This window comes from Candoia aspera, chromosome 3 (genome assembly GCF_035149785.1).
Source record: "Candoia aspera isolate rCanAsp1 chromosome 3, rCanAsp1.hap2, whole genome shotgun sequence".
Classification (NCBI taxonomy): domain Eukaryota; kingdom Metazoa; phylum Chordata; class Lepidosauria; order Squamata; family Boidae; genus Candoia; species Candoia aspera.
In genome coordinates, this window is record NC_086155.1 from 199,924,202 (window position 1) to 200,068,380 (window position 144,179).

The 144,179-nt window shown below is 41.8% G+C and overlaps 1 protein-coding gene across 1 annotated transcript; it reads right to left on the reverse strand.

Moving 5' to 3' along the window:
- Window positions 1–26,181: 26,181 nt before the first annotated feature.
- Window positions 26,182–98,941, reverse strand: ADCY8 (adenylate cyclase 8). The gene is made up of 17 exons (XM_063299693.1): window positions 98,795–98,941; window positions 93,842–93,972; window positions 92,890–93,001; window positions 87,350–87,477; window positions 80,079–80,237; window positions 77,934–78,204; window positions 67,349–67,546; window positions 54,098–54,198; window positions 53,126–53,327; window positions 51,871–51,960; window positions 49,334–49,506; window positions 47,443–47,524; window positions 40,401–40,559; window positions 33,867–34,013; window positions 29,219–29,311; window positions 27,411–27,525; window positions 26,182–26,669 (listed from the first exon to the last, which is right to left on the reverse strand). The coding sequence occupies exons 1-17, from the start codon at window positions 98,918–98,920 to the stop codon at window positions 26,182–26,184; spliced, it is 2,775 nt and encodes a 924-aa protein (XP_063155763.1). The 5' UTR covers window positions 98,921–98,941.
- Between the last annotated feature and the right edge of the window lie 45,238 nt (window positions 98,942–144,179).

Below are 144,179 nucleotides of genomic sequence, written 5' to 3' on the forward strand. Positions count from 1 at the left end.
TATAAATCACCCCAGGTCTAATGTGTTCCAAGAGATTCTCACTACAAATTGCAGAATTTTACAACTGTTTATGTCACTTTGATGACTGGGCCCACCAGTAGATAGTTTTCACAAAATTCACCAGAATAAACTGCTGTTAGGAAAAAAGGAAGGGAGGGAGGGAGGGAGTAAATAAGTCTTGTCCAAACAACCAAAAAAAATTTACACTGTAAGAAATCATGTCCAATCAATTCAAGATCCCTTGCTTTGCCATGGCATCTTCATTGGGGATCTGGAGAATTACTGTACCTTCCCTCTAAAATTGCCATGGGAAAGGCATTGAAATGGGATCTGATGAAATATGTAAGCACAGATGATCTTCAGGACAAAATCTCCAGTGATTTCTTAACAACTGGTAAATCCTGGTAGGTCATTTTGGATGTCTATGTCTTCAACCTGCAACTTAATAACCTTCTTGGCTTCTGGAGTCAGAAAATAACAAGAATTCTGGGAAAGGCAGTAGGAGACCAATTTGCTCATGATGCTTTCCTGCCAAGTTATTCCTGCCTATCAATGGAAGCAGCCCCTTTAGAATCAGGTTGAGCTTTAGCGAAGCAAATAAAGTTCCTTGCCAGATTTGAACTTCTTATCTTTTTTTAAAATTAGTAATTGTTCAAGACACATTTATTTATTTTGCCAATTTAATTGACTAGGATGAAGAAAAATTAGAAGAAAATATAGAAAAAATATATAGAGTTAACTCGAAATATGCAAAGGTTCATAGGAAACCAAGAGACATAATAATTGAATTTGCAAGAAAGGGGGCAAAAGAATTGATAATACAGGCCTCTTATGATAAAAAAATTAACACTGAAGGAGAGGAAATCATGATACTGAAGGACATACCACTGAAAATACTTAAAAAGAGAAGAGAATACTTTTTTCTTACTGATGTCTTAAAACGAAATAAAATTCCCTTCAGATGGGAAATTCTGGAGGGAGTTAATGTTATGTTTAAACAACGAAGATACAAATTGAATACTATCTCAAAAGCGCAGGAATTTCTTAAAAAACATAAGAAAGATCTGGAAACAGATGCAGAGGGGAGTGACAGATTTAAAAGTAAAGAAAGTAAAGGAAAGTGTCTAGATTCTGAAGACCCCAGTGTAGAAGAATTAGCTTCTAGCTCTAAAGAGTTTACAATACTTCTCTCAAATGAATGAACTAAAATGCCTCTCCTGGAACATAAATGGAGTCAACTCCGCAGTTAAAAGGAAAAAAGTTTTTCATTATTTATATAAATTGAAACAAAATATTATATGTCTTCAGGAAACGCACATTGCTAAAAAAGATGATAAATATTTGATAAACAAGAAATTAGGAAATGAATTTATAGCAGCAAGTGAAAAAAACCCCAAATGGAATTGTAATATATGCAAAGTCTTATTTAAACTCTAAATAGATAAGTGCTGACAAAAATGGAAGATATATAATAATAGAAGTGGAACTGCCAAGCCTTAAAGTATTAGTGGTTGGAGTATATGCCCCGAATGATAATCAGAATTTTTTTTAATCAAAATTTACTTAATGTACTTTCTGAACTACCCTATAATAATTGGATTATGATGCGAGATTGGAATGGGGTTACTTTACCTATCATTGATAGAAAGTCTGAACAACAAATTTAAAAAAAATCAAGGAAAATTACCTCAGTCTTTTTTTGATATGACCGAAAATTTGGCTATTGTAGATGCCTGGAGTCATAAAAATGGCTTGGCCAGAGATTATACCTTCTACTCAGATAGATTCAAATCGTTCTCCAGGATTGATATGATATGGCTATCTAAAAATCTGGCAAATAAAATCTCTGATGTAACAACCCTCCCCAGATCCTTCTTAGACCATAACTCGATTCAATTGAGCATAAAACTCCACCCAAAAAATTACAGGTGGAGATTAAATGAAACTTTGCTGAGAAATAAAGAATTTGTAGAAGATTGCAAAAAGAAACTAAAGGAATTCTTTGAATGGAATCTAAATAAAGAAGTAAGTATTGGTACTGTGTGGGATACTAGTAAGACCTATATGAGAGGGTTCTTTATGTATCAAAATAGGTGTTTGAAAAGGAAAGCACAGCAAAAAACTCAAATAATTTTAGATCAAATTAAGTTAAAAGAAAAAGAGTGGAATACTTTATGGGTAAAAGAGTGGAATACTTTACAAAATTATAGATTATTAAATCTAGAAGGCCATGACCTGAAATTTGGTTGGCATGGATTCCTATGGTATAACAAATTGAAAGTAAATAAAGTATTTAATAATCATTGTATAAGAAAGTCCCTTCTTAGAATTTGGGAAAAAATATAAATCTACTCTAACACCCACTCTACCACTATGGATTTCCCCGCAAGAAGCGTATAGTAGGAGAGAAAAAACAGGAATTTGTAAATGGCTAAGATATTTGGACCTAATAAAATTTGAAGGGGCTATATATAAAATGAAAAGAAGAGATGAATTGGAAAATGAAGGACATCCATGCCAATGGTTTTTGTATTTTCAATTAAAGGAACAATTTAAAATTGATGCCCAACGTTACAAATTCACAAAAGATTTAACCTGGTGGGATAATTTAGTTTATGCCAACAATGACCACATGATTTCCAAAATATATAAAATGTTATTACAAATAAGAATGGCAAATGTACAAATTAAACAATGTATGATTAAATGGGAGAGAAATCTTGGACATCATGTTGACTATGATGTTTGGGAAAGAATGTGGACCAAAGGGCTGAAATTTATTTTAAATTATAATTTAAAAGAAAATTTTTACAAAATGATGTACATGTGGTACATTACTCTGGATAAAATATCCAAAATGTTTCAGAATACTTCAAATGTCTGCTGGAATTGTAAAAAAGAAACAGAAACATTTTATCATATGTGGTGGACTTGTAAGAAGGCGAAAAAATTTTGGACATCTATACACAATATAATTTGTAAAATGTTGACTAAAGAAATTAATAGAACACCGGAACTCTATTTATTGGGCATCATGGACAAGGATTTGGAACATGAACATGGAAAACTTTTACGATATTTGATCACCGCAGCTAGAATTACGTATGCATCAAAGTGGAAGGAAGAACTGACCCCCTCAATGGAAGAATGGACATTTAAATCCCTGGATCTGGCGCAGATGGCAAAACTTACAGACCAGCTAAATGATAAAAATGTGGAAGATTTTCAAAATGACTGGACCCCCTTCTTCAACTATGTAGAATTGACCCCAAAATTAACGTAAATGTGTAAAACATATGAATATAATACAAGATGTAAATATTATGTATTTGACTTATATAATCTCAATAGAACTGTAGAATGATTGTAACCAAATTAGTGAATTGTGAAAAGAAATTATTTAGTTAAGGTATAAAATTGTATTACTTAGGGAGTTGGAAATCCATTTCCTTTCTTTTAAACCTCTTCTTCTCTTTCTTCTTTCTCCTTTCCTTTTTTCTTTCTCTTGTTTTTGCATATTATGTTTATTGTTGATTTGTCATTTTATGTTTGTATTATTTGTGTAAATAATTTAATAAAGACTATTTTAAAAAAAGAAGACACATTTATTTATTTATCAGATTGGTCACCCATCTCCTCCCACCAGAGGGACCCATAATGCAGAATATAAGACCAACAGAACACAAGTCTGAAAAAGAAACAGGAAAAGCTAAAATGGTGCAGGAATAAGCAAAAAAGCATATCAGACCAGCGGCTTCTGACCTTTTCCAGCACAAGTATAAAAGTCCTTAAAAGTTAATCTCTTACTATTAATTAAACATTTAGTAATGTTGTATCTCTAAAATCGAACCATTAAGTCATCAAAACCTAAAATCAAGACTTCATCCTTTTGGTTACAAGCGAATAGTCCAAGAGCAGCTTCCAGATGGAAATGAATCCAGTTACAGAGTTTTCTCTTATCCGTGCTGTCAGCTTAGCCATTTGCACCAGTTCCATCAACTTCATCATCCAGTCGTCCATTGAGGGTATTAATTTTTCCCCCAGAAAATCTTTGAGCATATAGGAGTCTTGCTGCTGTTATCAAATATAAGAACAGAGTTCCACGTTGTTTTTCAAGCTGTTGGTCCATCAAACCCAAGGGAAACAGCTCCAGTTTCAATTGTAAGTCCACCTTAAGAATCTTTTGAATAGTATTACATATTTGGTTCCAGAATTTCTTAGCTTTTCCACAAGTCCACCATAAATGATAGAATGTTCCTTCCCTCTGTGAGCATTTCCAACAGACATTTGATACCCCATTACACTTTTTAGACAGCTTATCAGGAGTTTAATACCAATGGTACATCATTTTATAAAAACTCTCTTTCAAATTACAGTTCATAGTAAATTTCAGACCTTTGTTCCACATATTCTCCCATGGTTCTATCATAATACTGTACCCAAAATTCTTAGCCCATTTAGTCGTACAATCTTTAACATATTCATCTTCTAAGTTCAATGGCAACAACATTCTATACATTTTCTTAATAAGATGCTCGTCGTCTGTACAAAGTCCCATTTCAAGTTGTGTTTTTTCATGAACAAAATTATGTACTTTCTTATCTAGATTGACCGGGGATGCGGTGGCGCTGCGGGTTAAACCGCTGAGCTGCCAATCGGAAGGTCGGTGGTTCGAAACCACGCGGCGGGGTGAGCTCCCGTTGCTAGGCCCAGCTCCTGCTCACCTAGCAGTTCGAAAACATGCAAATGTGAGTAGATCAATAGGTACCGCTTCGGCGGGAAGGTAACGGCGTTCCGTGTCGTCATGCTGGCCACATGACCCAGAAGTGTCTACGGACAACGCCGGCTCTAAGGCTTAGAAACGGAGATGAGCACCGCCCCCTAGAGTCGGACACGACTGGACTTTACGTCAAGGGAAACCTTTACCTTTACCTTTACCTTTACCTTATCTAGATTGAACCGTTCTGACAATTGTGCATAATTAAACCAGTGACAAGTGTAACCTTCCAATTCCAGTTGTTCCCTTGTTTTAAATTTACGTATCCCTTCTTCAAAGTTCAGCACATTTCAGCCAGCTTGGTTTACCTGTCATCTCTCTCCTGAAAGACTAGCATCATTTGGGATGCTTTCCAGTGTCACGAATAAGGATCTTTAAAAAATCTTAACATTTCGTAAGGATTAAAGTTGAAGAAAAACCTAACTGTGCTACACAGAGAAGCTGTGCAACTGACTTTGTAGCAAATGATTTAACAGCAGCAAGGATAAAATCCTGCCCTGCACACAGGAATGCTTTTATCTTTGCTCACTTCCCAGAGTTCTTTAGTAGATGGGTGGCCATAAACATTTACAAGATTAATACAAATTAAATTGAAATAATAAATAAATAAATTGCCACTATTTAACTGGCTTAGAAATAGGCATGTGTAGATGGTGCCATTTTCTTTCTTCTTGGGGACTGAAGAAAGTGACTGATCGTCTTTCTCGGGAACTCCAGGGTTTGAAACCTTTGATGAGGATACGGCTGGATTATCTATATATCACCTGTGAAATTTGGTGCTATTAGAGAAGATCATTTGGCTTGTTTTACCAACTGCACTGGTTAAACCGCTGAGCTGTCGATCGGAAGGTCGGCGGTTCGAAACCGCGCGGTGGGGTGAGCTCCCGTGGCTCGTCCCAGCTCCTGCTCACCTAGCAGTTCGAAAACATGCAAATGTGAGTAGATCAATAGGTACCGCTTCGGCGGGAAGGTAACGGCGTTCCGAGTCGTCATGCTGGCCACATGACCTGGAAGTGTCTATGACAACGCCGGCTCCAAGGCTTAGAAACGGAGATGAGCACTGCCCCCTAGAGTTGGATTCGACTGGACTTTACGTCAAGGGAAACCTTTACCTTTACTACCAACTGCACTGAGGTGGGTAAGAGCCTGAAGTGCTCTCCTGAGGCCAGCTTGGAAGAAAAGGATGTTCTTTACACAACACATTGAATGATGGCATTTACTTCCATCAGATGTGGTGGTGGCCACCAATTTATACGTTTTTTTAAGAATGGAGGATGGGGCTACCATAATCTACTGTGGAATCAACACAGGGCTCAAAGCACAAATAATCAAGGCCGACTGCAGTCTTTACTGATACAATGCGCACTGGAGGGGTCCTCACCAAGATGGTGGGTGCCTCCCCTGCAGACAAAAGAAATGCACTGATATTTATGCATTACAGAAAAGGAAATGATGTAAGCATACATATTCATAGGATGCAGGCAAATATACATATTCATAAGCAATAGATCTCACATTACTTTATGCCCTGCTTATCCACTCTGAAGAAAACCACTGTCTTAGTGGGAAGAAGGGAAGGACCAAATTTCTTGAATACAGGGATTTGTGGGTTGCTGTAGGAATGTCCTGATTAGTTAGCAAAAGTTAGCAAAAGCTGCAGAAGCTGGTGTAAGATAACTTCCAAGGTTGTTGCCCCATTCCTTTATGTTTCAATTTGGTTTAGCCTCTCCATTCATTAAAAGAACTTTCCTCACACTACAAGTCTAATCACTGAATCATGGGCAGTATAGAGGCATACCATGGGTGGGGTCGGGAGTGGGTCTATCAAAAAGTCATGAGGAGTGGTGCAACCATATGAGTCAAGCTCTGCTGCTTTGCACACTTGTAAAAAAAGAATTTCATTGGCACAGTTGCAATGTGTCAATGAACCTGTCATCTTGACTTTTTTGACCATTGTCTCTGGTGACATATCTTAAGCTATCCAGCTGCTGGCAAGTAACAAAGGCTGACTCTACTGATGCAGGCACAAAATTTAACAGTTTGCACTATCATATCTGGAAGGGCCCTGCTTGACACATGCTGATGTACATGCTCATTCTAATTTTATTTTACAGCAAGGTGTTGAAGTTTCATGTATTATTTCAAAAACCTGGACAACTTATTTGATGAGAACTGATTGCAGGGGAGGAAAAGATACTTGTCAGCTGGAACTCTAAAAATAAAACAAGAGTACAAGGAGAGAGCTTTAAGTCAGCACCATCATTCCATAATTTAAAAAGCTCTGGAGGTACTTGCTCTTGACTGAAACATGCTGTCTTGAATCAGTGTGCTACAGATTGTATAAAGTCTTAAGAAGTGTTTTAAGAACAGCAGCTGAGCAATCTAGGTAAGGAGTATGAAAGAGGCTGTGCACAAGAGTGAACAGGACTCAAGGAGGAAAACCTGGCATGCATAAAAACACTTTTGAATTTCCACCTTCCAGATCTCTGCCCTCCACTTTGTGCTATGTCTGCATGTTATATTTTGTGATCCTTATAAAAGCAACAGTGACAACTGGTGGCCAGGCGCAGGAGAGTACAGCAGCCCAAATACAAGTCTTTGGAATAAGTCATTCAAGAGTATCAATACGAAGTGAGTGGCAACAAAAGTCAAAGGAGGAGATGAGCACAAAGAAAGGGTAGCTGAGGCATCCACAGGATGGGTCAAAAAAATCACGATGCTGGTCATGACTGTGGTTGAAGCTCTACCCCTTTTTTACATGTGTTGCAATTTCCCTTCCCCCCCCCCATTAAACCAGATGTCCAAACATCTGCAATGGCCCAAGTTCCCAAGGGACCCTGCCACCAAACTCGCCATGAACCCAAAACACTCACTAAAGCTACTGTGGCAACCTACAGTACCCCAAAGGATGGTTTTCTTAGCATTAGACAAAGGAGTCCTTCCAGGGCTTAACTCCAGCTGGCAATGCTTGAGTCTTATGGAGAACAGCATGAAACAGTTAAAATAGTGGACCGTTTTGCTGACTAGTTTCTGTGCCGAGCAATGGGTTGGACTAGATCCTTCTTAACTCTATGATTCTATGATCTTAGACTGGCATTGCTGCTCTTGCAACCCAATTATTAAATAAGGGGTGGGAGAGGCCCACAGTGCCAAACATGGCCTGGTCTTGGTTTTGTTTGCTTGTTTGTTTATTGAGGTTCCTGCCCTAACCACACTGATATGATTATCCCACATGTGCAGGTCTTAACTGCATCTAGGGCTTAACTCACTTTTGATTGTTTACTTACTTTTTAAAGAAAATATTAATAAAGAAAACATTAATTTGGCATCCACCTATTCACATGTATAATAGGCAATGCATCAAGCCAAAATGAAACTGAGATACCATGGAAATATAAAAGCCAGAGACCTTTTCTGTTTAAAAATAGTTGCTGTGATATGCAATTAATCATTTTGATTTCTTTCCATTCTCTCTCTAATTCCCTAGGGGGTCAAGCTAAATCATTGGCTGGATCTTCCTCCTCCTCCTGCTCCTCCTCCTCCTCCTGCTCCTCCTCCATGTTGACTCCTGGCAACTGCCTGGACTAGTCCCTGCAGTTTTCTTGGCAAGATTTTTAGAAGTGGATTGCCCTTGCCTCCTTCCTAGGGCTGAGAGAGAGTGACTGGCCCAAGGTCACCCAAATAGCTTTGTGCCTAAGGCTGGACTAGAACTCACCGTCTCCCGGTTTCTAGACTGGTGCCTTAACCACTATGCCAAACTGGCTTTGATGCTTCTTTAGCCCCACAATTCATCTGCAGTGACATAGCTCACCTCAAGGGATGGTGGTAGCAAGAATGCTTCTGAACATGTCCCACAGCATCCACAAGAAACTGAAATTAATGTCTTCCAAAGATTAAGAAAAGCTCTTAACATTAACTGCTAACTGTGAACCCCACAAGTCCCTCTCTTTACACAAACAAAGCTTTGGGAGGGGAAATCTTTTAATGCAGAGGGGCGGATGTTTTCAGCATCTACTTCATGGGGAGTGTGATGTGGAAATTGGCAATAAAACAGAAGAGAGCGCAGGATGGTCCTCAGAAATTAACCACAGGAAAGATTACTCAATCCCATTTAAAAGAAGAGCAATAACATTTGCAATTATCTTGATGAAATGGGAAGGAGGGTGATGGGTTTTCCTCCACTGAATGCTGACTCTGCAGAAAGTAGGCGCGGGTGTTATACACTAATAATCTCCAGAGGACTTAAGGTGGGTTTAAGTCGTTTGGTGTTCCTACACTGCCCCCCCCAAACACTTTTAGCTATTTTTGAGCACCTACAGATGGAGAGATATCGAACGCATACAAAAAAAAAAAAAGTGCAATGACAGATTTCTTTCTTCCTACACTTAAAGTCAGCTAGTACCTTATCCTGACGATGAAATGTGCCGTTAAGCAGCTTTCTCTTGGTTTTCATTGCAGTGCTTTATTTTGCTAAAGAAATCTGTTCAAACACAAGTTCAACGTCTTTGCACCCAAGAATTCTTCAGACAATTACGATTCCAGTTCAATCAGTGAACTGGTGAACATAGGCTCCAGTGCAGTATGATCAAGAAACAAGCAAAGCTTACAAATAAAATTATATCTTGTAGAACTTCTTTTCAGGTCCTTGTGACATGTAGACCTCAAAAAGTAAGGGTGACCAGGATGAAAAGTATAAGCAGTTCAACTAAAATGATATAACCTCCACATAACCCATTTAACAGATTTCTTTCCATGTATTGAATACTTTTCCCTTTCGATCACATTACAGATTATATTGTGGTGTCAAGGGTTGGGAGGGCTTTCATCGGAAGTTTTAAATGTGTTTCTGAGATACCCCAAACTTACGTATCTGGAATTTGTCTGTATTTGGGAATAAGCATCTCACAGAAGTTTTTGCATAGAGTTGCCATGAGATGGCAGTAGAGGAAAAAAGAAAATGCCAACATTAAGGGCATTCAAGGATAAGGAATATTCCAACCGTGATTAAGTTGCTGAAAATAGTGATGTGTTTGAACCTGGTACACTTAGAAAAAGCCACCTGGTGAGAAAGGAATGTATTGAAAAGTATTTTCAACCCGTCTTGAGTTTATTGGAAGTGTAATATACTGTAATTAAAGTTATGAAGCTGCTCCATTCTGAATCAGACCTTGGTTCATCTCTGTACATTGGCTGGTTTGTACCAACTTGCTGAAGGTTTCCAAAGTCTCAGAGCGAATGCCTTCTACCATCACATTCAGCCCCGTTCCTTTCCTGCCCTTCTCCACTGGTGACGTCCCTTTCTGTCCTGACTACCAGGAAACACACTGAGACAATGACTTGGTCTCTAATATTTATTACTAGTACTTAACAAGAATCCTAACAAACTGAGGAAGCGTGGGAAAAACCCAGCCATATAAACCCCAAAGGTTAAGGCGGTCCCGATCTGTGTCTCTTTGAATGGCTGAACAGTTCCTCAGTGCTACGCATGCGCTTGACAGTCTGGCTGGGAGCCCCCTGCTCGCCATCCTTACTCATGACACTTTCACTTGGAATTTCTGCAAACCACAGTAGAACTTTTTGGGTGTTAATCACCAGGCAAAGCAAAAAGGAATCTCCAGGATTAACCAGAAGAGGATGCTTTGCAAGTGATTTAGTGTTTCACTGGAGAGACAGCCAGTTTGGTGTAGTGGTTAAAGTAGTAGGCTAGAAACTGGGAGACTGTGAGTTCTAGTCCTGCCTTAGACACAAAGCCAGCTGCGTGACCTTGGGCCAGTCCCTCTCTCTCAGCCCTAGGAAGGCGGCAATGGCAAACCACTTCTGAAAACCCTTGCCAAGAAAACTGCAGGGACTTGTCCAGGCTGTCTCTGAGAATCGGACATGGTTGAATGGATAAATAAATAAATAAAAGAACCACAAAAAGGTAGATGCCAGTATTTGCAAAAATAGACACACTGTTCCCATGTAGCCATCAAGTGCCATTATGAAGATGAAGAGAGGGAGAATTCCAGTTTCAGTCACAGAAAACTCTTCTATCTTCCCAAGTCCTGAATGGCTTATTAAAGAGTCTTGTGTTGGTTTACCAACCCCCAGCCCCAAATTCCTTCTCTTCCCAGAAATCCTAAGTAGTCTTTGCAGGAAGGAAGAGTAAAGTGACAACCCCACACCTCCACAAAAATCCCATGGCCACAATTCATTGCACTTTTCGTGCATTTTTAGCATGGCTCTATAAAGGATGATAGAAACCCTAATTAATTTCTTCCCAGTAACTGAAATGGCCTATTGCCTGGGATTAATGAATATTTTCTCCCCACTCCTTCTCCTGCAATTTGTAAAAACTTCTTTTGTCCCAACTTTCTCATCTGATCTCCCTCCTCCCTTCCCACCTGTAAAATTAAAGGCATGTTCCTTTTTTTTTTCAGTTGTAAATGTCACTGGTTCTACAAACTTTGCATCTGTTAGCATTTCTCTAAAACTTGATCAAGATTCTCCATTGTTTCTGCAAATGTCATCCCAATCTGTTGATCAACAGTAGTAACAATAAGAAGATACAGGTATTTGTGTTTTTTCCATGCTAGTTAACAAGAGGCCTTGATCTTCCTTCAGTCAAAGAAACAGAGGTGTGAATCAAAGTGAGCAGCCAAATATTTGGTTCAAGCCTGTTAGAACTTTTTTTTTCTTTTTAAATTTTCATCAGATCTTTTTGGTAATGCTGTAATTATACAAACAACTTAATTTGCATCTTTTGCCTAATGACATCATCACTCAAATGATATAAATCACCACCATGCCAAATTTTTATATTTTACAGATTCAAGAATAATGGCTCCCTGTTTTCCAGAATTATCCCTTAAAATGAGTTATCATTGCTTTTCAACAGAATCAACATGTTTCAGCTATAGAGCAGTATAGCCCAAAGATAAAATGAAAGAGAGGAGAGGAAAAAAAAAACCTTGCAGTTTACCAAATCCACAATGAAACCTAGACAGGCTCTTGCAGATTCAGATGACAGTTAAAACAGAGAAATCTAAGGATTTCCAAGAAGGTCCAGATAATAAAATCAATTCAAGAGGGAAGAAGAGATTTTTTTTTAAAAAAAATAGAATACTGTAGAGAAGTCTCATCTGTCCTAATTGTTTTACTCCTGATGTGCCTGTTTTAGACTGTATTTGTTCTATGTAAACTGCTGAGAGTGTCTTTGGATTGTGGTGGCATAGAATATGGTTAATAGAACAAACAAACAAACAAACAAACAAACAGATGTTTTCATTTTCTCACTGCTAAAAATGGATCCTGGCCTGGTTAACGACATTAAAAATGTGCTAATACAATATCATATGATTGTGCTAATAATGATGGCATTGTTGTGCTTATTTATTGCCATATTATTTTAACTTGTTTTATGACATCTTTCAATGATTTTTATAGCCCCTTGATTGTTATGGCATCCTATGAACAATTTTCTAAATAGTTTGATAACCCCTATAATTTTAGGCCAGGACGCCGTGCTTCTATCCATCTCTTGACTTAAAGCAAGAGGAGAAATGGATTTGAGGAAGGTATCTTTTCCTTCTTGAAAAAGAAATCCCAGATGAAAGGACTTGGGTTTATGTTTTTAAGTGGTGGAGCATCTTTTATTTGTTCTTTTTAATAACTACTTGCCTGCAGCTAAATATGTCTTCTCTGTGGCAGTGTTATCATTTTTAGTTGCAAGCAATTAATCCTTTGGTTGATTGCATTCCTCTCTAGAGCATAAGATTCCTGTTCTGCTTAACCAAGAAGGCTTTCCATTAAAAAGAAGGGGTTGTTCCCAACATGTGTGAGGGGAAACAAAACAAATGTGGGAAAAACAGGGGCATGAACTTGAATATGCTCTCTTGAAAGTGCTGCTTACATTGAAAGTTTTCTCCTAACAGCAATTAATTAATGTTATCAGTTGTATTCACAGGTTAGCACCTGGGTAGAAGGATCTGGTAGAGGTGAAAATGTCACCTGCTGTCCCTTAAGGAAACCAATAAAAAGTAAGCAGTGAAAAAGATGTGTGTGGAGGTGTGTGTTTCAGTGACAAGGAGAAAGAGGTTGGGGGGCATCTGCAGGGCAGATAGCAGCTGCAACCGTGTGATCGATTGCTGCTTGTACGCGTGTCACATTGTACATTCAAAGGGGCGGACCCTTGATCGTACAGTCACAGCTATCATCTTAATTTTTGACTCCCCCTGCCCCAAGTTCCACAAATTCCCTTGAAGAAAATCGTATATTCCTTTAGTTTTGGAAGACAGTCACAAACCTACCTCATGCCTTGGATTTTGCAGCATTTAAGCAAAAGTTGAATTCCTCTGATTCTACTGTGCACGAGAGCAGTGTTTCTCAACCTTGGCAGCTTGAAGATGTGTGGACTACAACTCCCAGAATTCTGCTTCCAGCTGCCACAGTTGAGAAACACTGCAGTAGAGCTTTACATATGCAATTCCTATTTAAACTAGGGGATTAGCTGCTACCGGAGATAGTAGTGGGCAATCCTTTTGAGAACAGGAAGCCTTTCTGGGGGATCTTTTATTAAACTAATAGTTTTTCTGGATGCATACTATTCTCTGCTACCTTAAATACAAGCTACTGTAGAACAATGAATAGAGTAGAATAGCTGGAACATCCATCCATCCATCCATCCATCCATCCATCCATCCATCCATCCATCCAATATTATACTCTTATTCATCCCTTAGCATTCAGAACTATTTGAAATAGGGCAGAACAGCCTGAAACGCCAACTCCCCCATTGCATCAATCAAGGAACAAAAATTCACACATATCTGGAGGACCCTGATGCCATAGGACAAAAAAAAATTGTGGGGAACAACATTCCGCTACCCATTCAGGTCAAAGTGCTAAATTTCATAAACCTGCTTGAAATACCACCTTCCCCAAATCCATCAGTTTAGCCAGATGGTTTACCCTGATGGCCGGGTTCCAGCAAATTCTGAGAGACATGACACTCTGAATCACAAATTATCTAACCCCAGGTTGGCCTAATTTAAGATGCTTTGCCAAGCAAGATGAGTCATTATTTGATCTCAGTAATCTCCAGATTAGTCCCTGGTAATGTGGAGATGCAAAAGGTAAAGTTGATTTCAAATGCTGATGGCTTCATGGACATAGGTATGTGGTTTCCTTGGCAAGGGCAGTGAAGGAGTATGCTGTTGGCTGAGATTTTTCCCCCAAATTCCTGGTCTAAACTACACCTGTAAGATTACCTGGTGGTCTCCCATCCAAGCACTAACCAGGTTTGAGTCTGTTCAGCTTCTGAGCCCAGGTAAGACCAGCCAAGAGCTGCCACATGCTGAGACTTGTTGGGAATCATGATTTACAGTTGATTAAGGATGGTGAGATAAGGGACGCAGTGGCGCTGCGGGTTAAACCGCTGAGCTGTCGATCGGAAGGTCGGCGGTTCGAAACCGCGCGGCGGGGTGAGCTCCCGTTGCTAGTCCCAGCTCCTGCTCACCTAGCAGTTCGAAAACATGCAAATGTGAGTAGATCAATAGGTACCGCTTCGGCGGGAAGGTAACGGCGTTCCGAGTCGTCATGCTGGCCACATGACCCGGAAGTGTCCCTAGGGACAACGCCGGCTCTAAGGCTTAGAAACGGAGATGAGCACCACCCCCTAGAGTCGGACACGACTGGACTTTACGTCAAGGGAAACCTTTACCTTTACCTAAGGATGGTGAGAGCATTTTAAGGTGGCAGGGTAAGGTCAGCAGACCCTGGAAAGATTTAAAACCCTAACCCTTAAAACCCTAACCCTAACCACCCGGAGTCCCTCCCTGTGGGGGAGATGGGCAGTGATAAAAATTTGATAAATGATAAATAAAAATAATAAAATTCTCCCTTACTGTTTTCAGAATAGATACACGGTGGAAATAGATTTAGTAGCTCTTCTAGCAAGCTCTAGCAATAATTCTCAACAATGCCCATATGGCGTAAATTCAGATTTGTCTGAAAATCCTTCCTCACGTTATAGCTCTTAGAAACTTTTCTATCAACAATTCCTCTTAGAATTCCCTTTATTCAGAGATGGTGGAGTGGAAATTTGATGATATTGCCCTACCAGTTAGGACCTGACCTTAATCCATAATATGGCTGATTTGCTTGGGCAGAGCATATTATGTGTACACAGGGAAAATGAGGAGGAGGCTGAGGAGGAGGAGGAGGAGAATTGATAATAAACTGGCTTGAGGTCATGTGGAAAATAATTAACGTGTTAAATAAAATGAAAATAAATTGGGATTCCAAATGAACATCGAAACTGGGTCAAGTGAGTATTGTGTCTTGTGCTTTGTTAGCCGGAGGTCTGGTTTATTGTGCTGAGAAGCTAGAGAGAATAAGACTGTTAAAAACCCTTGAGGCAAATTACAGGTTGCAACTTTAATTCCTCCGATGGTTTCACCAAATGTCAATTTCTTCCCGGCGGCTCTTATGGATTCTGAAAGCAAACATTTTCATCTTTTCTTTCTTCTCCGCCGTGCATTTTGCCTATTGATATTATCTTGCGGAGTGAGATCTTATGGCCTGGTACATTTGAAATGTCTGGAAATGGAAATTTGTATTTTGTCCTCTGATTATTTTTTCCCCTTGAAGTCAATAAAGGGGGGGGGGAGGCAAAACTTCTGGAATATTTTCCCTCTATAAGCCACTGCTGAGGAGAGAAAATGCATCCTGGATGGTATCACTGAGATAACATGACTCCTGATCTGTGCTTCTTTCTCATAGAAATCCCAGATGTTTTTCTAGCCTAGCTTCTATCCTAACATGCTAGTTTTTTACATGCAGGGAGTGTTTGTGGCTGAGGAATCCACATTCAGTTATATGCATGCAATCCAGAAATAACTTCCCTTGTTCCTGGACCCCAACATCACTTAAGGGAGGGGATATGTAGGAGGGTGACGTGTCTGGCTGGGGGGAAGTGGTTGGATCTGTATCAAGGGGCTATATGACGCAGCCCAAGACCTGGGGCCCGCAGGCAGAAAAGAGGAAAATGCTAGAATGCACCTGTAAAGTGGCAACACAGTGTTGTTGGTGTGAAATGTGCCTGCCCAAGGCAGGCAAATTTGTCAGGCATAGCATAGCCCAGATTCTTTCCCCAACCATCCAGCTTTAGTTCTGTATTTCTTTGCATTTAAAAAATAAAAAATAAAAAAATTGCTAATCTCTCTCTCTCTCTCTCTCTCTCTCTCTGCATTCTTCCTAATATATACTTTTTTTGTGCCATTGACTGTTTTTGTTATTATCAGTTTATGCACATTTGTTTAAAAAAAAGAGAACTGCCTTGTGGTATCTGGCAAAACTTGAACATATGATTTCTGCTTCTTGGGCAAATGGGCTCAGTTCTCATCAAAATGTGTATCCTCAGATTTTATCTGTTTTTCTTGCCCAGAGAACTGCTACCCCCCCACCCAAAAAGGGGGAGAAACAGCATTTTAACAGGATTAGGATATCATTTAGACACTATTTATTGACATAGATATATTAGCGTGTCCTTCCAAATGGTCATATTTCTAGCTGGAGTAATCCCAATATAGCATGGCTTATGTTCTGCCTTTGCAAACACTAACTTTTTAAAAAGGTTAAAGACTGGGCACCCATACATGCTGCAGCCTTTTAGGTTTTAACTTCCTTGACCATCTGTTGGCTGTGTTTACATAACGATTTGTTTCAAATCGAGCAGCAGCATTTTCGCAATATGCACAGCTTGGTTAGTTTGAACCCTAGTTAGTTTTGGGGTGGCTTACCCTGTGGTTAGTACTGTATATGGTGCAGTATACAGGTAGTCCTCGTTTAGCGACTGCCTCATTTAGCGACCATTGGCAGTTGTGACAGTGATGAAAAAGTAACTTTAGGGCCAGTCCTCACATTTACGATCTTTGCAGGTCTGTAAAGCAAAAGAAAGCTGAAGTAAGATTGTAAGCACAGTCGCGGTTTCACTTAGCGACTGCTTCGCTTAACGGCCAAGTTGCCGGTCCCAATGGTGGTTGCTAAACGAGAACTACCTGTATTGTTCAAACAGCTTATATGTGTCATGGATTGTCCAGCTGCTTAACTGCAGAGCATGATCAAGGAAGCCGGATTCACATGGACTTTGTTTAATTATTTTCAAGCCAAAAGGTAGGGAGTTAGAGCCCAGACTCTTGACAACCTGAGATACCAACCCTCAACCCTTCTTTATGAATGAGCTCATTAAGGTGGGGTCTGTTTGGAACTCTGGAATCTCTTTTCCCCAGAACATTCAGATGACAGGCTCAAATCCATTTCTTTGATAGGCCTGGAATGGCCTTTCCACTCAGCTCTTCTCTCTGGCTCAGCATACTCTTTCACACAAGCACAGACCTGCTTTAGGAGGGCAAGATACGGACTGTTGTGAAAGGAAGTAAGTGGTAGGTTCACTTCCCTTCCAGGTCATAAAATCAGAGAAAGATCCCTGCGTTTCTTGGAGGACCTCAAATGACTCAGATAATCTCTCAAATAATGGCAGGCTGGAGCGAAACTGCCCCCCGCCCCCCCAAAACACATCCAACTGTGCATGGAAGAGAAGTGGGAGTAGAAGGTCAACAGAAGGGTGTGTTTGTGTGTGTTTGTGTGTGTCTGAGAGAGTGGGGAGAGAGGGAAGGATTAATAAAGTAGATTAGACAGCTACATGGGCTGGGTTAAGCCCACAAACTAGAGGTTCTTTGAACATGCCATTGCTCATCACAAATCTTTTTAGTGGAAGACCTATTTTTCATGTAATGAATCTATTTTGGTCTCAGGGCAGAACTAGACAGCCACAGCAAAGTGCAAACCACCTTGAGCCAAGAGGAAAATATGCCAGCACTGAATTTGCTGCCTGGCTGCTGATGAGCTTCCCTCTGTTTCTGGAACGGGGCTCACAACGACTGCTGTCCTTATCATTTTGACAAAGGTCAGGCCAAGGAAGCAGTTGGTGGATTTTGTTTCCCTTCCCACTGAGCATCAAGCTGCAGGTGGGAAAAACAACCACCAATCACTTTCCCTAACTGGGCTGGGCTGGGGCAGGAGGGGAGTTTTGACAGATGGCTAAGCCCATGGCTTAGCGGTCTGTCAGAACCTGGTGCTGAGATCTCTGATTGGCGGAGTGAGGTTGCCAAGGCCCCTGCTCCCCACAAACCTCAGAGACTCTCCTCATCTCCAGTCAGCTGTTTTTCAGGCTACTTTTAAACCTAGATTTAGCAGTGTTCTGGAAGATCATTTAACCAGTGTTCTGGCTGCTTTTGAATATGACTTCAGCACTTTTTGTTTAGAAGAGCATTGAACCTATGCTTAAAAGTAGCCTGAGAGGACCCACAATGTGTGTATGGGAGAAAGAGTGTCTTCCTATCTCACCTCAGGGTGGCCACTTCCCCCGTACCTTCAAGCTGATGTTTGAGCTATATTTAAACAAGGCTTTAGTGCTGGAGTTTACTGCAGGACTGGGAGGGGTGGCAGGAGATGTGATTATGTATTTGCTGGTGTCTCTGTGTGTGTTTTAAGCAAATTTATATCACTCTGCAATCACAGAGACTCTTGGCAGCTTGCAAAAATAAGCATACACACTAATGATATATGAGAAGATAAACACAATTAAAACTCCCAAATGATACATGACATCAGATCCCAAAACCCTCCAGAGAAACTCTGTCTTCAGCTTTTTCCAGAAGGCAGATAATGTCAGAGACAAATGAACTTCCAAAGGCTGGCCCCATGATGGAAAAATAACACTTCTGGGCTTTGCCCCCTGCCTCAACCTCCCAGAAATGGGGTACAACCAGCTGCTTCTTCTGGCATGATCAAAGAGGTTGGGCTGATCTAGCGAGGAGACATGGTCCTGCAGGTACCCAGGCACCAAGCCATGAAGTTCTCTATAGGTTAAAACCATCACTTTAAATTAAAAATGGAAGTCCCATGGATCAGCTCCCTAGGATTGGAGACCTGGTGGGTAAAGAGCTGTCTGTTGTCCTTCCTGCTTCTTGCCATGTGGGGCAAAAGAAGCAGGAAGTGACCATGCTTTACCTTCCAGGCCTTTGATCGTAGGAGAAGCAGTGAGATGGGGCAGCCAACTTCACCAGCTGGGTCTCTGATTAATACTCCACATTTCTATTACAGCTGACAAGTGTGTTGGGGACTATGGCCTGAAGAGGCAAAGACCCAGATCCCTGGGCCAGGAATTGGCTGAGAGAACCGGGGGTGGGGGGGATACAGGAGGAAACAGTCCAAGTGGTAGGTTCACTTCCCTTCCAGGTCATAAAATCAGAGAAAGATCCCTGCGTTTCTCGGAGGACCTCAAATCACTCAGATAAATCCCATGAAGGGCAGTTCTCAATGTGGCTATTGGGAACTGGGTGGACCCAAGCCTGACAGTGTCATCAGCCACATTGTGGACAAAATGTGCTAGATCATGTCTGTGGCAAAAATTGTGTTGGTAGAAGAGGAAAAACCCTGCAACAGCTAAGGAAGAGTTAAGTTGCCTGGTTGCAGCCTGGGGATGAGATAAAGGCAGCATCGTGTGAGGACATGGCATCTAAAAATGGTTACCAGAACATGTTTGTGTTGGAGCTAGGGGTATGTGAAGATGAGCCCTTAGAAATGGGTCAGCTGTTACTTGAAGCTACAGCTAACTGCCTAACCTTATGAGATAAAGTCTAGGAACAGTGATTTTTAAAAGAAGGGCTCCAGGTTAAGGCACATGATGACAAAGATGGCAGTTTTCCAAGCAATTCCAGAATCATTTAATTGCTTGAAGTTTGCCAGTTTATCTAAAAAATGGACAGTCCCTGCCTTTAGGGATGAGTGCTTAATTGCTGTGGCTGGGGCATGGGAAGGAAAGGCTCAAAAGACAGTGATATTCTGTGGAAAGAGCATACATGAAGAAAGCTGGTTCTATACAGCAGCTTTTGCCTTCGTGCCATTCTCTGAAAAATCTGCCTTAGCAGAGAGCAAATGTTTATATTGCGGCTGGTTCAGCATCTGTTTGAAGGGCAGGAAACAGAGGATTTTTTGCTAAGTTTCATTGATGCCATAGAATGCATCCCCTTGCAAATGGCATTTAGTCCCTTTCTTTGGAAGAGTCAAAGCCTCCTTTTTCAATGAGCTGTTTGAACTGAATGAATAACAATGATGTTTGAGCTGTTCCTTTTCACTGGATTTTAATTGCTTTATATTTTATTTATGTGAGCCGTCATAAATAAAATATAAGGTTTCCACTGAAATAATACATCGATTCTACAGTAATGCAACCAGGTGTACCATTAGCTCCAAGGCCCTCTTAAACCTTATTAGCTCCCCACCTTCTGCCCCATTCTTTTTAAAATGAATTTGTTGTAGCTATTGTGTGAATCCATCCAGGATTAGAAGGCAGGAAGCACTCAACTAACATCAAGACATAAATTAAAACATTTGGTAGACAAAGGGAGTCAAACGCTACTTCTTGGCCAGACCGTAACTGTGACATCTATTCAAAAGGTAGTCCTGCTGAATTTAATGAGGCTGAATCCCAGTAAATGCTATAGGTTGTTAGTCTAACGGCAAACTGCATCCCTGTCCTTTTTTTCTTCACTCCAATATAATTTTAGTTGAGAAACAACTGTTGGTGATCCTTAGCTGTGAAAAATTGCTTGTGACAAGTTCTACATTTAGTTGATAACGCCAGCACTGTAGCAGGGCAGCTTCTTGAGCAACAATAAAAGAATGACAAGTGCTACTTAGGGTGTCAAGGAAAGGAATGAAAGAAGAGGAGTCACTGGAAGCAGTGCTACTTTGGTCCAGTTTGTTGAACATGTGAAATTATACTGGAAAGTTTGACAACCTCTGTAGTGTAGGAGAAGATTCAGAGAAGAATCTGGTGGCAACACAAGATTAACTGGAAAATTCTGCTGTTCAAGACAGGGTTTTACAACTTCAGCAACTTCCATATGTGTGGATCTCAACTCCCAGAATCCTCAGTGATGGCCATACTGGCAGAGGAATTCTGGGGATTGAAGTCCATACATCTGGCATTTGCCAAGGCTGGGGAATGTTTGTTTATGAACATACAGTCTAACTGAGCCTCCTGTTCTATACCGTACCTTAATTCAAGAAGCTGGAAAAAGCTTGATATATGGTGCCCCTGCGTTCAGAGATTAAATCAGTGTTCTGCAACCTAGTGGTTTCCATTGTTTCATTGTGTGATGGGGAAAAGATGAGATACTAGAAACAACCTTTTAGGAATTGTGGCCAAAGACCACAAAGAAGGAATTTGAGGACTGCGTCATTCTGTTATTGTGTTGGCATTCTGGAACTTATAGTCCCAACCATAGATTTGATAGAAGCCATGATGATGTCAGGTGCACCATGATGTCATTGCATAAATGTCATAAGTTATTTAAGGGTATCTGCCCATCACACATGCTCCAATAGGGAAGGCACACTTGGGATCCCTTCCTTGAAACAACTACCCTTCAGAACAATCCCCTTCTGACCCTCAATATATGGTTGGCCCCATCCCTGCAAGCTTTTAGAAAGGCAGCTAAAGCTTGGCTTTTCCCTCAGGCATTTGGGCCTGGATGAGTAGAGTTCCCCATTGGTGAAACATGGTATAGCTTAGTTCTGATTGTCATGTCATTGTTTTAGTTGGTTCGAATGTCTGAGTTATTTTTTTTCTTGTATTTTTGTTTGATGATGATGATGATGATGATTTGTATGCTACCTAGAGTCATGCTAGAGCTGGGCAGCTATATAAATGCTCCAGATACATACATACATACATTCATGTATACATGTGTGTCAATTAAGTCATGATGCATATGATGCACAGCATATAATTGTGTAATGTCATAACACGTGGACATCACTTGGTTTCCCTTTACCCACTTCTCCCCCCATGGATACCCATTGTCCCAAATCTTCTGAAAGACAGCTTGATATTTTATGAACTCCACAAGAATAAGTGTCCTTCTTCTCCTCTGTGGTGTGGAGTGAGGAAAAAAGGAACAGAGGTCGGGAAAAAAATGGTCTTCTGAGAAATGTTGACATGATTCAAGATCTTTATAAGTGCCACAGATTTTCTTTTGTAGAAAATGTCCCATAGAAGCATTTATGTTTGTCAGTCTTTTCCTTTCCTGAAGCAGCTTTTATTAAAAAAAAACAAAAACAAAAAGCTCCCCTTCTGCAGTCTTCATTCTGTCTCTCAGTGGGAGGCTGTTCTGTCTCTTAACACAAAGGCAGGTGTGTTCAGAAGTTCTTTAAAGGACCTACAGGCTGAATTCATCCCCCGGATAATAATGTATTTGTTAGCCCTCTTTCTCAGCAGACTGGGTAAATTGCGAATGGCAAGTGTGAACCAAGTGTTACCAAAGAAACTCAGAAGTACAATAAACTACGATTCATGGAAGGTGTGGGTGAATATAGCTCAGTGTTTCTCAACCTTGGCAACTTTAAGTTGGGTGGACTTAAACTCCCCCATCACTCCCTCGATCTAGTTGACACAGCTTTATTACTTGTACATTGTGCATAGATACAGATGGAGTCTATTCCTGGATGAAATCCAATAACATCTGGGAGTGGGAATCTAAGCTCTAGTCAGACTACTGGTGGGATGTGGGGTGGTAGCTTGGTTGCCAGTTTAGGAAATATATCCACTTCTGTTTAATGGCTGATAACACAATAGGTGCTTTGGATGCGTAGACATTGATGGAGCCTGCCAATTGCTTCCTGATCTGGAAGGTTTACTTTCAGAAAATTACTGGATCACTTCCAGGTATGGCCAAATTGTTCTGGAGTGTAACTTCTGGAGAACACCAGTATGTTCTGTCCCCATAATGATGAGTTTTCTGTGCAGCTACTCCTGACAGCCATCTTGCTGATTCTGGAAACAGAAATTTGCCAATATATTTTGAAGATATATCCTTTTTTAAGGACTCAAGTTCAGTGGTGGGGGTGGGCATGTCTGGATCTATTACAGTGATGGGGAACAGAAGAAGTTGATAGGCCAGCAGTTTATTATAAGGGAAAGGTTAACAATTTTAGAACTCTTCCCCTTTCTAGCACTTGATGGAGCTGGTTTTGGAATTCCCTAGGCTAATGGTGTTGGGTGACTTCCATACCTACTTTGGGGCTGGTTTCTCTGGCACAGTTCTAGAATTCACACCAGACATGGAACTGTGAATCATGTCCTGTGACTAAGTTGGGTAGACCCATAACAAGAAATACAGTTTAGTTAAATCAAAACTAGGTCTAATCAGATGTTTTGATCAGAAAAGTGTTCAGTGGGTGGAAACGCCTCAGCTCTTCCCCAATGTAACTAAAGGACCATCATCTCATTATGACTGAATTAGTAGATATGTCTTTCTGCTGCAGAGAAAAAGGTTTTATTAGAATGGCTTAGCTGGAAAGGTTATAGGATCAAGTTGGCTTTGGAAGGATTTGTGGTAGGTCCCATCAGTGATGTGTTGATGACTTGCTTGGGACCTGGAATGGGGAAACTGCTAGGGCAGCTGACATAATCTCTGATCTGCTTCAGAGAAGGATGGTGGGAGTTGCAATACTAAACTAAATGGCAGCATGTACATGAAGGAGGACACCAAGCCAATGATGCATGGCAAAAAGCTCATGCGAAGGTTTATGCTATGGCAGAACATGTTGCATATGCCCAATATAATGATTAACAATACATTAATAGTTATTAGAGAGCTAGTTTGGTGTAGTGGTTAAGGCAACAGGCCAGAAACCAGGAGACCGTGAATTCTAGTCCTGCCTTGAGCACAAAGCCAGCTGGTGACCCTGGGCCAGCCACTCTCTCTCAGCCCTAAGAAGGAGGCAATGGCAAAAAGTAGGGCTGGGTTATCCTTCCCAAATCTGTCTAAATTCCAGTATCTCCAATCCCACCTCATTTTAAAATTTATTTTTAAAGTAAGGCAGCAGGAAGTTGGGGAAGGAAATGACAACCAGGTGTGGGAGACTAAAAAAATGGCTGCTCCATGACAATCTGTTGTGCTACTGGCCCACCCAAATGAGTCACTGTCCAGGTCACTGCTGCTGTATGAACACAGCCAGTCGGGAACATCTGGCTTCATCTCACTTCCCACTAAATTGAGTTTTATGTTTTTGCTTAGTGTCTTGCCTAATGTAATGGTATGGGGGAAACGGGGCAAAGAGATGGTATTGTCATGAGTAAGGATGGCGAGCAGGGGGCTCCCATCCAGACTGTCAAGCGCATGCGTAGCACTGATGAATCGTTCAGCCATTCAAAGAGACACAGATCGGGACCGCCTTAACCCTTGGGGGTTATATGTCTGGGTTTTCCCACGCTTCTTCAGTTTGTTAGGATTCCTGTTAAGTACTAGCAATAAATATTAGAGACCAGTTCCTTGTCTCAGTGTGTTTCCTGGTTGTTAGGACAGGTATGTTGGGAAACGGGGCAAAGGGATGCTGCCTAGGGAATGGTCAGATAAGAGAGGGCACAGCCCACAGCTGGATAGTGGGCAGGCAAGAGACTCAGAAAAGACCCTCCCTAGTTTCATGTGCTGTAAAGGAGATGGGCGTATTGCATTTTCAGACTTGCAAGACTCTGTTAATGTAGCTTTACAGTAAAGTAGAATTAGCTCATCTGGTCGTGTTTCCTGTCTGGTCTACCTGGCGAGGCTGACATCAGTCTTGCAAGCCTGAGCCTCTTACCCTCCATTATGCAGATGCGGACTATGCTGTCTCTTCTCTGACCACTCCCTGAGGCAGCATCTCTTCTCCCCATCTCCTAAGCTCTTTCCCACATGCCATTACATCTAAAGATCATAACACCAGTTAAATGCAAGATATCCATGTAGAACCCTGTTTTGCTGGCTCATTGGCTCTGATGGAAGGAATAAGGCCTTGGTGGCTTGCTCCAGAATCAGTGGTATCAGTAAGGTGGACTCGAGCACTACAACATGTCATGGATTTATTTGTGCCTTTCTGTCTGTGGGTCCATCTACCTCCAAGGGACGGCGGCCTAACTTCAGGTGGGCAGTACGGGGAGAGGCACAGCATCTACTGCAGTGTTTTTGAAACTTGGCAATCTTAAGATGTGTGGACTTCAACTCCCAGAATTCCCCAGCCAGACGTCCACACATAAAGTCCACACATGGACTTAAAGTTGCCAGGTTCGAAAAACACTGATCTATTGCTTTATCAGGATTTTTCAGGTAGTGGAATCTCTCTGCAAAGTAACAACAAGAACAACAATAATAGTCCCAGAACCCTGAATACCAGCCCTACCCTTTCCACCTGAGGCTGAATCCTTGAGATTTTTTTTCTTTCCCTTGATCCCATGGAACTCAATCTGAAAAAATCTGAATTTGGCTACCAGCCTTAGTTGTACTGGTGCCACATGCAGCATTCCCTTATGGTAAAAACAGTACCGGTCAGTTCTGGCACAGTATACAAGAACAGCAGCTAAATTCAAATTTACCACAAGATACTCACGTTATTCTGTGGAAACTAGGATCTTTAATCTAGAGACTACTTTGCAATCCAACGTACTGTTGTTTGCCTCCAACAACTAGGAGATCTATGCAGTATGCTGACATAGGAGTCACACATTCTACGCTCTGCATAGTGTTGCTTACTCTAGAAAGGAATAGCATGATGTATTTATGTATGCTGAAACCTCAGAGGCTGGAAGAGCTTCTCACCTTTCCAATCAAGTCTTGGCAAAAAGCTAAAAAGGACTTTGGATCTTTTGGAGTCGAAGCTCAGTCCACTCACCTTCTGCCTAACCCCCACCTCACACCCCTTTTAGCACAGGACTGTCAGGGAGGGAATCCAAGATGAGAACCTGGATTCCAAACTGGAGGACATTTAAGGCATTGCTAAAGCAACATCCAGGGACGCGGTGGCGCTGCAGGTTAAACCGCTGAACTGCCGAGCTTGCCGATCGGAAGATCGGCGGTTCGAATCCGTGTGACGGGGTGAGCTCCTGTTGCTAGTTCCCGCTCCTGCCAACCTAGCAGTTCGAAAACATGCAAATGTGAGTAGATTAATAGGTACCGCTTCGGCGGGCAGGTAACGGCGTTCCGTGTAGTCATGCCGGCCACGTGACCACAGAGGAAGTGTCTTCGGACAAACGTCGGCTCTTCGGCTTTGAAACGGAGATGAGCACCGCCCCCTAGAGTCGGACACGACTGGACTTCATGTCAAGGGAAACCTTTACCTTTACCTAAAGCAACATCCTATGATTCGCAGCTGGGAAACAGTGGAGGACGTGTGCATGTGGGCATAACGAACCAATTAAAAAAAAACCAAGCTGGTTCTAAAAAAAAATCAAAACATATTTATTTATATATTTATTTCATATATAAAAGAAATTAAAAAAAAAAAGAAAAGAAAGGAAAGGAAATCACAAGGAAGATGCAGGCTTATGCCAAATCTGTCTTGTCCGCGGCTTCCAGCTGGGCAGCTGACTCAGGTCCACCCGAAGTTAGTAAAGTCCGCCGGTTGTAGTGACTCTTGATGATGCCTGAATTGTTGTTCTCATTCAACAGTTGCTTCTGCTTTTGCCTGTTCAGCGATTGTACGAGCCCTAACACAACAGCAGCTAAGGAATACTGTCCTGTGAGTTTCCTTGGTTGCAAGGTCAAAGGGTTGGGCTGGACTCTCCCCAGAAGAAAGTAGGTTTTGATTTTTCCTTCCTGCTCGCTGATGCCCTTGACATAGATCTCTCCCCGATAGTCAAAGGCAAATCCCCGGTCCTTCAAGATAAGGTGAGTTTCCTCAGGCACTTGCATTCGGCCACTGATGCCAGTACTGTCCATTCGACTAGCTAAATTAACAGTTTTGCCCCAGATATCATACTGTGGCTTCTTAGCACCAATGACCCCAGCTACAACCGAGCCGTGACTGATACCTAAGAAGAGAGAAAAGCAAACTGCAGTCATGGGACAGAGCAATCCGACCAAATCTGAGGGCTCCAGTGAATCCAACTATACCCAGTTCCTCTTCAAATCCACCCATGCCTTTCCCCAGTTCTCACATACTGAGAGAGAGCCTTCCAACTTGGGTGGACAAGGTGTGGTCCTGTAGATATTGCAGAGGTAATGGTGAAATATAAGAGCTGCAAGTCCAACAACATCCTGAAGACCACATGTTGTCCATTGCTCAACTAAGAGGAGAAGTAAGGAACACAGTTTCCTATGTTTACCATACAATGGGCATTTAGTTAACACGCATGGAACTAGAATTATAAGGAAATTCCAAGGTACCGCTAGCTGTTAATAACTTAAAAGAAGCTGATATAGCCATGGGATAAGTAGCGTGATATATCTAGAATACTTAAAGGGTTGGAAAGAATGCCAGTAGTTGCTGCAAATGGAACCATGGCTTTATTGACATAGGTTTGGCCTTCATCAATTTGTTCAGATATTGGAGAAATTATATCACTGCATTGTGGAGACTTGCTTGCTCACTTCAGGGAGGAAGTGACTTTAGGCTTTCAAAGGAACACATGTGCAATGCTTGGCGACATTTCGACCTATGGCAAGCAGCACTGAAACGATTAAATAAATGAAGGCTTTCCTTTCAGTTGGTGGGAAAGCTGCTCATCTGGGACACTGCGGAGGTCACTGAAAAATGATCAGCGGATACGTACCAATGCGGAGCTCAAAGTTGTTAAAAGAATGCTTGTTAATCTCTTGAATGCTTTCATTCAGTGCAATAGAGAAATCTGCCAGGGCACATAAATGGCCCCACTTATCTTCACACTGCTGAGGAATGAAAGACAGAATCAGTGGTGCATGTTGGCTGATCAGCTGCTCCATCAAAACAGAGCCAAATTCTGCAACAGATGAGAGCTGAATTTAAAGGTTGCAGAATATTAGCAAGGAGATAAGCTTTTCTGTTTCTGGAATACCATTTGAACACGTCACAACAAAGAGAGCTTTCTTTGAGATATGGGAAGATTCTAGCCCTGTTCAGTTCATGTCCTACCTATTCTGGCCTCAGTCTCCCATCCTCATTGAGGCTAACATTTTGAAGAATTCTTGAAGCAAACAAACCCTCTGCACAATTTGCGACTCTACTTTCTTAGGATGGCAAAGGGTGGAGATGGGGCATGGGAACACAATGTGCAGCTCTACCCCGCATCTGCTTACACATCTTTATTCTTCGGTGTCTATATTGGTGGTGAAGAAGTAAGAAATGAAAAAGGGAAAAAATGCACGCTATAGGAAACTCTCTGAAGTCAATAGTTGAAAAGATACATAGCTCAGGGTTGAACTGTTGGGTACTTGGTGTCTTCTAAGCTTGTTGTTTTCATGTAGGTGTTTCATTTTCATGCCAGGTAATTTCATCAGTGTGAGGGAGAGTGGCATTTGCTGGTTGTTTTTCTGTAGCGCCTTGCCCTGCCAGTCTTGGTTGGGGTGTGGCGTTCCTTCTTGATGTTTCCTTCATTAGGTTATTGTTTCTTCCCTGTTTATCTGGTGCTCTTTCCTGCTTCTCCAGATGTTGGTTGCTAGGGAAGAGGTGCTGTGGGCTGTTTAACCTTCATTTTTGGTTATGTCTTTCAAATGGTATGGCAGGGCAAGCTACTATATGTAAATAACCAGCACACATCACTCTTCCAGGTACTGCGGAGCTTATTTAGCCTCGTAACAAAACATCTGCAGGAAAACAACAAGCTCAGAGGACATCAAGAATTCAACAATCTAAAGTCATTCAGGACTGTTGCTTAGTTGAACAGATCTCATCCTGGTTGGAGCTGGTTGGTTGGAGCTCAGGGTTAACTGCTCTGAGATTTCTGAAGAAACATAGACATCTGTTTTATCTGGAGACAGACCAGTGGTCCATCTGGCCCCATACTGTCCACACCAATTGGTAGTGGCTTTCCAGAACTGCAGACATGGTATTTTTTCAGCCTGGTCTAGAGATGCCAAGGATTGAATGTGAGATCTCCTGCATGCAAATCATATTCTCAGTCATTGAGCTGAGTGACTGTAGAAGAGTAGAACATTAAAAAAAAAATCCCTGCCTCCTCTGGAGTCAGAACATTGGTTCACCTTGTTCCAGATCTACATCATCTAACTGGCAGGAAGGTTTTAGAGCAGAGATAAGGAAAAAATGGGCAATTCTTTACCTCTGGATCCCAAGGAGTTTGGGACAGCTGAGATGCAGACAAAAGTTGGCTTATATTTGTATTATACTACCTACAATAGTTGCAGTATAAGTTGGTTTGCATTTATGTTATACTAACCACAGCAGTTCTGCTTCTTCATTCAGTTGGCACATAAGCCATGGGCTCAAAGTTAATAGTTTTCAACCTATGAGGCAGAAATTGTGAAAAGTTGCCTTGACCTGAGAGAATCAGACTTACTGGGAGTTAAATTCACCACAAAATCAGATTCCCATGTCTTTCTCTTAAAACAGACAAACATATATTAGAAGGTCTAATTAACTCCTTACCTGTTTTTCAGGGGATAATCCTGATACAGCCATGTATGTGCTTCCAATGGTTTTAATTTTTTCAATGTCCTGAAATCGTTCTTCACCTAGTAACTGAAAACAAGACAGCTGGTTAACTCCAGCTCTCTTTCTAAAAAGGATTTCTGAGTCATGATTATGGGATATCCACTTGCCAGTTATTTCATTTCACATCCTTCAACCTGTGGTTTCTTCATTGTGGAAGGCTTTGAGTAATAGACAATACTGCATTTACCCCAAAGGAGGATGATCCTGAATGATTCCGCTTCATGAAAGGAAGAATAGCTAAAAATAATTATTAACGTAGGCCACCTGCTGCACAATGCCCAGTATCCTCACTCCATTTGAAAGCAATAGTGGAGATTTCCCTTTTCCCAATGAAAGTGTGAGAATCAGTGTGATGTAGACTGAATGCTTGAGATCATGTGTCCTGGGTCTACCGACTCACACTAGACCAGAATGGTAGATCATGGACCATAACCTTCAATGAAGAAGTCTTCAACCTGCAGTTGACCGATTCAGGCTGATCATGAAAAAGTAATAACAATGAATATGCTTGTGTATGTGCATACTTGTATAGCAACTATCTTTCCACAAAGATGTTACATGAAGCTTTTCATGAAGCTTTTGAATATTAATGTTGCTCATTGTTACAGTGGGTGCTTGTGGCTACTATATTTTATTGCTTATGATTTTAGTTTAATTATTCTGTTGGTTGGTTTTATTGCCTGGTTTTAATTGCACTGTGTTTTTTTATGCTTTTACCTTTCATAAACTCATGTGGGTTGCGTGATAAATAAATAACCATTGGGGAAAAGGAACAGAGAAGCCAGAGGGCTCTCCCATGATCCTGGGGAACATCTAACCATGGTCGCTTCATTAAATTATGATATCCCTGTAACTTTGTAACTTTTTGATAGTATTTGGTGAAGGATGAGAGACCTATCATATTCTTCCTGGCTTTGAGAGAATTGTCTCCACTACTTGTCTCTTACCTTTCAGTCTAGGCTTTTTCCTATCGAGAAATGGAATTTGGATGGTAACTGGCAGATAGTGAGGAAAATCAAAGCAGAAATCTATTTGCAGTGCTCTTCCGAATAATTCCAACAAATTCTGTCACATGGCCAAGTCCCCCTGCTTCCAGTTCTCAATGCATTCCTCCTTGCATTGTTTTCTGGGCTCCCCGCCCATCACTGTTCTTAATTAGATTGTCCCAGTTGCTTTCTTTCATTTATTCAAGCTTGACACACCTCCATGCTGAAATCAATCCACTGTGCCTCAGAATTAAAAAGAGATTATCTGCTAGCAAAAACCCTGTATTGCTTCAGCTAGTATTTTGGCTCCAAGTGTCCCTGAAGATGTCGGAGTCACAAAGCCAATCCCTAATTGGAACCTTTGTTAATTAAGAAGAAGGTGTTAGAAGGACAGGATGAGGTTCTGTAATGGTATGTGAGAAAGACTTTGAGAGACAAGGCAAAGAGATGCTGCTTAGGGAAGAGTCAGATAAGAGATGGCATAGCCCGCAGCTGCATAGTGGGTGGAGCAGGAGACTCAGAAGGGATCCCTCCCCACATCTCAGACTGTAAAGGAGACAGTGGGAGATTTGTACTTTCAGACTTGCAAGATTGATGTCAGCCTTCCCCTGTGACCCAGACAGGAAACATGACCAGATAAGCTAATTCTACTTTATTGTAAGGCTACATTAACAGAATCTTGCAAGTCTGAAAGTACAAATCTCCTGCCATGTCCTTCACAGTCTGAGAAGTTAGGGGAGGTCCTGTCTGAGCCTCTTTTTCCACCCATTATGCAGCTATGGGCTATGCCCTCTCTTATCTGACTCTTCCCTAGGCAGCATCACTTTGCCCCAAATCTCAAAGTCTTTCTCACATACCATTACAGGTTCTCAGTGAGATTCAATAATATCCTCAGTGAGGTCAGTTCTTTCTCAATGTCATGGGAGAATTTTAGCATTATTATCTTTGCCTCAGGGTTGAATCACTTTTCTCAGGCTGAGGGCCACAGCTTGACCTTTCTCTGGAACAGCTTCCCCTGAGGTCAGATATGCCTCTCCTCAATTGTCTGTTTGTAAAATGGTGAAGATAGATGTCTTCTGGAGGGCATTCAAGTAGGAAGATCTTCCAGAGTTGTAGGAAGTAGTTTTTATTAACAATATTTAATGGTTTTAATCGCTTACTGGCTTTATGAGCATGTTTACAGAAGTTTTTAGCTTTATACACTGTAAACCACCTAGAATTAGCTTACAGTGAAAGGGGCTGAGGCTAGAAAGCATTATTTTTCAACTATGGAGCTTATAGTTTGGAACAGCCTCCCTGCTGAAGCAGAACCCCTCCCCCAGTAATGGTCTTCCAGAAGCTACTGAAGGCTGAACTCTTCTGGAGGCCATCTGAGAAGTAATCCTTCACCATCATCAGTTGTTTTTTTATTATGGTTTTCATTTATTATTGTTGCGATTGTTTTGGGAACTCTGGTGTTGTGAACCAGAGTGGATTATCTTTTTTCCCCTTTTCTTCAATATATATATATATATATATATATATATATATCTTAATGGTGGATATTTTTTATTGTATTTATTGTAAGCTGCATGGAGCTGGAATGATTTAGCAGCAACATACATATTTAAATAATAATAATAACAGTAACAGTGGCATACAAATGGAGACAAATGAAGAAATAAAGCATGTGAGAAGAGGTGGCCCACAAAACAAACAAACAAACAAACAAATAAATAAATTCGTTTCCAACAAGCATAATGGAATTGGGACTTGTATTCCATCACATTTGGAGGGTTCTGGCTAAGAGAAGGTTGGTCAAGAGTAACTATGTTGAAGAACAATTTTGCTTGAATGCCTCCCTCTGAATAAATCTGTGTTCAAATAAGTGATGCTGAAAGACACCTTTACTCCTTGATCTGTTCCCTTGCTGGGTTATGTGCATCTCTGGCAAGACACAGCACCTCAGAAGCAAAGAAAAGCAATAATGGATGTATCAAAAGGTCCCAGAAATAAATCCAGTATAGTCACGGAGCAGACATTAGTTTAATGTCTGTTCTAAAGAAACATTCCTTTAGACCAAGTATAATTCAGGCTAGAGAATTCAGTTAATGGAGATCATCATTGCATTTGGCCATATAGACACAAAGAGACACACACAAGAGAACACACTGATCACTGATCACTGAGAAGGCTAAAAAGTTCTGGGACCAAATATGTATTACTATTCAAAAGATTCTTAAAGTAAATATACAAAAAAAGAGAGAACTGTTTCTTCTGGGATTGATGGAAAAGGAGTTAGAGAAACAACATGGAGTTTTGCTGTTATACTGTACAAGATTACAGCTGCCAGACTTTTACATGCACAATGATGGAAAGATTCACAAATACCTACAGTTGAAGACTGGATTGTTAAATTAATGGATTTGGCTCAGATGGCTCAATTAACAATTTTAATAAGAGAACACTCTGTTTTTGGATTTATATCTACTTGGCAACCACTTTTAGAGTACTTGTAATTTTGGGTTTTAGTGATTAAATGGTTTCTTGTAATAGAAATAATGTTATGATATGTTAATTAATGGTAAGAGATTAGATTTGTAAATGTATCTATATCTGTATTGGAGAAAGTCGTAAATCACTTTCCATTTCTGATTTCTTTCTATTGACACTTTTATAGTCTTTTTTCTTTTTTCTGCTTTCTATCTATTCCATACTTTCTTTTTTGCATCTTAATTATACTCTGACAAATAATAAAGTTCTATACAAAAAAAAAAAGAGCACACACTGATCACTGATCTACGTTAGTTTTTTTTCTAATTGTATCAATATTTGGGTTTTCTTCCCCTCTGTATCTCCTAGCCCGGGGTCATTCTGTAGTAATAGAACCAATATGTCAATCTATCCAACAAGATGGCAACACATAGGTTGACTTTCCCAAACCACTTTGCTCTGTTCTTTTCCACCCTCCTATCAGTTTCCTTCTTAACCATTCCATCCTAGATCTTCCTGTTTTAATGGACATCCTCCTGTTAACTAGCTACCCTGCCTTCACCTGTTTGTCTACCACAGCTGTCTTCCTTGCCTTGTGCCTCTTCTGAAGAATCTAAGTCAGAAGCCTGCAAGCCTTTATGGTTCAGTGGGCATGCTTAGAATGTTAACAGCAGGCTGTAGGCATTCTCACAAAATGGTTGTCATGGCTGATCAGGCCAATCACAAAATATCTACGTACCCTAAAGTGCACGCGTGCGCGCAGACACACACACACACACACAGAGGAATGGGCTGCTACTTCAACAATTGCCAATGATCTCTCTACATTCCAAAGTCTTTTGCATATAATCATAAGTCTGAAATAAAAAATGGCGCAAATGCAGAGGATAAAGCAGTGTTTCTCAACCTTGGCAACGTTAAGAGGTGTGGACTTCAATTCCCAGAATTCCCTGGCTGGGAATTCTGGGAGTTGAAGTCCACACCCCTTAACGTTGCCAAGGTTGAGAAACACCGGGTTAAAGTAATAGGTTGGCTGACTAGGAACAAACTGCCAGGCCTGTTGGCTTGAGCACCTATTGCTTAAATCTCACTCCATTTTTGGGTCCCGGGGGCTGCAAAATTACCTCGTCAAAGTCAGCAATGATTTCATTCAGCAGTCGCAGGCACTCCACCCCCTGGTTGTTCATTTCGGTCTGGGAATAAAAGTCGGCAAAGCCAGGGATAGATGCGAACATGACGCCAACAGCATCATAGGACTGAGAGTAGAGATCCTGGGAATGCGGGGAAGGGTAGAGGAGAAAAATATGCAATTAAGTGACATTTTGCAGGTGATTAAACCTGCATTTCTTTTCTTGCTGTTAATATGTGTTTATTTATTTGATCTACGTAGTTGCCCGTCTCACCAAGGTGACACCAGGTGGTGTGCAAAGATGAAAACCAAACGAACAATACTACTGTTTATAAAATAATATAAATAAAAAAACCAAAATATATTCAGAGGCTGAAAAAAATTATGTCATCATTATAACAATAATTAAACAACCAACCAGTGGTACTTCCTCAACCTCCCAGCCCAAATTCTTGTGAGGACATCCAGGTTTTAACAGTTTAGGAAAGGCCAACAGTTGGAGCCATCCAGATCTCCGGGAGAAGGCTGTTCCACAGAGCAGACTCAGGAACCAAGAAAAATATGGTGCCACCTCTCTTGCAGAAGAGAGGCCATTAATTTACAGGTAGTCCTCGTTTAGTGACAATTGGGACCAGAATTTCAGTTGCTAAGTGAAGCAGTCATTAAGTGAATCTGACCTGATTTTATGACCTTTTTTGTGGCAGTTGTTAAGCAAATTACTGCAACCGTTAAGCGAACCATGTGGTTGTTAAGTGAATTTTGCAGTTCCTCATTGATTTTGCTTGCCAGAAGCCAGCTGGGAAGGTTGAAAATGGCGATCACGTGACCACGGGATGCTGTGAAGGTCATTACTGTGAACCGGTTGCCAAGTGCCCAAATTGTAATCATGTGACTGTGGGGACGCTGTGACGGTCGTTAAGTCAGATTTTCAGCAGCACTGTAAGTCCGAACCATCACTAAAGGAATGGTGGTTCAATGAGGACTACCTGTAATGTGCTCATCAATTTAACCCCCTAAGGAAACAAATCGTGCTGGAAACCTGAGGCTGAATCTCTCAAACATGATTAAAACATCCAGGAGGAAACTGGAGCTTGTCTGAAGAACAGTTTGTTTCTTGCACTCCTGTTTCTTGACCAAGATCACTTTGGGAACTTGTTGCTAGCTTCCCAGTGCAAATGCATCTATATTTGTATCCTATTGATAATAAACTCATACTCGGTGCGCTGATCCTTATGTAAACAAAATGGCATCAACCAGGGATATGGATGAGGGTACTCTGTTAAAGTATACCATATAGCCACCAGGAAATAACCCAAAGAGGAGATCACAAACACACCAATGAGTGTGCACAGTGACTATTGAATGTTGTGTGGGCATGCATTGTCAGGGAAGGGGAGATAAGAGCTGGGGAGGAAAAGCCGAGGTAAGGAAGAAAATGGAGTATGTAGGAAATTCCTATTTATTATTATTTGTTCATTAGAAAGCCAGCTTGGTCTAGTGGTTAAGGCACCAGGCTAGAAACCAGGAGACCATGAGTTCTAGTCTTGCCTTAGGCACAAAGCCAGCTGGGTGGCCTTGGGCCAGTCACTCTCTCTCTGCTCTAGGAAGGAGGCAGTGGCAACCCACTTCTAAAAAACCTTGCCAAGAAAACTGTAGGGACTTGTCCAGGCAGTTGCCAGGAGGTCAAAAACTGACTCAAAGGCACCCCCCCCCCCAAAAGTCATTTATATGCCACTTTTCCTTCAAGACAGGCCCAAAGGAAATAAAGTACAAAATTATTCCCCATAAAACAGTTGCTTGCTAGTAAATCAATGCCCAATCAATCACACAAACAAGCAATAAAACAACCTGATATAAATCACAAAGCCAACAAAAGCATAACTTATAGCTGTGACACACACACACACACACGCAGTTCCTTTGAAAGGCAGGCTGATCCTGGATGGTTATTAGCCTACAAATGCTTCAGTGAAGAAGTACACCAGCTGCAGGTTTATCTCGTAGAAAAATCCTAGAATTGGCACCACCGTCAAGAAGGCCCAGATCCCAATCACTGCTCTGTGAACCCAGCTAGCTGACCAGAAATCTGGACAGGAGTGCTCCACATATTTTGATGCAGCTTCTACTTCTCCCAAGATCAAAATTTCTGCTCAAATACAAAAATCCATATATATACACATACTTGCATTTGAAATGCTCCCCTACTGAAGAGCGTTATTTTTTTTCCAGCATTATAATAAAATAATTAACTAACTGCAAATCTAATTTTAGTTCACAGAAAGGCAGAATCCAAGAATTAACACCCTATAACAGTGTTTCTCAACTTAGCCACTTTAAGATATGTGGACTTGAACTTCAGGAATTCCCCAGCCAATTCTGGGAGTTGAAGACCACACATCTTAAAGTGGCTAAGGCTGAGAAACACGGCCCTATAAACAAACAAACACCCGATTCCCCTACATTATTGCAGATCAAACTGGAGCTGCTACACATCTGGAGAGTTCCAGGTTGGGAAGTGCAATCTGTTTTCAGCTGCTTATTTTCCTGATTTGGAAGCTTTCGTACAGCAAGCCTTAAGCCAATCTGTGCACAAAGAAAAGCATTCATTTCCCTATTCACTTCCCTGGAGAAGGGGGAGGTTAGCATATTACGTAAATAAGTGTTTACTGTATTCAGCCTTGTATGATCCAGGCAGCTGATGCAGAAACCCTCTGCAGGTATGATTATTCCGTGTAACAGCAGGAGAGAAGAGAGCCTGGGAGATTGGGGGTGGGGAAAATAGTTCAGAGGCAGTGTTATGGAATTACTCTTGCAAATGACAAGTATGCCTTCAGTGCTGAGAACAGATGTGGCTTAGCAGTCGGAAGCGGGTGATGTTCTTTGCATCACATAGCTACTTCAGAGGGCAGGAAAGATTTACCTCTTAATATCACAGACTTGGAAGGGACCTTGGAAATCTTCTAAACCAATCCCCTGTCCAGGGCAGGAATCCTGATACCATTCCAGACAAACAGGTGTCCAACCTTTTGGCAGTTCTTGGTAGTTCTCCTTGGAACTACCAAGGAGAAAACCACACCCTACCAACACTGGCAGGGCAAGGTACTGTATCCAAACAGGGCACAAACCCCACACTCGCACTGATGATGTTACCTAGTCGGGGAATGAAATGTCTGCAAGCAAGCAACCAAGCTCAGAGAGCACCAAGCACTCCATTGTCCAACCTTTGCCTGAAAACCTCCAGTGATGGAGCCCTCACAGCTCCACAATATGGCCATTCCAGTACTTAACAGCTCTCAGTGTCAGGGAATTCCTCCTTTTTTTGAATTTGGATCTGCTTTTAGGGTATTTATTGGTTTGATTTGATTTGATTTGATTTGTATAGCCACCCACCTCAAACCAGTGATTCTGGGCAGCAAGCAATCATAAAAAGAATTAAAACAGTTAAATTGTCATGTTCACTGTTTCAATGTAGTTTATACATCGTAATGTTTCACATGCCATGGCGCTGACATGCGTTTCTGTTTGGGAGGGGAGCTGCTGTGAGACCTTGTACTAAGCTCTGTCTGTGTAATCAGTGTGATGGTATGTGTTTGGGTTATGTTCTCTGTTCAAGGACTTTTCCTGCAGACCATCAGAAACCGTTAGGAGCACCTGGGATTGTGAACTTGGGAAGATTCTACGGGGGGAGGGATCTCATTTGCACCGAGGGTTTTTAGTTTGCATTTGGCACGCTTTCATCATTCTCAGCTTTCTCTGTGATCCTGCATACTATTCTTTAATAAATCAGATACCTTTGAATTCCTGCTCATGAGTCTGATGGTGTTTTAGAATAGGCAACCATTACATAAAGCTGAGAATCCCAAAGTTGTACCATTAGCTCCAACCAAGATCAGTCTCTTGTGAGGGAAAATAGTTAACGATGGCTGAGTCAAAATCCACGAACGGGGGACTCGAGGAGATGGCTAGCTTGATGCCCGAGTCGACGGTCAAGAGCGGAGAATTGGATCTCACCCCAGAACATTCAGATTCCCGAGACCTGTCAAGGGAGGAATCGAGTTCCAATTCTGATGCAGAGGAATCTGACAATGGGGAAGAGCCAAAGCAACCGGTACCCAGCAAATTGCTTGCAGAGTTGATCACCTTGGATGAAGTGGGGGAACCCCAACCAGGGACGTCGGGGACATCCTGGAAGTATCGGCTCCTGCTAACCCCAGACAAAGAATCTACTACGGTGTCGATGGAGAGGAAACCGGGCACGTAAAGGAGAGGGGACTCTCAAACCCCTGAGAGGCTAAGAATGGTGGAAGCCAAATTAGAATCGATGGAGTACATATTGAGAAACCTGACGCCATCTCCTTGAAAGCGCTAAATGCCCTTTTGAGGTTTGGACCGATCACAGGAATTTGGAAGCCCTCCACACCCCACGGCGTCTCAGCCCTAAACAGATTCGCTGGGCTAAGTTTTTCAGTCACTTTAACTTCCAGTTGAAATTTATTCCGGGAAAGAAAAACTTTCTGGCCGATGCTTTGTCATGTTTACCTCAGAACCTTGACCAGGTGGCAGATGTGGTTGGAACTGTTCTCACTGAACCGCAACTGGGCTTGGTTGCTGTCACTCGGAGCCAGACCCGTGCGCAGGCAACACCGCCCCCAGCACAGTCTGGGAAGTGGAAAGTGCAAGTTCCCTGTCAGTTACAGAAGGACTTTCTCCAGGCACTGAAATCTGACACTTGGTTGCTAGCTAATAAAGACAATGTTTCTTTTGAAAATGGTCTGGTGTGGGTGGAATACCGCCTTTATGTGCCTGAAACTTTAAGAGCTGATGTTTTACAGCGGTCCCATGATGATAAACTTGCTGGACACTTTGGTTTTGTCAAAACCTTGCATTTGGTTCGCCGTCAATTTTGGTGGCCAACCTTAGGATGTGAGGTAAAAGACTATGTGGCTTCCTGTCCTGTTTGTGCCATGTCAAAACGAAAAGGGGGAAACCACAGGGGCTTCTACAGCCAGTGGCCAGCCCATCCAGCCCCTGGGATGATATTTCTATGGATTTCATTGTGGACCTACCTCCCAGTCAGAAGAAAATGGTCATTTGGGTTGTAAAAGATTTTTTCTCTAAACAAGCTCATTTCATTCCATGTGCATCCATCCCATCAGCCCCACAATTGGCGCACCTATTTCTCCACCACATCTACCACCTCCACGGTAGCCCCTCCCATTTAATCTCTGACCGTGGTACACAGTTTACTTCCCAATTTTGGAAATCATTTTTAAAATTGATTGGCACCAAACAAGCTCTCTCCACATCGTCCCATCCACAGACTGACGGTTCTACTGAGATTTTAAACTCCACTCTTGAACAGTTTCTTAGAGCATACATTAACTACCATCAGGACGATTGAGTGGAGTTATTACCTTTTGCTGAAGTTGCTTACAACAATGCTGTGCATCAAAGTACCGGACACACCCCTTTTTGCGTGGTTTCTGGTCACGACTTTGTCCCCATCCCTGAACTGCCACAGCCCCCTTCCCAAACATGTTCTGCGTCTGACTGGGCTGTTAAACTGTCTGATTTCTGGCCATTAATTCAACAAGCTTTAGCTGATGCCCAAGCTGCTTACAAGTCTCAAGCTGATAAGCATTGCTCTTTACAACACGACTTCAAAGTTGGGGATCAGGTGTATCTATCTACTAAGTTTATCAAATCACCACAACCCTCTAAAAAACTTGCTCCCAAATTCATTGGTCCTTTTCCTATTGTTCATGTTGTCAATCCAGTTACTGTTAAATTGGAACTGCCTCACAATTTGAAATGCTTGCATCCTGTTTTTCATTGCAGCTTGCTTAAACCTGTGCACCACTCACCGCGTTGGCACCCTCAACCTCCTCCTCCTGCTCCAATTACGATTGATGGCCAACAACACTTTGAAGTCAAAGACATTGTTGATTCTTGCAAGCTTCGAGGCACCCTGCAGTATCTGGTCTGATGGAAACACTTTCCTCATCCTGAATGGGTGCCTGCCCACCATGTTAACACTCCTGTTTTAGTTAACCGTTTCCACCTTGCTTACCCTTTAAAGCCTGCTGCTTAATGTATTCTTTATTTTGGGGGGGGCAGTATGTCATGTTCACTGTTTCAATGTAGTTTATACATCGTAACGTTTCACATGCCATGGCACTGACAATTCAGAAATAAATTAAATACAAATAGCAGCCCAGAGACATTATAATCTGCTGGTGTCAGTGCAACCAGGAAATGGGCCCCTTCCCACACTCAGGACTCTGTATAATAACAGAATGTTGAAAGCCTGACAGAGTTCCTCTTTTCCTCCTCTGCATCAAGACAGGGGCATCTTGAACTTCTTCCTCAACCCTTCCTGTTTTTCTGGACTAGGTGGATGTTTTGTAAGGGGTGGTGCATACATTCTTCAAGGCTATATCCATTCTTCTCTACAGCAGTCCAACTTTTATTAAAAATCTCAAGGAAAACTCTAAAATGAAGCTTTCCTTTTCATAACATCCTTACGTACTTCATTATCTCGATCCTTTTCCAGGAAGTGACGGGCCACGTGGCTGGGCAGAATATTGCGTAGCATATTTTCGTTGTGTTCTCTTAATTCCTTCATCTCGTTGATTTCTTCTTTGGCCTGGCCACGCCACAGAAAGTCTAGCCTTGCTGTGTATTCAAGCTGCAATGACAGGGAAGCCTCTTAGTTTCTTTTGAATTGAACGTGTAGTCCATCCCTAAGAATAGGCACTTAAGAGTGGGTAGATATTAAGTCAATTTTAGGGGGACATGGTACAAGGGGAGAAGCACCTGCCCCCAGATTTGGGCTTGTTCTGGCAGTTAATGAAACTCTGTCCAGAGATGTTCATACTAGACTGTTGGATGGTGGTTTGTTGGCCATTTTCAAGGACAGACACATGTCTAGTACATTGCAGGTTGGTAAACAAAATAGGATACTTCCAGAGTATAATTGGCTAAAAATTAAGGAAAGCTTTGCCATGGTATTTCATAGTATTTCAGTGACCTTGTTGAACTGTTCTGAAACTCAATTGAAATTAATCACCCCATGGGAAAAGAGATCCTTTCATTTTGATGTCTGTAGCAAATGTAAAGGCTTAGTCTATGTCAAGCCCTGTGAGGTTGGCAAACCCAAGAAATAAGAACCACCTGGATTTCTGGAAAGATCTTCAACAGAACCTACCAAAGTAATTATCTTGCACAACTTATAATACCTAATGTAATTAAGGTGGAGTTACTCCTTCTCATGCCTCCTCTCTCCACAACTCCAACTCAATAATCACTTCTGTAATAGTCCCGTTTCCTCTCTTAACTGTCTTGCTGCTTCCTCTGTGTTCCCCAGATCTGTTAGACACACCATCACAATCTAGGAACCATAGATGTTGACAGGTTTGTCAACACTGTCAATGCTAACTATGGATTTTCACCCTGAAGTTGTGTTGGAAATGGTCCAAAATATAAAACTCAACCATAAAGCTAATAGGAATATTGATGTAGATGCCTCTAGCAAAAGTCTCTTTAACAGACTAAAACTGGATATTTGAGAGAACTTTCCAGTAGGGTAGCCTGCCCAGTCAAGTGTCTTCTAGATGGGTTGGATTTCAACACTAAACAGTATGGCCTTTGGCCATTCTAACAGAACTCTTTGCCCACTATATGCTGGTTGATGATGGTGTGACTTGAAGTCCAACATATCTGGAGGATATCAAGCTGGAAAATGGTACATTAGGTTTAGGAATGTCCTTACACTTGAAAATAGTCATTCATTTAGTTTTTATTCCAGCCTTCCATCACTGAACTCAGAAAGGCATACTTATTCCCTTGTTTAATAGTGAAACAACATGTTAATGTTAATTATGCAGTGAGAATAACTTCCCTTGATTATTTACTTAAAAATAAACATTTGGGATCCTCAGAATCTCGGTGCATAGGAAAGGATGTTTTAATTCTTTCCTCCAAAAATTAGCCATTCCCGTGTGGATTTTTTTTTTCTTTCTAAAGTAAGTCTTCCACTGGAATCAATTGAGACAATTTTTGTTTTCTTTTAAAATGTTACCTGGGGATGAACTGGAGAGGAAAAGATTAAAGCTCTTCTCCCTGTGTGAAAAGGTCCTGATCTGGATCAGCACTGCTTGCATGTGTATTTTGAAGTAAATAAAAAGCAGAGAAGGAGTTGCACAACATGTAATTAATGTAACGTGTAGTTTGTCCTTAAGAATAGCCATCTAAGTCACAGTTTTAAAAAGACATTAAATCAATTCCAGTGTGAAGAATTATAAATGTCATTGCACCAGTGATGTGCCCTTTGAATTTCTGGATGTGTAATTTGGCAAAATCCCCATGGGCATCATTACACTTTTACTGCACTCCATGTTAAAGTAACCTTTTGTACTGGAGTCTCATCTAAGGTGTTGGCTGGACAAACTTAGTTGAAAATAAACAAAAGTTATTGGGGGTGGCTCAGAGTATACCCACAAACATGACGACATTTTACTCCTAAAGTCGTTATCTGGAGTTTCTGGGTATATTGTTAAGTTTCACAGACAAATTGTCAGGATACCATCCCTTTGTCATAGGTTATATTTCTGGTCCCTAAGGAGAGTTAAATTATAAGTACATTGCTTAATGAACATACCTCACAATAGAGCTGCAAAAAAATAGGTCTAGTGCAGTACTTTTCAACCTTGGCAACTTTAAGTTCTCTGGACTTCAACTCCCAGAATTCCCCAGCCAGCATGCTGGCTGGGGAATTCTGGGAGCTGAAGTCCAGACAACTTAAGGTTGCTAAGGTTGAGAAGCACTGGTCTAGTGGTTAAGGTGTTGGGCTAGGAGTGGAGAAATCTGAGCTCGTCCTGCCTTAGGCATGAAGCCAGCTGGGTGACGTTGGGCAAGTTACTCTCTCTTAGCCCTAGGAAGAAGGCAAGGGCAAACCACTTCCAAAAATGCTGCCAAGAAAGTTTCATGTGATCCATGTGGTCACCAGGAGTCAAGACTGATCTGAAGACACACACAGACATGCAAAAAGTTTACACTGTTGACCTAAGATATGTTTGCAGATAGGTTAATAATGGTTGAACAGCACCTCATTCTTTGTCCAAACTTTGGATTTTTAGTAACCAAGCTTTTTATGTAAGTACTTGCCAAACCTGATCCTTGTAGTCATCTGGTAGATGCCTCAACCATATCAACATTACATGGTGCATGGCATGACATCATGACACAAATTATGTGGATTGGATACTTATGCCTTTTCACAAACACATCATGATGGCCCTTGTCCACAATCTTTCCCTCCATGGATACCTAAGCCAGCTCTACTTAGCTTCTGAGCCCAGACGAAGTTAGCTTGCAGGTGCCACCTGCCAGTGTTGGTGTGGTTATAAATCTATCTTCCAAATTTCTAAAAAAATTGTTCACCTGTGCAGTAAGCTTTGGTATGTCTACCTCATTTTCAAGATGCTTTAGGATTTCTTTACAATTTCTTTTTGTAAAATTGTTGTGAGATTCTGCAGTGTTTTATTGTAATCCTTTCTGTTACCATCTTCCATTACTCTGCAGCCTCCCTGAATACCTACTCTTCTTGATCTAAAGCTAATACAGTATTTCCTGGGACTTAATTAAGATGTGGGAAGTCAAGGATAAAGAGCCAGTTTGGTGTAGTAGTTAAAGACACCAGGCTAGAAACTGGGAGATGGTGAGTTCTAGTCCCATGTAAGGCTAAAGCCAGCTGGGTGACCTTGGGACAGTCCCCTCTCTAACAGCCCTAGGAAGAAGCAGGCAATGGCAAAACTCTTCTGAAATCTGGCCAAGAACACTGCAGGGACTAGTCCAGGCAGTCGCCAGGGGTCAACACTGAATCAAAGGCACCCCCACACATGAAAAAAAAATCAGGGATTCTGCAAACCATATGAAAGATGAGTGGGAAATACTCTTTAGATATCCCTTGCCCAGGTCATAACTAGAATAAGTGGGGGGGGGAACTCTACCTTATTTATGAGACTTTCACTGAATATTTTGTTCTCCCTCGGCAATTTTTTATTTTCTAGCAAACAGAAGGAAACCTTTCTTTCTTTAAAGTGCAAAGAAAATATTAGCAGACCCTATTTCAGATCATAATCTGCTCTTTAAACAAAGTTTAAACAAAATGAAAACTCTTTCAAGTTGAGCTGGACTTCTGGTGTCTTTCATAGGCACAACCATGTTGTTCTGTTTTTGGCGACATGGAAGTGTTTTCCACTGCCCTTTTCTGATTTTTTTTTCTTTTTTTACTTCATCTAGTCTACAAGCCTGGAACTGTTCAAGTGCCTAAGTACATCAAAACCTCCTTATGTTTTTGAGATCCATTAAGGTCTGCTAGATGCTGTCAGTAGCTGTGCTAAACCAGCTTCCTTCTTATCTCTTTGCACAGAAAAAACATTGTAGGTTTATGAGTTCCTTTTCGTTTTAATATAACTTGATTATGCCCCTGAACACCAGAGTGCAACAAAATGATTTTAGGAGCATATCGTATTTAAGGTCAGAAGTCATTGCTTCTACTTCTCAACGACTCTTCAAAGAGTATCTGATTTATCATAATGCTAAAGATGTCTAATGGACTCCTTATTAGAATTTTTTAAAAATATAAATTGGGGACATCATCCACACTTATTGACTATGGGAGGGGAGAACATCATCCACACTTATTGACTATGGGAGGGGAGATGCATCTAGAAGAAATTACATTATGGAAAAAAAAGTCCCAGCCTCCAGGTTTTCTGAAGGCAAATTAAGTTAAAAGCCTACAAGTTTCTCATTAAGGATGAACATGAAAGCAAAGCAGAAACAAAAATACTGGACTGTATAAAGTATCTCAGGAAGATTGCAGCTTGAGTGGGAAGCCTGACAGTTGTTTGCTATTAACCACCATTGTGAATTATGGGTATGACCTTTCTTCCCCAGAGGACTTGCTCATTCCATTTAAGAATGCTTTTAAAGCATACAATAAAGTTCAGTAGCTAAAAGTTCAGATAACCTCAAAGAAATTTCAGGATGGATGACAGTCTAAGAGACTTGTCCTCTGGCTGTTTCTCCAGTGAGAAATTCATTTCCGCCAGCTCTTTTTCCACAAGAGGGGGAAAAGATACAGGTAAACACCTCCTTTTCACAATGACTCCCTCAAGTCAAGCAGCAACATAGACCTGTCCTCTGATTTTTCTGGGCAGTATTATGGAAATAATTTGCCCTTGCTCTCTCTCTACTGGGAAGTTTCCCACTTCCTAGTCCAACCACAGCCTGAGGTTTTCATGGTGGTTTCCCACCCAATGCCAGGTCAGATCTTTTTTAAGGTCAACCAAGGTTGGCTAGATGCTGGGCTTGTAAGAAAAAAAAAGCAACTGGCAATTCCAAAATGGAAATATTCAGAAGGGGAAGATTAAAAGGTTCCTCTATTTCTCCAACACCTGTTCGTCTTTAGAACTAAAACTCACTGGACACCAGTGATGGTATGAGTGTTGTAGGGCGTTTTGCTGAAACAAGCATTGCACCATTGGATTGAGTAAGGATTTTGTTGCAAGCTCACAATCATCATCCCAAACATCTAGTATGATGAAAGGAAACCACTTCCTCTCTTGGAACTGAAAAAAGTGGGGAACATCCCCAACCACTGAGGATGACTGGTGTAACTGTGAGAAAGGTCTCCATCATTCTTTCAAGCTACAAAAATAGATGGGGCTGGCTGTTTGACTTTTGGCCAGAAGAAAAGGTCCTGGTATCTCTGCCAATTACATCAAAATAAGTCCAGCCTTTAGTTCTGACTCAGGGAAAAAAACCCACATATAACCAGGTCAGTGAAAGATCTACTGGACGTTATGCTAAGCTTGGTTGCCCCAACCTCATTTTTTCAACTGGCACGTTGTAGGGCTGCCCTAGCTGAGACAAGGATGAACAAATGAACAGGGCCAGGAGCGAATGCAAAGTTGATCTAAGGAAAAGGTCATCGTGATTTTTCTAAAATGGGCAGATAATCTTGCTTAGGAGAAGCTCACAAGCAAGAAGGTGGCCTCCCTGTATCTCCCAGCAACTGGGCACTGAGTAGCATGCAGCTGTTGATGCTGGAAGTAATATACAGACATGGTAACTAGCATTCCTTGGTAACTTTACCAATGCATTTGGATGGGAGATGACTAAAGAATTCTAGGGATGTAGGCCAAATTGGGAAGGTGGAAAACATCCCAGAAGAAGGCAATGTCAAGCAATTCCCAAGAAAACTGCATGTTGTGTCCATCAAGTTGCCAGGTGCTGAGCTTTATGGGAGGGTGTCTTTATTTTTACCATACTACATCCTGTGGTAGCAAATCCCATACTTTTAACAATGCGCGGAGTGAAGTCCTGCATTATTATAGCCGTCCTTGAATCACCCAAAAGCATCCAAAATGCTAACCCAGTCTTAAATGGAGTTCCGTAGTTTGAGGCTTAACATGCTGCAGGAGCCTAGCCAGGATCTTACCATGTTGTGTGAACCAAGCCGTCATGTGACGCTATCATCTGAGTTTTGTTTGGTTATTGCAGGTTTTGTGAGCAGAGAAACTACGTTTTCTTGTCCTGAGCTAAGAATTTAGTGCATAGGCCATTCAATTCCTGCCAGGATTCTGTACTTCTCCCTATATCCATGGGAGGGGGGAAGTGCTGAAATGTGTGTCATAATGTCAACTGCACCCCTTGCATACTTGCCTGTCACATCACCACTTAAAGAAGAAAGGGTAAAGCTTGCAGTATGACTTCACAATGCAGATTTTGTCATGTGGGCCTCACAGCAGATTGTACTGCATCTATATATCCCTTTTCTAAATATGGTGGGTAAATCTAACTCGTTCTATATTCTTTACCTAACATTTTCTAAGTTAAAAATCCCCAAGCATGGCCACTTTTGGTCATAAAAGAGTTGCTCCAAACAATTCATTCTTGAAGCTCTGCATCTTCTCTAGCTTTCCAAGAGTTTTGAAACAAATCTATGGTGTAAATGGACACATACAGACCTTTCCATGCAGGGGTATCTGTCAATGCGATGCAAATAAAAAAGGGGCAAGGCTTTAATTGCATGATTGTGGCTGCCATCTTGACTTTTTTTTGACCCACTCCTTGTAGATACCCCAATCCCATATGGGTTAAGGTATTACTTTCCTGGCAGTTTTATTTTTTTTATTCTTTTCCTACAGATCCCCAACATGAAATTTGCCTTTCTCGCAGCAGCAATGTGCTCTGGTTTGGATTTGGGTTGTGCTAGAATGGGTTGGAAAGAGAGATGAGATTTTCTGAAACAGCTTTCTATCTATAATATTTTCACAGCAATAAAAAAGGGCTGCACAGCCCTGGCCGTGTGCTCACTTTAATTGGCCTTTCTTTAAGGTTAATTAGGCCTTCAGTTATTGAAGGTCATAAAATACTCTTGATCTTTAATTGTTTGCTCCAAATGGGAGCTGTGATTGGCAGGCTGTAGGGGAGCAACTGTGGACATTTTCTGCTTTGGGGGCGCGAAGGTGCAATAAATGGGAAAGAAACATTTGCCTTACCTGCTGGCCGTGATAAAACACGGCTAACAGAAACATGGCCATGAGGAGCAAGGAGGCCTCCTTAGTCCCCAGGAAATCTGTGCTATAAAGAGAAAAGGAAGAGGAGGAGGAGGCGATGAAAAGACGAAGGAGAAAAGAAGAGCAAAGGTTAAAATAAAACACAATTTTTCCATGGTTTTGTTTCTGTATACATCCATTTTAATGTTCAAGGCCGCCAAGCAGAGAGCCAAATTGTGCTTTGGATGGGAAAGCACCAAAGAATGCTAATGCTATGGGCCAGATTGGAAGGGGAAAAATAGCCCAGGAGAAGGCAACACCAAGCCACTTCCATGCCATTCCCAAGGAAGCTGCATAAAGTTATCAGGGTCTTTGCTTTGCTTGAGGTGTGCTTCACTCAGTGGCTCTTTTGGCATGACATGCATAACAGGGTCAAGGGAAGGTTAGAGATCTGTGCAAACTCCGTAATCTGAGGGGCTGAGATGGAATGTGAAGATGACCTTGGAGAACAGAGGGAAGAGATGCTGCCTAGGGAACGATCAGATGAAAGGCAAGGGAGTCCGAGAGAGGGTGACGGTCTAAAGAAGAAACTTAGGAAAGACCCACTCTGAACACTCAAGTGATAAATAGAGAGGGTGGGACATTTGTACTTTCAGACTTGCAAGATTCTGTTAACGTAGCCTTACAATAAAGTAGAATTAGTTCATCTAGTCATGTTTCCTGCCTGGTTTACCTGGAAGGGCTGACAACAATCTTGCAAGTCTGAAAGCACAAATTCCTGCCTTCCCTATTTATCACTAATATGATCCAAACTTAACCCCTTTTGAATTGAGCTTCACTTGTCCTAGGGTGCACCCCTGTTCCTACGGCTAGCCAGCTTCCTTCCCAACTTCAGTGTCATTTCTGCTCTCCCAAATGTCTCTAGGACTCTCAGGGCATAGGGAGAGGTGCCCCTCAGGAATTAAATTTCCCACATTCTGTAGTTCATTGACATTGTACCTAACATAGTTAGATGGATCTTGCTATTATCTGGTTATGTGTGAATGGAGGAAGGAAGGGGTCAAGAGAATAGGGTTTAGAGTGCATCTGGAGAAGGCACCAGGATGTGGATGCAACAATTCCCTATCAGACTCTAGTGCGCAACTATTTCTCACTTTAAAATATTCTACATGGACTTAAGTCAGACACTTTTCTGCATTCGTTCTATGATAACACCCTGCACAAGCTGGGGTTCCTGTCCACATTTTCCACCTGATGCTAAAAACTGTCTTCATTTCCATGTTCCTGCTGAGATGGCAGTCAATGGAAAGCCTCTGACAGTAAAAGATTGACACATCAAACCAGTCGTGATATTGCTTTCCTCTTTGGGGATCCATAATAAGGTTTCCCTCTTTCATTTCTGCCAGTCCTTTTCCAGCTGATGAGATATTTCTCGCATTGCTACAGAATTATCTTGTCTAGATATGAGATGATTCAGGTAAGGCTCTCTATTTGTTGAGGCTATTTTTATTGCATTATTTTGAAGGAATAAGAAGGGGCTGTGGAATAAATGCATACTGATGTACAGCACCATCTTACCACAAGTTTTGACATTTTTTAGAGATTATGTCCCTGCATGTAGAAACCTAGCATGTCAGCCATTGTCTCTCCCTGGAATGTTACTATAATAGATGCACCTGGAGGGAATTTTGCTCCAGGCGACTGTCGTGAAAATGACTGACAGACTGGAGGATTTGGAAAGTTGTTGTTCTTCCATTTTTGGAAGTTAAAAGTTTACTTTGGGGAACTATTTCATATAAGGGATATGATGCACAGGATAGGAGCATCTATGCAGGGTTGTTCACTCTTGGGCCGATTGAAAACAGTAAGCCTTTAAGCCACAATAAAGACTTACTCTCCATTATGATTGATGTCATCGTACTGGAGAAACAGGGAAGCATAAATGGTCTCAGTCAGGAAGCAGTAGATGGCAATCATGATGAGGAGCACAGCCAACTTGAGGACCGAATTGAGACGGAGAAACACAGCACAGGTCACCATAGCCAGGATACCAGTGAAGACGAAATACTTTATAAAGAAAATTGGGAGAAAAATCAGCATTCAGCCCAGCAACCTAAACCAATATACTCAATATAACATTGGTCTCATATAGAATCACACACTGGATGAATTGGAAGGGACTTTATAGGTCCTTTAGTCCACAGTGCTTCTCAACCTTGGCAACTTCAAGATGTGTAGACTTCAACTCCCAGAATTCCCCAGCCAGCAGGAACTCCACACTTCTTCAAGTTGCCAAGTTTGAGAAACACTATCTACAAGTCCTGTTTGAGAGGTCCAGGATGATGTGTCCATCAGGGGCATCCACGAGGTCAGAAACTCAAGATGGCGTCTACAAGCGCATTGTCAAACTCCTGCCCCATTGCATGTAAAAAACAGCAGGGTTTCACTGACACAATTGCAGCTGCCATCTTGACTAATTTGACCTCCTGATGCGGACGGTGTCAGAGGATCAGCCCAGAAGCAATAGTTAATAGCCTCTGGAAATTCTCCACTGTCATGAGTTGTAAAAGTGGGAGGGGGGAGGACTGATTGTTACTTAGCAACGGAGAGAGCATGAGCAGAGACAGAAGGAATGTGGCGAATTCTTATCTGAAGTAACACCACTCAAGGAACAGAGCCTGGGAACGGGGCCATAAAACCAGGAAACGTTGCAAGCATTCAATTTCAAAAGGGAGATGGGAAACTTCAATGAACTTAATGAGGGGGGCAAGGGAATTTGATTCACTTCTGACTTTGCAGGACAATGGATTGTATCTCAATAAAATAACTTTCCTACATCCAAAGAGACTTGTAGCGAGGCTTATTACTATTGGGATATCTGAACCTACATTTCTCACAGAAGGAGTCCACCACCATTCTAGAGAGATGATTTCATTCTAGAGAGATGGTCTCATTCTAGAGAGATGGTTTCATTCCTTAAAAGCTTTTACCATATGGAAATTCCTCCTAATATTCAACCAGAATATCCCTTTTAATGTTAACTCATTGATCCTGGTTCTGTTCTCAGGTTCAAAAAAGAACACCCACACTCCCTCTGGTAGGTGATGGCATTACAGATATCTGTAGACCACTGTCATTCTACCTACCTACCTACCTCATACACAATTAACAAAGCAATCTTTAAATATTAACAAAATAGAAAACAGTCAACCCCAAACAAACTAAAAATACAAACTAAAAAAGAAAAGATGAAAAAAATAAACTGCCCTATCTTTTATACTTAACAATAGTCACTGGTTTACTAATGAATACACTACTATATATCACAATAAAGTTTCACAAAATATCACAAAATATCTGCCGTAGTTACAGTTGTTGCTGTATCCTTTGATTAGCAGAAACTATTGCCTTTTCCAAAACCTCTCCCTTGATCTTCCTTTTGCAAGCTAAATATGTGCAGCTCCTTCAAGCACAAATATCTACCAAAATTCTAGAATCCGAGCTTTAGCTTTGTTATCTAGAAGATCATATATAGAATATGAATGAAATACCCCATAAGGATGATCACAAAACAAAACAGGCCCCATCATAATGAATACTGGGGCTGGCTGGAGACACCCACGGTCTTTTACCATTCCCCATGGAATTTGTAGGCAGACAAATTGGGCAGAGATATTCTCTGAATTTGCCAAAGGCAAGGAGAACTTCTCTACTATTTTTCAAGAGCACGGCTATCCCTTAGTAGGAATAATGTTGCTGCTACTGAAAAAAAAACAAAAAATACAAAGCCAATGGGAGGAGATTCCTTCTGATGTCTCCCCTTGGGTTTTAAATGGAAGGATGCAAACTATAGATCACTAAAGAGAGTATTGCATAGTGAAACACAGGATATTCACACACATTTCTGTGCTACCTTGAAACGTAAGAATTGCAAGAGCTTCACATCCATTCAGGAGAAGTCCACCAATCAATCAATCAATCAATTAATTTTCAGAAGAGTGTTGAAAGCAATGTCATCAGGCTGAATGAGAATTTGCAGGAAAAATGCAGGGCAATTTCTCTGCCTAGGATTACTACGTATATACAACACCCAAAGACTTTTTGAGAACTCTTGAGAATGTGCTGCGGAATATCCATGCTCTTGCCCTCCAGCTGTTTTGGACTACACTCCCCATATACCCTGACAATAGACCATTTGTAGTCCAGAACATCAGGATGGCACCAGGATGCAAGTGGCTGAGTTAGAGGAAGTTTGAGAGGAATCATCCAAACCCTCTTGAAGTGAAGCAGCATGGTAGTTTCATAAAATCACTGAAACAAAGCTTTGCTTTGAAGTTTCACATGGCACTATAGTTTGGGATCACACAGCATTGCATAGCCTCACATATTGTGTTGACTTTTCTCTATGCAAAATGGCATACTTAGAATTACCTCTGGGTAGGAACAAATGTCTGTAAAATATACTGAAGAGTTGAAAGTCTGATTCTTAAAAGGTAGGGGTTTGTCCGAGTCACACCAGAGCTGAGGACAAAGAAAAGAAGAAGAACAAAAAAATGCAATTGGTTTGCGGAATCTTTGTCTTGGTTGAGAAAGGGAGGAAGAAATATACTTGATTGGGGCAAGAAGAAGAAGAAGACAATTGTGTTAATGTCTTCAACTCTGTGAGGATATTCTGGAATAAAGAGTCACTTAAGAAAAGCAGAAAAATGAGCCGATATCTTTTTTAGAAGTCATATACTGAAGGCAATAATGGGCAACTGTTTTGAAATTATGAAGAACCTGCAGTAAATGGGCTTACAAAATGCCTGCATTGGGAGACTTATTAAGGAGGACAGCAGGACCACTCACAAATATTAGAAAGCAAACCAGACAGTTCCGTTTCTTTTATACCTGTGGGGCTTTCGTGGGGCCCAAAGGCTTCCTTATCAGTTTGTATGGTTCTAAGGCTGGGATTTTCCCTTGCAATATGCCAGCTTCCTATTTTAATATTTCAGAAAAAATATATTAAAAATTAAAAGAGTGTTTTGTTTTAAGTAAGTTGAAACAGAAGGCTGGTGGGCGCCACAGGAGGTGTCTGGGAGCGCTTTGGGGCCCTAGAACATGTGTTTCACACTCCTGGTTTTCATAATGTCTAATTTGGTTGCCTCCATATGAACCCACCTTCTGAAATATTAGTTGTGGGTAGCACAGCAGAGAATTAGGGTCCTCCGCCAAGTTCAGCTGATTTGGGCTATATGTATACTAGTCCTACAAAAGTACTATCATGGATGACCACACGTAGCTGGAAATTTCAACGTATTGTACAGAGCAAAACCAAAACCAGTTAGGAAAATAAAATCTGATGTCCCCTGAAAGGGCAGACTGAATTCTCTGGGGTTTGATCACTCTAATTTTTTCTGGAGTGGGGAGGGGAGCTATATTTAAATACTATCAGGTGCAAAATACATGTCAGAAGCTACTATACTGGGAAATCAGCTTTTCCCAATCTTTCATCTTGCAGATGTTTGGGATCACAGTTCTCATAATAGCCAGTCAGCATGAAAGAGAATTATGAAGAGTTTGTTGTCTAGCATATCTGGAAGGCATCAGGTTGAGTAAAGCTGGTTTTAATCACCAGTTTATGCTTTTTCTGCTGTCTTCCCCATTCCTGTCTGGGCAGACAACCCTTCCCCCCTTAGATACTTACAATATTGATGATGGCTCCCAGGAAATTAATCATAATTGAGGCAAAGATGATGACATTTCGGGCCAGGTAGGTCTCATTAATCCAGCAGCAAGTTTTCCGGAGCACCAGGGGTAAACATTTATAATCCTCTGCAGTGGTTATCAGCACGAGAGCTGAATGTAATATAATTAGAATTGAAAACTGGACTGCCATTGGGATCATTCTGGAGAAGGAAGACAGAGACACATACTTAAAAGAGGGAAAAACAGCCTTCTCCTGCATTTAGTAAAATCTAATGTTTTAGGGCTTCATTCCATCTTCTAATCTCATCTTCTCAGGACGGATCATCCTGGAGAATGTCTACCTATGCGGTCATTAGGACTTGACACCAACTTGATGGCAATCAATCAATAAATCAAGTTTTATTGTCGTGCATATGCATGCAACACACTTGTAGAGGACCTCTGCAAATATAACCTGTTCTTAAGTGTTTTCTCTAAGACAAAATGCACTATATGCACAGAGAGAAACATTACAAAAATAGACATAATAGTGCTTTGGGACTGAGAATCATGGGTTGATGAACTTTGGGGGGCTAGCCAATAGCCCCCACTCCTGCAATTTTTTTGTAGCTTAATGAAATCACCTTTGTTCTGCTTTGCACTTCTGAGTCAGTCTTGACTCCTGATGTGATGAGCTTTCTCAGAAGCATTTTCAGAGGTGGTTTGCCATTGCCTTCTTCTTAGGGCTGAGAGAGAGTGACTGGCTCAAAGTCACCCAACTGGCTTCCTATTCTGGTTTCTAGCACAGTGCCTTCTTTAACCACTGCACCAAACTGGTCCTCACTGCAATCACTACAATGAGGTGCTAAATCATAACTACCTTTGGGCAGGAACTCAGTTCTCCTACGCTTTGGAAAGTGCCATGAAGGCAGAAACTTTACCCTGACTCCAATTAATCAGTCATTTCCAAACCAGAAATCATGGAACTCACCTCGAAGAAGGAAGTAAACTTTGGATTGCAGTGATAAATACCAGGACAATGAATGCACACACCAAGTTCGACTTGAACACTTCATCCCTCATCTGGGAGTACTGAAACAGAAAACAGTAGACAAAAGGGAACCAAGTAAGTGAATTCTCAAGAGCAGCTCTAGAAAGAGAATAAGGCAAGTTCATTAGGCTTCTGGGAAATTAGCAACACAGCTCAGTAAAAGGAAGTATATTCCTGGGATGATATGTATTATATTATCTAAAATCCATACAAAGAAATATCCCATCAAAAGAAACATGTTGTGCAAGACCCATTAAAGAATGGTCTGCTCCCATCCCCAGGACAGCAGTCATTCCACCTTTGAGCTGAGCTTTACTAAGCGTGCTTTGTTGCCTAATCACATGCCCATTTTTTTTAAAGGATAGATGGCACCATTGAAGGGAGATGTTGCTCTAGAAACTCAGGTAGCTAAGTGGGAAGAAGTGCATCTAATGTGAATGTATTTAGGAGGCTACGTCTTGCTTGGATTCTGCAGTCATGGCATAAGCTTTTCTATGGGAGTGGCAGGTTGACTGAAGAGGGGAAATTTTGAAAAGTGGGCGGGGCCATATTACAGATGTGGGAGGGGACAAAATTATGCAAACAATGGGAAGATAGAGTGAGCTAAGCCTCTTCTACTGTATGGGTGATAGTTTCTTTGTTTTCTGCAAAACCTTACCTCCTCCTTCTCCTGGTCCCAAATACTTGGCCCCAACTCTCATGTGAACTTCTGAACCTCTTAACTTTCCCAACAGTGTGGAGGAATATCCTTCACTAATGACCACTTTAACTCCTGCTGATTTTAATAGGTCTGCTCTAAATATGAAAAAGTCTCAGTTGAACCCCAGGCTTTCTGTTCAATTTTTAGTTTAAAAAATAAAAATAAAAATAAAAAAGTGAAATAAAAGCAATGAAACATACAGTATTCCATTGAAGTGAGTGACTGGGACATTTGACATACAAATGCGCAAAGCATTCTCATTATTGGAGGCTGATCTTCTGTGTTTCCTGAGGATGGATGGGGAATATCCACAGTCAGGCTTTGCAACAGTTCAGATCTGATTCCAAAAAGATTCTTTGGAACACACAGCATTTGTAGCACTTGAAAACAACGGTGTCTTTTCCCAGGATCAGGTGGGAGCTGCAGGAGCTGGGCCATTTCAAGAAAAGACACAGCTGCTTTAAAGAGTCACACTCACTAAGTTTACTCTCTTGCACCTTTTAAGAATCATTTCTAAAGTGCTGCACAGTCCTTGTCCACACATCTTCTGTAAAAGCTGATCAGGTGATTATGTGTTAAGCCAGCTACATTTTTTCTTATTACAATTACAGCAGTAAGCCAGTAGATTGTGACTGTTACGCACAGGTGCAATATGTGGCAAGTGTGTCTTGAGAAATCAGGATCATCTGGGCTTACCAAGCTTGGTTAGCCACTGAATCATCTGCTGCACTCATTAAGGCAGGGGTAACCAATCTTTTTGAACTGCTGAACACATTCAGACTGTTGAGAAGGTAAGTGGGACATCCTGGTTACCTAGCACTGATTTCTCAGAATGCTACCTATCACCCCCTGGTTGCAAATATCCCTCTATCTATCTATCTATCTATCTATCTATCTATCTATCTATCTATCTATCTATCCCTCTATCCCTCTATCCCTCTATCCCTCTATCCATCCCTCCATCCCTCCATCCCTCCATCCCTCCATCCCTCCATCCCTCCATCCCTCTATCTATCTATCTATCTATCTATCTATCTATCTATCTATCTATCTATCTATCCCTCTATCCCTCTATCCCTCTATCCCTCTATCCCTCTATCCCTCTATCCATCTATCCATCTATCCATCTATCCATCTATCCATCTATCTATCTATCTATCTATCTATCTATCTATCTATCTATCTATCTATCTATCTATCTATCTATCTATCTATCTATCTAAGCCACCGCCCATCTCCCCCCAAAGGGGGAACTCTGAGTGGTTTACAACAAAGATAAAAACATTAAAATACTCTAATAAATATAAATACAAATATGACATAAACATAAATACAATATAAAATCCAGATGATGGTAGCAGCTGGAATATCATTCACGTGTATCTAAAGGGGCCATTTAAGGTGCTAACCATCTCCAGGTGTTATTACTTCCCTTCCTGCCCCAAGCGAAGTGGCAGAACCAAGTCTTCAGTTGTTTTCGGAAGGCCTCAAGAGATGGAATCTGTCTTATCTCTGGAGGAAGAGTGTTATCCTTGCATATATTTCTCTTCTGGGGGGCAGATAAGCATACAGGTAGGGACATTTGTGGGGGGAAGGGGTCAAAACAGTCAAAATGGTGGCCATGAGCACATGATTGAAGCCCTGCCCTGTCCTGGGATTGACTCATATTTTTAATTTACATTGGGAAGAGAGGCTGCTTAGTAAGCTAGCTATTCCTAGTTGCTTCCCAAACCAGCAAGCTATTGTACTTCTTTGCTTTGTGCAAGCTGCAAGATAACAAACTCCCTGCTCTGACCTGTGTTAGATACGCATTTCCCATTTTTGCCTTAACTAGGTGCCCAATACCTGCTTGACACTCAACTATGTCGCCAGTCCTTGCCAATCCATAACCTTCCCTTGCTGATGCCTAATCAAAGCAACTGATTATTAATTGTAATCATCCTGGTATCTTCCCCATGTCTTCCTTCTTCAGTATCTGACTCTAACACTAAAGTCAGCCATAGCCCCTTTTGATGTGCACTCTCACACCCGCCACGTTGACCTTTTTGACCCTTCCCTGTAGATACCCCTAGCTGCTGCTTACAAAATGTTGTATTTCCTAAGAAAGCCTGTACTGCTTAGCTGGAGCCTAGAGAAATGAGCACAAATCATGATGATTGTGGAGGCTAGTACTTTGCTTTACCGCATGTCAACTTCTCCCTTTTTTTAAAGTATTTTTTTCCAAAATGACAAGTCAGGAGGAGTCAGGACCAATTGGGGGAGTGGTCAGTATGCCCATAGCCATACTGGAAGCCTTCTTGATGTTGAGAACTCAGGCCTTCCTTCAGTCAGGGGCGCCATAAGTACAGCAGAGTCTCCCAGCATCCCTTTTTTGAGTCCCCCAGAGAGTGTTGGAATAACCTACAGGCCCCTTGAATTGTACTGGGGGAGGCTGTTGGTCATAAAGGCCAATATGGGGGCCTTAAACTTTGCAGGTGCTTACATTTCACTCCTTAACATTCCCGAAAGCTCCTGGCACTGTTCAAGGGCAGCTCTTGCCCCACCACACTCAGTTGTGCTCTCAAGATGACAGAAGCTGAATATAGCTACCTTCAGACAATCCTATTTTCCCAAGAGCCAAATTACAAAATAATGCTTGATATAGGGCAGGTGCTGAAAATAACTTCTCAAGTCAAGTTCTCCTTCTTCCTTTGCAATGTGCAGGATCCATCCCCTTCCTTGTTTCACAACCTTAGTAACCATTGGCAGGAAAAAAAAAGAACATGTGATGATACCACCACATTATGAGCTTTACTGGAAAACACTAGGATCTAATTTGCATCCAGTGGGACTATTTGTTTTTCTGGTCCAAAATTCTGATTGTAGGACATTTCCAGATTCTTGGCAAGAGTTCATCACTCCGTTGGTCCCTTGATCTTTTTACCTGGAGATGCAAAGTGTTGAACCAGAGTGAGAGGAGCTTCTGCAGGCAAAGCATATGCTCTGTCATTGATTTCAGAGATGAACCCTACTCAGTGACAGACCATATACTTTGCCTGCAGTATCCATAGATTCCATTTTGGTAAAAGCTCCATGTTAGACATATATATGGAATCTAAAGCTATCAGATCTTCCAAGGGACTTTGCTGTATAGAAAACAGAAGAGTGATGGACATGATAGGTCAAATCACCACAAGCTTAATGGAGACCTCTCCTAAATTAGTACAAGTTGTTATGATCTAATTTGCACATTTATTCCTAGGTAATGCTGTGCAATACCTATTGCAGCAGGTAATAGCACCTGACCCAACCTTGTCTGAGCTCTGAAGCTATGCAGGTTTGAGCCTGGTTAGTACTTTTTGGAAGACCTCCTGGGCTAGACTGGGAAGTTGGAAAACCTTTCTGGAGAAAGGCAATGGTAAACACCTTCTGTACCACTGCAAAGAAAACGTGGTCCATGTAATTCATTTAGTCACTACTTCCACTACTTTGAAACCAACTTTAGCTTAATGTAACCTTTATCTATCTACTGTTCTTTCTAAAGCAGAGATGGATAATCTAATTATCAGCACTGATTTTGCAGAGTCCAGAACATCACCAGATCACACTGTAGGGTTTCTGCACTTTACTCCTACTTTGCATCCCAACTGCAAAGTTGACATCAAACCTCTCTGACACTTAAAACACATCATTTGTACTTTAAAACCCCTCAGCAAAGAGGCCCATCTCATCCTAAAGGATCCCAGATGGAATAAAAATAATATAGCTTTCCCTGGCATCTCCCAGTAGGACAGGGAAAGAAACCGATTTTCAGAAAGAAAAAAAAAAGCCACTGTAATCAGAGTAGACAGTGAAGCGTTAGGTGGACATCAGGCATTTTTAGAAGATGCAGTGCCAAAGGACTTCAGCAAAGGATTGTTACCTTGTCGTGGTGCTGGAGCTTGAGCACCTCAATGATGCCATGAGCTAAACCGTGAAGGGCCACCCAAGACGGGAAGGTCATGACAGAGAGGTCAGACTAAATGCGATCCCTGGGGAAGGTAATAGCAACCCACCCCAGTATTCTTGCCGTGAAAACTAAATGGATCAGTACAACCAGAGATATGTTGGTATACCATTGGAAGATGAGACCCCCAGGTCAGAAGATGGTCAAAATGCTACTGGGGAGGAACAGAGGATGAGTTCAACTAGCCCCAGACGTGATGACGCAGCTAGCTCAAAGCCGAAAGGATGGCTAGCGGCGGACGGTGCTGGTGGTGAACGGTGAATCCGATGTTCTAAGGATCAACACACCATTGGAACCTGGAATGTAAGATCTATGAGCCAGGGCAAATTGGATGTGGTTCTTGGTGAGATGTCAAGATTAAAGATAGACATTCTGGGCGTCAGTGAACTGAAATGGACTGGAATGGGCCACTTCACATCAAATGACCACCAGATCTACTACTGTGGACAAGAGGACCACAGAAGAAATGGAGTAGCCTTCATAATTAATAGTAAAGTGGCTAAAGCAGTGCTTGGATACAATCCAAAACACGATAGAATGATCTCAATTCGAATTCAGGGCAAGCCATCTAACATCACAGTGATCCAAATATACGGCCCAACCACAGATGCTGAAGAAGCTGAAGTAGAGCAGTTCTATGAGGATCTGCAGCACCTACTGGCCAACATGCCTAAAAGAGATGTTATTTTCATCACAGGAGACTGGAATGCTAAGGTGGGCAGTCAAATGACACCTGGAATTACAGGTAAGCATGGCCTGGGAGAACAAAATGAAGCAGGACATAGGCTGATAGAATTTTGCCAAGACAACTCAATGTGCATAACAAACACTCTCTTCCAGCAACCTAAGAGACGGCTTTATACATGGACTTCCCCAGATGGACAACACCGAAATCAGATTGACTACATCCTTTGCAGCCAAAGGTGGCGGACATCTATACAGTCAGTAAAAACAAGACCTGGAGCTGACTGTAGTTCCGATCACGAACTTCTTCTTGCACAATTTAGGATCAGACTAAAGAGATTAGGGAAGACCCACAGATCAGCTAGATATGAGCTCACTAATATTCCTAAGGAATATGCAGTGGAGGTGAAGAATAGATTTAAGGGACTGGACTTAGTAGATAGGGTCCTGGAAGAACTATGGACAGAAGTTTGCAGCATTGTTCAGGAGGCGGCAACAAAATACATCCCAAAGAAAGAGAAAACCAAGAAGGCAAAATGGCTGTCTGCTGAGACACTAGAAGTAGCCCAAGAAAGAAGGAAAGCAAAAGGCAACAGTGATAGGGGGAGATATGCCCAATTAAATGCAAAATTCCAGAGCTTAGCCAGAAGAGATAAGGAATTATTTTTAAACAAGCAATGCGTGGAAGTGGAAGAAGACAATAGAATAGGAAGGACAAGAGACCTCTTCCAGAAAATTAGAAACATCGGAGGTAAATTCCAGGCCAAAATGGGTATGATCAAAAACAAAGATGGCAAGGATGTAACAGAAGAAGAAGAGATTAAGAAAAGGTGGCAAGAATATACAGAAGACCTGTATAGGAAGGATAACAATATCGGGGATAGCTCTGACGGTGCGGTCAGTGAGCTAGAGCCAGATATCCTGAAGAGTGAGGTTGAATGGGCCTTAAGAAGCATTGCTAATAACAAGGCAGCAGGAGATGATGGCATCCCAGCTGAACTGTTCAAAATCTTGCAAGATGATGCTGTCAAGGTAATGCATGCTATATGCCAGCAAATTTGGAAAACACAAGAATGGCCATCAGACTGGAAAAAATCAACTTATATCCCCATACCAAAAAAGGGAAACACGAAAGAATGTTCAAACTATCGAACAGTGGCACTCATTTCACATGCCAGTAAGGTAATGCTCAAGATCCTGCAAGGTAGACTTCAGCAGTTCATGGAGCGAGAATTGCCAGATGTACAAGCTGGGTTTAGAAAAGGCAGAGGAACTAGAGACCAAATTGCCAATATTCGCTGGATAATGGAAAAAGCCAGGGAGTTTCAGAAAAACATCTATTTCTGTTTTATTGACTATTCTAAAGCCTTTGACTGTGTGGACCATAACAAATTGTGGCAAGTTCTTAGTGGTATGGGGATACCAAGTCATCTTGTCTGCCTCCTGAAGAATCTGTATAACGACCAAGTAGCAACGGTAAGAACAGACCACAGAACAACGGACTGGTTTAAGATTGGGAAAGGAGTACGGCAGGGCTGTATACTCTCACCCTACCTATTCAACTTGTATGCAGAACACATCATGCGACATGCTGGGCTTGAGGAATCCAAGGCTGGAGTTAAAATCGCTGGAAGAAACATTAACAATCTCAGATATGCAGATGATACCACTTTGATGGCTGAAAGTGAAGAGGAACTGAGGAGCCTTATGATGAAGGTGAAAGAAGAAAGTGCAAAAGCTGGCTTGCAGCTAAACCTCAGAAAAACCAAGATTGTGGCAACCAGCTTGATTGATAACTGGGAAATAGAGGGAGAAAATGTAGAAGCAGTGAAAGACTTTGTATTTCTAGGTGCGAAGATTACTGCAGATGCTGACTGCAGTCAGGAAATCAGAAGACGCTTAATCCTTGGGAGAAGAGCAATGACAAATCTCGATAAAATAGTTAAGAGCAGAGACATCACACTGACAACAAAGGCCCGCATAGTTAAAGCAATGGTGTTCCCCATAGTAACATATGGCTGTGAGAGCTGGACCATAAGGAAGGCTGAGCGAAGGAAGATCGATGCTTTGGAACTGTGGTGTTGGAGGAAAATTCTGAGAGTGCCTTGGACTGCCAGAAGATCAAACCAGTCCATCCTCCAGGAAATAAAGCCAGACTGCTCACCTGAGAGAATGATATTAAAGGCAAAACTGAAATACTTTGGCCACATAATGAGAAGACAGGACACCCTGGAGAAGATGCTGATGCTAGTAAGAGTGGAAGGCAGAAGGAAGAGGGGCCGACCAAGGGCAAGGTGGATGGATGATATTCTAGAGGTGACAGACTCATCCCTGGGGGAGCTGGGGGTGTTGACGACCGACAGGAAGCTCTGGCGTGGGCTGGTCCATGAAGTCACGAAGAGTCGGAAGCGACTAAACGAATAAACAAAGTGCCAAATAGGTGGAGTAGGTAGGTAGGTAGGTAGATAGGGATAGAGATAGATAGATAGATAGATAGATAGATAGATAGATAGATAGATAGATAGATAGATAGATAGATGGATGGATGGATGGATGGATCGATAGAGATAGATAGATAGATAGATAGATAGATAGATAGATAGATAGATAGATAGATAGATGGATGGATGGATCGATAGAGATAGATAGATAGATAGATAGATAGATAGATAGATAGATAGATAGATAGATAGATAGATAGATATGACAGAACAAGGGCAATTTGTGGATATGTGCAAGGGAATGAACTGATCTCCATACTAGAAATGTTTCCCTTCTATGTATTTAGCTATTCCATAAAATAGACAAGGGCTCCAGGTAGTCCTTGATTTACAACTATTTGTTTAGTGACTGTTCAAAGTTACAACGGCAGTGAAAAAAAGTGACTTATGACTGGTCCTGACACTTAACAATCGTGCAGTGTCCCTGCAGTCCCATGATCAAAATTTAGGCACTGGGCAACCAGCTCACACTTATGATGGTTGCAGCATTGCAGGATCACTTGATTGCCATTTGCAACCTTCCCAGCCGGCTTCTCACAAGCAAAGTCAATGGGGGAAGCTGGATTCGCTTAACAACCGTGGCAAAAAAGGTCATGAAATTGGGTGTGACTCACATAACAACTGCCTTACTTAGCAATGGAAGTTCCAGTCCCAATTGTGGTCGTAAGTCGAGGACTACCTGTAAAGCGGGGAGGTCAGGATGGCCTGGGGCCACTTCCATACGCTGAACACTTAATGTGACTGGTACATACAGTAAAGATTACAATGAAATCAAATCTGTGTGTACTGCCTCTGATATGCAAATTTTGTTTTGATCTAAAAATAAGCATCAACAAAAACTGTTGTGACAGAAAGTTCACCCAATCAGCCTTTTAGCTGATACTTTTTGCCTTAAAAAAGAAAGAAAAAAGAAGACATTAGATGAGCTGACATGTTTATGGGTCTGAAATCATTCGCTGTTCTCCGAAAAGGAGTTAGTCGATTTCCATCAAGATGGCTTTGCCTACTCTTTTTTCAGCACTTACAAATTGATGGGATTTAAGTGGTTTGGATGCCCTTGGAGGGTGCTCCGCTATCATAAAGATAGCCTTGTGATGCTGGAAGGTGCTTTCAAAAGAGTATGCTGTAAGTACCTGGAAATAACAGGTTCTTGGCCACAAGAGGCAGATGGCAGTTCTTGGTGGGATAAATTACCCATCCATTTTGAAAGCTTTAAATTAGATATGTCTGCTGCTGATGCAGAGAAGCATGGAGCAGAAATCATTTGAATTAGGACCAGAGGCAGATTTTGAGTTATAGAACCAAAGGCTGGCATTATTGGTAAAACTCAAAGCCCATAACTTACAAAACAATCCACTGGCAACCCTGGGGGTCCCCTGTTTTCCTAACTCCTACCTGTCCATCTGTCTGGAAAGAGATTTGGCCCCCACAAACGTTGTGCTCTCCTTCTTGGGTTAATCTGCAGCTCAGGAAGGAATGCCTAAACAAAGGATAAGGTGACAGTGGCAAGAAAGATCTTGTGGAGTGAATTTTGCCCAAGTCTCCCAACCAGGAGCTGGCTATGTTCTATATCCCAGGATCTGGGCATGTTGATCTCAGGTCTTCATGAACTAGCAATCAGGGAACCTGGACATAGAAGCTTCCCAGGGAATAGTTTCATAAATCTAAGTCAGAGTTGGGGAATCTTTGAGCATTTTCCCACACTTGCACCTTAGCATGGTACAAATGCTTCCCAAGACCAACTTTTTTTTTCTGCTATGTCTGGGATAATGCCTTCATCTCAACTCATGAGTGAGATAGGCTTAATCATCCTTAGCTCTACTGGTAATGAACAATCCCCCCCTCCCACCACTCATATCAATGCCATCCAAGGGCAGCCAGAATGTAACATCTGTTGGACTTTGGCACCCAGTAGGAGAAGGACACTCAACTATACAGTGATTGGAGAAGAACAATAGAGGTGGGATAGAAATCAGCACAGTAATGGGGGCAGCAAATTTCCCACTGGCCTAGTTTTTATCCAACTCAAGGATAGATGAAGAGCATTTCAACTCAGCCAAGGGGAAAGGACATGATTCTTGGAAATTGGTTGGCTTAGCTCTGGCCCTTCTTGGCCATTGATCAAACTAGGGATTAATGGAATCCAACAATGGGATAGGCTAAATTTTCCTCTAAATAATTCCTAGCCAAGTGTTTAAGCTCTTTTTTCCCATGAGAAACAGAACCCAATTCCTTTAGGTAGATTCTAACCTCTTTTCTGAGCTCAAGTCCTGTCTGGTCACCTAAGAAGGGGCACTAAAATAATGCCTGTCCTTTCTCGCCGTACCTCAACAGAGAGGTAGTCAGTGAACACATCTCTCAAGGATACAGATCTTAAAAGACAATCTGAATCACTGTTAATAAAAATGTTGGGATGGTATTTGAAAATAATATATTCCAATAAAGAGCTTTTTATGGGATAATTCCCCTGATCTAAGTGGATTTATGATCTCAGCAATTTTTTGATAACAAGACAGACAAAGTCAACCACCAGGAATATAATTCATTTGTACAACAGTTAGAAGATCATTCAGGGGCACTGCCCTATAGCAAAAAGATGGCATCCAGAGAACCATGTTTTTGCCTCTTAAACCAAAAAGAGGCAATTTCTTCCCATTTTCATCATTATTTTGGGGAAAGGAAAAAAAATGTAGCTGAAAATGGGCCATTCAGTACTGTATTTCAGCAGCACATCCTTAGGGTGCTGGGTGTCACAGAATCAATGCTGGGGGGCTGCCTGTGGCCCTGAGCCCCAGATGACTCGCCCCAGCTTAAAGATATAAGAAATGTTTCAGGAGATGAACCCCATAGCTTCGAGTTGCTGGTTTCTTACTATTCATAGTCCCACTAATTAATAAACTATACATAAGTGGTACCCAGACTGCTGTTCCCTTATTCATCACTCTGCAGTTGGGGTTACACAATTTACTAAACCCCACGCCCTGGCAAACAAAACATACATTCTAGGTTCACACAGCATGCTATGCTGAAAGAAACAAACTACATTGCAACTTCATATGATAGCCTGGTTCTACCCATGTAAGCAATGGCTGGTTTCCCATAATAAGGCGATCCATATATTTAGCCTAGCCTAGCATGGGATGCAAACCCAACCAGTCTTTCTCACTTATTTTGTCCTTCAGTGTCTTCTTTTCTGGCCAACCTATTATTTTTCATTCAACTATCTGAACTTGTAGCATCCTTAAACATCTGACACACTATGTTATCCTTCTCTCTCCTTGCCACGATGACAGTTTCTCTGTCATATCATTTGGGTAACCATTCCCTGACACCATGCATACAAGTTTATGCTTTCCTCATTTCTTTTTTACTTCTCGGACTCATCTGATGTGCCTTTGCTTCCCTGAAGCTCACTCCCTTTCATCTAGCCATGGTCTCTCCCCTGGTATCCTTGTTCTACAATTTCCCTTATTTCTAGATTACCCTACAATCTGCCCTACCATGTCCATAAAGCTCCTCCAGTCACCAGAAAGGGATAGGCAGGTTTTAAAAAAATGAGGCTGCTCCCAGACCTTTAATAATGGCATAGAAAAGACAATTTTAGTTTGCAGGGCAACTTACACCTGGTGAAATTCCCTCTTCTAACAACCATGAAAGATTCTGGAATCTTGGAGTCACATCTGGCCATTTTACCCTAGAGCCAGGATGAATTTTGTTGCCTCATCTAAATGGATCACTCTTGGTCTGTTGATGCTTCCTTCAAGAATAGCACACTGCCTGTTTCATTCTCTTAGAATTTAATGCCAAAGTTATAAAGAATGCAAATGTACATGCATTAGAAAGAATACTGCCCTCTCCTGGGGTTCCCCAGATGCAGTAGACTCCGACATCCAAATTGCTGAGTACGTTCCAGTACACCTCAGACTGAGGAAGGCTGGACTGGCAGTGGATGTCCAAAATTCCAGATGGGGGAGTTGCAAACTGGAATTGAACTAGGGATCTTTCCACATGCCACAGAGTTGCAATTTCCCCCCAAATCTGGAGTGAGACACCAACAAGTATGGAGGGGGAGCCTAACTCTTTCCTTGCCTTTTATTCCCCTGATGTTAATTGCCCTTCCTTTTCCATCCCCATCCTGCCTTTTCTTATCCTGTTCCAATGACCTCTTCAAAACAGGGCATCAAACTACAACTTCATGCTTTTGTGTATCTAATACTTAGTTGGCCATGTGAATGTTTGTGAACATTTGAAATCTTCAGCCCACGACAGCGTACCAGAAGGTAGCACATTAGAGTAGTGTAATGCAATATGTAGCAAAATAGAAAAGGTTTTTAAAAAAACCTGTCTCTCTCTCTCTCTTTCCCTCTCTCTCTTACACTTTTACTGACTTTACTGCTTTACTGCCATTTTTAGAAGGGACTTCTGACTCTTCAAGAAATAATCCTACCTACACAACTCTAATAAATACAGAATTCTCACAGCACACAACTCAGTTATCAAATTAACCCATCTGGGGGTGGGGGGTCCACACCATAGATTAAACTATAAATTAACCAAATAAGTTATAATGTTGCATAATAGGTTTAACTTCTATCTATCTATCTATCTATCTATCTATCTATCTATCTATCTATCTATCATCATCATCATCTATCTATCAATCTATCATCTATCAATCAATCAATCAATCAATCTATCAATCTATCTATCTATCTATCTATCTATCTATCTATCTATCTATCTATCTCTCATGTATCTATCATCTGTCTATTTGTCTAGCTCTCTGTCTAAGCTTAGCCTGTTGTGCAAATGCATCTCTTATATCTTTACCTGACCTAGTTAAGCATGTGCAACTTTTTTCAGAGCCACATGTAGCCTCTGGATGATGTGCCAGTGGCCATGCTCCCAAAAAACGGGTGACAGAGAAAGAAGGTTGTCCATGGAAAAAAGAAGGAAAACCCTAAATCTGATTTAATTAAACTTTAGTTAAACTGCAATTAATTAAATACGATGACTGCAACAACCTCCACATATTCCAGCTTTCCTTCTCTGATCCCATTCGAGATGACTGTGGGCAACTTGTTGTGGGAGTCCAGGGGTGGCACAACCAAGGCTTTCAGGAGTTGCACATGGACCTCAGGTCTCAGGATATGCACCCTTTGTGTCTGAGGGTACCTTAGTAGCTCCATCTTTGAGGGGTGGGGTGGGAAGAAAGGGAGGGAAATTCAAAAATGAAACCCACCGCAATGTTGTCTTTGCTAATCAACGGTCATTGCAAGTCAATCTGAGTTGGCAAAAGTCATCTATCGAGACCCAGCTACCTTATGTTCCAGGCCAGAGTCTTTAAACATCAGGGAAAAAGGCTTGATATGCTCTCTTCGCAACTTATCGCCACTCCGCAAGTCGATGGTGTGTTCTATTCGCTTGTTAATTTCCTCAGGCCCAGACTGGACATGCAAAGCTTGTGCAAGATGGTTTGGAAGCAGATTTATTGAATTTCTTGTTAGGGCAGCCAGAGTCTAGGGGAAAGCACATGCAAAAAGAATAAACCTGCTAGTCCCCTTGTGGGTTAAAAAATGCAAATGTTCTGTTCTTTTCAATGATCATGTTGCATTGCAAACTGTTAAACAGCGTCCCATGCAGTTCATTCATCCAGCCATCTGAACGTTTTAGAAGGAGAAGCCTCAACTAGCAAAGGGCATCCAAGAAGAACAAGCAATGGATGGCATGTTTTCAAGAGGCTTCGAGCCTCTTGCTTTGCCTGCTTAATCTTAATCTTAATCTTGCCATTCATCACGTTAAGAGATAGAATGAAGTTGGGAGTTGGGAAACCTATGAAACTCACTGAAGTGTTGTCCAAAGCAGGAGACCCAACACATGCTTTTTCATATCCAGTTATAAAGGAACACTTGATCCCAGAAGGAGAAGGACTATTTTCACATTAGAGCTGGCTATTCCACCCCAAATCAGAACAATGCCTGTGTGCTCAGGCATTTGGAGGGATCCATGCTGTTGCGTCTGCAGGCAGCTGAGCCCTGTGCTGGACATAAGAAGAACCCACCCCAAGCAGAGCAGCTGTTTCTGCACATCCACAGCCTTGAAACAAGGCAAAGACAACCACACGCTTTAACTTGGCAAGAAATACGTCCGAGCACATGTTCATCGCACATCGAGCCAATGCTTCCCAAGGCTGCTTTCAACCATTTTAGTTGATTTACCCATCCAGTAAATGCTGCCCCTTCTATCGCTCTTCACGAGCAAAAGTGTGTACGGGTGGGCACAAGCCCCTGGACCTAATGCATTTTTAAGAAGTTTAGACATTGCTTGCTTAGGTTTCTAGTGGGGTCAGAAGCCTGATCAAGGGAAAGTGCTTACAAAATCCTGTACTGAGACCCCTTCGTGAAGTTCCTGACCTGTAGAAATTTCTCAGTGCCTTCTATGAATGCACTATGAGACTTTGTCCAGATTTTCACACTTCAGTGCACAAAGATCTATGCAGGAACCTTCCGTGAATGTGGGGTGTGTGTGTCTGTGCATTGGAATGCGCACACATGTATTTGCCATGACCATGTTTTCAAACCTTGGGTGGCATTTATCCAAGATTTCAAGCAGAGAGTTTTTGCATCACCTGCTTCCTGTTTATTTATGCAACTGGAGATGCTGGGACCTGGCAGCTTCCTCATGTTCTTATGTGAATAACCAGAGTTTTACTTCAAGGGGGAGGGGACAGTTATAAAACTAGTCAGAGCTCCTGCACTTTTTAATATTTGTGTTCCAAAAGTCTTTTTTTTTTTAACAGATGGAAGCTTGTGGGGGAACCACTGGGGTTATATAGAACTTCAGAGAGATTAATTTGAAAGCAATTCAGCCTCCTCTCTAAATCAGATTGAATTGGAAATCTGAATTGCTTTATAAAATTAAATGGGATGCCCTTTGGATGGATTCAAAGAATTAGATGCTGGGCTGCATATCTACTGATATACATACAGTATATATAAATGTACTGTGAGTATACAAAATCCATTCAGCAATCAAAATCAAATCCATCCAACTTTACGGTTTGACTAGGACGTCCAAATCAGACCAATTTTCTGAATCAGTTTGAAGTGTTGAATTGAATCATATTGATTTTCTGAATCAAATGAACTCTTCAACTTGGATGAGGGCTGATTTGCACATCTCTACTAATTATGCAAAGCCATGCCGGCTGAAATTCCCCATTTTACCCAATTATTAAAAGTGCACTGCTCTCTTCTGCATCAAGCCATTCTTCTGGCTATGGTTTATTTCCATATCCTACATAATGTTTTTCTTTGTATGACTTCTATGTAACTGCAAATAAATAAATTAAAAAGAAAAAGAAAAAAGAAAAAGGAAAGAAAAAGGGAAGAGAGGAGAGGAGAGGAGAGGAGAGGAGAGGAGAGGAGAGGAGAGGAAAGAAGCTTGTAAAAAAAAACCTAGAACACCATTATAGCCTTATAAAAGGAGAAAGCTATCACGTTTAATGTTTCAAAAAGCTTCATACAGCATGATTTTGTCGCTTCAAAATGTTTAAACAGCAGGACATGACAGCTACCCAGTGGTGACTTGGAGGAAAGGTATGAAGGGGGCATATATTTCCTTCCCACACTCATTAATATCTATCTTTTGAAGGCAATATGTAGCAGAAGCTCATATATTACTTGTTCCATGTGGTGACGTCCATTTGAAAATACTCTGAATTGGAGATTTCACAAGGTAAGAAAAGGGTTCTACACTGACACCATCTTTAAGACTTCACAGGAGAGGAGAGGACCTTTTCCAGATCTGCGTCATGGGTTCAGCAGGTCCTACCCTAAGCAGGACCTTAAAATATTTTTGCTTCCACAAATTTTGAGTATACAAAACTAATACTGGTTCCCAGAGAGGCAGATTTCAAATGCATCTTGGCCATAACTACGTCAGAAGAGTACTGCTGGATCAGCTGAAGTATCCATCAGCATCCTGTCTCCACAAATGGTCCCCTGGAAGTCTATAAGCAAGTAGAAAGCCTTCTTTAACTGTCTGCCCTCCAGCAACTGTCATTCAGAGGAAGGATATTCTTGAATAAGGAGGAGCTATTTATCATCCTAGCTAAATCTACTAATAGATATACTCTCTAAGCACCTTTGGATTCATCAGTCTAATGACCATCAGCACATCACATGGCAATGAATTCCATCAATAATTCCACCAGTAAGTTATATGGAGAAAGAAATCAAATATTTATTTTGTGGTGAATCCCTTGCGTGGTACTTTCACTTGTGAGACCTCAAGCCCTGGTGTTAGATGAGGGGGAAGTCACTTCCTATCTCAGACTTGTAAACAAGTCCACAAAATTGATTAGCCTGCCCAGGGATGGCAGAAGAGGGACTGAGATTCTTCCTCCATTTCTGTGTTGGGTACACAGGATGAAGGCAATACTTGGTAATGTCTCCATCATGGAATTCCTTCCTCTCTACTTCCTCTCCCTCCTTTTTCTTTATCGGTCATCATTATATCATCTTCCAACGTAAGCCTTAACTGTCTTGATTCAAAATGAAGGTTGTAAAACCCATGGCCTTTCAAAGGTTGTAGAACTCCAACCCACATCAGCTTTAGCCAGCATGACCAACAGTGATAAATGATGAGATCTGACATTTGAATCACAGGAACAACAACAACAACAATCACCCTAAAATCACAGCACTCCAGTGTTGTCATTCAAGTGCAATACTTCTTTGGAAACACATTTCACTGTGCTCCACAGGGCCTAGTTCCTTGGTTTTTCACTCCTAACCTTAAAGAGTGATGCTTCATAGCAACGAAGGAGAGTGTGCACCTTGGCATATTCACACACACCCTACAGATTTCACATATGACATGTGTGTAAAGGGAAGTTCTTCAACAACTACTGGAACAAGCTATCATTCCTACTCTTACAGCTCCATTTGCCACTAACCATTAACCCTGATTTCAATCAGTTTCGCAACACTACCAGCAGCTCACCCCAAGGAGTTTATGCTTTGTAAAGGACACAAGCATGGATATTTAAAGCAGAATAGTGAATAACAATGAACTCTATATAAATATCACATTGGAACATGGTTGATTCTTTCATGCAGGTATCTTATCAGAATTGCTAAACATATTCCTGCTTTCAGTTGATTATCCATGTACTAAAGTGGATTTTTCCCCCTTGCAGAAAAAAAAGAAAAAGAAAAAGAGGAACTCTTTTTTCTGTTGCTTGTATTCTAACTCTGTTCCTGTAATGGTATGTGGGAATGACCTTGGGAGACAGGGGGAAGAGCCACAGCCAGGGCAGCGGTCAGATAAACAACAATGTAACCCACAGAAGGAATGTGTGCATGGCAAACACTGAGAAGGGACCCTCCATAGTTTATTGGGGTGTAAAGGTGACAGGGGAGAAATATACTTTCTGACTTGCAAGATTGATGTCAGCCTTGTGAGGTAGTCCAGACAGAAAGCACACTCAAGTGAACTAATTCTACTTTATTGTAGGGATACATTAACAGAATGTCGCAAGCCTGAAAGTACATTTCTGCCCCATCACCTTTACAGCCCAAGAAACTGGGGAGCGTCCCTTGTGAAACATTTACCATGCCTACGTTCCTGCTGCAGGCTCAGCTACCTCTTTTCCGACTGTTCCCTGTGGCTCTTCCTCCTGTCTCCCAAGGTCATTCCCACATCCCACTACACTTCCCCATCCCTGTGGTCTTCCCAAACTCTGCCTCTTCTTCAAAGTAGTCTTCAGTACCTGGAGTCTTTACCAACTGGGACAGGGGCTTAGTATGACAAGAGCTATTCTGGGGAAATGGCTCTACCACTGAGTTTGCACCAAGCAACCCCAGAACAGGTATGAAATCTGCTAATTGATCTTAAACCAGGAATTCAAACCCTCTATCAGCTTGAGTTGGACAGTCTTCTAACAGGCTGTAGAGGGGAGGCCTGGGCATACTTTTTAAAATAATAGCAGTCCTCATGGGAGGGTGCCATGCCACTGAGTCATTGCAGGTACACAGTCCGGTGATTGTCTCAGCAGACAAGGAAAGAAAGTAAGGAGTAGTTTGGTTCCAAAGAGCAGGGTCCTTGGATAAGGAAGACAAAAATTGGGTGCCTGATTTTTAGGTAGGGAAAGATTGGGGCGGGGGGGACTTAGGGATTAGAAATGGGGAGAGAAGCTGGGTGGTAACTAGGCATCATGGCTGAATTTTTGCTAAGGGCCACACATGCCCTGCAGCTATGGGTTGTGATTTAGGCAATGGCTACATCACAGATGCATTTTTCATGGCCCTGGAAAAGCATTTGTTGTGCTGCTAATTGCATGGGCAGCAAAAGCAATGCTCATACAGGGCACATGCATTGCTTCCATTCTGACATTCAGATGGATGCACATAAGCAGAGGCAGGGATCATACCATGATTCCATTGCTACTCTCCCATGCACAACAACAAAATGCCCAAGAAGAACTCAGTCTGATCTAACACCCAGGGCTGTTGTGGTGAAAAAGGGAGTCTGAAGTTTTATCGGTCTGAAGTCTTAAAAGGAAAACCATGAGACAAAATAAATAGGTCAAGCCTAGGTAGGATTACCAGCAGCAGGAAGAATTAATACAAAGTATTTATATTTCATTTGACGCCTTGCAAATGAAGGTGTCTGCATCACCGCAGACAACATCACCCAGCAATCTGTTCTCAATTTTGTCCACTTTTATAACATCTAATTACAGCAAACGGTGCTAAATGCAGGAAGCAAGTAAGGAGAACTGGTCATGCATGGAATGAAAAGGAATCCAATGGATAAATGGAATGGATAAATGGAGCTGGGAGAAACCCAGGTTCAAATCCACTCTCAGCTATAGAAGTTTCCTGGATGATTTTGGGCCAGTTCTTCCCTCTCAGCTGAGCCCTATCTCACGAGGTTGTTTTTGTAGGGAAAAGTAGGAGGAAAAAATGCCAGGTGTGCCACCTTGAGCTCCTAAATTTAGATTTATTAGAAATCTAATAAATAAAGATCTTACAGATTGACCAAACATTAGCACCAGCCCTAGGGAGATGTTTTCCTTTCCTCTTCAGGGGATTGAGAAGGTTTCTTACTCTAAAGCCAAGGCATGGGATATGAAGGAGCAGAGCAAGGTGGCTTACATGACAAAGTTGTATGCTAATGGATGGGGACATTTCAAAAAAGGGGGACTAAGTTCCTGCAGAGAAGGAAAACTGATATTGTGTGATTTTGGATCTGCCCTAGCAAAAAAGGAGGAGGTGGTATGTTGGCTTTCTTCCAGACTGACTCATCAGTCCTTGAAGTGTGTCAGAAAGACTGGTGTCTTAGGGCATTTTAACCTTTTCTGCTTTAATTTCTCTAGACAGACTTCACAAAGGATTTTGATGACATAGCTCATATATACAGAGAGAGAGACAGAGAGTCACATCCTACACGTCTTTTAAGCTGCCAAACTTTCCAGTTATGAGTTCAGAAATCATTTCTCTGTCTGGGCTGTACAAATCGTTGAAGATGCTTTGTGAAGAAACACAACCCACACTGCTAGTGAGCTACAGGTAGTGTTGGAGAGGTCTGAGTGAAGAGATGAAAATCTGCCTTGAACAGACCTACTGTCTCTCTCCCTCCATCCCTGAGGAATTTCAAAGTGTGTGCTTCTGTTTCAATCATCCCAAATGTTGTCTTTTGAGACATCCGTTCCTCCAACTGTTATCATCTATGGAACCCAAAGATTTCTTCAAAATGAGAAAACATGTGTCATGATGTCCCAGGGCAAGTCCACCCCTTAGGTGTGTCCATGTGATGACAGAAGACACATACAAAAGGGGCAGAGATTGTGCCATGATGTAAGAATGCACATTTCGGCACATGCATTATTTCCTATCCCTGCCCTGTAGAAACTCATCCATGTAAGAAATTCTTCCATATGCTCCCTGCTGATCACAATGATAGGCTTCAAAGCTTCAAAGTCTTTCAGGCAGCACTTATATAAACAAAGCTCTCTCTCTGGGAGCAGTGGAAGATGACTGCCCAATCTAGTGATCCTACGCTTTCTGATATTGTTCTGTGATGGTGCTTGGCCAAAGACATTTAGATATGCAACAAGGTTTGAAGACAAATCAGAGTGAGGACAAATGAGGATGTCTTCAGTTTGGGTAAATCATAGAGACAAAAATCTACCCAACCATAGTGATAAACAAAATTTGTATCTCTATCGGGTACACATAAATGAAGATGAGTGAGGTGGAGGAACTTGAAATTCTATTTTACAGCAGAGGAGTTTTCTGTATATAGAAGGCAGGCCTGTCCATTCAGTCTATCTGCTCACCACATAGCTGGAAAATCATATTTCTTTCCTATTGCCATGACTCAGGACCATCCAACTACTGAGCAAAATGCCATTTTCATCCAGAGGAAGCTTGAAGACTTCAGTTTATGTGGTGAATTTATGGGCTGGGTTTCTACAACATGCTAAACTCTAACCCAGATGAACAAAACTCAGTTCCTGGGTTTTCATATGTTAGGCCAAATAAATAAATTATACTGACTTAATGTAATGGTTTGATTCAAACAACTTACAAAGCAAAAACACAAATTACCCATCTCCATTTTAACTTGGTCTAAGTAAGGCCGAAATATAGATTGGATAGCTTGGAGTTGTTGAGGTGGGGTGAGGTGGGGAATGTAATTTGTGTCCCAAATATGCCACTTAGTTATTCTTGGGGAATAAAAATAGCTCTGTGAAGATGGTGGGGTGAGCTTTAGCACTTACTATAGTAATGACAGCTATTTTCTGCTGAGTTAAACAATAGTCCATGCCTGGCCGCACTTCTGCAAAATCGCGTCTTACCTGGAATCTGAAATCTTTCTCAAAAGATAGCACGGAACAAACTAGGACCATCAGCATACCATTCATGCACTCCACCCACTTCAACCCCCACAACCTACTCAGTGACAGATTCTGGGCAAAAAAAGAGGGTTGAAAAAGAAACAGCAATGGCTTCACTTTCAGGGGGTGATAAATCCATGGGCAAAAGCTGTAAAAGATCAGTTTGCAAGCAATGCTCTGTGTGATCCTGAAGATGTCATTTTCTATCCTCTTTTTTCCAAATAACTTTTAGAATCCTGCTGTCTAAACTTAAATAGTGAGAGGAATCATCCTTTGCTTCAACATAATCTATGTTTCTATCTTTACAGTCTGTCTTCAGTATTTCTATGTTTAAGTTCTATGTTTATATTTAATTATAATTCTGTTTTTATCTATATTTTTATTATTTTTAGTTATCTTGAACACCATTTTTGGCATTAGGGGAGTAGAATTTCCATAAAGTAAAATAGTATTATTAATTTTTGTTTTGTTTTGTTTTTATCAAGTAGGCATGCATAGAATTTGCACTGAGGTATATAATGGAGGAATAAATACTGCTGAAATTTAATTTCTAAGTTTTTTTTCCCTAATTTTGATTTGTAATAAACATTCTGAGATACCAGCACAGTAGATAGCTGGGATGTTCAAAAGAGCACAGCCTCTTCCCAAAATATTCCAGAGAAATTTTCCCACCCAGAATGGGCCAGTCCAAATATTCTAGAGAACTTCATCCAATTTGAAGGTAAATCATCTGGAACAGTGTGGTTAACAGACTCTTGGGCACACAACTACTGGGGTCACACAGCACACTAAACTGTAAATCTGGATTCACAAAACACAAATGCTATATTCACAGAATCAGCTATGCCCAAACAATGGAACCATATTATGGCTTAACTTGGTGGCTGAGTTCAATCCGAATTCTAAGCTACAGCTGGATCTCAACAGCATGACAAAACACAAACTATCCAGTCTCATTTTTAATAATAATAATAAATAATAATAATAATGCCAATTTATATGGCTGCCTATCTTGCCCAAACAGCTCTGGATGGCAAACGGAGATAAAAATACCAGTAATACCATAAGTAACAATACACAAGAAAAATAAAAAGAATGGTAGCTGAGAATAATCATTGACAATACCCACAGGCTCATCTAACCTCCCAACTCCCATGTCTGGGAGAAGAGCTAGGTCTTAAGGTCTTCTGCAAGACCAGAAAGATTGGTGCCCACCTAATCTCAGGGCAAATGGGGTTCCAAAGGGCAGTGGAGTGACAGAAAAGGCATCTCTAGCATATTGCGCAAACCCAGCCAGTATTTTCCTTGTCAGATTACAGTTTTGTCTGTAGCGTAAATCAACTGAAGCAATCAATTGTGTCATGGCTTGGTGAAATCAAAGGGCAGGAAGTGTTCATAGGTGACTGAGTAGAAATGAACTCCTCTCTTTGCAGAAGTAATGAATAAATAAATCCCTACATGAGGGGGAAAAACAGAACCTACTTTTCCCCCCCAGTGTAATCATTTTCTGTATGTAGAGACAACGAGTATATAAATAACCCATATATTGCACAGAGGTGACCCTTCTGAGAAATGGGTTAGCGTTAGGGTTAGGGTTAGAGTTCTGGGGCTTCAGAAAGGATGAAATCCAACTTGTTCTGAAGGAAACTGACATTTATTTTTATATTTAATGGGGAGGGGAGGGATTGGCTTGTTTTTAATCTTATGGTAGATATTTTAACAGAATAGAACCATTCTTAATTAGTAGAAACAGTTGAGAATCTTGGTTCATTGCAATGGGTTCTAATTTGATAAATAAATAACATGAGAAAAAGTGCCGTGCTGTCCTGCTGCAACCTCCACTCCTCACTACTTGCATGTGGCATTGCAACACAGGTATGAAAGTGGTGGGGTTTGCAAGGCAATATCATGATGCACATTTCATCAGTTGTCCCCTACCATCATTTGTCCCTCTTCTGTGGACATTCATGATATTGCATTACAGGGAAGCATTCAGTGATTGGAGTTTCCCACCTGCAATGTGAAGAGCCTTCAAGGGCAATCACATTCGTCAGATGTTTGGGAACATTAGGGCTGGCTTTAGGACATTTATGGGCTAGTAACAGGCAGTTGACACTGATCTCTGTCAATCCATGTATCCATCATCTAACTATCTAACCATCTCTCTCTCTCCATCCATCCATCGTCTATCATATATCCATCCATCCATCCATCATCATCTATCTACAGCAGTGTTTCTCAACCTTGGCAACTTTAAAATGTGTGGACTTCCACTCCCAGCACAGCTGGTCAGGGAATTCTGGGAGTTGAAGTCCATACATGTTAGTTGCCAAGGTTGAGAAACATTGATCTACAGTCTCTCTCTCTCTCTCTCTCCACCTCTGTCTAATTATCTATCCATCCTAGCTATATCTATTTATCTGTCTATCTATCTGTCTATCTCCATCCATCCATCCATCATTCCATCATCTCTCTCTTTCTATCTCTCAGTGAAGCACTGTCAGGCATCATCCTACTTGGTGCCCATGGAACCCCCAAATTATCTATCTATCTGTCTGTCTGTCTGTCTGTCTGTCTGTCTGTCTGTCTGTCTGTCTGTCTATCTATCTATCTATCTATCTATCTATCTATCTATCTATCTATCTATCTTTAAAAATGCCCAACATCTACAGGACACCCCATCTCATAGTCTTGAATTACAAGTCTTCAGCCACCATTTTTGGATGGTGTCTGCTGCCCATAAAGTCTCTTGCTCTCTCTGTAGAACAGAACAATGAACTCTGCTGTGGTCCCAATTCAGCTAACACTCTGGGAAGAGGAGCCCTGGCAGTTTCCAAGTTCTGATACATAGGTTAGTTCTGCCCAGCAGCAATTTCTTTAATTAACTGTTGTCAGTTAGAGGAAAAGCTAAGCAGAAAACTCTTTCCTACAGGCATTGGATATGGAAATGAAGTCAAATCTACGTGGCAGGTGATATTAAGGAGGAATGTTGAACTTACATGCTGCTTTCCCACAATGTTATCAAAAGGCAGCTCAGGGCTCCAGGATCCTTCAGTGAATGTTGCTCCGCTGTTTCTCCTGTCTGAAGAAGTGACAGACTCTTTGACAATATCTTCAGGTAAGGACAGCAGGCTTTCTTCAGGCTGTTTGATCAAGTATGTCTCGATGTTGTGTTTCCTCAAAAATTCATTGCGTTCTTTGCCATGTCCTTCTTCGACTTTATAATCCCCATTTAGACAATCTAAAGTAGCCTTGGATATATGGATTCGCCTACAGAGATGTAAAGAAGGAACAGAATGGATGGAAATGAAGAGCAAGCGCAAAATTCTGAGTAACACCAAGGTAAAATGTTGCAAAATGCTTTCTGCAGCTGGAAAAGGTTCTGCTGCAGTTTCTGTTGGAAGTGGATTTGCATCTTTAGCTCCCAGTGAATCCATGGCTAGAGCAATACTGTGTGTATGTGCCTTTGAGTCAGTGTTGACTCCTGGCAACTGCCTGGACTAGTCAAGCTTTCAGAAGAGGGTTGCCCTTGCCTTCTTCTTCCTAGGGCTAGGAGAATGGGACTGGCCCAAGGTCACCCAGATGGCTTTGTGCCTAAGGCAGGACTAGAGCTCATGGTCTCCTGATTTCTAGCCTGAGAGCAATATTCACTGGAACAAAATCCAGCTAGCATTAACCTTTCTCTTTGAAAAAGCTTTCTTCTGCAAGTATATGAAGTGGTTAGGATGGGGTAAGGTGGGGACTCTTTAAGTTTTCTTCCTTTTAACAGCAAAAATGCCTCACAGGCTAAGGGTAATATGAGACTCTGCAAGTGATGGGTTTTTTTCCCCTGTAGCACTTCCTGGACTGACCAAGGAACCACATGGATTCCTTTTGAGTGGGTAGGAAAGTCTAGGCCCATTCCAGATGTATCAAGAGGTAGGCAAGAACAAAAAACATCTATGCTACTATGCTACTTTTGTCCAGAATTTGGAGTTCAATTTATCCTCATAATTCAAAAGAAGCGAAACCTAGTCCATTTTAACTCAGCAGAATGTTGCCTTGACTTGGAGAACTCATATAAGCTTGCATTTTGGTGGGGAAAAAAATCAAACCAGCACTTTAACTTGTCAATTCATCTGATTAAACAGAGACAGTGAAAAAGAGACATTGATTTCCATTAAAATGCACATGTAGAAGGCAATCCGTGGCTTGGATAAGCTGTGGTGCTGAGATAAGCCTGGTTTCCGTCTGAAGGATGATAGAAGAAGGAAGCTGTTAGAACCTTATTTGTGCCCTGATATTATCAGAAAAACATGGGAGAGAACATTTGGGTAGGCTGCCCCCATATTCTGAAATTTCAGAGGTGGACACTGTGAACATTCTCAACACAACCCCCACCCCCATCCCCAGGGAGAGGAAATTGGGACTTCTTGAGAAAAAAAAAAGAGAAGGTGGTACAATTTTTCAAAATGATTATGACACTGGAGATGACTAAACCTTTCAGTCTCCAACAATGCCACCTCAGAAGGACCTCTCCCATAGGGGGAACAGAAAAAGCCAACTTCCAAACAGACTCCATTGATACAATGGAGGATCCAATAGAAGTCTGCTGCAGAGTCTGCTACAGAGTGACAACCCCTGAGTTCCCTGGTAAGAAAACATGTCTAATAAATCCATGGCCCTCTGTGATGTACAGATTTCCAAAGTCATTAGAGTTCAATAAGAGGAGCCAGGAAGAGCCTAGATCTCAGGAACTTCAAGCCACATACAAAGCATGCCCTTCCTTCAATGCTATCTCTGCAACTAGAGGCCTGTGATGGGGGCTGAATGAAGCATCATGACTGCCCCCCATGTCACCCAGTGAGTTTCCAGGGCTGAGGGTGGACCTGAATTTGGATCTTCCCAGGATGAGTCCAACACCTTCACTACTACCCCATCCCTGTATACCATGTTTGGCATAAAGCCAGACTGAGAAACTCCTTCTTTATCAGAATGAGCAAATCCAAGGAAACATTGCTTGTAGCTTAGAGGTTAAAGAGAGGCAGCAGTTTTTATTCCACACAGATGGGGCATTAGAAAAGCCCAAACTTTAGTATTCCTGCTGTAAGAATAAGACTCACAATCTAGAACATGATGGCATCATTTGACCCGATTCCACTTACCCAGGTATTCCACCTGACTCAAGTTTGTTTGCAATGTCTACATCCCATGACCAAACATCGAATTGCCATTTCCGCAGACCCAGGACCCCACACAGCACAGATCCAGAGTGTATACCGATCCTCATGTCCACATCATGCTTTGTCCTTGACCGAACATACCTAAACAAAGGATTCAATTATGTATTGAATTCTGTATTATTGTATAGTTCAATAATTCAGCTGTGAGACAGAGAGAGAAAGAGGAGAGAATCCAATCTAAAATTGCAGTTCCATCATGATATTTAAGATCAAGAGTAGACAATATTTCTGGACGAAGGACCACATTTATTGTTTGGGCTGCACACTGAAGCTGTCTTCCAAAACGACAGATTTCGGCTGTGACCATGTGCTTGAAGGCCGACATCTTTCTTACATGTGTCACATATGTGATGCTCATCAAAAGGGGGTTGGGCTTCAATCACACAATCACAGATGCCATCTTGACTTTTTTATCTCCTTCTTGCCCCTCATCCCACCCACAAACATACCTGCAAAAAGAAGTGGCTGGTGTCAGGATAAAAATTATTTTTAATTCTAATCAAATGTCAATATTAAAAAAAATGAATTCAAATATGATTAGAGTCATACATTTCATAACTTTTCCCATCGCTTTAAAAATTGAAATTTGGTAACAATGTTGGAAGGTTTCCCAGGACCACATGGTAGACTTTTGTGAGATACCTATAATCATGCACGTGCTTCGCCAATACATTGTTGATTAAGACAGATACAGGCCCAGAGTTGTTGAGAGTCAGCTGACATATACATTTCATAATAACAATTTTTTGAGATGGCCAGCTGGGATTCCAGAAGTATATAGAAAGGATTTCCTGATGACCATCAGGACTACTTTAAGGAATCTGGGGCTCAAATACAATGTCAGGTTTGAAGCCCCACCCTAATAGGCCTAGATTATTATTGCAGATGGATTACTCAAAATGAGGAAGAGGATGAGGAGCAAGAAGAGATGGGGTGCTTTAGAGGAAATATTCCCAGATCATTTTGTCAGTCCACAGAAAAGCAACACTATACAGAAACATTCTGCTTAGGAAAATGGCCCTTGGCTGACATGGAATGGTGTCAACCTATGGGGGGATGTGCCCATCTGAACATTCTTAGCTCAAGAAAAACATGAGGTGCTCTCAAAAGGGCATGAAGAAATGGAGGCAGGAATTCATAGACTTTTTCCTTTCATCACCATCCCATAATCTGCTTCCTTCTGCTACTCTGCTTAGAAGAAAACTTTTCTGCGGTCCAGTACAGTTATATATGCTGCAACAGCCCTCATGATCACCCCTTAACCCTGGAATCCTCTTCTGCTAACACACAACTCCAGGTCAGTTTCATTCCATTGTAAGCAACACATTATTCTGTTCTTTTCCTCTTCAGAAAGAAACAAGTGAAGAGTTTGGTTAAGAGAGGCGTATATGAGGTCGGGGCCTGTACAAGATTGATTTTGTGGAGTCCGTGGTGTTCTCTGAGCTTGGATGTTTACTTGCAGATGTTTCATTACCCATCATGATGATGTTACCTAGCTGGGTAATGAAACATCTGTAATCAAATATCCAAGCTCAGAGAGTACCAAGGACTCCACAGTTCAACTCTAATATTCTCTTTTATTAGAAGGTTGATTTTAAAACCAGGTCAAGATCCTAAATCCTGTGCTAGCTGTAGGCCTCCTTCATTGTTGTTGTTTATTCGTTTAGTCGCTTCCGACTCTTCGTGACTTCATGGACCAGCCCACGCCAGAGCTTCCTGTCGGTCGTCAACACCCCCAGCTCCTCCAGGGACGAGTCCGTCACCTCTAGAATGTCATCCATCCACCTTGCCCTTGGTCGGCCCCTCTTCCTTTTGCCCTCCACTCTCCCTAGCATCAGCATCTTCTCCAGGGTGTCCTGTCTTCTCATGATGTGGCCAAAGTATTTCAGTTTGGCCTTTAATATCATTCCCTCAAGTGAGCAGTCTGGCTTTATTTCCTGGAGGATGGACTGGTTGGATCTTCTTGCAGTCCAAGGCACTCTCAGAATTTTCCTCCAACAGCACAGTTCAAAAGCATCGATCTTCCTTCGCTCAGCCTTCCTTATGGTCCAGCTCTCGCAGCCATATGTTACTACAGGGAACACCATTGCTTTAACTATGCGGGCCTTTGTTGTCAGTGTGATGTCTCTGCTCTTAACTATTTTATTGAGATTTGTCATTGCTCTTCTTCCAAGGATTAAGCGTCTTCTGATTTCCTGACTGCAGTCAGCATCTGCAGTAATCTTTGCGCCTAGGAATACAAAGTCTTTCACTGCTTCTACATTTTCTCCCTCTATGTGCCAGTTATCAGGCCTCCTTCATTAACTAATGTGAATACCAACAGCTTGACTACTTTACTGGCTAGGTTGCAGAAGGTTTTATTACACATAACCCACCCCTCCAAGTCAAGGGGTTACCAAACATTGACAAGCACCAGCCAATTTATGTTTATTAATTGATAGAAGGATAGAATGGATAGAATTATTGTCTTTAAATGCAGAAAAAGCCTTTGATTTGGTCTGGATTAAAATTTTTAAGCAGATGATCATTAGATATGGCTTTCCAAAGGATTTTGTTCATTGGATTTAGGTTTGGTATTTGCAAGTCTGCACTAGAGTCATTGCAAACTAAATAATTTCAGACTCTTTGAGTTACAATGTGGCACTTGGCAAGGCTGCCTACTTTTTAATTTATTTTATTTATTTTCTATCCGGCCTTTATTGTTTTTATAAATAACTCAAAGCAACGAACATACAAAATACTCCTTTCTCCTCCTATTTTCCCCACAAAAGCAACCCTGTGAGTTGGGCTGAGAGAGGGTGACTGGCCCAAGGTCACCCAGCCGGCTTTCATGCCTAAGGCGGGACTAGAACTCACCATCACCTGGTTTCTAGCCCAGCACCTTAACCACTAGACCAAACTGGCTCTTTGCTCTTGCTCTTCAATTGGATCCTTGAACCTTTAGTTATTATTGCAAGGTAATCATTTGACAGTATGAGTACTATTTGGCAGGCTATAAGTACAAATAATTTTTATATGTCAATGCTACTTTAGCAATTTTGGATACGTTTTCTACTTCTCTTCCTAATTTCATATAGGTAGTACAGTATTTTGGAAAGTACTCTGGCTATTATTTGCAATAAATCTTGCTTACTTCCCTTAAGTTCTAACTTACCAACACAGTTATGTAAAGAGTTGAGTTTTGTGATTTCCACTGATTATATCAATTGATTATATGCCATCAAGTCACTGTAGACTCTTAGTGATTACATAGATAAATTTTATCCATGACAAATTGTCCCTAACCTCATCTTTCAAGTCTTCCAATTGTGCACTCATTGCCAGTGTAACTGAGTCAATCCACTTTGCTGCTGGTTGCCCTCTTCTTCTCTTTTCTTCCACCCTTCCCAGCATTAGAGCCTTTTCCAGAGAGCTGGGTCTTCCCATAATGTGTCCAAAGTAGGATAATTTAAGCCTGGTCATTTGTGCCTCCAGGGAGAACTCTGGGTTGATTTGTTTGATGATCCATTGGTTTGTTTTCTCGGCTGTCCATGGTATTCTCAGAAATCAGAAAGTTCAAAAATATCAATACTCTTCTTATCCTGCTTCTTCAAATTTTCACTTCCATGGAGTGTCACAAGGAATACCATGGCTTGCACAATTCTGATCTTTGTAGGTACAGACACATCACACGACATTTGAATAGCTTTGCCAAGACCTTCATGGTTGCTCTACCATGTGCTAGTCTGAGACACATTTCTTTTTTTTTTTATAAAGCTTTATTAATTTTTTCAACATGTACATAAAATACATAAACACTAAAAAGAGTGAAACAAAGAATACTACAAGAAAAAAGAAAACTAAAAAAGTGTGAGAATACAGAGAAGACTATTACATGGTGGCTTCTGACTTTCTACAGCAAAGATATATATTACTCATTATCAATCTCTAACTGTAATTTAAACTAAGATAAACATTATTTCTATAAAGCATTTCCATCTCTATATGGCATTCTCCTCTAAAACAAACTCTCTCTCCCTCTTAAAATTTTTTTTTAAAAAAACCTTTTTCTAACATAATTATTCACCTAATAAGCAAATACCCAAATATTCTCCTACTTCACTAAAATTTTACTCCTCAATGCCTACTAAAATAACAAAAAATAAATTATCTACATTTGGTTAATGTCCTTTTACCCAAGATAAAATCACTATCCCCAAAACAAAAATATCAGTCTAAACTATCTAAAGACACCATCCTGATAAACACATTTAAACAATTATCTGACTTCAAAATAGACTAAGGCATTTACGTATCTCAGTATTACACACAAAGCTTTCCCCTTGCAAGTCTCAAGTTCAGCAGCCAGCCTTCGTTCTTGGTCTTGATTTTCCAGGAACTTAGCCAACCGCATCTCTCCCTTTGCTCCTGAAACTCTTCTTTCTTCAGAATCAAAGTTAACTCTTCACAGTCCAATTTTTCTCCCTTCACTTTTTGACTTGGAAACGTTCATCTTCATTTCTTCCTTAAAGAAGGAGCACTACTCTCAAAGTAGTTGTCACCCTTGTCTTCTTTTTCAAGTTGTTGGTAGGCTTTAGAACTCCACAAGTTCTAGGAGACGATCCAGGGCTTGGATGACATCAAGATAGAGTTCTTTAAAGATCACTTTCATTTCTTCCATGTCTCTCCACAGTGTGTTATCAGGAGAAAAAAGATGTAAGCATAAGCCGTTCTCACAGGAAAGCAGAGGCAGACAGCTCAAAATTCAACTCCACAGATTGAGCGAAGTAGATAAATCTTTTATAATCCTCGAACCAATGTTAGAATTTAGATATTAAAATGGCCAGCTTTCCAAATTAGTACATTCCAAAAATAATGAAAATCAACAAGAGCTTCGTGTTTCTTTGTTGCAAAAGGCCTCTCTTCAGTAACAAATCAACCAACCAACCAACCAACCAACCAACCAACCAACCAACCAAACCTTGGTGTTTTAGAAATGGGGTGGCAAGATTTAGTGTCCGTTTTACAGCTTCGGTGCAGCCCCAAACTTGATGACATCCACGACTCCCAGCATTCTCAATCACGGATTGATCACAAGGACTCTGTTCCGCGACCCCCCGCAAGAAAATGCTCTCTGGAGAACTAATGGTATGATTTCCTGGATTCTCCTTACCTGGAGAATTCTTCAGGCTGCAGGGACCCAGCCTGCACCCAGAAAATGCTGTGCTGTTGGTGCAGTACCTCACAGTCTGCCATTCCCCACAGGAAGCCTCTGAGACATATTTCTTGAATGCTTGATCCTTTACTGTTGATGGTTGATCTTAAAAGGCAGAAGCTATTCACCACTTTGATATCTTCATTGTCAATTCTAAGCCGATTATATTAATTACTTTATATTCCCCCAAACATTTCTAAATATGTGAAAATAAATATGTTGAAACTTTTAGAAAAGATTGAATTGGATATAAATAGAGGCATTAAGATCCCATTATGCCTATGGGATTAGTGTTATTAAAATGAATATTGTCCCTCATTTGATCTATGTTCTTAGAGGTATTCTAATGTTAACACCTAATACATATTTTCTTCACATTACTAGGTTATTTAGGAAATTTATTTGAGATAGTAGGCCACTGAGACTTTTATTAGCTAAATTGAGATTATCTTCTGAGGAGAGTGGCTTTAACTTATCTGATTTGCAAAAATATCCTTGGGCTTATTTTATCAGCCATAAGTATGCGGAATGACAATTTAGTGCAACATTGTCTTTTACGACCTATGTTGGAAAGTTATTATTTATTCCCTTTGCAATCATGGCAAGTTCTTAGAACAACATCTAGCAGAAAATGTGTTTTATTTTGAGGAATGCAGGCAGCAAGAAATCTTTTGGGTGCATTGGATTCCTTGAAGAATGTACTTGAAAGGATGGACACCAGATTTTCTCTGTTGGAGATGTAAAAATCTGAGGGTTCATTGATCCATATGATAAGGTCCTATGAATTCTTGACACTTTTCTGGAATAGCATTTTAATGAATTTAGTTCGATTTATGGGGAACTCTTTAAATATTGAAGATGTTAATGTGAGTCAAATTATCTGACTGTCTGTGAGGAATTATGGTTGTACCATGCATGGGGAGTGGTAAAAAGAATACTATTGAGAAATTGGAAAAGTGATATTATTCTGGATATTAATGATTGGCTTTCGGAAATGTGTTATTGTTGTGTATCTTGGTTGGTTGCTTATATTCTGTACTTCCTTAAAATAAATTAATTAACAACAACAACAGCTGCAGTTACAAAGAAACAAGTACAAATAATTGACATTGCAGTAGCTGGAGACAGAAGGGTTAATATGGAAAGAACTAGAACAAATAGGGAAATAAAAAGACCTTCGAAAAGAGATTTAGCAAATATGGAAAAACGAAGTTGTAGTAATGCTAACAGTGGTTAGTGCACTGGGTGCCACCCCAAGATTGCACAATAGGAATGGACAGAATCTTAACATGTTGATTACAAAAAGTTGCATTACTTTGAATAACACGTATATTATGACACTGTCTTTAGATATCCTAGAATCTTGGGAAAGATCTGACAGTCAAAAGTACTACATTCAGACAGAACTACCTGGTAGATCATGTGTAAACAACGACAATAATAAAAACATCCCTGCAGCGATAGGCAGAAGCAAATGGTAGTTGCTTCCATTTTTTATATAGGTATTTTGTTTAAAGCTTTAAAGCTTTTATATAGGTATTTTGTTTAAATTAAAGCACTATGTGCTGGAATATTTCAAGTCAGGCTGTTCTGTTCCTAACTTGGACAAACATGCTTCCCCCACCCCGCATTTCATCCCATGGATCAGCAAGGTTTATGGGCTCCCTGTTTTAGGAACAAAGTTCGTCTCTACTCCTGCTTTAAACTACATTCCAGCAGCAAAGAAAGCTTGATGGTAACCGGGAATACTTGTGTGTGTGTGGCTGAATTATAAACTCCACTCAGTTCTGGAATTCAGTGCAAATTCCTGAATCCAAATTTCATCAGTTCTGCACAGAGGTCTTTTGCAATGAACTGTGGCTCTAGTTATTTTAAAGAAGGGGGTGGGAGTGGGGAAGAGAAGATTCCTACAAAATATTCTACTGTCCCAAGGTAAGAGCTGGAAAACCACAGACTGTAGCACAGTGTGAGGGCAGCAATAAAACCAAACACAAATTACCTGATGGTTTTGATCATGCTGAGTCCCATTTCAACGCAACAGTGAGCATGATCCTGGCGAGGCTCTGGAAGTCCAGATACACAATAGTAGCAGTCTCCCAAGATCTTAATTCTAAGGCAATGATGTTCCTATAGATGAAAAAAAAAATGAATAGCAGCTCTGAAATTCTTTATACAAAAAGAAAGTGTATATGGACAACTCTGGAGAGAAAATGTGAAGTTCTAGAGCACTGGCGTACCGTTCTGTATCCAGAAAGAAATAAGACCCACTATTTCCCACAAAGAACAGCATCCTAATGCCTTCCAAGATCTGACACTCTTGCCAAGTTACTCACATCAGAACTCAAAGTGAGAAATTCCCCACGTTTAGAGGAATGCAGTGGTTGGACAAGAAAGGAGATGTCAATCTGAATGCAGATTCGGGTTCCCAGATTACAAGGTCCTGGAGATCACCTTGGACACTGAAGAGTTACTGTAGTGGAACAAAGTTTTGGCAAAACTGGCTCTGACTGGTTTATCTAGAGGTGATAATGAAGATGATCAGTGGTGATCTAAATTGGTCAAGGCCACCTGGGAGTTGTAAATTTCCTACAGTGCACTCAGTGTACTGTAAACAGTGGTTTCTTGGCAGTCTAGAAACAAAGAAGCCAAAAATAATGCTTTTTTAATGACATTATAAGAAATTTTAAAAGCAAAGTGTGATGTGTGCTTCATAATATGGAAAGACCAGAGAACTGGGAATATTTAGAACACTTCTCCTTATCCCCTATTAGACCATAATAGAAGTTGAATTAGTCTAAATGTAATGGATATTTTCCAGAGAAAGGTAATGTAAGTGCGTGTCTGTGAACTTGCTCTAGAATAGGTTACGATCCCTGGAAGGTTGGCTGCCTAGCAGGATGAAAAGACGCTGACAGATTTCCATCTGTGATCTGATGTTTCTCCAGATGGTCTCAGCACCGTGTGTAGTCATGGCAGCTTGAAAAAAGGCCAAAATAATTACATCATGAAGGCACAGTTCATAAAAATGGAGATGAATTAAAAAAAAACATATCCATTTCTATCATATGGTCCAAGAAATTAGAAATTCTTTTCTCTTGTTAACTTGATTGTCCTCTAGTTTTCATGTTTCTTGGTTTTATCATTCCCGAAGAAATCTTCTGATTAGTATACAATCCGGATACAACCCCTGACACATGTACTTTGAACTAGAATATGATTTAAGCCATACAGTACTAAAATGCCATCTAAGCACAATGGGAACCAATTCAGAGTATGAAACTCAAAGATGTGCTGCCCTGGAGTAAAATAATAGAGGTGCAAAAAACTAGAAGGGCCACCAGATATAAATGGTAAAATCACATTGCTTGAAATAAAATACTAAATCCCCATCACCACCACCACCACCAAAGCCTGTAAAAATACAAAAGAGCATTTTTCTGACTTTCCTATTGAAAACTGTAGGGCTTAAATGTGCCCCCTTTTTTGACAATACAGTTTTCTGCACTTCCGGCTTCCCTTATATAAGCAGAACACGGGAAGGAATATCATGTTCTCGTGCAGCCCATGCAGTAGGCTGCTAACCTTGAGAGAGCATGCCACGCTGAAACCAGTGCATCTATGGCAGATACATTCCTTGATTACTCAGCAAGGTATTTTTCATTCACTGAACATTTACTCAATTAATGTGGTGGATTAGTGATAGATCACTCATATCATTACTTCATGAATGAGAATGAAACATGAATCATTGGAGCTGGGGAGGTCCTGGGAAGCCATTTAGTTGAAGCCTATGCTTGACACAGAAATAGCAAAAGAGAACATCTCATCTCTGCATGAAGAGCTTCAGCAAAGAGAAGGTACCACCTTGTTGGACAGCTGCTTTGAGATGGACATTTAGTGTACATTTTGCTGGTAAGAACAGTCCAACGATTCGGAATGCTAGAAGATACATGTTGGATTAAAAGACGACTTACAAACACAGAGCACGGTATAATTAAATTGTGGAATTCTCTAACACAAGTTGTGCTGCACATCTTGTGTTAGAGGATTTCAGTAGTTTCAAAGGAGCATGAGACAAATTTATGAAGAATAACCTTTTAACAGTAAAAGATTAGTAAAAGATTATCAAGATTGGTCTTGATAATCATTGATGATTCAGAATACATGAATGCAGATGAGAGGTAGTTGAATTCATGTCCTATTTTTGAGCTTTGCTTTAATAGACAGACTAAAGGACTAGAAAAGTTTTGGGTTAATCTAGGAGGGTTTTTCTCAAGTGCTTACAACCTATGACAAAATTCCCATGCATGATTTAAAGCAAGCTTAACCTTGCTTTATAAATATAGCAAAAATACAGCACGGCCTATCTGAAAGTAAGCAAGACAAATTGACATCAAAGAAAGCCAAAGAGATTAGCTTCTGCAGCATTTATTCATTCCAAGACGTCTATCAGAAAGTTATTTTTTTCTTTCTCTCTCCCCGGGCTATGAAATAATGGATTATTTTTCCTATGTTCTATGCCATGTTATCAATTTTGCAGAGTCTTTCAACCAGGACTGATATACCAAGTGCTTGGCAGAAGCTAAGAGAATGTTATTAATCTCAGTTTGGAAACACGGCTCTGAAGACAAATGGAGAAAGGTGGATAGCACATCCTCAAAGGAACTGGAGAACAGGACAACTTATCTGTCATCCTGGTCTTCTCCAAACTGATAAGGCTGCAATATCATGACCAGCATTTGCTTTAAGGATGGGAAAGGTAGACAGAAGCCACTTCTAAGGGATGCAAAGACAAGGGAACAATTTTGGACGAACTACATTACACTCAAACATTTATCTCCTTGTGCAAGGAGTTTAATCCTTCTCCTCTCTCCCAAAGATTCACCATCAGGCAGGACATTAAAAATAAACAAGCAAGCAAGCTTCTGGACTGACATTGAAGGAACTCATTTATCTCCCTGCTTGGGCAATTGGTTTGGCTTCCCTTCCCAGTTGCCATGTGGGTTGTGACAGTCTGTGACAGTCTGTGAAAGCCTGTGAAAGTCTCCCAGGGGTGATGGAGGGACTGGTTGGGGAAGGCCTGTTTGACAAATCCTTGAGATACCGAGGGAAATACATCTAGACAGAGAACTGGCCAAAGGGATATTCTTGTAAATAGCTACAAGTTGCCTCTTCCCAAGTACCTGAAAGATGCATTGCAGCCATTAGCCTGACTAGGCAATGTGTTTGCAAATACTTGCACCAGAGCCTTGCCTAACCCCAGATCACTGGCACATTTTACTGGATAAAGACACCTGGCAGTGGCCCCTTCTCCTGCTGCTTCATTATGCATCCATGTGTACCACTACCTGTGATTCTGATTTCAGCCATATATTTATTTATTTTATTTATTTTATAAATCTATTCACCGCCCATCTCTCCCCTGCGGGTGGACTCTGGGCGGCATACAATAAAACAAGGTTAAAATATAAAACCATTACGATTGCAAAATACAACAAAAATATAAATATAATCAAATCTACATGGTGAAGAGATCTTAATCAGTCCTTCAGTGTGGTAGGTTCCTCTGAATCACATATGGTGATTGTATCTACCTTTTGCAATTATCCTTCAGTTGTAGAGCACTGTCTGTACTTCAGAATGGAGATTGTGATGCACTGATGCAGAAAATAATATGCAGGCGTGACAGTGGCCTGGAGGCAATTATGCCTTCTCTGGGATGGCCTCTCTGCTATGCAATGACTTCCTCTCTGAGGCCACCATGCAGCCCTCATTCAAACTTCTCTTCAAAACCCAACTTTTTACGTTGGCCTTCCCCAGTTACAAACTCCACCAACATTTCCTTTTAGTGAATTGTTTTCTACTTTCTCTTCCCCTCTGTTTTTGTTTCGTTTTATTCTGGAATGATTTCATGATATTTTGTAAACCATTTCAGGATAGCTTGTCCTGAGACTTGGTATTGCATTTCTTTAAATACACAAGTGAAAATTCAGATCGGTCCAGATATATTTTGCAAGGTGATAGAACATCGTAGAGTTGCCAGCACAAGGCTACAGAAAGAAGAAAACATAATCAATTTCAGAAAACAGGAGGAGAATTTGCATTTTTAGTCCTCCATACCCTGTGCTATCCTGTGCTATCAAGCATATCCAGATTCCCTTTTTTAATGCATTTGGCAGATACTGGCGATGATGATGATAATGGTGATGATGATGGTGATGGTGATGATTATTTTTGTTCAAGAGTGTCTTCATAGTCAGTGAACAAGAAAAAAGGAAATCAACAATGGTTCCCTTCTAGCCAAACAGAAGACAACCCCACTTTTCTGGCTCCTACCAGCCCCTTATTTAGTAAAAGAAAATGTCCGAACTTGGAAAAGACAAACCAAGATCCAGTGTCAAAGTGTCACTCAGCACTGCTGTTGCTCCAGAGGCTGGTTCCTGGTGGGTGGGTGGGTGGGTGGGTGGGTGGGTGCAGGAGCCACTGGTGAGGGTAGATTCTGCTCCATAGGCTAGACTAATTGATTCATCATCTGAGTTAACTCATCCATCTGAACTGCCAGGCAGGTTTAATTCTGGAGTAAGATGATGGTGACCTGATCCATGGTCAAGGGATTGGTAGCTATGCTTAATCCTGGAGTCTTGGGGGGGTGTCCTCCTCCTATGAAGCTAATCATACCATCAAAGCTTTACCCAGGCCAATATTGCTCCCTCCAGAAGCCCAACTAGCAAGGTGGGTTAACATATGCAAGAAGCCCTAACAATGAACATCAGCTACAGCAGAATCAAGCAATTAAGTCCTGTACGTCCCAGGGCACAAGCATTGTGACTCCTTCTTCTGCCCTTTAGTAGTAATAGACTTCTGGTTGTTCATTTCTCAGCCATGGACATGGAGGTTACCTGCACCATCTGTTGATAACAATCCTGCCTAGTCTCAGCCTCTTTGCCAAATTCAACCCTCCTATCTAGTGTCTACAGAGTTGTTGTGATTGAAGGAAAGACTTTCCTCCAATCAAACTCCATTTCTCCTTTAAAGACTATGCAAATAGACAGCATTTATTTCCCACTAATGATTTCAGAGCTTTGGGTGCATCAGCAGGAATGGAAAAATACAACTTGCCACCTTCCCTGAGAAACTGAGTAGGTTTCTTAAGGATCACTAGCTTAAGGATTCATGAAATACGGAAGGGGAATGAAACATTTGCTTAAAAAGAACAAAAAGGCCATTTGGCTGGGCAAACAAGTGGAAGGAATGATTAACACAGCAAAATTAAATCAGGTATATTTCAAAACTATACAGCAACAATGTACAGCCTGCCAAGCACATGTTAGTTTTGCCTGCCTGAGACTGTAAAGTCAAGGATGCAGTTGGGAACGAAAGAAACCAAAATTCTGCATTTGGCATAGCGGGTCACCCATTGTGCAAATCCGACTGAAGATGAAAAAGATGTTTGTGTGTGTGTGTGTGTGTGCGCGCCTCTGTTTCTCCACCATGCTTCTCTACTGACGTTCAGAAAAAGGAATTAGCAGTTGGACTCACGTGGGCTAAGCGATCGAATCTGGCAAAGAGTTCATTCAGCATCCGAACCAGCTCTTGAGCTGATAAAGTTGTAGAGAGATTTGTGAATCCTTTCACATCTGCAAAAAGAATGCTGAACACAGAAAGGAGATGAACAGTCAGATTAGCATGGCTGCAGTATGGCTTTTCAGAGCAAGCAGTTGAAAGAGTAATGCTACATAAAGGGCATCATGATTGATAGATCATACCATCAAGTCTTAGTGACTACATAGATTTTCTCCAGAATGACCTGTCCCCAACCCAATCCTTCAGTTTTCCAATGATGTAGACTACAAGCAATGCTTATGGCAGAGACATTAGCTGGCTGGGGAATTCTGGGAGTTGAAGTCCACACATCTCAAAGTTGCAAAGGTTGAGAAACACCGCCCTGTTGTATTCAGGTGGGTTGTTCCTTCCCCATCCATGCTCTCCTTCCAGTTTCCTGGCAGCTGCCCAGTGAGGGATAAGTCAGTCTTCCACCTCTTGGATTATGCACTCTTGTGTGATGGGTGCAAATGCCTCACGTACAGCAGTAACTGGAAAGATTATAGCTGAGCTTAATCCCATTTACAGGGAAGCAAGTCCCATCAATTCTGGTAATACATCCTTTGAAGACAGCCTGCTTGAAATGGCAGACTCAGTGGGCTACAATGGAAAACTGGAGCACTTAAGAAAAGAAAATCCTCTCATTTGCACCAGATGAGAGGCGGGCAGCAGAGCGCTGAGATATTCTCAGAAATTAGAGAGGCAAATCTCAGTTTTCAAAAAGAAAGAGGGAGAGGAAAACAACAGCAGAAAGAGATGCCACCAACCCAGGAACATCTCTCAACCTTCTGGATCAAGCATGAATGAATTGCCCAACAGATGAACACGCAAGGCCCCAAACGGCATTTGGCAGAAGAACAGATGGTTAGTGTGGAAAAAGGACAATCACCTGACATTTTCGTAACGGTGAATATAGATCTTATGGAACTGGTGTTGTAAATGCTCATCTTCCACAGTGCTCATGTCGTTAATCATTTCCAGCACAACAAAACGAGGTAACACGGACAGAACCAGCCGCTCCTGAAACAACACAGACCGGAGAGAGGACTTAATAGTCCCTGGATTTACTGAACCGATAAAACTGCAACAAACCTGTGGAACAGCAGGCTGCTTCGGAAAAACTGCGGGTGCTGTGCTGCCTTCTTCCCCTCCCGTCTGAGCCTTTCCCCAGCATCAGCACGACTGAGTGGCCAAAGAAGCTGCAACCTTGACCCAGGTGTGGGAGGAGACGGGTGTTTTGGAAGCTCAGCAGCTACCGGCAAACAGAGTGCCGCAGCCAAGTAAAAGAAGGTGGTTTCCTTCAAAGGGAGTGAATGGTCCAGAGGAAAAGAAGTATGGAGGCGCAGCAAGGAAAAGTGCAAGTATAAAAGCGCAGTGCGGAAAGTTGCAGGTACTCTACATGCTGGCCAGGAACAGGGAAGAAAAAGGGAGAAGAGAGAGGAACTAAGGCAGAACAGTGTTTATAAGAAGAAAACATTGTTATATAAAGCAGTGTTTCTCAACCTTGGCAACTTCAAGCCGTGTGGACTTCAACTCCCGTGGCTGGCTGGGAAATTCTGGGAGTTGAAGTCCACACGGCTTGAAGTTGCCAAGGCTGAGAAACACTACTATAGAGTGTAGTATTGTAATAGTAATTGAATATTAATAGAGTATTGTTGTTGTTTCTTCATTTAGTTGCTTCCGACTCTTCGTGACTTCATGGACCAGCCCACGCCAGAGCTTTCTGTCGGTCGTCAACACCCCCAGCTCCCCCAGGGACAAGTCTGTCACCTCTAGAATATCATCCATCCACCTTGCCCTTGGTCAGCCCCTCTTCCTTTTGCCTTCCACTCTCCCTAGCATCAGCATCTTCTCCAGGGTAATAATTAATAGAGTATAGTAATTGTAATTGTTATAGTAATAGACCCAGTTTGGTGTAGTGGTTAAAGCATCAGGCTAGAGACCATGAGTTCTAGTCCCGCCTTAAGCACTAAGCCGGCTGGGTGACCTTGGGCCAGCCACTCTCTCTCAGCCCAAGAGCCAATCAGGCATAGTAGGAGAGTTCTAGTCCCGCCTTAGGCACAAAGCCAGCTGGGTGACCTTGGGCCAGTCCCTCTTTCTCAGCCCTAGGAAGCAGGCAATGGCGAACCACTTCTGAAAAACCTTGCCAAGAAAACTGCAGGGACTTGTCCAGGCAGTCTCCGAGAATCAGCATGATTGAAAGGATTAAAAAAAAATAGTGTGGTAATATAGAAATAATAGCAATAGGATAGAATAGAGGCAATAGAAAACACTCACATATAGACTTGTAAGTTTCATATTTCACTTTTGTATATTTTTATTTAAAAATAAAACATCTTCCCAATCCTCATAGGGAGATACATATACATAAACATAAATATAAATATATATATAAATATATATATATATAAATATATGAATAAAACCCTGTTCAGGGTCCACTGCTTTTGTGGATCTTTTGAGTCTGGGTTAATCTAATTGGGTACAGTTTAAAAGAACCTGTGACAAAAGCAAAAACCCACCCCCACCTGAAAGTGGGGGGAAAGCTTATCTCTTGATTAAGTTGAAAAATTACTATTTATTGAATCTCCCATTTGCAGTGCACTTCATTAGTTCTCTTGAAATGTGTGGGATTATTTTCTTTTTTTCTAAAAACTGTGTGCATGGAACATTGTTTAAAAGGTGATATGGAAGACTTCGGATTTTACAAATCAACTTGCAGTGAAAAGAAATACAAAATCCCTCCTTCATGTCAAATTGAAGAATTTGGATTCTTCAAGCATTTCAGAGAAGGTATGATCCTGCAAAAGATGCATTTAAAACTTTTGCCAGGGACTCTTGAAACATGTTAATGGTTGAAGCATAGGCTTTCATATGCCAGTATGTTTCCTTCCACACTGGATTCGTGGGCCCCTATTTCTGGCGGTCCACCAGATTTGGACCCCCAGCCACCGATCAACCTTGCAGATGGGTTCCTGCAAAATGAGATGTTATTACTTTGTACTTAAAATGGAGGAATCACAGAATTGAAATAAATATGTTTCCAGAAAAAAACATATTGGGTAGAAACATCACCATGCACTAAAACTGCTTTTTAAAGTGACTCCATTAGCTGTGTTGATGAAGATTCTCAGCCACCCAGGTGGAATAGTCTCTAGGTTGAGTCATGGCAACTGGATTTCTTTCTTTTTGGTAGAAATGTTTCGCTGCTTGTCCAAGCAGACTGAAGAAGCAAGAAAGATTTCTTTCTACCAAAAAGAAATCCAGTTGCCATGACTCAACCTACAGACTCCATTAGCTGTGTTAGTATATAGGAAGACTGTCCCCACAACCCAAGTTTGATCCCAGCAGAAGCTGGATTCTCAGGTAGCCGGCTCAGGTTGACTCAGCCTTCCATCCTTCTGAGGTCGGTAAAACGAGCACCCAGCTTGCTGGGGAAGGAGACGACTGGGGAAGGCAATGGCAAACCACCCCGCTCTGTAGTCCGCCAAGAAAATGTCGTGAAAGCGGCATCCCTCCAAAGGGCCAGACATGACTTGGTGCTTGCACAGGGGACGTTTCACACCACTCACATAAATCATGAGGCATTTGGGGATGGGTAGACTGATGGCGTCTGTAGCCTTTTGTTTTAAACCCTCTCTTGCCCATAGCCCATTTCAGCCAGACATTTTGCCAATCCCCTTTCCCTTTTCTGGGGCCCAATACTTAAACCCATCCTGCCCTCCACCCTTTCATCTGGAGAAGTGAGGGAGGTAAAATTATTGGGAAATTCATCCAGTTAGTCTGGCAAAATTTCTTCTTGTCTGAAACTAACAGCACAACTCTGTTGTTATAAACATCCTGTTAATTAAAATAAATTGAAAAAGGGAGGTGGTGATTGCAAGAAGGGCCAACATTACTTTTATTTTCAAGAATGCTTCCAGACTTTGCAGATATTCTAGAAAATGAAAATGCTGTTGGCTGCTTTGCTTGGAAGTGTGTTCAAAAGTCCAGAAAACAGATTGTGGGAAGTTGTTTACTGAAACATATGGTATCACTGTGGCCCAGAATGGCTGATGGGGATTAATTTTTTTCTTATACCTTCTAATAAATGGTTGTTTGATAATTATCCAACCTAACATGTCCACAGTTTTGTATGTGTGTTCCACAATGTGCTACTCGAGACTTAAGAAATAATTTCCTGCAAAGGATCATGAGCCTTTAATATGAAAAATACAGGTGGAACTAAGCAGATTTCTAAGAATTTAGCTAGAGGCTCTCCAAAATTGTGAGTCCTCCTCATTGCCTGTTTCTCCATCATTTTCCACAAAGTAAAGTTTGTTGTTGTTGTTGGTTTTGGGTTGGATGAAGAAAAGCCTGTCAAAGAGAGATGGGTAGTGGCTGGGGCAGTTATGGGTCTCCATATGCATCAGACATAGCTGACTCAAAATGGTGCCAGACCAGTGTTTCCTAACCTCAGCAACTTTAAGATTGTGGACTTCAACTCTCAGAATTCCCCAGTCAGCATGGCTGGCTGGGGAATTCTGGGAGCTGAAGCCCACACATCTTAAACTTGCTGAGGTTGAGAAACATTGTCCTGGACTCTTGAATGGGAGAAGTCCACCATTTTGTACTCCTCCTGTTTGAGCTTGATACCTAGCCACAAGCACGGCTTGGTCTGCAGGCCAATCATTAGTGAAAAGGTATGTTGGTTTCAGTGTACCAGACCCACATTGAACTCTAGTTTTAGTGCTGCATTCCCAGAGTCTCTCTTCCTAACAGCCTTTCATAACCCTACTTCAGTCTGTCTGAATCCTAACGTAGCACCCAGAACTGGACTCGGTAGTTGATGAATGCAGAATTGCGTAAACCTATTACTTGTTATAATTAGAAAATTATATTTCTATTAATGCAGTGTAGAAGGATTGCTTTTCTGAAGTTGAGCTCTTAATAGGAACAGTGGAATGTTAATACTAGATAAATGAGTATAATTTTACATTTCAGCAGATTTTTCTCCTATATCTCTGGTTGTTACAGCTATTGCATATTTCTACTGCCTTTGTTTGCTGGCTTAAAAAAAGCTTAAGTACAAACCAGTTTTGAAGAGAGGCTCCAGAGAGAGAAGTCACTTCACATATCAAGGACTTTATATCAAGATCCATTCTCTCATCCCAAAAACTTTGCCTGGGGCAGTACAAACTCACTTTTTGCTATTCCTTTGGGCCAGTGCTTATTATATATCTCATTCCATTGAGGGAGGGGAGAAATTAAACTTGCTGTTCTGTGCCTGAATGTTAGAATATAAATGGTTATATATGGCCCTGCACTGTAGCTTGAAGCAATATGACTCATTCCTTTGTATCTGGAGGTCTTCCATTGCGTGAATGGCTGTGGCCACTGGTAAACTCATAAAATTCAAGAAAAAGCACCCATCTTCTCAAAACCCTTTGGGTTTAAGAGTTTGTTCCTTTTTTCTTAATCATTTATTGCAGCAGTAATAACACTTTTGGTCTTCATTCCACATGCATATTATAGGTTGTGGCTAGATTCTTATAAGGTGTGGAACTTACCATAGGGCAAGGGAAGCCAAGCTTTTAATAAGTATTTTTAGCTAAGAACTGATGGAATAATCCTAGGCCTCGGGATTTGATGGGAAGCTCCGTAACCTAATGGAACATGGGCTATACGAGTCCCCCCATAGGGGAGAGATGGGTGGTGAATAAAGTTATAAAATAAATAAAATAAAAATAAAATAATTTTCTGCCGGAACAAATATACCGTCAAATTCTTCGGATGTTGCAAAGTCAAGGGCAGTATGGAAGGCACATAGGGAAAGTTCTCCAGGTGTGCTCTCTTGCCTTACCTGCCGTTGGTTTTCGGTTTCCAGCCTCAGTCGAGCTTCTACGCATCTTCGGGTCTCTAAGAAGGCTTGGCGTTGAGCTCGATCGGATAGGTAGCTAATGAAGATCCCAGCGGTATTCATGCACATAAATAAAACCGCCTGAGCTGCTGTCTGCAGGAGGCAAAGGAAATGATCATAAATGAGATGCCTGTATTAAGCTTCAGTACAAACACTCTCCATTATCTATAAATCCAAGCTATGGATAACTAAAATAATACTTAGGGGATCAACCATCTTTTGACCGATTAACTGAAATCAATTCGTACATTCCCCAAACTACACTATGGGTATCTTTTTGAGATATTGAAGAAGTAGCACTTCCATAAATGAATACTACCCCCTCACAGTTGGAGTAGTTAGTGTCTGCCTTACTAGGTAGACCAGACATGAAACGCAACCAGATAGGTAATTCTACTTTATTGTAAAGCTACATTAACAGAATCTTGCAAGTCTGAAAATACAGTTCTCCTGCCACCTCCTTTAGAGCCTGAGAAACTAGAGAGGGTCCCTTCTGAGCCTCTTGCCCTAACCCATTATGCAGCTGTGGACTATGCTGTCTCTTATTGGAACATTATCTTGGCCCAGTATCCCAAGGTCTTTCCCACATACCATTACAGTTAGTTTCCACTTATTTCTTGCTGTAATATAGTCACATTCCACAACCCCAAATAATTAAGGAATTGCAAACATAAATGCTTTTAATTGATCCCAATAATACCCACAGACGAATCATCTGAGGATGCAGTTGATTTATCTCCTTAAGAAATACGTCTTGCATATTCATCTATGTTTGTAGCAGAGGAGTACAACCATTGTATACCCTTGACCAAAAAATAATATGCTCCTCCTATCTGGGATGGTCATCCTCTTCTACCATGCATGCAGCTTCAGGAGGAATGCAGATGGAGGGATGAGGAAGGAAGGGGATAACTGCCTACCCAGACAATTAGCGGAATCAGATCTGGCAATCAATGGAGTGACTTGAAGAGGCCTTCCCTAAATGAGATATGAACATACCAGCTTTCTCTGGACCACCTCCATATCCTGAATCCCAGTAGATAGGGCTGCTTGTTCATGGATATCCCACAGCTATTTAGCCAGGCACTGCAGGAAACTAATGCTGGGCCAGATATTTGCAGGAATTGTAACTCCATGAGAAAGTAAAATTCCAAGGACAATTTAAAGGAGAAGAGAGATCACCCCAACTTTGTCAGTAGACAACCAATGATTTTTTTTTGTGTTGTTGATGTTGTTGTCTTTGTTCTTTAATCTTTAAAATGTCCCCCATGCAGCACAGGGGTGAGATTGCTCCCCTGCTTCTATCCTTCCACCTCCCCCCACACACAATGATCAGATAACCTTGAAATAGACAACTGTGCAATGTTACCCAATCAGTTGATGAACGTCAGAATAAGGATAAAGAAAATGGTTCCTTCTTGCTGTTCAGCCATGAGTGAGGCCTTTTTAAAGTTAGAGAGGAAAAGAGATTGACCATATAGCTTTTCTCCCTTAGTTGCTGGGTGGCTGGTAGTCTTTTATTTTATTTTTTAAAAATCTTTTAAATGCCCCTTTCCTCCATCTTCTTTATTTGACCAGTTGTCACCTGAATAGTAGAGAGAGCTTTGAGCATGGGTGGAAAGGCAGGCATTGTGCAGATAAGGGAGTTGGCAGAAGAATTGCTTTGCTCCAACTGATACAAACCATTTCAAAGTGTTTAAACATCACTGGTTAGCAAGACCATAAATCCAATCCCCTGAACCTCAAATTCCAGATTCTCTCCTTACTCTAAATTTGCTGTACTTTGACCTGTCCCATTCAAGGAAGGGGCAAAATCAAAAACCAAGTCAACATTTGGGCTATGAAGAATTAGAACTGGCTGGCAAGAGCAGCCATTGAAATGAAACCAAATCTTCTGCTGGATTTTGATGAAAGCCACTAAAACGTAGGGTGCTGAGTCTGAGTGGAGGGGAAAAGAAGATACGCAGGACTTGGGAGCATTAAACTCTCACTGAACCACAAACGATGTTTGCAGGGGATGAGTCACTGTGCCAGAGTCAGGACTGATTGCAAACATAATTAGCCATTTTTAATACATTTTTATTTTATTTATTTGTTTTCACAGAACACCCTGTGACTTGTTCTGCAGTTTGGTGTAATATAGGAGAAGAGGGATCAGGGAAAACATACATCATACTCAGCATGCCACTGTTGTTGTTGTTGCTGTCAGTTTATTTTGAGGAATAATGAACACAGAATGAAATCACTGGGCTAATTCATCCTTAGCTTTGTTGCTCAAGTCATCTCTCTTATTCCGCTCTTTTCTGTAGCTTTTTCTTTGGGGGCGGGGGCATAATAAGGGCTGGGTTCTTTGGCTACACAAAAACCCCAAATTTGTAGCAGTAGATCTTGTTCATCGAATTTAGCATTCTTGGACATTTTGCCTTTCATTTTTGAAAATAAAATAATGCAAGTTTCTAAACACCATTGTTGCAAAGGTATGCTTTGGTACATGGACTGAGATCTTCTCAAAATTGTAAATACAAGAGGAAGGGGATTTTTGCAGGATATGGCAATAACATCATGATAGCAGGTTGCAAGCTTCTCTGTTTTGTACCTGGGGTACAAAACAGTTTCTGTGGGTTAAACCGCTGAGCTGCTGAGCTTGCTGATCAGAAGGTTGGCGGTTCAAATTCGCGTGACAGGGTGAGCTCCCGTTGCTAGTCCCAGCTCCTGCCAACCTAGCAGTTTGAAAACATGCAAATGTGAGTAGATTAATAGGTACTGCTTCGGCGGGCAGGTAACGGCGTTCCGTGTAGTCCACATGACCACGGAAGTGTCTACGGACAAACGCCAACTCTTCGGCTTTGAAACGGAGATGAACACCGCCCCCTAGAGTCAGACACGACTGGACTTAATGTCAAGGGAAACCTTTACCTTTACCTACACACCAGCACTTAAGGGGCAGAGTTTGCATCGGAATGTCACAACAGACCTTTAATCACATTCCCCCTTCCATGGATATCATGATTCCCAATGCTCAGAGATCAGATAAAATTAAGAAGTATAATTTCTTTCCCAGAAGAATGAAGTTATCCAAAACAAGGATGAATTTTAAAAATCAGCAACTGAAACTCTGAAAACAGACATATTTTGTGCCATCAAGTCAGTGTTGACTCCTGGCGACTGCCTGGAGAAGTCCCTGCAGTTTTCCTGGCAAGATTTCAGAAGTGGTTTGCCATTGCCTCCTTCCTAGGGCTGAGAGAGAGAGACTGGCCCAAGGTCAGCCAGCTGGCTTCATGTCCAAGGCAGGACTAGAACTCACGGTCTCCCAGTTTCTAGCCTTGTGCATTAACCACTACATCAAACTGGCTCTGAAAGCAGGCATGGAATCCTTTAAAACCAGCAAGCCAGATGAAAACATGAAACAACATCTCTGATGGATAAATTGCCCTAAAGAACTATCCTGAACAAGGGTGTCTTCAGAAGTCAAAAAAGGCAAAATGATGACCATGTCAAAGTCCCATCCCTGTTTTATGTATTTAAAATGCACAACACGCCTTTAAAAAGGCCAGGGCTTGGTTACATAGCTGCCATCTTGACTTCTTTGACATCCCCTGTTGTGGAGGACACCCCTCATCCTGAAAGGAGCAATTATCAAAGAGCATTGTTTGAATAGCTAATGGCTCCTCAGATCACTGATCTCATTAAGCTGACAAACTGTGGTACGCAGAGACTGGATTGCAGTTCTTTACTCCCAGTTCCTTTACTCAGTGGAAGAAGAAGCAAAATAACGAAGACAGTCCGAGAATACAAAAATGGCTGAAGCTGCACATGTGTTAGCAGTCTTTCCTAGCATTAAGCCCGCTCATATTGTCGCCTTCACACCTTCACCATCCCATCAAAAATGGCCAAACTATAACAATGCCATATGCAAGAACACCACATCTTACAAAGTTTGGTCTTCTCACTCAAGGCTGTGTGAGATTTTTGGCAAACATCTGCCCCACTTTGGAGTATTCCAGATACTATTCAAAGTTGAAAAAGTGGTGCTGGTGTTCAGGTATACCACTTTGCTGACTCCAGAGAAGCAAAATAAACATACAGTGTTCACTTATCAAATTTAATATGGTATAGCACACCTCTCCCCCCACCCCCCTGGTATTCTCTGGGGACAAACTTCATAGTCACAATTAATAATGTGTTTTTGACAAAATAGAGAAGGTAAACACTGTCTGCCATTCTGTCAAGTAAGCACCCGGACATACAAATTACTTGTGTGTGATAGCCTGAGTCTGGGAAAGAGTTGAGAGAAGAACAGATAATGATGGAATGTGAGGGTGACCTTGGAAGATGGGGGGAAAGAGATGCCACCTAGGGAACGATCAGATAAAAGAGAAAGGAGCCCACAACAGAGCAATGGCCAGAGAAAGAAACTTAGGAAGGACCAGCCCTAACTACTCAGGCAGTAGATAGGGAGGGTGGGAGAGTTGCACTTTCAGGCTTGCAAGATTCTGTTAATGTAGCTTTACGATAAAGTAGAATTAGCTCATCTGGTTGTGTTTCTTGTCTGGTTTACCTGGGAGGGCTGACATAGCAGGGGAAGAAGTTAAAATGGGTGAAAACCTGGCAGAAGGTTGGAGAGGTGTGGATGTTGGGAGGAAAAAGGAAGATGGCTAGCTAGCAAACAAAGTGGGAATTAAGCACTCTTGGATGCTGAAGGGATGCAGGCTTCAAAGTGACTCAAGATCACTCAAAAAGGACAGCACAGTGTGGGATCTGTCTACCCTGTGCAGATACCCAGAGACAGAAAAGGATCTGAAAGCAGAAGGTTTTGCAACCCTCTAGAAGTTGCCAGCTAAGTTTTAAATGGTGTCCTTGATTAACTCCTATGGGGGATTTAGTAGCAATTACATTTCAGGATAGGAACTCTGTCGGTTTAGAAGCAGTATGATTGACGGATAATTAGTCTCTGAATTGTAGAGCAGACAGGTCATGAAGTAATTTTCTACATTCCAATCTCCTTTGAAGCCAGATGCCACGCAAGAGGGGAGAAATGTGAGTTTATTTATATGCATTAGTTGAATCTTACTTGCTTAGGTATTTGACAGGAAAAGCCAGCCTTTCAAAGCAACTGATGCCTTTTACCCTTGATTGAATGATCATGTGCCATCAGGTTAGTGTAGGCTCTTAACTCTTTTTTCTCTTGCTATGCTAAGAATAAACAAACAAACAAATAAAATGTTTCATAAGAAACACTTTGCATGCTAATTTTGTCTGCTCAATCTGAGATGTCACAAGAGTATCTTACATGGTTCCCACCAAATACAAATATACCCCAAATTCACCCATTTTTCTGTACTACGCAGCTGGCACCCCCTTATCCATGCTATGATTCTGGCAATGGAAATTTGGTTTTTAATTTGTTATTTACACAGCAACTGAAAAGAATGAAAATCGGGACAGTCCAGCCAAAGGAAGATGTCAGATGGATGTTATCAGCTGTGCCTAACCTGTTGTTCCTTACAGATTTGAAGACAATCACATTGAGAATTTGTAGCCAGTACTGTATGGCCATTGATCTTGAATTTAGGGAATTGCAATCCCAACACATCTGCAGAGCCCCACGTTAGGATACACTGGCGTGCAAAAATGCATTCCCATTACATGCTTGCAAGCAATTTCCATTTTAATTTATTCCCATTTTATTATAGCAAGCCCACCCAACCCTGTCCTACTTTTGCCTTCACAGGGGCTTTCTTCATTCTCCCAAATTCAGCAAGCACCAGATTCATCAACTTAACATTTTCCATGTGGGATTTGTTCCCATATGTATATAAATCAATAATTCCAGATGAGAGTATAAAATAATTTGGTGAAGTGCTTTAGAGATTTTGGAGACTGAAAAAGAAAAAAAAAGTACTTTAATAGATTAGGTAGAACAGGTTGAAACTGTGGCATCAGATTTTTCACTCCTGGGGTTATTCTGTTTTATCATGTTCCAGGTTTATGCACTCCTTGTTCAATCTAAAATGGATTCATCAACTGTAATCTCTCTGACATCTTTGCTGAATGCCTCTTCAGCCACCCCCACCACTAAAACTGCTCAGATAAATATTAACTTGTTCCTTTCCCCCTAATTTAGTGCTCTGACACATATATGGAGATACAGAAGTTATAAATAGTTCTTTATTACAGCATGTCTGAGCTTCTGCTCTGCACACAGAATGGGAAGAGGAGAAAGGCAGAAAGAGACAAAGCTGACTGAAAAATCTATAAAGTTAGCTTTTCCTCAAGGGAGATTCTGAGCTCCGTTCTATATCCTCAACCATAGAAGAAACTGGCTCTTTTGTCTATATTCCTCATCTTGCCTACACAATCTCAACCAAGGGTATTTACAGTATGTATCTATTAATGTATGACATGGTTTTATGTACCACCCCTTTCCACTGAAGAAATGTTTGGGGCTGCTGTTGGGGTAGGGGTTTACCATTGTCTTCTTCCTGGGGTGGGGAGAGAGGAACTGACCCAAAGCCGCCCAGCTGGCTAGATGAGAATTCATGGTCTCTGGGTGTTTTAATCCAGTGCCTAAGCCAGCCTTTCTCAACCTTTTGACCCTGGAGGAGCCCTTGAGATATTTTTCAGGCCTCCGGGAACCCCTGGCTCAAATACAGGCCAGAAGTTACAAAATTATTATATTTGTTTCAGGGTGGGCCTGTACATATGCACTGACAGTGTTCTTCAACTAAGAATAAAGAATGGAACTTACTTCTTTAATGTGAAGTTGCCCAAATTTGAAATATTTTTTTCAATAAATCATGATCTCCCAGGAAACCCCTAGTGACCTCTCGCAGAACCCTAGGGTGCCACGGAACCCTGGCTGAGAAACCCTGGCCTAACCACTATACCAAAGTGGCTCTCTAAAAAGAAAACATTTAAAAGTTGCTTGAATATTAGTCACCCAAAACATTATATTCTTGTTATTTGCAGTTCTGAGATGCTGACCAGCTAAGTTTTGTCTTCCTTTATGTTTTGTTCTACTAAGTCATCTCAACACAACATGTGTTATATTCTCTCAAGGTCTATCCGATCAATTTAGCTAAATCCAGATACCTAATCCTAATTTGTCATAAACTTGAGGAGACATAATCAGTTTGCAAATACTTGTCTACCTCTTCACAGAGAACCAACAGAAACTAAACAGATCAATTACATTGTCACATTATCAATGTTCTAGAGGCTAAGAACACTTACTTCTTTTGAATCCACAAAGATACTCAGTGATAGATTCAATCAAATTTATATTTACAATACAAGATATCCTTCATGCAGGGACCTTGAAGCACTTAACAAAGTCAGCGTTAAACACAATCCACCACCACTGTAGTCAACACAGTAAGAGTAAACCAAAGTCAAATGGGGTAAGATAATTTCATATTTGGAAATGGACTTTAATTTGATGTAATTCATTTTTTATCTGCAGCCTGTCATGCAGTATATGGCAAGAGTTTTGCTAGATGACATTACAATATGTATTTTAATCAGTCAGAAAGCAGCAAGTTTCTGGCAAAGAGGAGATAGGCTATTCATATGCTATTCACAAAAAGAGCAAGATTAGAAACAGGGGTATGAGAACTTCCTTTCTCATCCCACCCCCCACGAAACAGAGATTTTTTGCTCTTCAGTAGGTCACTGACAAACTTAAGAATGTGAAAAACAAAGTTTATTGTATTTTTCCTGACTTAGAAAAAACATTGAACCAAGTGAATAGGCTTGAATTATGGAGGTTTTGCGCAAATGTGGAATTGAATCATGGTTTCTGAATGTGGTAAGAATAATTAATGATGGAACAAAAACTGCCAAGAGAATAAATGGAATACTTAGCAAATGGGTTCACCATACTGTGCATGGGGTAAGAGAAGGATGCATGATGTCCCTTTGGTTATTTAATTTATTTTGGATAAATGTATAAGACACACTTGTGATGTTAGAGGTGTACTGATCAAGGAGGTGAATGTACATGTCCTTTCAAGGAATATGGATCTAAAAATTAATGTATCAAAGGTGTTATCTATGCATTTATTTATTTTATTGAACAAATTTGTGTAGCTACTCATCTGCAAAAGTGAACAAAATAGAAACACCATACAATACAACAACCATTTAAAACAAAAGCTACATTGAGGCCCTGAAAAAACTTCACATCCATCTACAACAACCCCATGCCAGCTCTATTAACATCCTGGCCCCAGTGTCTGGGGGAAAAGCCAGGTCTTCACTGCTTTCCTAATGCCCAACAGGATTGGGGTCATCTGTATCTATGAGGAGAGGCTGTTCCACAAGGCAGGTGCCATGACAGAGAAGGCATGCTTCTGAGACCACCAGACAACACTGCGTCACTGAGGGGACCTGAATCATGCCCAACCTACCAGAACTAGTAGGATGGGCAGAAACCATCGTGAACAGGTGACCCTGGAAATAACCTGGCCCCATGTCATGAAGGGCTTGAAAGGTGACAACTAGCACCGTGAATTGCACCAGAGTTTGCCTTCTGGAAACCAGTGCAGTTCACACAGCAGTGGTGTTACGTTGGCATAGCACTACTGCCCATACCACTGCATTCTAGACCAGCTACAGTTTCCAAATAATCTTCAAAGGCAGCCCCTTGCAGTAATCCATTTGGATGGTGACTAGGAAAGGGCACAATTGTCACAGTAGATCTACTTGTGCAAAGGCCCTCCTGGCCACGGCTGCCACCAGCTTTTAAAGCAGGAGACGGGAGTTCAGGAGAACCCCCAGACTGCTCACCAGCTGTGCCTGGGGGAGTGTCCCCCCAGCCAGAGTTAAAGATGACAAACCAGATATGGGGGGCCCTAAAGCCCACAGCTACTCTGTCTTGTCAAGGGTTGATCTGAAGCCAATTATTCCCCATCCGGGCCTGTACAGCCTCCAGGCACTGGAAAAGCACCCTGACAGGTCTCATTTCAGCAGCCAGCAGTTTCATGTTAAATGGGAGAAGAGAGTTGTGGCACCCCTCAAAGCTGGGGCCTAGGGCTGGACCTCTCTTCCCCAACCCCCAACAACACTAACTGCACGAAGGAGGCCAGGAGGCCTCGGAGCAGGAGGAGAACAACCGAAAAACAGTCCCTTCTACTCCCAACCCTCTGTAATGGCTCCAGATAATCAAGGCAGCTGTGCCTGACAGGGAAAAAGGAGTGAACTATCACAAGTTACATAAAATGGTAAAAAGCTGGAACAAGTAGATAAATTTGTAGATTGTTTATTATTAAAGAGGAGGAAATGGAGAAATTTTAGGACATGCAACTGCTGGTGGAAACTGTCAGAGCTTCACCCAGGGGACAGCAATAAATATTATTCTAGAAACTCAGCCAGCACTCAGCACTGTTAGAAGTGTCAAGGACAAATCCTGGGGCAAATGCTGATCTCCTTTATTAGGGATTTTACTGCTGATATAAGGCACTCTGATAAAGAAGATCAGCTAGTGTAGAATCGAGCGAGCAACACCCCCCCCCATCTATCATAGCCATTGTATTTAAATCTTAATTTTTGCTTTTTTTTCAGTTTTGCATATGGATGGCACATGAACTGTGAGTTGATAGTGTGCCTGTATGGTCCTGGCTTCCTTGCCAGGTTCAGCCCTCACAGAAAGGTAACCAGTGACACGTGATCTGTTACAAAGAATAAATGTTGGTCTAAAACAGGGGTTCTGAAACGCTTCAGCTCATCAACCCCTTCATGAATTTCAGGCTGTTCATCAACCCCAAACATTTACTATGTAAAAATAACTTAATAAATAACAATAACAATCACTCAGGGTTGCTCTTGTTGGCCCCTGACCATCCAACCTTGGGTACCACTGTCTCACCACTAATCACCTCACCTAAAGGACGTGGAGCTCTACAGAGACCCCAAAATATTAATTGACCCCAATCAACCTTCCACCTTTTATCGATCCCTTGGATAGTCCCATCTACATTTGGGGGTTCACTTTGGGGAACCCTGGTCTAAAAGAAGCCAGAATAGTGTGTATAGAGCCCACTTTGTGATACGGAAGTTGGGTATGTTGGGAGAAACATACAAGTAATATAAATGCAGGGGGAATGGGGTACTTAAGAAGTGTGGTAAACCAAGAAGACAAAGGGTCAAGAATGAATGAGTGAATTAAACTGAGTGAACAATAGAAAAGAGGTATCTTGAGATAAGAGATACATCTCTTATGAGCAACCTGTGACACTCCAGATGGTGCTGAATTACGACTCCCTGTCTTTTTGAGAAGCATGGCCAATAGCGAGGGATGCTGAAGAACATCTGGAATGCCACAGCCTGCCTTCCCTGATATACCTTCTTTCACATTTGGTTCTCTTGAAACTGCAGTTCCCCAAATTCCCAGCCAACATGGTGAAGGCTGAGAATTCTGGATGTTGTACTAATAACACATCAGGAGGCCCATGTCAAGCAAGGCTGTTTACAGATAGAACCAGCATTTCTGTAAAGTAGGGGTGGGTAACCCGTGGAACCCAGATGCTGATCTATAGCTCTGATTCTTTGGAAGCAGGGATAATGGGGAGGGGTGCTGGGAGTTCAGTTCAGCACCATTTGGAGAGCCACTGTGAATTATGATGTTTGAGACTCTGAAGTTGCAGCATCTTGGTGTCAGCACAGCTAAGAAGCTAGAATAACAACCGCCTGAAAGGCTATGCATAAAAATGAATCCTGCACAGCCATATCCAGAAGCTCATCATAGCCCCTTACGCTCACAAAACTATGTATGTGCAGGAAGAGGCCTGATGTCAATCCTGTAGTTGGGCCAGATCAAGAAACAGGCATGGCAAGTATTCCAGGAATACTCTTTATTTTAGTAGGGTAGAACAACAGAATCTTGAAACGCTGTCCACATTTTTTTCCCATCCTATTTTATATTAAACAAAATCAAGGTAGGGTTATTCTACCTTCTACCTCTCAGGGCTATGTAATATTTTCTCAGACTTCCCTCTTAACAGCTCACTCATTCATTATTCCTTCCCAAAGTCAGATCTACCTTCCTTCCTTCCTGCCTATCATACCTACCTAAAGCCCCATGAATCTTTTGGGCAGCATTATGCCTGCCTACTCAACAGATAAATCAAGTGCCTTAGAAATGCCAAATTCTGGAATGGCCTGCAGCTGGGATAGCCCCACCACAAACAGTCTAGGTACATTTTTCCAGGCTTCTTATGAAGCAGAAACTTGGTCTATTTTTCAGGTTGAAGAATTAAAAACATAGCATTTGTAATGCTGTTGACAACTTCATGTAATGGAGTTCTCACAGTCCACGAAAGAGGATGGCAATTTGCAAAGTATCACAGGGTCAGAATTACTCTTCCTTTATTAAGAAAATGGGTAGTCACCTTTCCAGTGCAACAACAGTAATTAGCAAGTAGGTTGAGAAAGTTCTAATCATCTTAGAAATACATGGGGTGCTAAGGCAAATTATCCGGTTGCCAAGATTTCTAAAACTTCACTCTCCCCCGCTTCAATAAATCCAGTTAATAAGTCTCTGAAAATCTAGCTTTATCTAGTTGCCAAGACTTCTATAACTTCACTCTCCCCCCGTCTCCCCCTTCAATAAATCCAGTTAATAAGCCTCTGAAAATCTAGCTTTCTTGGCTGGGAGTGACTGCTAATTGGTTGACACTTCAAGCTGGTTGGTTGACACGTCAAGTTTGTATTGCAGAAATTTAAACTTTGATGACATCACTGAGACAGAGTATTAAAAGAGTGCTCTCCTGTTGACTCTCACCATCAACACATTTAAAAAACTCAACATTAGTCCTGTAAATTGACAGCAGCAAGCTAAAATGCCCCTGGGTTCTTGGTGTTCTCTGAGCTTGGTTGTTTTCCTACAGATGTTTCATTACCAGGCTAGGTAACATCATCAGTGCATGGAGAGTGGAGTTTGCTGGTTGCTTATATATGGTAGCTTGCCCTGCCACTCCTGCCCAGTGCAAGAATCCACTTCTACTGCATACCTGATAGATGACTATCCAACCTCTATCTTGCAAAACAAGCTACTAAGAACTCAAGAGTTCAACCCTGAGTTACATTTATTCTCTAAAATGCCCTTTCCCCACATGGAAAAAGAAAGAGGAGGGAACTGACTGAGTCAAATCTGGGTGGGACACTAAACATCTCCATGCATGGTGGAGTCAAGAAAGGTTGAGGAAGTCTTATAAGCCACGAGAGGCACAAGAAGTGGAAAAATGTGGCTTTGTGCCCAGGTGCATCCTTGGCCTAATTACAAAAGCATTCTGTAAGAGATTTCAAGTGATAAACAATATGTGACCCCTCCCTGCATCCTGTTGGGAAGGAGAAGGAAGCTAGAGTAAGTGATATAGGATCTTCTGATAAATCTCCTCCTGCTCCTCCTCCTCAGTATAGTACTATGCAAAACTCCAAAACATGGGAACATGGAAAATTTTGATGGTCCTGATAAGATGTTCTTTTTCTCTGGAACACCGTGAGCCACTTCCTTCTTTAGAAGATTTACTTCCAGAAATGACAAACTGCCCCTGGAACACTGGAGGAGATCATTCCATGAAGAAGACAGAATGTTCCCGGGATCATTTCATGCCCAGAATAGAGAGCTCCACAACCTTGATTAATAATACAGATAAGATATCTCCATAGTTTTTCCATTGTGTTCAAAAATTAATAATTCTAACATTTCAATTTATCCAAAAAAAATTCCTCCTGAGTGCCAGTTTTAGTTTTTGCTATGTATCACAGCATTGTAAAATTTTCTTCTGCTGTCTTTCTGATCTTATCATTCATGTGTGCAATGCTGGCATGTCCCAAGGTGTTGTTGAACCAAGTGTTGTTAAACAAGGACTATCATGCTAGAATTCTTCAAGTCCCTGGGATCAGTCAAGGATATGAAGACCTTCATTTGAGGTTATGAGTGCCCCATCACATTATTTCAGTTACTGAATGCAGAAATCTTATTAAGTTCGCCAACGTAACATTATTAAGAGCTAGTTTCTTGCAATGATTAAGGGCACCAGGCTAGAAACCAGGAGACTGTGAGTTCTAGTCCTACCTTAGGCATAAAGCCAGATAAGTGACTTTGGGTCACTCACTCTCTTTCAGCTCCAGCAAGAAGAAGGCAATGGTAAACCACTCATGAAAATGCTAGCCCCAAAACTGCCAGGAGTCAAGACTGTCTTGAAGACACACAAAAAACAAAACAAAGATTATTGAGGCGACATACTGTAGTGTCAAATACATCTGTTATCATTTTCTGCAAACATTTTAGACAACTAAGTATTGTATGATACCAACAGGTTTTCTGCAAAGTCATCAGATGTACAAATTCAATGTAGGAAACTCCAATATCCCTCCCCAAGTAGCATTTGTATATGTTATCTGTATTTCCTTATCTGTTGGATCCATCAGCCCCATTCACCAAATTGTTTCCTTCAGAATAGAGGGTACCAAATAGTACAGAATAGGGGGATCACCTGGTGTCCTCCTTTCCATAGCTCCTGCTATGTATATAAAAGAGTTAAAGCTGGAATATTCCAAGGCCACAGCCTTTGGAATAGTCCATGCTAATTACTCCACAGTGGCCCTGGAAAGTTCCTTGTCCTTTTGATAGATAGATAGATAGATAGATAGATATTGAGAATGCAGGTTCTTATTTGCTTATTTATTTGATTTTTTTTAAAATTCAGAATATTCCTATAAAACAGGTTTGCTGGGAATATTTTAAAATAAAACAATAATACATTTTGAAATATGTATTATCTTTTCCTCTCCCCTTTTATCTTTTGCCTGTCACTTTTGTCTCCTTGCGTTTGCCTGCTTTTTATCCTATTTTTGCCAGTTCACTGTGGTTGATGTTTGCTGATTTTCATAAGTAAACATCAAGCCATATTTTTTGGTAGCTGAACTGAGTGCTGTGTGTGCTTGCTCTGAAATGGATATTGGAAGCATGCTGGATGCCATCTAAACTGGAAATTAAGTAAATTTCCCAGTCACTTTATTTATTTATTTATTAAATTTATCCACTGCCCACCTTGTGCAATGATGACTCTGGGTGGTTACACAGGTTTTTATCCTGTGTCAATTATGTAGGTTTGTGTATGGATGGATGGATGTGTGTATGTGTATGGATGTACGTGTATCTCTGTGTCTGTCTGTCTGTCTGTCTATCTACAGGTAGTCCTCACTTAATGACCACAATTGGAACCAGAATTTCAGTTGCTAAGCAAAGCAGTCATTAAACAAATCTGACCGGATTTTACGACCTTTTTTTGCTGCAGTCGTTAAGTGAATCACCATGGACGCCAAGCAAACCACGCAGTTCCCCATTGATTTTGCTTGCTACAAGCCAGCTAGGAAGGTCAAAAATGGTGATCATGTGACCATGGGATGCCGTGACGCTCATAAATGTGAACCAGTTGCCAAGCGCCCAAATTGTGATCACATGACTGTGGAGACACTGCAACAGTGTAAGTGTGAGTATCAGTCATAAGTCGATTTTTCCAGCAGCATTGTAAGTCCATCACTAAACAAATGGTTGTTAAGTGAGAACTACCTGTGTCTATCTGCCAGTACAGTCTAATACTTGATGCCTCTGATGAAGGGGAATCAGGGTGTGGCTATGAAAGCTTAACATCTCATCAGTTTTTTCTATTATCATTCCTATGAGATACTTATGACATTTTTCACTGTTTGGTTTCTTACTGGTTTATGTACTGGATTTTCTTTTGCACCTGTATTTTAATTGCATTTTTAAAGCATTGTATTTTGTCATATTTCAAAATGTATTATTGTTTTATTTTAAAATATTCCCAGCAAACCTGTTTTATAGGAATATTCTGAATTTTAAAAAAAATCAAATAAATAAGCAAGTCCCCAGACCCTTTTTTTTTTCTCCTACGGGCACTCAGCTATCTTTTGTTGAAAATGTAAACCTGAACTAGGTATTTTTTTTCAGGGGGGGGGGGTGAGGCAATATGGGTGAAATTGTATTATTTTTATCTTCATTATTCATTAAAAGATTTACCATCACTCAAAGCAGTTTTTTTGTGACAGTCCTCTGGATTGAAAAATATGACAGCCCATTAAGAATGCACATGAAATGGAACACATGCATTGTTTCAAACTTGGGACGAAACAGCCCCAATTCAGAATAATCCATCAAAATGTTCCACGGTTGTATTCCAACAGAACAATACTTGAAAATAGCATGAATGCTCCTTGTTCTGGGTATGACGATACTGGAAGTGCTTGGGGTGGACCCACTGAAAACAATGGGAATTCAGAACAAGTGCCTTGCTTGCTCATTTTTCAGCTGAGGATCACAAGGGAGTTGTAGTCTGTCCTGATTGCTCCTACTCTGCCAAGTAGCAGAAAAATCTGCCAACAGGCTGATTTTAAAAATATTTTTGACAACATTAAACTAAACCACAGATGGAAATTAGGGGAACAGAGCTATTGTCTCAACCACTGAAAAATTGATTAGTTTATATTGCAACATTACCTCCCTTTCGCCAATTTTTCTCTACATGTTGATACCTTGTCTACATATCATGATCAAGCAGCACTTTGGGCTTTTTCCCCTTTCTTTTCAATAGCCTGCAAGCAAGCAAGCAAGCAAGCAAGCAAGCAAGCAAGCAAGCAAGGAAGCTACTTGCCCAACAAATCCCTTGAAATATATCATAATGGAATACTTAGAACTCAATGCAAACGGTCTCTCTTCCGTGAAGTCATTCTCATTTAACTAAATGGAGATACTGCTCTTCATGCCCCCTCTTATCAAAGTGAATGAAGATGTCTGAGATCTCTAATGAAAAAGTCTAAGATCTCTCTCATCACTGATTTTAGCATTATTTTAATGTAATTTGCTGGAAATTGCGATACAATATTGGTTACGCACTACTTACACATTAAAAAGATCACTGCCTCCGCTGAGCAACTGAAATCAAAACGCACAACAATTTGGCTAAGCCAGAACAGCTTACGGGGTGAATGTAAGATGATATATCTTTATCTGGGAAGCTAAATTAAGCAGCACTATTACAAGGCAAAAGGCAATCAGACATCCAGTAGGCAATTGTCTCCAGCTGGAGTCCCCACTGTATTATCTGCAGACTTGGCATCTGCCAGTATCATTGTCCCATATGACTTTTTAAAAACACTTTCAATTTATTTTAAAACATTAGGAATCTGGGAGGCTACAAAGGAAGTGCCAGCAACTAGTATCTGAGTGCCACATAAGTAAGCACCATCAGCTTTCTTAGAAAATAAAAATAGGTGGATTTATGTATTTATTTATTTAGGAGATGTTATAGACACCCATCTTAAATGCATACATAAGTCTGGGCAGTTAAAAAACAGTTCACCAAAAAATTATTAAAAAAAAAACTATAAGCAAACAAATATATTGTTAAAAATAATCCAATACAATAGGACACCGAGACACCATCTCACAAACACACAGCACCAACACTCATTTATTGGGCTGCTCTAACATTCCTCTAACATAATGCTTGGGGGAAGAGCCCGGTCTTCACAGTCTTCTGGAAGGCCAGGAGGGTTGGGGCCCTCCAAATCTCAGGGGGAAGCAGTTCTATAGGGCAGGTTTCAAGGCATAGAAGGCATGTCTCCTTGGCCCCACGAGATGGCACTGGTTATTAGAGAGGACCTGGAGCATGCCCACCCTGCAGGACAGGCAGAAACCCTTGGAGATCAGAAGTCCTACAAGTAACCAGGCCCCTGCCATGCAGAGCTTTGCAGGTAATAACCAACATCTTGAATTGCACCCAGAAGCATATTAAAAGCAGTACAGTTCATGTAGTGGTGGTGTTGACAGGGCAAACTTTGGTGTGCCCCAAAATGCATTCATTGCTGCATTCTGGACCAGCTGAAGTTTCTGAGTGTTCTTCAAGGGCAGCCCCGTATACTGTAGAGCAGTAATACAGTTGGGAAGTGACTAAGCCATGAGTGACAGTGAACAGGGTCTCCCAGTCCAGGAATGGGCGCACCTGGCAGACAAGATGAATCTATGCAAAGCTCCCCCTGGCCACAGCTGCCACCTGCTCTTTGAGCAGGAGCCGTGAGTCCAGCAGAACCCCAGGCTGTGCACCAGCTCTGTAAGTGGGAGTGCTATCCTACCAAGAGTTAAAGCTGAAAAGTCACCAGATCCATCTAAAAATATTACAACTCTTTTTTTTTTTTTGGAACATGGATCCACTTGCCTAGACTATAGGCACAGGTTAGCTGAAGATAGTGGGAAGTATTTAATTGGGGGGGGGGGGTTCCAAATGGGGTGGTGATTTTGACATTTTGCCTGCTGTCAAATGCGTGCTTTATAACAGGCCAATAAAGTTGCCAAGTTTTACATTCTTGTTTCTTATTGTAACTAGATATTCTCAACTCAGCTGACTAATCGATAGGTGTGTTAAGTTCTTCCATATGAGACAGAAAGCAATTCTCCAGATCAACTTATACCTAGCATAATTAAGGCAGAGTTATTCTGAGTCTTTCCCCCACATTTTCTCTCTCCTCTGGATTAAGGAACCTTTTCTTTAATAGTCCTGCTTCCTCCTGTAACATTCCTGCTCCCTGCTCCCTGGGTCAGTTAGACATTCCATCACAGTGACATCCATCATCCCCCTCCAGGGCTACAACTGATGTACCAGAGAAGCTGGACAAAGATCCTTTTGGCCAAAGCCTCCAATTGCCCATCAAGCAGTACCCATGAATCCAGACCTACTTCCTCAGGGGCAGTGTGTAATGATATATGAGAAAGTCCTTGGGAGATGGGGGGAAGAGATGCTGCCTAGGGAACAATTAGATAAGTGGGAGCATAGCCCCCAGCTGCATAATGGGCAGAGAAAGAGGCTCAGAAGGGACCGTCCCTAGTTTCTCAGGCTGTAAAAGAGACAGCAGGAGAATTGCACTTTCAGACTTGGAAGATTCTGTTAATGTAGCCTTACAATAAAGTAATGGTAGCTCATCTGGTCATGTTTCCTATCTGGTTGCCTGGGAAGGTTGACACAGTGCTACTCCCCTCAAGTGTCAACACTGATCATATCAGAAAGCCTTGATAAACAACTAGCAACTCAGCCTTGCTTGGCTTTGCATCTGTTATCATCACAGTGTAGGCTCAAACTTGAACTCATACCCATGCTCAGTTAGATTTACTCCTGGTTTTCCTCTACAATGCTCTCTAGACATTTCTTCTGCTGCTTCAACTTGTGCTATTCAACCAGGATAAACAGAAAAAGGTATTTCAGGAGTAATCACATCAAGCACCTCGGTCACATCACATTGTCAGCAGTTTACTATGCAATCCATGGAACTTACTGCTAGATTGCTGGGAAGCTCCCCGAGTGCCCACTAGCATTACTCCAGATCCATAAGGTGCCTGGGGCTGACCATTCTAATAGGCCCATTATTGTCACAGGTGACAATCAATCTCTCTGGACAAGGAGATGATATGACCAAGGCAAATGCCTCAACAGAACACCCTGCATATCTAGGCTGACCATATTTCCTTGAGACAAAAACGGGACATTGGGATGGCAAAACAGGACAGAGTTAAAAACAGGACATTGGGATGGCAAAATGGGGCAGGTCTGGGTGACAGGCTGGATCAGCAGGCAGGAATGTCTCCGGTTTTCTCAGGCTGGGAATCTTCGGATTCTTTCGTTTGTGAGAGGCAAGGCTGGGCTGGAGAGTCTAGTGAATGGTTGTCCCCGACAAGCCATTCCTCCTCTGTCTGTGCTTTTACATTCTTTTCTTCCCACTGTTTCAAGGCAGGAGCCAATCGGCTCGCCCATTGATCACCGCCTATCAGCCGATCCTGTTTTTTTCTTTTTAGGTTTCCTGCCGGGTTGAGCTCTGCAGCTTTTTTCCCGTTTCTGCTGAGCTCCCCCTCCTTCCACTCAAAGTCAGACTGCCTTCTGACAGGTTCGCAGGAACTTTCAAAATTTTAAGTAAGGCTTTTAAGAAAACGGGACAAAATGGACATTTATATTAAAACGACGGGACTGTCTGGAAATGTTAAAAAAACGGGACTGTCCCGTTCAAAACAGGACGCATGGTCACCCTAGGCATATCCAGATCATTAATGATCTGCTCCAAGATGAAGATGAGATCTAGCGTATTGCAGCCTTTATGTGCTGGAACAGAGCATATGGGACAAGCCCATGGCTCTCATAGAGGCCAGGAACTCCTGAGCCCTCCCAGCCTCACAAGTACGGAGGTTGAAGTCCATCAATGGTGGTGAGGGGATTCCAACACCACCCCCAAGATTACACTTCGGAGCTTGGTTAGAGATGTTGCTGGGTAGCAGGGTAGCTGACCCACAACCATGATCCCTAACTCCCCTTTCTTACTGTATACACCAGCAGGACAATAAAAAGCTTTTTTGTAAATCCAAAGTACAGTATATACTCTTTAAATAAGATTACAAGTGGAATGTAACAGAAGGTTAGTATGGAAAAAGGGCCAGGAACTCTTTCTCCCCAGTGCCAAAGCAAAGAAGACTTAGAACTTATTTTATTTCCTCACTGGTCTTTCTTTCTTCTGTTTTTGCAGCAGGCTTTGGTTCAAAGTGGAGACTCCTGGGAAGTTGTTTCTTTTTCTCTCTCTCTTTACAACATATTCAAGACATGCTGCCCAAAACCTTGTTGTCATGGACACTGTTGATTAATAAGGTCTGAAGAACTGTTTTGATTATGTAATTAACACCTCAGTTAAAAATAGCAGGTATTTTATTTAGTGAAGAATCTAGCAAATACTGTTTTGTTTATTATTATTTTTTCATTAGATGGGGGGGGATGAACGCTTCACTTACCTTATTCCTTTAACTACAAGTCAAGTTATGCTCAGTTTACAATTCATCTAATCAGGTGTTACTGTATTTATATAGGCTAATAAGGGAAACATGGTAGAGCTATATGTCTTCTTTGATCATGGGTAGAGCTGTAAGTCCTTAATGTTAAGCAAAATATAAATTTCTAGCTTCTCATAAGGTATGAGGAACTGGAGAAAAACAAATATCAACAGTTAGATCCTGAGCATCTTCTGGAATATTATCAAATCTCTAGGATTTGTAGGTAAATAAATAAGAAATGGTGATATTAGAGGTATATTATTAGGAACATGAGCATACATATGCTTTTATATGCAGACAAAGCGATGTTTTTAGTTCAGAATCAGAATAATAATAGAATCACAGAGTTGGAAAGGATCTTGTCCAACTTCATGCTTAACACCAGATCGGCTAGAACATTTCTAACAGATGACCATCCAGCCTCTGTCTGAAGTTGTCCAACAAAGGAGAACTCACCACTTCATGGGACAGTATGTTTCATTGTCTGATAGCTCAGTCAGTTAAGACATTTCTCCTGATGTTTATCTTGAATCTCCTTCCCTATAATTTTAACTTTGGGGGTCTAATTCTGCCCTCTGGGACAACAGAGAATAAATTAACTCCCTCTTGTGTGACAAGCCTTCAGATATCTAAAGATTGCTAATATAGCTGCCCTAAGTTGTCTCTTCTGTAGGCTAAATATGCTCTGATACTTTAACTGTTCCCCATAGGGCAATGAATATTAGACATATTACATAGACTTGAAAATTAGTGTATCAAAGACCAACAGCAGGAAAATGGAGTGAACAATTCAAGTTATATATAAATGGTGGACACTGAGAGCAAGGAGCTGAATTTGGGTTATCTGGTGGAATATTTACTAAACATGGGGAGACGGATGGAGAAATGTTACATTGAGCAAGTACTAGCACAAAAGTAGTAAGGAGTATCTTGAGGAATCAGTGTTTGTTGAAAGAAGCAAAAATGGGGGTGCGTTCTTTTGCCTGTTTTGTATATGATATTTAGAACTAGGTATGCCACAGAAACAAAAGTATATTGGGAGTGGGTTACTTAAGAAATATATGCAATAAAACAAAGAAGGAATCCAAATCAGATGGGTGCTGAATGAATATAGACCAAATCTAAAAGTGGGTGACAAGTATTAAAACGGTTAATTGAGATGGCTGGGTCATATAGAGGGAATGGATGAGGACTGAATTACAGAAGAAATTTATGAATGGGTTGAGAAGAAAGCAAATATTGAGAGAGCTGTATTTGGATGGAGTTCATGAGATCCTCAAAAAAAAAAAAGAAAGAGGTGAGAAGCTGAAGGAAGAAAAAATATCAGTATATGAAGCTGTGAATGAACATGATGGATGCAAGGATGGTTTGCAAGGATAGTTGATACGGAGAAGTATGATGAATGGTGATGACAAACACTAGATTTAGATTTCTTGCTTTCTGTTTTTCTGGTACCTCTTACCTTCAATGTCTTTTGCTTACTACCTTTTCTCTTGACTGTCCTCACACCAGCATATACTTTCTAGCTGGAGGGATATGGGTAACCGGATGTTGGCTCACAAAATGATCTCTAGCTTGCACAGAATAGCAAGAGGATGTGTGTGCTAAAAGTGAGCATCTGTTGCATTGGTGGCATGACTGTCCAGTGTGCTGAAGCTGACTGGTATTGCATCCCTGCAGTTAGCAGGACATGCTGCATTGGTCTTAGGGATTCTCATAGCTGAATAAGGATCTGAAAGGTCTGTTTCCCAGACTTTGCCACGAATGACATTCAGCTATGGATTCCTGACCTTGAATATGTATAAATCCTATCCTGGAGTCACAAACAACTCTTGTGAGTAGTGGCAATAACTCTCCAACCCTGCAATGTGGCCCTGAAATAGATGTTTCTGCATACGGCCCACTCATCTGTCCTGATTATTTAATGCTCATTGGTTTCCGCATGAGCAGCTGGTTTGGAAGCTAATGCTTTTGCAGCTGGATTTGCAGAAACCTGTTTCAGTCTGATCACAGGGGCAAAATCAGGCTTTGTGGCATCAGAAAGGGACTAGAGCATCCAGCAGAGATGATCTCTCTCAGATGAAACCCGGAGGTGTCTGTAATATAACAAAAATAAACATTTATATATAGCCTGACACGTACCCACTGCTATTTCAGAAACACTGGGGAAAAAACGCTCAGAGACCTGGGAGCATGAAGTTTTGTTAAATTAGACTTAACTCCCTTCCTTTCTCTGAACAACTTGCATGTTTCCTCCTGATGTGGAATGTGTTAGTGGATGAGAGACATCCACATTGCGTTAAATAATAAGACAGATATTTTCCCCTCTTATGTCAGCCATTAAAAGGGAGGAACAATATTCAAATGTCAGAACCCAAATGTTTATAGGCTAAAGGAGGTGTTTGCAAGAGAAATCTCTCCATTTAAGGCTGGTCATGTGTGATTCATTGCTGCCCAAAAATCTTCATTCAAATTATGGACCTTGGCAAACCAGCAAACTTAAATGCTTCCTAACAGAATCAGTAGATTATTTGAAGTGTGGATGTACTTTCCCCAAATCTCCTCTGACTATCTGGAACTGGTAGAATGCTTCTAAGTTCTCACAGTGGAAGTAGCTTATTACATAAAATCAAAAATTGCACCCATTAGTATTTCACAATTCAATTTGTAATTGTGTGTGTGCAGACATGCATGCCCATGTCTGTGGCTGGCTATACTTTTTGATTTACTTTTTATGTACTGGAATAAGTTGTTCTATAATATTACATGGGTGAAGTGGTGGTCTAGCAGATCTAAGCAAAATTGTTCTTAGTGTAACTCATTCAAATGAAGGGGACTTTATTTCAGCTATTGATTTTAGTGAGGTTTGTCTGACGCGTACCATACAAGAAAGCTAACTTTCATGTGTGACGACTGCCAAGCTTCCTTTTCCACGTGCTGGTGAGCTTTGTGGCCAGCTCTTGGGAACAGCCTATGTACGTGTGAGACCTTGCTTAGCTGGGGACATAATTTATCTCACCATTACCTGGATCCATTTTCTAGCACAGCATACTATCTCTCTTACATACACTCTTGCAAACTATTCATAACTGCACGTCCCCGTCACGTAAGGAGACATTTCCATGCCATTGGTCATCTCGACGTTAAGCCACAAATGCCCATGTCCTGAAAATGAAATGCTTATCTGTTTTCAACATCTGTTGGGCATTTCTACACATTTTAAAAAAGCGATTTCCAGTCAATAATACTTGGTAAGATAGATTTGTCAATATAGTTTGGCAGTCCCTATTGACTGGAACCATCCCCATTCTCAAATACTTGATCAATCAATTCAAGATTGGATCCAGGTTTAAACAGAAACTTGAGAAGGTGTCCATATGCAAGAAGGACTCTTATCTCTTATACTCACCACCCCCACCCCCTGCTACACACCCTGTGGGTGGCAACAATAGCTCTTGCTTTTCATATATTTTCTATGGTATTTTATCTTATGTTAATTGTTGTCGCTTCATATTTTAGGAGATTTTCCTAGTTGCTTGCACTGGACTTTCATCCAGATAATAAGAGAGGAAAATAATTACCTGTTTGCATGTGCATGAGCGTTGGAACCATATTTTAAAACCTCAGCCTACACCAGCAGTGTGCACAAGCTAGAGTCAAAAAAGTCAAGGTGGCATTGTAATGGTGTGATCATAATGGATCAATTGACTTTCTAACCATACTATGTGGATACCCTTGGCCTGTGCAAGGGTGCTATGTTATGGAACTTTCTTAAAGTGGCACCTTTTTTTCTTCCTGCATGTGTGTGCACACACACACATCTCTTGCTGTTTATATTGGGAAAAGCCATTTATCATGATCAGGTCTACATTTCCGGTTGCTTCCGAAATTAATTGCATCAATTGAACTACATATCAGGAATTAATCTGTTGCATTCAGCTGTGGGCTGAAGCTGTTACAAAACAAGGGCCACTGCATCTTGCAGTGTATCTCAGCAATTATGAAAAGCCATATGGAAACACTGTTCACCTACCAAGAAATAAAGGAAAAGGAAAATGACCAAGCAAGATAAGTTGCAGCAAGGATGAAAGAATCCATTTAAGTAGCTGTCAGTGGCAAATAGATTATCACCATGAGGAAATGATGCGGTTGATCATACATTTTTGCTTCTAATTTGTTCAGCCATAACAGCAACCCAGTCTATTTTATGAGTTACATGTTTATCTTTAATTGGCCAGCAAGAAATAATTCTTAACAGGCTTTATGTAAGGACTGTAAAAACCACAGTGAAACTTCACTGGAATTCCACTCTGTTTTCTTTTTCTTTTTACAAAAGAGGATATAGAATAAAAGTGTTGCAACAGAATACAGTATAATGAATTGCAATGAATTCAATTTCCTTAGAGTTGCATCAGTTCATAAATAAATCTACTGGCATTTTATTCTATCTACAGTAGTATTTAGCTGGTGTAGTCTGAAAATGTAACTGGTAAAAGGTTTTATCCTAGCAACGGAACATAAGACCTTAATAATATGTTGTTAATGGTAATTGTCCATCTTACAAGAATGAAAACATTGCAAACAATGTCTGCTGGTTACAGTATGATAGCTATGCCCAACTGAGAATTTGTAAGCTCTGTTTTGAACCAAAATTGTTGTGATTTCAGGTTTTGCTATAGCTAGTATGTCTGCTTTTAATTTTCAATGCGTGCAAAAAACTGAATTTCCGATATCTTCAGCAAGGACTGGAGAAACACTTGGAAAGTTGCTGTTAGAGAAAAGAATGATCTGATTTAAGAAATAACAATTTATGTCTGCCAAGAGAGATACTTGGGTAAATATCTTCCAAGGTACTGAAAAGAAAGAGAAGAAGATGATCAGCAGCAAGGTGGATGGACAAATTTACAATGGCTATGAATGTACCATTGGAAGACCTGAAAGACCAGGTCTTCGGGACAGATGGTCATGGGGAAAATCTATCTACATGGTTGCTAGGAGTTGACAGTGTCAAGATGGCACATAAACAATGAATCAATCAATCAAAGAGATAATATCAACTTTCGTTTACTTTGCCAATAAATCTTATTTGAACATCCTACACAATAACAAGGATCATCATACAACCTCATTTGGACCATAGGAATCTCCAAATTTTGAAATACAGCTCTTGGTTCAAAACATATTCAAACACATACGTCAGGGAAGGCTGCATATGAAAATAAATCTTAAGGTTCGGATGTATTGTTTAACAAAGAGATTCAGAAACTGGGCCACAGAGACTTAAAACTGAAATAGCTGTAAGCTAATATAGGCTAGAAATAGTCAGAAGCATAGACCTCCTAGTTCTTCACTGCTTTGCTGAACGATCAAATGCTGAATTTAGAAATGAAATTATCAGTGTGTGAATTATTCAGCAGTAAACTTAGTTTTAACTCCTAATGTCTTCTCAGCTGCAAAATCAATCTTCTAGCCATTTCAATTCTTATTCTGCAAAAGTCTAATTTTCCAGCAAATTTAAAAAGCATAATCCAAAAGACAAGAATTGAACTTCACATCTTCATTGGTATTAATACAAAGGATAATTGGTGTTTTTAAATCAAGACTAGCTCCTGTCCAAAATGGCACCAAAAGAAACTTTTATTTCCCTTCATAATGGATAAAAAGTGATAGGGATGTTCCAGAAACTCATCTATTTCAATTGAACATTTTCTTGGAAATCTATAGGAAAGTAAGAAGCTGTTTTATACCACATTAGACTAATTAACCATCTGGGCAGTATTATCTCTGCTGCCTGGCATCATCTAGTCATGAGAAGAGTCTTTTTCATTAACTATAATTTCAGTCCTTTTCATTAAAAAGCTAGTGAATGGCCACTGTTTTCATATAAATTTCAAAGAGGTGTGGACTTCTTTGAGGGAGTGGCTGGTGCTGGTGGCCTTGAAGGAGGCTGTGGTGCACCCACTCCTCAAGAGGCTGCCCTGGACACAGCTATTTTAGACAACTATCATCCTATCTCCAGTCTTCCCTATTTGGGAAAGTTGGTTGAGAAGGTAGATGGACAGTGGTTGCAGAGGAGTGGTATGTAACTGGGGAGTTCTCTTAAACTCATAGACTCAAAGAGCAAGTAGAAGCTGTGGCCAAGAGAGCCTTTGTGCAGCTCCATCTGGGGCACTGGTTGCATTCTTTCCTGGACTGGACAGCCCTCTAGGTAGTCACTTATGCCTTTGTCACCTCACAACTCAACTATTGTAATGAGCTTTATATGGGGCTGCCCTTGAAGACTGCTTGGAACCTTCAACTGGTCCAGAAAGCAGTACTGTGAGCAGTGATGGGCTTGCTTTGGTATGCCCATGTGACACCTCTACATCAGTTTTTTTATATTTATCATTTAGATGGTAAGCTGGGGGGTATATTCCCCCCCACAATTGGTGCCTTTGAGTCATTCCTGATTCCTGATGACTACATAGATAATTCCATGGAATTTTCTTAGCAGCATTTTCAGAAGTGGTTGGCCATTGCCTTCTACCTAGGACTGAGAGAAAGTGAGTCAAGGTCACCCAGCTGGCTTTGTGCCTAAGGTGGGGCTAAAACTCACAGCCTTCCAGTTTCTAGCCTGGTGCCTTTAACCACTACACCAAACTCACTGTCATTTTTATTTTAATTAATGTTCAAATTAACGTAATTTGGCAACTGTAATTGGTCCTATTTATTCACATTTTTTTCTTCCTACAGCGTTAAGAGGTACCGTTTGGTTGCAGTTTATTGCCATTTTCTCCTTAGAGGTGCAATACTAAGAAAATTTTAACTGGAGGGCTTGCTATGATTTTAGGCTTTGTAGTTCTTGGATGATAAAGCCCAACCAACTGTCTCTGAAACACAGCTCTGCATTTTGCTTTTCCTAAAGGAAAATCTTCAATTAATGCTGAGTCACAAGTCAAGACATACAAATGTTAGCTAATTTTGTTCTAGACAAGGAGGTCCCTGACATAAATACCATTATCTTGATGAAGTCCATCAAGTTTGTCAGAAAGAGGAATGTAACAATTCTTGCCTTCATGAAATATGAGAATCTGCTCATAAAAGGGAGGGGACAAATCCTTAAGCCTTTAGGCAACTTTGTTAGAAGTAGATACCAATAACCTTGCAGAATTGTCCATCCTATTTGTGGGTAGAGAATTTGGGGTGAACTGTTTTGTTGTAGGGAAGGAGAAATCTCCCAAGCATTTCTGATGAATGTGACTTCCCATTAGCAAGGGCAGTTGCATTGTATCTTTCTTGTAGTGTGTCTGATTGGAAGCACTGGAGGGAAGAACAGAAAACTCAGCTTTGTTTAGCTTCTATAACTGAGAACCTACCAAGCTTGGTCTTGCAAAAGCTGCTCCAATCAATAAAAATCTTTCAAGGATTTTTGAGAGGATGGTCTGATGCTGAACCCTGGTTTAGTGAATTTCTTGGGACCACGTCCACTCACACAGCATATCAAAGAATGGAGCTATATAATGTTGACCCCTTTGAGAGGTATGCAGTACACCAAACATAAATGATAAAGAGTTCAAATTGCCCAATACATCAGCAAAGATTTCTACAGGTCAGACCATAAGGACTTTCTGCATGTGATGTATTAGTCTGATCAAAGAGCTGCAGCTTTTCCTAATACTGTACTGTTTTTCCTGATGTATTCTAGCTTCCAGGCGCTCTCATTTACCTGTCTAGATTTGTGTACGGAGGTCTATAGCTTCAACCTAGCAAACTCTTAAGAGGGGCTGCAGAAGGGTTGATGTGCTTTTTTTTTTTTGGCCAAGGGGCTCACAAAATATTATTAGAAGAAGGAGCTCTCTTTTTTGAAAAACAACTCTGTTCACCAGTGTTTTCCAAACACTCTTCCTGATATGTCCAATCAATATCGTATCTTTCTGTTTTCCTGGTTGGTGTTCTCAGAAGAAAAGAGGAAGAAGTGATATAAAATCAGAATACAAAATTTTCAATACCTGAGTCCCATTGATACAGTTTTAAGCAATTGCTGGAAAACCTCGTTTTGAATGATAAGAACACTTGTAACAGATATAATGTTAGTGTTTATTTTGTGGACAGAAAATGTTTGTGTGTGTGTGTGTGTGTGTGTAAAATTGCCTTGGAGAAAATCATCCAAGCAAGAAACTCATGCTTATAGTAAATATTGTTCATTCTTTTCTTTAGTAATATTCTGAGAAGCAGTCCCCCTCCCCCGCTCCATAATTCTCATGTTGGTCTCTCTCGTGAATTTTGAAAATCAGGTTTGTTCCTGGAGAGGTTTGACTTGAAATGAAATTAATCTTCTGGGAGGCATCTAGTCTTTGAATTAATTGAAAAAAGATTGTATCAAAGCTAAACAATTTAAAAATGGTACTCTAAGTGGTATTAAAAAAAAATAAAAAAATAAAAACCACTAGAGGGAGCCAAATGAAAATGCTGCAATTCTACCATATCTTAACTAGAGCAGATAAAATTTCAGCACCCAAGGAGGGGACAGCTCTCCAGGTCTGTGGCCAGTCATCAGTTACAAACATAATTACCAGTAATTGGCAGTAGACAGATACTGAACTGTAACATAGGTCTGACACTCCTTGCCTTTCTTTCTCTGAATAGAAAGTTCTCATCCCTATTGCTTTAGAAATTAAGACTGAATTTGCAATATTAGCATATTGGTTGGGAACTCAACCAAAATACACATTCCAATCTTTCTGTCTGCTATTTTTGTTCAAATCTGAATTTGTCTGAATTTGTTGAACTGGCCATAAACTCAAACTGGGCTATGAAATTCAATCTGCATTTTTTTAAAATTCAAAGTCACCCTATGTTAGGTAAAGGTAAAGGTTTCCCTTGACATTAAGTCCAGTCGTGTCCGACTCTAGGAGGCGGTGCTCATCTCCATTTCAAAGCCGAAGAGCCGGCGTTTGTCCGTAGACACTTCCTCCGTGGTCGTGTGGCCAGCATGACTACACGGAACACCGTTACCTGCCTGCTGAAGCGGTACCTATTAATCTACTCACATTTGCATGTTTTCGAACTGCTAGGTTGGCAGGAGCTGGGACTAGCAACGGGAGCTCACCCCGTCACGCAGATTCGAACCACCGACCTTCCGATCGGCAAGCTCAGCAGCTCAGCGGTTTAACCTGCAGCACCACCGCGTCCCTCCACCCTATGTTACCAACATCCTATTTATTACTCCGACTGGGTCCCATGCTTCAACAGCACAATTCAGATCTGAAGGAAAGTGAAAGGTTAGCCTTGCAAATCTTAGGAAGGCTGGTCTAACCAGTTCAAAGTGTGCTGCTTGAGAAATTTATGAATAACACTCTGAACCTCTTCAGAAAAGAGAGATGAAATAAAAACAGTACAGCCCTTCCTCAAATGAAACTCCTACTGTGTTCAATAGAATTTATTTTCATGACTTATCAAGTGGCAGCAACCCACTGATAATCTGATCTGACTTTGGAAGCTAAGAAGGTTCCAGCCTGGTTAGTACTTGGATGGGAGTCCACTTGGGAATCCCAGAGCTGTAGGCTAGAGGAAGAGGTTGAAAAGCGTCCTGCTAAAAGACAACACCAAACCACTTCCTTCCATTGCTGCCAAGAAAACTACACACACACAATCATTTCACAGAATCAGCTCTGATGTGAAGAGGACTTAAGAGTGACTTTAGCAGCAGCATCAAGTGTAGCAATGTCAGTGACAAAATTTTAGGGGTGTGTGTGAAGAATATTAATGTATTTATTGTATTTGTGCATGTGTGTGTGTGAGACAGACAGACAGACAGAGGATGGAAAATGGGACTAATGAGATCTTATATCCCATGAAATCCTTGTGCAGATAAGAAGCTATTCACATAGACACAACTGCAGTGAACATCAGGTAATCATACTATCCACGAATAGCGTAATCAATATTTAGGTTAACTGTATATCTCTGTGAGAGAGCTGTGCCCTTTATTAAATTAAATAGAAATAATGGTATAGTTCAGATTAATATTCAAGGTGTTCCCTAAAGTGGGGGGACACTGGGGGCCAAATAAACATTTTCCTGTTGCATTTGCCTTCCTTCCCCACCTTTGGATTTGTTTCAGGATGGCTCAGGACTTCCAGAAAGGATCAGCAAAAAACTATTCATTGATTTTCCATTACTCTAAGAGATTTTTTTTCCCTTTTACCCCTATAATTTCCTCAAACTGTCTTCCCTCTCTGATGCCAAACAGAAACTTCCTTGTTCCCCTTAGAGTTGGAAAACAGAAAATGCTTGAGCTTAGTTATACATGCAGTAACCAAGAAGTCTGTTCCTACTTTGAATTCATTACTCATGATTTGGAGACAACTCAGTTAGATTTATTGCAAAATGTGCTCTGTGCAAGACTGCCTTTGATGATCATTTGAAAATTTTAACTGGTTCTGAATGGACATTGATTGATATGGGCAGGCCCCTCAGCAGTGATAACTCTGTTCTGTACTGTCTGTGCCATCTGCACTGGCTTCCGACGGGTTTCTGGGTCTAATTCACCGTAGGGCAATCCAGATGCTTTGGACTACAACTCAGTCATTTTTTTCCAGTACCAATAATGGCTATGGCAAATGGGCAGAAAGTTAGGACACAAACTGTACCAGTTAATATATAAGTTATTCCAAAGGGACTGTCTCTTTGGGCTAGAATGCTCTGCCCTAAATCTTCTGAAACTACAGCCTCATGGAAATTCAATTGGGAGGACACTCTGAGGTTACCAAGCTGAATTCTCTTGCTCTATCTACAAATCTTGCAACTAACTTTAATATAATATAATATAATATAATATAATATAATATAATATAATATAATATAATATTGTCCTGATTACCAGGAAACACACTGAGACAATGACTTGGTCTCTAATATTTAATAGTAGTACTTAACAAGAATCCTAACAAACTGAGGAAGCGTGGAAAAACCCAGCCATATAAACCCCAAAGGTTAAGGCGGTCCCGATCTGTGTCTCTTTGAATGGCTGAACAGTTCCTCAGTGCTACGCATGCGCTTGACAGTCTGGGTGGGAGCCCCCTGCTCGCCATCCTTACTCATGACAAATATAATATGCCATCAAGTTGTTTTTGACTGCTAGCAACCACATAAATATATATGTTGTGTATGTGTGTGTGGGTGGGTGTATAATATTTCTAATAAAGGAGAGCCATGGCACAAAAGCTGGGAATAGCTGGTTCACACAACACCTTAAACCTTAACAAAACACAATTGTTGGGTACATATGAAGATTTACTGAAATGGCCAGGTTCACATAATATGCTGAAAAACAAACTCCCCAATCCCACTTCAGTCTAGACTAGCATGTTGGGTGAGCCCAGCTACTCCTTACCAACCCAGGGTTAGGCAGGTGGATAACCTTTCCCCAATCATGGCCTCTGTATGTATATCAAACGACAACCACCCTTGACATTGCAGCACAACAAATAGCTATGCAGCCTGTGGAGGGAGGCTCTAAGCCAATGCACCTTCCAAGCATCAGAGTGAGGAAGTCTGATCTATTCCCATTAGCTTATCCACTCTTGTGACCAGTCATTGGACAACCACCCACCATTGACCACTTTTATGGCCAACAAGGGAAGATAAAGTAAATATGGATTGCTCATACATAATGAGATAGACAATGTAGAGGCAGCAGCATGAAACTTGAAAAAAAATGTGGCTTCATTTGTGAATTTAGCCACTTCTTTTCATCCATTAGGTCCAGTTACACTGACAGCCTTTCTCAACCTTTTGACCCTGGAGGAACCCTTGAAATATTTTTCAGGCCTCAGGGAACCCCTGCACAGTCAGGCTCAAGTACAGGCCAGAAGTTGCAAAATTATTATATTCGTTTCATGGGGCGGCCTGTCTATACGCATTCACAGTGTTCTTAAACTAAAAATAAAGAATGGAACTTACTTCTTTAATGTGAAAGTTGCCCAAATTTGAAATAATTCAAATAAATCATGATCTCCCAGGGAACCCCTAGTGACGTCTCGCAGAACCCGAGGGTGCCCTGGTTGAGAAACCCTGGACTATGCCCATACTTCCTAGAAATGACTTTCCTTTCTTCATCCTCAAAACTGTTGAAGAATTTCCTGTTGCCCTACAACATACCACTTGCCAAGCAGCCTTGTGCGGCCCACAGGCATTTTTTAAAAAGTCGGTAAATTCACTGCCACCACTGCCACCCCAAAAGGCATGCCGCCAAGCACCCAAGCACCTCCAGGCCTCACTGCCACCACCAGCTTCACCGCTGCCACCACTCCACTAGCCACAAAACAGGTGATTGGTGTGCCAAGTATTAATCTGCAGCCCACAAGGATTTTCAATTCCTTAATGTGGCCTCTTTCCCTCTGCAAGTTTTGCAGGCCTGCCCTAGAGAATATTCAGAAAATGCCACCCGTATAAAGAAGAGGAAGTTTGTGTGGTTTTTCTAATTCTGCCTGATTTCTTTTTATGCCCATTGCCTTTCAGTGACAGAAAGGTGTGTATCTCTCCAAAATTGGTTGCCTGCCTTTCATGGCATCCTTGCATGTATAGAGTTGGCAAACGTTTATGGTTCTCTCCAGCTCGGGAAGAGGTTTCCTAGTCAATTCCTGTTAGAGATTAATGATTTCTTTTTCCACTTCTTCCCCACCCCATAACCAAGTTTCACTGAGTGGCAAACAAATTAAAGGAGTTCAAAAATGCAGAAATCCAGTGAAACTGCAATCAGATCCCAGCATCACTCTAAAACCCAGAAGCAGAACAGAGCAGAAATTAAATCATTCAACTGCAGAGCAAAATGACTCGATCTTCACTGGGCTCGAGACACGATGTGGCTCCAATAAACTATGAAGATTAAAACCTCAAGCCAGTTTTAGAGAGCATTTAAAAAAGCTTGGGAAGGGAGCAGAAGACACAAGGGAAAGCTTTATTCAAGGAAGGCATGCCACGTGTTTTCCAGGTCATCTTGTCTGCCTCCTGAGGAATCTGTATAATGACCAAGTAGCAACAGTAAGAACAGACTACGGAACAACGGACTGGTTTAAGATTGGGAAAGGAGTATGGCAGGGCTGTATACTCTCACCCTACCTATTCAACTTGTATGCAGAACACATCATGCGACAAGCTGGCCTTGAGGAATCCAAGGCTGGAGTTAAAATCGCTGGAGGAAACATTAACAATCTCAGATATGCAGATGAGACCACTTTGATGGCTGAAAGTGAAGAGAAACTGAGGAGCCTTATGATGAAGGTGAAAGAAGAAAGTGCAAAAGCTGGCTTGCAGCTAAACCTCAAAAAAAACCAAGATTATGGCAACCAGCTTGATTGATAACTGGCAAACAGAGGGAGAAAATGTAGAAGCAGTGAAAGACTTTGTATTTCTAGGTGCGAAGATTACTGCAGATGCTGACTGCAGTCAGGAAATCAGAAGACGCTTAATCCTTGGGAGAAGAGCAATGACCAATCTCAATAAAATAGTTAAGAGCAGAGACATCACACTGACAACAAAGGCCCGCATAGTTAAAGCAATGGTGTTCCCTGTAGTAACATATGGCTGCGAGAGCTGGACCATAAGGAAGGCTGAGCGAAGGAAGATCGATGCTTTTGAACTGTGGTGTTGGAGGAAAATTCTGAGAGTGCCTTGGACTGCAAGAAGATCCAACCAGTCCATCCTCCAGGAAATAAAGCCAGACTGCTCACTTGAGGGAATGATATTAAAGGCAAAACTGAAATACTTTGGCCACATCATGAGAAGACAGGACACCCTGGAGAAGATGCTGATGCTAGGGAGAGTGGAAGGCAAAAGGAAGAGGGGCCGACCAAGGGCAAGATGGATAGATGATATTCTAGAGGTGATGGATTCGTCCCTGTGGGAGCTGGGGGTGTTGACGACCAACAGGAAGCTCTGGCGTGGGCTGGTCCATGAAGTCACGAAGAGTCGGAAGTGACTGAACGAATAAGCAACATGCCACGTGTTGTGGTGTCAGAAGGCACTTTCTGGCAGAACTTCCCTTGTAGCCGACTTTGGCTGCATTAATCCCTCCCATTGACAGAGAAGGGACAGTTGTCTGGGTGTGCCTTCAAAATCTGGTCCAGAGGATTGGAGGGCTAACCAAAGCAGGTACATGCCCACCGTGCGACACTGGATGTCACCCACCAAAGAGAGCATTCAGTTAAAGACCTCAGCTAAAGACTTCGGACCTGATAAGTATCTGCAGCAGTTTTTCAGATCACAAGCTTCTAGACAATTAATGAGTCAGTTGAGAAGTTGGGAACCTTGTTCCTAAAAGAATCCAATGCATTTAACAAGCAATGAAGTCTACACATGGAAGGGACTGTTCCACCTCACCATCAAGTACACTACTGTGTGACTCTGTTTAATGACTTGCTAGCTGGGTTGCTCAACTCATCCCTTCTTCTGTGTTCGTAACACCATATGTTAAGCCATTAACTAAGTAAGTCGACTGGGCTTGCATAACATACTAAACCACAATAAAATAAAATATTCAGGCTTTAAACCAACCAAGCTTACCCTATTATGCAATAGGTGTGTGCAGATCGCATAGTTCCAAGGACAAAATATTCTACTCTGTCCCAGAACATTCTGTATTCCTCCTGCTCTGGTCCCACTGGGAGAAATTCCTTTTCTGGAAGTCAATGTTTTAGAACAGGAAACAGATCTGGAATGGTGGACTTTCCCTTCCCTGTTAAATGCAGCTGCTAAGCCATTTACTGACCTGTTTAAGGCTTTTGGGTGGATGCAACCAATATGGGTCAATCTGACCTTTAACGCTCCTGGCAAAAACAATTTCTAAACCAGAGTAGAGCTTTTTCATTTTTGGACCTGATATAGTTGTAACAAATTATATTTCATTCTGTCACAGGATGATAATCTGTAGGAAGTTTTTAATCTAGGTATCATTTCTTTCCCAGAATATGTATCCACATAATAATAAAAAAACGTAGCAATAAACAAATGCACCATGCCTTCTGGATATCAAAATTAGGGATTGTAGTGTTTCAGTTCCAGCACTTTTTTTTTTTCAGCTTCAAGAAACCAAAACACAAACCAATCAGCAGAATCTACCCATGGGTCACCAATTTGCCAAATAAATGACTGAGCTGTGATTTCTTCCTGTTTCCTCATAGTTAATCACAACAGAGAGAACTAGACCATCAGCCAAAATGAATGTATCAAGCTCCATTTGACTCATATTAAACAATGTTTCAGAATTTTCAGAACAACAACATCGACATAAATAATAGCAGAACAACACTGAATTCAGCTAGCCTGATTTAACGGACAGATGAATCAATATAATCCTGGGACCCTCAGCCACTGATTTAGCAGATGGCTTTGGCCACCTAACCACATTCAATTTGTCATTTAAGAAACATCAGAACTGTATTCAAGGGCTAGGGTACAGATTGGAAAGTTCTATGGATACAACACATAAATAGATGCCTGTTTGAACTTGCATGGCCCCTCACTGCAAAAAATAATTGGCCAGTGATCCCAGCTAACAAATACAGCAGCCAACCAACAAAAATTAGGAAGTATAAGAGGAATGTTATAAAGGCAGCAGTCCTATACACCAATTTCTCCCAGCCTGGGACCTTCTAAATGTGTTCAAGCCCCATAATGCCTAACCCAGCCCCGGCAAGAGAACATGGGGGTTGAAGTACAACACAGCTGGGGGGGGGAGCAGGCAAACACATGGCAGTACATGGGGAAAAGTGCTATAAATTGAATGAGGATGACTGTTCTTTTCATATATAAAATGACCCTTAAAACAGCTCTTCTACTTGATGCACTTTGTTTGCTGAATAATTGATCAGATAGCTCCAGGGACCAAACACAGCACTGTATGAGAACTTAGAGGAGAGGGAATTTTGTGACGTTATCCAGAGACACACTGAAATAACCTTCCTCTCTAAAAGTCTGGATTTGTGCATGCCCGGATGCAGTTACAGATCCCTCCTGGCCTCGGCTGTATTGAGGAATATTTGGAGAGGGAAAGTATAGGGTGGCTTGGATACCCATGACATCTGGGTGCCCAGAATAAGGGAGCTGGGTTTGGACTAGGAATACTGTGCTCAGCTAGGAATCTGCAGGGATTGCCTCCACAATGATCTGGCAATACAGAAGCAGCAAGCCCAAAATAGGATGACCTTGTATATATTTTCTTGGGCATCTGTAAAAGAAGAATGGGATACCAAAGTATTTTGTGGCACTGTCCCCTATTGGATGCTTCCATGGGTGCTGGTCTTCAACTCCCATCATAGCTGGAAAGCACCAAGTCGGGAAAAATGAGATGCATGAGGAATGCTCTCTCTGATTAACCAGTGCTGCCAACCACACTTGCTTTTGGAAGGATGTTGCTTTCAGCAGTAACCATCCATATCATAGGGGAGAGACGTTTCTGTTACATTTTGCAAGAGGACCTCTTCCTCTCCCCACCACAGTCATACATAAAGATCTCAGAGCCCTACATATCTTGGGCAGGACAAGCAATAGTGTGTCCTGGTTAGTTTTGCTCTAGCAATGACCTGCTACTGCTTCCAACTAACTCTGACTAACCCTGAGTAGGAGATGAATGAACTACTGGCCACCTTGCCCAAATGGGGTGGGGGGAGGGAGAAAGAACGAACCCACCAGAAATACCTGGTTGATGGAGGTCACCACCTGCCTGGGGAGGAATGTCTGCATGATGAGCTGCAAGAGGGAGGTAACTAAGCCAGCCAGAATAGCCCAGGTGAGGGGCAGAGGCAGCATGCTGTAGGTGGCAAAGAGAGTGAAGAGCACGTAGCCAATGCCATCGCCAAGGAGGCCACAACCCAAGCCTGCAGCCAAGATTTGGGTGGCCATGGCTACCCAGGTGACCACGCCACTGTACTGCAAGTAGGTGTAAGAGGTTGTGTCTTTCCTGACCACCACTAAGGCACAGATGACCACTTCAATGCCTGTGAAGAAGCCCAGCAGAATGCCCTTGATGGGGTCCATGGGGGCCAAGGCCAAGGTGAGGTGGAGCAGCAGGAGGGTCAGCTTGGTGAGCACGTCCAAGATGTTCACCACCACCTCTGACTTCCGCCTTTGACCCAGGAAGTAGCGTTGGTAGAGGCGCTCCAGGTCCCGAGATTTGAAAGAGTTGCGCAAGGTGGGGAAGATCACACCCCGGTACGTGTAGCCCCAGTTAAGGAAGAAATCTGAGTTGCTGGGAGCGCAATCCAGGTGCAGGAAGCCCAAGTCTCCACTGCTGCTGCTGCGCTCAGGGAAGACTTTGGTGCCCCCATTGTTGTGGCCACCGAGGCTCTTGCCCGCTGACTGGCGCCGGGAAGGGTGGGCATGGTTGGGGCAGCAGGACTCCTCTGCACTCAGGGCTTGGCCCCCGTGGTGCTCTTGGATGAAACGCTGCTCCGTGATGTGGCGCACGGCCGTCTGCCACAGCAGGCGTTGGGAGCGGGCGCTGCCACTAGGGGGAGTCTGGTTGATGGTGTACAACTCATCGCTGTCACTCAAGCAACGTACCTCGGACAGCTCCATGGTGGGGTCCAGCGAGGAGGAAGGTCCTGTCACATTGAAAGGCAGCTGTTTCCCCCCCACCTCCTTGGCAGGGGGATCAAAGGTCAGTCAGTGATGGCAGAAGACAAGGGTCTCCCCATGCCTTCTTGGCCACTGGATATACCTTTGCAGCAATGTGGGGCTTCATCAGGGGCATCCCCATTGGCTTCCCGGTCAGCTCTGCAGGGTGAAGGCAGGTGTCTTGCAAAAGACTGGACGTCTGGTTAGGTGGAATCAAAGCCGCGTTCCCCCAGGTCCTCACGGATCGATCGCCTCCATGGAGTCTACACACAAAGGAGGCCACAGCCACCTGGGCCCCCTTGGGATTGCTGTGGGGGGGAAATCCCAAAGGAGGACAGCTTGGAAGCTCCCATCCTACATTCTGAGCCACCCCAGGTCCGCGGTTGTGTCGGCAGCTCTCCAAGGTCTCAGCAGAAGGATGTCCCGTCCCTTAAGTTCCTTGCCGGGAGATGCTTAGACTGTCGGAATCCAAGGCGGGCGGCCCCTTGAAGAGAAGAGAAAGCGCAATCCCATGTATACGTGACGGAGAGTATTTGATAAGCGCACGCGGAGAGACAACGGTTACAGGAAGCCCGTGCAACTTCTCCAGAGCAGGAAGTTACTGGGTGAGGAGAGAGACGGCAGAGCAGATCGCGGTCACCTCCGACTCCGCACAGGCGCCGCAGCTGGAAGGCTAGAGGTGGCCGCCGCTGCTGCTGGCTCTCTGAAAAGCGGCGGCGTCGGTCCGGCAAGGAGGAAGGAGGGGGATTGGGAGGCGCGGCGTTGAGACAGACGGGCGAAAGAGAACGGCCGCAGGACCTGGAGGCAAGAAGCCCGAAGGAGGCTCGCGGAAGCCTCGGGCCGGGAGGCAGGCGGGCGGGCGGGCGGCGGGGAGGAGGAGGAGGGCGAAAGCCAGCAGCTCAAGCAACCCGGCCCAAGCGCTGACTCTCCCGGGCCCGGAGCATCATCTGGGGAAGCGCGCCCCGACAGCCCCGCCGCGAACGCCCCCCACGGCACCCGCTCCACGAAGCGGGCAGGACGCGAGGAAGAGTTTTCCTTTTCTTTCGGGAGACCGAGGGCTTGAAGCGAGACATGGCCGGGGGGAGGGAGGGACGGAGCGGGGCGGGCAGAGTCGGGGCGAAGGGAGCGGATCCGCTCTTGGCTACTTGGCCGCCGCCTCCGCCGCCGGAGAGTCGCCGGAGGCGGGAGGCATCGCCGGCCGCTGCCGCCCGCCGCCCGCCGCTCCGACGGCCGTCCTCGCCCCGCGCCGCCGGCCAGCGGGCTGCCCCCGCCACACACGCGCCGCCACGCAGCCTCCCGAGGGCGCTGGAGGAGAAGCCGAGGGAGCCCCAGGCGAGGCGAGGGACGGGCCGGGCCCGACTCGCCCCCCGGAACACTTGCCTCGCTACGGCCGGACTTTGCCGCCGCCGCCGCCGCCGCCAATTCCCCCGCTCCCCGAAGTTGCTGCGCGCTCCGCCCTCGCCGCTACGGCCACCGACCGCGTCCGCTCGCCGGCCAGCCGCGCCCGCTCCGGCAGCCCCGGCAGCCCCCTCGGGCGGCGCTCCCTGGCCGGCGAGATCCGAACCGGCTCGAGGGCGATTCGGCCGCGCTTCTCAGCGCCCCGCCGCCGCTTCGCCTGGGAAGGGCAGAACCCAGCGCGGTCAGCTGATGGCCCGGTGACGTCAGGCGCTCGGCTCGGCTCCCCCGGGCGCCCACTTAAAGAAGCACCAGCCTCTCCTCCCCCGCCCCCTTGCAGCCCCCCGCCACCCCCCGCCAAGAAGCTGCCGCTTGGCCCTGGCCCGGCGGCGCCCGCGGGGTGCCGTTCGCACGCGCCACACACCTGCTGCTGGCCGGGAACTCCGGCTCGGAGGCTCTGCCCGCGAGGAGGTTGCCAAACGCGCAGGCGCGCAAACTTCGTCCTTCGGCTGTTAGAGGCTGCAGAAGCGCAAGGCTGGTGGAGCTACAGTGGGAAAAAAAAAAAAAAAAAAGTGGAGCAGGAGCTGGAACCGGTTCAGATCAAGACGGTCGGCAGCCTGGAAGCGCTGCGCTCCGGAGAGGGGTGAGGAACTGGGTATGTTTAACCCTGAGTAAAGTTGACCGTGACTGCAGTTCTTCTGCTACCCGAAGGTGCGTCCCCGCGAAGGATGGTCAAGACCGCAGTCACCCCAGAGGATGCAGAATGGGGGCCTTAAATGACAGGGAAACCGATTCGGAGTGGGGGTTAGAAGGTTCTTCCCAACAGGAAGAGCAGTTTGACTGCTGGAACCGGTTTCCCTGAGATGGTGGGCTCTCCTTCCTTGGCTGGGTTCAGGCTAGCCAGCCATCCCTCCAGGATGCTTTGATCTGGATTCTGGCACTGAACAGGTCTTGGACTTTATGGCCTAAATGCCCCTTAGAGCTGTTGGAAACTATGATTTTAGAGTTTCCGTCTTTATGGCCAGTGCATGCACACCCCCAACACAATATCCGGGACAATTTTACAATTGTTTTGAAAATACAGACATGGATAATGAAGAATACATTTCAATAACTGTTTACTGTGCTGTATTGATTAAGCTGCATTTGCTTGCATTTGCAATGCTCCTAAGCCACAATCCCGTTTTCTAAGATGCAAACAAGTAAAGTGTGTGGCTTTGGAGAACCATAAAGATAGCCAACGAGTGCTAAATTGGCTCATTTTCTTCCTGATGGCTTCCTTAGATCTTAAGTACATGGGCAGTGCCATGCTGGATCAGACCCCTGGCCCATCTAGTCCAGCAGTCTGTTCCACAGTGGCCACCCAACTGCACAAGGAAGCCCACTAGTCTCCCAGAAGATGGCCTTCAAGTTCCCAATCCCCTGTTTGGTGTAGTGGTTAAGACCGTGGGCTAGAAACCAGGACACTGTAAGTTCTGGTCCCCCCTTAGTCATGAAAGCTGGCTGACTCTGGGCCACTCACAGCCTCTCACTCCAACCCACCTCATGGGGTTGTTGCTGGAGGAAAAGAGGAGGCGGAGAGCATTATGTCATCAATGCAAAATAAAGGTGGGATATAAATCTAATAGGTAACTCTGGAGAGAGAACAACTTTGGTGTAGTGATTAAGGCATCAGAGAAGAAACCAGGAGACCCTGCGTTCTACTCCCACCTTAGGCATGAAGCTAGCTGGGTGACTTTGAGCCAGTCACTTTCTCGCAGCCCTAGGAAGAGAGCAATGGCAAGCCACTTCTGAAATCTTGCCAAGAGACTATTCCAGGCAGTCAACTGGAGTCAACCATGACTTGAAGACACCAAAAGAAAAAATAAGAAAATTCTGGAGAGAGTGGGTGGATGTGAATTGGAAGTAGGAGCTGTTAGGGAAGTGTTTCTCACTGCATTAGGGATTCTGCCTCTGCTCCTCCCCACTGGAGAAGGAAGAATTCAGCTGGCAGAAGTTCTACTCAAAAGGTGGAACTTGGTGGGTTCTAGTGTTTGCAAAGCTCAAGCACTGCCTCTCCTCTGGCACTCATTCCCTTGCCTTTCATGAGGGGTGGAGAGATTGTTCAGAGAGAGAGAGAAAGAGAAAAGACTGGTTGTTTAGGAGTTAATTTAGTTTTCCAGCTTCATACTTTTCCAAAATGGTTTTAGGTAGTCTCAGGTTCATCTGGCCATGGAGGTTGACTGCCAATAGAATGGGAAGGATCTGCCACTGCTTTCTTCCTAGAATATGCTACAGCCTTGGGATATCGTGGTGATCTCCCATCCAAGTATTAACCAGCTCTGACTCTGCTTTGCCTTCTGAGATCAGCCAAAGTTGCTTGGCAAAGTGATTTACAAACCTATTATAGCTCATGTCAACCACCAGAATCTCTTTACAAACATCAAACCAGATTAACTCCCTTTCTACTCCCTCTGATATAGCTGAAGTGGAGCTGTTCTCAGTTCCCAGGTTGCTATTGGCTTGGCAAAGAGAAAACACTTTCTTCAGATGTCTCATTTCAGAATATGCCCCTCCCTTTAGCTTCATGCCCACCTTTTCAAGTGATGCCAGGACTGGTTTTCCAGGAACATTGCTTAAAGAGCATTAGCCCTCTGTGTAATTTGCAAGTAAAACTCATGGATAGAATGTGACTTCGCCATGGCTCTCTTCTGCTTCTCACCTGCATGTTGACAAGCAATATATCTCCAGCATTAAAGCAGCATTTTATTTGGTTGTCATTTGTGAAATGCCACCAGAAATTGTGGAGCTCCAGCAATTCCAAAATGATGTTCTATCATTAAAGGAGCAGTGTCAATAAGACACCGGGCTTAAATGTAAACACTGCAGCATATTGCAGATTAAAAGCAAAGCAGAGTGATAGAATCAATGACGGTGTGTTGAAAGCTTACCCAATTTTATTATGCTGCTTGGAGCAGGGGACCACTTTGACCTGGGTTTGTCCTCTTGGCCAAAATATGAGCAGTGACTTCCTTCAAAAGGAGACAAGACAAAGGATACCCCTGGGATTTGGGGAGGCAGCTTACCCTACAGTCAACTGTATAGAGACACATCTCTGTTTTTAAGGCATGAATCTGGCCCAAAGAAAAGGGGAGACATTGCAAGATAACATTATCTCCCCTTCCCAAATGAACTCTGAACCCCATCTATTTAGATGGAGGAAGCTTTCCACCTGTGTTCTGAGCTAATCAAGAATAGTTCAGAGGATCAGAGAGGTGGAAGGAGCTATTTAGACCTTCATTGAAACCTGCTGCTTAACAGAAGAACCAAATACAGCATCCACACAAGATAGCAGTCCAGTTTCTATTTAAATATACCCAGCAAAAGGAAGTCTACCCACCACCTTTGTCCTAACAAGCAGGAACCACGCTGAGATGAGGAATAAGTCTCTAGTGTTTTATTACTGCTACATTAGACAGAAAGTCCTAACAAACTGAAGAAGCGTGAGAAAACCCAGACAGGTAAACCCCAAAAGTCAAGGTGGGTCTGATCTGTGTCTCTTTGAATGGCTGCTCAACTCCTCACTACTACACATGCTTTCCCCCCCCTGGATAGGGGCCCCCTCCTGCTCACCATCAGTGCTCATGACATCCTTTCTGAGTAACTGGTTCTACTGTTGAACGGCTCTTGCTATTGATTGAATACGGCCATCCTCATAGTGGCCTTTCTCTGCATCTCTTCCAGTTACTCTGAATCTTTTAAAAAAGTATGGTGTCTAATCTGGACAAAAGATTTAAGATGGGACCATGGGATCTGATCAATTGAAATTATTTTTCTCATAATTGGGAAATTACACTTCTGGTGGTGCAGCCTAAAATTGCATTTTTTAAAACAGCCATATCACCAAAATATAGATATTAGGGGTATGCAGATATTTGACTTGGACATCCAGTTTGAAGAAGGTTTGATTGAATCTCCAAGTCAAATTGGGAAATCAATTTCAGTTGTTGAATTGAACCAGATGCTTCCAAAAGATTTCTGACTTATAGGCAGGTGCAGGAACTTTTTAAGAAAATCAGTTCAGAAGACCACTTCAAATCAGTCTGATGATTCAGTTTGGATGTCTGAACTGAATTGAATTGATTTATCATACTGAATCAATATGATCAATATACTGAGACATAAATAGAGGTAGAAACAGAGATATGTATCACTTTGAATGTTATGAACACCAAAAGAAGAAAAGACACGATAGATGTTTACAAAATTTACAGATATGTGCAAAAAGCCAATTCTGGATTGTTTGTGAAGAAAATATATACACAAATGTTTTTCTTCCTGTCTCATAAAACAAGAATCATTACATGAAGCTGGATTAGGGGGTGGGAAAGATTCAAGGCAGACAAAAGGAAGTATTTCTATGCATATAACAGGGATTGGCTGCCTGTTGCATTAAGTTAAAATAGATCTGTCCAGAAAAGAGAAGATTTATAGCTTCCTATACATTGGACGAGGCACAAGACACCAATTTGCTTGGACTTGTGTAGCTAGATCTGTGAAATAAAAATACAAAATTGACCCCATGAAATGTCTTTACATGGATGTTGATTGATTGATTGATTATGTGGCATCAAGTCATGTTCAGCTCCTAGCGACCACATAGATAGATTTTTTCCATGACAGTCTATCTCCAACCTGCTCTTTCAAATCTCCCAACAGTGCAGCACCCATCAAAAAACTGAAAGGCCCCTCCAAATTATTAATTGGAGTCTTATGACAATTATTTATTTATTATTAAAACAGATTTATAAGGAGGCCTTATAAATTGCAACGTATACTGCAAACAAATCTCACCCTCACCTTCTAACAGGCATTCTTCTGTTCAGCTTTACAGCCTGCCAGGCAGCCATGACCTCCACTTCCACATTCCTTTCCATTATTCTCTTGCTTGGAATTCCTTTTTACTCTTTACAACCCATTGAAACATTGGAAAGAATTCTGTCTGCCTGCAAAAGCTGGCCAAGAAAGATTTGAGTTTCTAAGGGCTGGGGAGGAAAATATCCCCAGGGCTTCCTCTTGGGAGAGGCAGCTGGGCAGTGGCTCAGATTGCTGCTGACTGTCCCATTCTAAACCTCCCTGTATCCTGGCCGTGTGACCCAGGGCAGCGCGTATGCAGCCCATCTTGAGCACCCCACAGCACAGTCAGATGTAACACCGAGGGCAAGCAGAAGCACACACACACACAGAGTGGATGACGTTTTAACACAAATATCTCTTACAGCACTGGTGCTAAAGAATAGCAGACGCCACACTCTGCAAGTTTTCGTTCTCTTTTGAATCTTTCCAACTCGATGGAATGTTGGAAAGCAGTTATGGAAAAGGGGTTGGGAAAAGGGTCTGTCAGTAGGAAAACTGAATAGAATGAGAGCAAATTGGGTGTGAGGGGAGAAGCCCATCATAGCAAGATGGTGTTTGAAAAGGGTCCAGATCTGACTGCAGGCTGCAGTTAAAAACAACAACAACAACAACAGATCATTGTATCCATAGCAGTGTTTCTCAACTGTGGCAGCTTGAAGATGGGTGGACTTCAATTCCCAGAATTCCCCAGCCAGCATGCTAGCTGGGGAATTCTGGGAGTTGAAGTCCACCCATCTTCAAGCTGCCACAGTTGAGAAAGACTAATCTATAGGGAAGAGAGTGGTGGGCTGCTGTGCAGAATTTTGCTGACACTTTCATTCTAAGCTCCTTTATCCTCTCTTGGTCACGTGGCCCAGCAGAACTACTATTAAAGGTTTGGAAAGAATTCCAGAAAATGGGCTTTTTTTTTTTGGGGGACAACCTTGTTCCTTTTACAACCCACAATTTATTTATTTGTTTATTTATTAAAGTTATATGGCCACCCATCTCTCTTGTGTGTGACTCTACACAATTAAGACACAAACTAACGATCAACGTTCAGGAGCATTCACTGGCTACTTCACTTGCTGAATTTTCTTTGGGTTTTTCAGTGCGGGAGGGTTGCCCTACACACACACACACACACACACACACTTTTGGAAAATATGAGTTCTCCTCCTTGAGCTGATAATTCCCATTAAGCTCTCTGTTCAGGCGTTCCTTTTGTTGGCACACAGTTTCTGCATTTGTTTTTAAACAGAGTGATAAAAGGGGGAAAGGCAAGCTGTCGGCTGAGAACCAGCCATTGTTTTTACCTGTATTCAGCTAAATGTTGCATGACAGCTACTTCTGCAGTCCCAGAGCAACGGAGAATATATTTGGAGTGATTAAATCACAGTTACTTGAAGTACAAAGTTTGCTAATTTACCCTGCTGTTTCCTAATTTGAGACTTGGAGAGAAAAACTGGATGATGCTTTCCAATGCTGCCTGCTTTTAGCATGTGTGTATGTGTGTGTAAAAGGATGAAAGTCAGAAAGGGGAGGAAGGAAGCAGAACATCTTTTTTTCATATTAATG

Bases quoted from the DNA above. Each gene is read 5' to 3' on its own strand.
- ADCY8 (XM_063299693.1), bottom strand. From the start codon at position 98,920: ATGTGCATGAATACCGCTGGGATCTTCATTAGCTACCTATCCGATCGA. The intron at 51,961-53,125 runs GTAAGTATCTAA...CTTTGTCCTCAG, and splicing joins TGGGAGCCATCATCAATATT to CTCTGGTGTGACTCGGACAA. The intron at 34,014-40,400 runs GTACGTAAGGAT...CCGCATTCCCAG, and splicing joins AAAAGGATCGAGATAATGAA to GATCTCTACTCTCAGTCCTA.